Source organism: Lepidochelys kempii, chromosome 17 (assembly GCF_965140285.1).
Source record: "Lepidochelys kempii isolate rLepKem1 chromosome 17, rLepKem1.hap1, whole genome shotgun sequence".
Lineage (NCBI taxonomy): Eukaryota > Metazoa > Chordata > Testudines > Cheloniidae > Lepidochelys > Lepidochelys kempii.
The window spans coordinates 22,675,380-22,783,618 of record NC_136396.1 but is presented as its reverse complement, the minus strand read 5'-3'; the positions used below and the strand labels follow the sequence as shown (position 1 = coordinate 22,783,618).

At 44.6% G+C, this 108,239-nt stretch overlaps 1 protein-coding gene, 1 long non-coding RNA gene and 1 other non-coding gene across 9 annotated transcripts; 1 reads left to right on the top strand and 2 right to left on the bottom strand.

Moving 5' to 3' along the window:
- Positions 1–14,431: 14,431 nt before the first annotated feature.
- On the top strand, positions 14,432–28,751 carry LOC140899747 (uncharacterized). The gene is made up of 3 exons (XR_012155438.1): positions 14,432–14,499; positions 21,263–21,382; positions 27,581–28,751. It is a non-coding gene; the product is annotated as an uncharacterized LOC140899747 (long non-coding RNA).
- Positions 28,752–48,563: 19,812 nt separating this feature from the next.
- On the bottom strand, positions 48,564–103,922 carry CWF19L1 (CWF19 like cell cycle control factor 1). Of its 7 annotated transcripts, none has more exons than XM_073315848.2 (14): positions 103,685–103,899; positions 102,451–102,535; positions 98,684–98,762; positions 96,354–96,455; positions 92,608–92,822; positions 90,337–90,455; positions 83,281–83,365; positions 80,501–80,641; positions 79,648–79,759; positions 60,878–60,957; positions 57,409–57,618; positions 56,505–56,624; positions 50,124–50,221; positions 48,564–48,882 (listed from the first exon to the last, which is right to left on the bottom strand). In XM_073315848.2, exons 1-14 carry the CDS (start codon positions 103,705–103,707, stop codon positions 48,741–48,743), a joined length of 1,611 nt encoding a protein of 536 aa, XP_073171949.1. In that variant the 5' UTR covers positions 103,708–103,899; the 3' UTR covers positions 48,564–48,740. The 7 variants fall into 7 exon arrangements, with proteins under 7 accessions (XP_073171949.1, XP_073171950.1, XP_073171951.1 ...); XM_073315849.2 differs by having other exon boundaries at positions 103,746–103,898; XM_073315850.1 differs by lacking the exon at positions 103,685–103,899 and adding an exon at positions 103,327–103,620.
- Positions 56,786–56,922, bottom strand: LOC140899922 (small nucleolar RNA SNORA12). Its single transcript, XR_012155509.1, has one exon. It is a non-coding gene; the product is annotated as a small nucleolar RNA SNORA12 (small nucleolar RNA).
- Positions 103,923–108,239: the final 4,317 nt, after the last annotated feature.

Here is a 108,239-nt window from a genome sequence, read left to right as displayed (position 1 = left end):
AACATAAGAATGGCAATGCTGGGTCAGACCAAAGGTCCATCTAACCCAGTATTCAGTCTTCTGACACTGGCCAATGCAAGGTGCCCCAGAGGGAATGAACAGGACAGGTAATCATCAAGTGATCCATTCCTTAGCGCCCATTCCCAGCTTCTGGCAAACAGACTAGGGACGCCATCCTTGCCCATCGTAGCTAAAAGCCATTGATGGACCTGTTTAACCCTGTTATGGTCTTGGCCTTCACAACATCCTCTGGCAAGGAGTTCCACAGGTTGACTGTGCTTTGTGTGAAAAAAATACTTCCTTCTGTTTGTTTTAAACCTCATGCCTATTTATTTCATTTGGTGACCCCTAGTTCTTGTGTTATAAGAAGGAGTAAATAACACTTCCTTATTTACTTTCTCCACACCAGCCATGATTTTATAGACCTCAATCATATCCCCCCTTAGTTGTCTCTTTTGCAAGCTGAAAAGTCCCAGTCTTATTAATCTCTCCTCATACAGCAGCCATTCCATACCCCAAATCATTTTGTTGCCCTTTTCTGAACCTTTTCTGATTCCAATATAGTTTTTTTGAGATGCGATGACTACCTCTTCATGCAGTATTCAGGATGTGGACATACCATGGATTTATGTATTGGAAGAGGCAATATGATATTTTCTGTCTTTTATCTATCCCTTTCTTAATGATTCCCAACATTCTGTTGGCTTTTTTGACTGCCACTGCACATTGAGTGGATGTTTTTAGAGAACTATCCACACTGACTCCAAGATCTCTCTCTTGAGTCATGACAGCTAATTTAGACCCCATTATTTTATACGTATAGTGGGATTGTTTTCCAGTATGCATTACTTTGCATGTATCAACATTGAATTTCATCTGCCACTTTGTTGCCCAGTCACCCAGTCTTGAGAAATCTCTTTGTAGCTCTTTGCAGTCTGCCTGGGACTTAACTATCTTGAGTAGTTTGGTATCATCCGCAAATTTTGCCACCTTACTGTTTATCCCTTTTTCCAGATCATTTATGAATATGTTGAATAGGACTGGTCCCAGTACCGTCCCCTGGGGAGCACCACTATTTAACTCTGTCCATTCTGAGAACTGACCATTTATTCATACCCTTTGTTTGCTATCTTTTAACCAGTTACCAATCCATGAGAGGACCTTTCCTCTTTTCCCATGACAGCTTACTTTGCGTAAGAGCCTTTGGTGAGGGATCTTGTCAAAAGCTTTCTGAAAATCTAAATACATTATATCCACTGGATCCCCCTTGTCCACATGCTTGTTGATCCCCTCAGAGAATCCCAGTATATTGGTGAGGCGTGATTTCCATTTACAAAAACCATGTTGACTTTTCCCCAACAAATTATGTTTATCTATGTGTCTGACAATTGTGTTCTTTACTATAGTTTCAACCAGTTTGCCTGGTACCGAAATCAGGTTTATTGGCCTGTAATTTCCGGGGTCACCTCTGTAGCCCTTTATAAAAATTGGCATCACATTAGCTCTCCTCCAGTTATTTGGTACAGAAGCTGATTTAAATGATAGGTTACATAACACAGTTATTAGTCCTGCAATTTCACATTTGAGTTCCTTCAGAATTCTTGGGTGAATACCATCTGGTCCTGGTGACTTATTACTGTTTAGTTTACCAATTTGTACCAAAACCACCTAATGACACCTCAATCTAGGACAGTTCCTCACATTTGTCATCTAAAAGGAATGGCTCAGATTTGGGAATCTCCCACACATCCTCAACTGTGAAGACCAATGCAAAGAATTCATTGAGTTTCTCCACATCCTTTGTCATCCTTTTGTGCTCCTTTTGTACCTCGATCATCCAGTGGCCCCACAGGTGGTTTAGCAGACTTCCTGCTTCTGATGTACTTTTTTTAAAAAAAAATTGCTATTACTTGGGCTAGCTGTTCTTCAAATTCTTTTTTGGACTTCCTAATTATATGTTTACACGTCACTTGCCAGACCTTATGCTCCTTTCTATTTTCGTCACTAGGATTTAACTTCCACTTTTTAAAGGATGTCTTTTTGCCTCTCACTGCTTCAACTTTGTTGATTAGCCACGGTGGTTCTTTTTTGGTTTTCTTACTATGTGCACATAAATCTTTACAGCTAAGGTCTAATTATAGAGTACATTGGTGGTGACCCTTATTATTGAAGTTGCCCAGGACTTCCCATTATAACACCCTGTTTTCCGTTGTTATCACTTGGCCAATCTTTAATCTTTCAGGGGCTGGAACTTTCCAGGAGTCCTTTCTGCCTCAGGCAGAATATTTCTGGCAAGTTGAAGCAAAACAGTTCAGCTCTTTCTATGACAGAACCAGTGTTGCCAACTTTTTTCCAGCCATTTCCTTGAAGAGCTCTACTGCCTCCATGAGTTGAGAACTGAATTTTTGCAAGAGAATAAGTCTGGAATCAGAGATTTTATTTATTGTCAAAAATGAGCTGCCCTGTTTTTGCCAAAACTTTTCCAAACAAATGCCAAAAGAAAAACCTGTGGGAGGGGTGTGGGTGCAAAAGCAACCCATTTAGGAAGCGGGGCCTCTTTTCATTATACTGCCAATCCATTTTGTTTTACTAAAGGACACTAGTGAGTCAGCACGGTCCTGGACTCGGAAACTAGCAGACTTTGCATTAGAAGACCTGGGTTCTGTTCTTGGCTCTCCTGTATGTGACTCTTTCTGTCCTGGAGGCAGGCATCTACCCTCTCTGTGCCTCAGTTTCCCCATATCTAGAAAGGGGATAACAATCAGGTCCTCTGAAGTCCTTGGATATTCATGGTGAATGCATACTTCCCAGACATAGGTTTTGTTTTGGGTGGGAGAGGGAACACTGCAAACCCCTATAGACTGGGTGGGGGCCCACAATGAGTTTCCCTTTAGATCCCACCACAAAGCATTATACCCGTAATGCAGAACACCAGCAGCAGAAGGAAGGGGACAGTACCATTTATGGAAGATCCAGATGCCTGGCTCAGGCTCAGGGTCACCAAGAGTCCGAAGAGGGGGATCCCTGGAGAGAAACACAAATACACCTGGGTTACTAGCGATAATTCCAGGAGGTAAAGGGCCCACGGATGTCATCCGCACACTGAAAGAGATCAACTTCCACAGCTCTGTTTACTGAATATTTGTATCAGTGTTCTGGAAGGAAACATGGATTTGCTGCTGATAAAGTTTGCAGGTGAGACTAAGATTGGTGGGGTGAAGGATTTCCCCCAGATGAGCTTGGCAATAACTTTTGGTTTTGGTTTTTTCCCCTTCTTCTGCAGGATGGGGGCTTGCTAAGCTCATCTGGGCACATTTCACCAAACCAGTTCCCTGCCACTGCAGGAAACCTCAAGCACTGGTGCACCTTGTCCCTCCTGTCCTCTGCCTGTGGCTCACAATAGTTTAGCCTCCTGAGGGCTGCAATACTTTAGTCCAAGCCAATTTCCTGGGCTCAATACAGGGGTAATTGGGTGGGGATTACTGGCCTGTGAGGTTCAGGAGGTTAGACTTGATCGAGTGGTCCCTTCTATGACTCAGAGAAAAGCTTGAAAATGGAGAGTTCACCATAAATGTTCAGAAAAAAAATAAAACCTACAATTTTTTTAAACAAAAACCCTCACTATTTTTATCCTGATCTCAAGGGGGGGGTTGGAGCCTGACTCATGATTTTTGACTGCTTGAGGTTTTCAAGCTTCTGACATGGGAGGAGGATTTCTGACTTGGGAGCTTGGAGGTCAAATGGAGGGCAAGAGTTTCATAGATATTAAGGTCAGAAGGGACCATTATGATCATCTAGTCTGACCTCCCGCACAACACAGGCCACAGAATCTCACCCACTCCTGCAATAAACCTCTTGCTTATGTCTGAGCTATGGAAGTCCTCAAATCGTGGTTTAAAGACTTCAAGGTGCAGAGAATCCTCCAGCAAGTGGCCCGTGCCCCGTGCTACAGAGGAAGGCGAAAAACCCAGGGCCTCTGCCAATGGGCCCTGGAGGAAAGTTCCTTCCCGACCCCAAATATGGCGATCAGCTGAACCCTGAGCATGTGGGCAAGATTCACCAACCAGATACCCAGGAAAGAATTCTCTGTAGTAACTCAGATCCCACCCCCTCTAACATCCCATCACAGGCCATTGGGCCTATTTACCATGAATAATTAAAGATCAATTAATTGCCAAAATCATGTTATCCCATCAGACCATCTCCTCCATAAACTTATCAAGTTTAATCTTGAAGCTAGATAGATCATTTGTCCCCACTGCTTCCCTTGGAAGGCTATTCCAGAACTTCACTCCTCTGATGGTTAGAAACCTTCATCTAATTTCAAGTCTAAACTTCCCGATGGCCAGTTTATATCCATTTGTTCTTGTGTCCACATTGGTACTGAGCTTAAATAATTCCTCTCCCTCTCCGGTATTTATCCCTCCGATATATTTATAGAGAGCAATCATACCTCCCCTCAACCTTGTTTTGGTTAGGCTAAACAAGCCAAGCTCCTTGAGTCTCCTTTCGTAAGACAGGTTTCAGAGTAACAGCCGTGTTAGTCTGTATTCGCAAAAAGAAAAGGAGTACTTGTGGCATCTTAGAGACTAACCAATTTATTTGAGCATAAGCTTTCGTGAGCTACAGCTCACTTCATCGGATGCATACTGTGGAAAGTGTAGAAGATCTTTTTATATACACACAAAGCATGAAAAAATACCTCTTCCCACCCCACTCTCCTGCTGCTAATAGCTTATCTGAAGTGATCACTCTCCTTACAATGTGTATGATAATCAAGTTGGGCCATTTCCAGCACAAATCCAGGGTTTAACAAGAACGTCTGAGGAGGTGGGGGGGGGGTAGGAAAAAACAAGGGGAAATAGGTTACCTTGCATAATGACTTAGCCACTCCCAGTCTCTATTCAAGCCTAAGTTAATTGTATCAAATTTGCAAATGAATTCCAATTCAACAGTTTCTCGCTGGAGTCTGGATTTAAAGTTTTTTTGTTGTAATATCACAACTTTCATGTCTGTAAGCGCGTGACCAGAGAGATTGAAGTGTTCTCAGACTGGTTTTTGAATGTTATAATTCTTGACATCTGATTTGTGTCCATTTATTCTTTTATGTAGAGACTGTCCAGTCTGACCAATGTACATGGCAGAGGGGCATTGCTGGCGCATGATGGCATATATCACATTGGCGGATGTGCAGGTGAACGAGCTATTACCAGCAGGAGAGTGGGGTGGGAGGAGGTATTGTTTCATGGTCTCTGTGTATATAATGTCTTCTGCCGTTTCCACAGTATGCATCCGATGAAGTGAGCTGTAGCTCACGAAAGCTTATGCTCAAATAAATTGGTTAGTCTCTAAGGTGCCACAAGTCCTCCTTTTCTTTTTGCGAATACAGACTAACACGGCTGTTACTCTGAAACCTCTGACAGTGTGGCTGATGTTATTAGGCCCTGTGATGGTGTCCCCTGAATAGATATATGGGCACAGTTGGCAACGGGCTTTGTTGCAAGGATAGGTTCCTGGGTTAGTGGTTCTGTTGTGTGGTATGTGGTTCAAATCCAGACTCCAGCGAGAAACTGTTGAATTGGAATTCATTTGCAAATTTGATACAATTAGCTTAGGCTTGAATAGAGACTGGGAGTGGCTAAGTCATTATGCAAGGTAACCTATTTCCCCTTGTTTTTCCTACCCCACCCCCACCTCCTCAGACATTCTTGTTAAACCCTGGATTTGTGCTGGAAATGGCCCAACTTGATTATCATACACATTGTAAGGAGAGTGATCACTTTAGATAAGCTATTAGCAGCAGGAGAGTGGGGTGGGAGGAGGTATTTTTTCATGCTTTGTGTGTATATAAAAAGATCTTCTACACTTTCCACAGTATGCATCCGATGAAGTGAGCTGTAGCTCACGAAAGCTTATGCTCAAATAAATTGGTTAGTCTCTAAGGTGCCACAAGTCCTCCTTTTCTTTTTTCGTAAGACAGGTTTTCCATTCCCCGGATCATCCCAGTAGCCCTTCTCTGTAGCTGTTCCAGTTTGAATTCATCCTTCTTAAACATGGGAGACCAGAACTGCACACAGTATTCCAGGTGAGGTCTCACCAGTGCCTTGTACAACAGTACTAACACCCCAGAGTTTAGTGCTCTGGGGATGGGACATTTGGTAGAAAGGGAGTTTTTAGAGCTGGGGGCCAGGTGGGAGGAGTTCTGAGCAGGGGAGGGGTTCTGAGCCTGAGGTGGTTATGGGAAGTGTGTGTCTGGGGGTCAAGGGGGAAGGGGGTTTGTCAGCCTGGAGTCAGGTCAGGACAGGAGGGAGGGTTCTGGACTTGGGGAGGTTAGGTAGGAGAAGTTCTCAATTGGGGAGTTTGAGCTTGGATGGGGATTTTCAGCAGAAGGCACTGGGTTGGAGAGGGTCAAGGAGAGTTGGCTAAGGATGCTGACCTGGATGGAGGACAGGTTGGAATGAGTGGAGGTGAATTGTGGGTGGACATACATGAAGGTGTTTAAGAGACCATAAAGATTATAGGAAGGGACAAGCCTGACTGGAAGGGGGGAGACAAGAATGAAATAAATAATAGGGGAGATGATAAAAATATTTACAATTCCAGACACAGTCTACGTTAAAAGATCACCGTTCAATGAAGTCAACTGTTCAAAAGTTAGGAAATACCAGAGTTAATCCGTACATCCTTGCGTCCTCTTCTGCATATGCATGGAGATAAAGTTTATTTTTGTCTACAGGACCCCTGCCTTATTCCTTGCACAGGACAGACCATGTTCACTGAAAGAACACTTACTCAATATTCTGTCTTACTCTCGCTGTCCAGTGTGTGGCCCCAGGCCTTATTTACTGCACACTATTCAAAACCTGATCTGAAAACACAGTTATTAATTTCCTCGTGAGATGTTGTATGCTGCTTGTTGCTATAGTTTCTCAGCACTTCACAATTAACTGATCTACTTTCACAACCACCTGGGATCTGAGGGCGTGTTATTATCCCCGTTTTACAGATGGAGAAGTCAAGCACAGAGAAGTTAAATCAAAAGAATCCACTAATTTTAGGTGCCCAATTTTGTGATACGTAAGACCCGTTTTTTCAGAGAACATAGCGTGAAAGCATGGAGGTGTTAGAACTTCTCAATTAAACTATTGTAAGACATTTTTTTAATGGGACTAAACTTATTTTTCCCTAATCTCATTCTGAGAAATGGTTAAACCATTTTTCTGAAACTGACAAACACTCATCAAGGAAAATTTCAGCCACAAAGTTAAAGTTTGGCAAGGTTGTAAGTCACTAAAACTGGGTCTTAAAATGGGACTTTTGGGGCAAACTTAAATGTTGTTGGCACAACTAGTTCTATATATAATAAAGAGCTGCCTAGAGAAGGGAGATCATAGAATCATAGAATCATAGAATATCAGGGTTGGAAGGGACCTCAGGAGGTCATCTAGTCCAACCCCCTGCTCAAAGCAGGACCAATCCCCAATTAAATCATACACCAGCCAGGGGTTTGTCAAGCCTGAACTTAAAAACTTCTAAGGAAGGAGATTCCACCACCTCCCTAGGTAACGCATTCCAGTGTTTCACCACCCTCCTAGTGAAAAAGTTTTTCCTAATATCCAATCTAAACCTCCCCCACTGCAACTTGAGACCATTACTCCTTGTCCTGTCCTCTTCCACCACTGAGAACAGTCTAGATCCATCCTCTCTGGAACCACCTCTCAGGTAGTTGAAAGCAGCTATCAAATCCGCCCTCATTCTTCTCTTCTGCAGACTAAACAATCCCAGTTCCCTCAGCCTCTCCTCATAACTCATGTGTTCCAGACCCCTAATCATTTTTGTTGCCCTTCGCTGGACTCTCTCCAATTTATCCACATCCTTCTTGTAGTGTGGGGCCCAAAACTGGACACAGTACTCCAGATGAGGCCTCACCAATGTCGAATAGAAGGGGACGATTACGTCCCTCGATCTGCTCGCTATGCCCCTACTTATACATCCCAAAATGCCATTGGCCTTCTTGGCAACAAGGGCACACTGCTGACTCATATCCAGCTTCTTGTCCACTGTCACCCCTAGGTCCTTTTCCGCAGAACTGCTGCCTAGCCATTCGCTCCCTAGTCTGTAGCTATGCATTGGGTTCTTCCGTCCTAAGTGCAGGACCCTGCACTTATCCTTATTGAACCTCATCAGATTTCTTTTGGCCCAGTCCTCCAATTTGTCTAGGTCCCTCTGTATCCTATCCCTGCCCTCCAGCGTATCTACCACTCCTCCCAGTTTAGTATCAGGAGCTTCTATTCTGCCTTTCTCACACTACAAGAAAAAAGGGGCCATTCGAGGAAATTTCAGTGGAAAATTCCAAACTGTCATAAAAAGAAATGCTTTTTCACATAGTGTGTAATTAGACTGGGGAACTCGCAGCTACAGAATGTCACTGAGGGCAATAATTTAGTGAGATTGAAAAAAGGACTGAAGATTTGTGTGGATAAAAGAACATCCACTGTTAGGGCAGTTAGTGCTAACATATATTTTAGAAGAGTTATTGAACCTCCTGTTTCAAGGTTTAAGTCAATCTCTAAGAGAAATTATGAGGATCCATAATGCTAGGGGTTGGGAGAGGCAGGTTAGCCCCCATTTCTATAATGGAAAGTTTCTTGCACTTTTCTCTCAACAACTGTGTTTTCTATTCCCCACAGTCCTTTACTGTAAAGTATCCCAATGTTTCCTCCTGAAAGGGATGGGGTTAGAACAGGGGAAGGGGTGGGAGAAGGAACTCCTTTTCTTCCCATTTCTTTATCAATTTCCCTCACCCAAAGGGAATGAAGGAGGGCCAGGGCTCCTACAGCCCCACTCCTGCCCATTTCTGACTCTTCTTTACCACACATGGCTTTTCATGCCCTCCCTCTGAAACACACTGCCTATTTTATTACAAATGTCAAAGCCATAAAAAAGAGAGTAAAAAGTAACAGCAGCTCACCTGCCATCTCTGCTCAGCTGGTGAGGGTCGCTCAGTGACTTGGTCTTTTATAGCAGCTGCACTGATCTCAGGGCGGGCACTCACAGAGTTTGATTTGGGCTTTGTCAAGAGGAAACACCTGTAGGGACAGGCTGGGCCAAGAGAAAATATTTACTGGTTCTTCCCTAGATGAAGTTGAGAAATGCACACTTCTTTCTTTCCGGGCAACAGATTTCCTTTGTGATTCATCCATAGAACAGAGGAAGAGGGCTACATTTTACTGTGCAGTTCCTTATCTTCTAGGGAACTGAATGGTGAAAGAGTCTAATTGTCAGTTAATGCATTTTTCACTCTCTCAATCGACACACTTAGAATATGTGTGGAAAAACTAGAAATATGTAAGACACATCTAAAAGAAAAACTGAGATTCTCTCAGCCATAATTTCACCTTGGCTTTAGCTGGGCATAATCAGGTGCTTAAATGGATACCCGGCACTTGATGCCCCTGCAAATAACTACAGTGGGGAAATTGTGCAGGGAAATTCCAGAAGACTGGAAGAGTGCTCATGTTGTGCCGATATTTAAAACAAAGCAAATTGGATGACCTGGGTAACTACAGGCCAGTTAGCCTAACGTCAATCCCAGGTAAAATAATGAAAAAGCTGAGATGGGATTCAACTGATAAAAAATTAGATGATTAATAGATTCCAAGGCCAGAAGGGACCATTTAGGCAGTTCTCCTATATCACAGAAAACAGCCCCAAAATAATTCCCAGAGCAGACCTTTTAGAAAAACATTAAATCTTGATTTAAAAACTGCCAGTGATGAAGAATCCAAAATGACCCCTGGTAACTTACTCCAGTGGTTAAGTACTCTCAAAGTTAAAAATTCATGCCTTATTTCCTGTCTGAATTTGCCTAGCTTCAACTTCTAGTCATTGGATCTTTCTATGTCTCTGTCTACTAGTTTAAAGAGCCTAGTATCAAATTTCTGTTCCCCATGTGGTACTGACAGATTGACCAAGTCACCCATTAACCTTCTCAGTGTCAAGCTAAACAGATTGAGCTCTTTGAGTCTCTCACCATAATGCATGTTTACTAAACTTTGAATCATTCTCATGGCTCTTCTCTGAACCATCCCCAATTTATCAACACCCTTTGTGAATTGTGGGCACCAGATCTGGACACCATATTCCACCAGTGCCAAATACAGAGGAAAAATAACTATTCTACTCCTCCTCAAGATTCCTCTTTTCCTGCATCGCAGGATCACATTACATCCTTACTGAATGATGGAGGCAACCTAGTGACAGATGATGTGGAAAAAGCTGACGTACTCAATGTTTTTTTTGCCTTGGTCTTCACAGACAAGGTCAGCTCCCAGACTGCTGCACTGGGCAGCACAGTATGGGGAGGAGGTGACCAGCCCTCTGTGGAGAAAGAATAGGTTAAGGACTATTTAGAAAAGCTGGACATGCACAAGTCCATGAGGCTGGATGCACTGCATCCTAGGGTGCTGAGGGAGTTGGCTGATGTGATTGCAGAGCCATTGGCCATTATCTTTCAAAACTCGTTGCAATTGCGGGAGGTCCTGGACATTTGGAAAAAGGCTAATGTAGTGCCCATCTTTTAAAAAAGGGAAGAAGGAGAATCCGGGGAACTACAGCCTTCACCTCTGTCCTTGGAAAAATCATGGAGCAGGTCCTCAAGGAATCCATTTTGAAGCACTTGGAGGAGAGGAATATGGATTCGCCAAGGGCAAGTCTATAAGGTGGATAGAAAGCTGACTAGATCATTGGGCTCAACAGGGAGTGATCAGGGGTTTGGGGTATGGGAGGGAGTCAGGGCTGGGGCAGAGGGTTGGGATGCAGGAGGGGCTCTGGGTTTGGGGGGGCTCAGGGCTGGGGTGTGGGAGGGGGTTGGGGCTCTGGGCTGGGGGTGCAGGCTCTAGGGTGGGGCCAGCGATGAGGGGTTTGGGTGCAGGAAGGGGCTCTGGGTTTGGGGGGGCTCAGGGCTGGGGTAGGGGATTGGGGCATGGGCTTACCTGGGGCAGCTCCCAGTCAGCAACACGGTGGGGGAGCTAAGACAGGCTGTGGACTGTGCTGCACCCTCGAAGCAGCCAGCAGCCGGTCTGACTCCTAGGCGGAGGTGCACAAGCAGCTCCACGCGGCTCTCGCCTGCAGGAACCGCCCCCCCACCCCCAGCTCCCATTGGCTGGTTCATGGCCAATGGGGGTGAGGAGCCAGTGCTCGGGGTGGGACAAGCATGCGGAGCCCCGTGACACCCCTGCCTAGGAACCGGACCTGCTGCTGGCCGCTTCCGGGGTGCAGCGCGGTGTCAGAACAGGTAGGGACCAGCCTGCAGTAGCCGGGGAGCCCTGCCGATGGGACTTGTAACAGCCCAGTGCTGACCAGAGCCGCCACGACCCAGTACTGGATCACGACCCACAGTTTGAAAACCACTGCTTTCGTGGGCTGGATTTCCAAATCCCAAAGAATTTCTCTCTGGCTCAGCTTTCAGAGTAGCAGCCGCGTTAGTCTGTATCCGCAAAAAGAACAGGAGGACTTGTGGCACCTTAGAGACGAACCAATTGATTTGAGCACGAGCTTTCGTGAGCTACAGCCCACTTCAGATAACCTCTTGAAGACTTGAACCTTGCCATTTACTTTTCTCTTCCTGGTTCCTTTTTGCTCAGCAGTTTGCATAAGCTTACTACTGTTGTCTTAGGTAGCTAAATCAAAGGCTGTTGCTTCCCTTACTGTTGACATTAGGCCTAGTCTGAAGAGCTTCCTCATTATATTGAAATCCCCTTTTCTATATTTAGTATCCCTCTGATAGTTTTTTGTACCTTATTTCCCTTTGGCTGTTAAACCTAATTACATTGTGGTTGTTATTACTTGCTGGCTTATTGGAGGAATAACTGAGTTGGGGCCTTTTTATTCATAATATTGGATGTGCTGAAGTAATTTGAATGAAAACTATATGTAGCGTCTGCAGAGCCCCCCCAAGAGTCTACTGAGCAGTTTTTAGTCATACAGGAAAAAAATGGTTCAAAAATGGCTGGTGTGTCAAAAGAATGGCAATTTATGAGAGTCCAACATTTCAAGCATATTGTGTCCCCTTTTTTAATTGAGACCCCCACGTTTTCCTACCTGTACCATACCACAGTCCCCAGACTTTGTGGCCTTGAGCAAGTGTACCTACAAATTCCTCTTTTTTTCTGCTGGACACAGGGAAAAATCCATTGAGAAATGATGGAGTGTTGGATGTTCTGTGTCATCTGGCCATTCCGGATAACAAACTCTTTGATAACGTACCCAATGGCAGGACTCTCCATCTCAGGAGTTGTGATGAGTGTCACAGTTCAGGACACCTGCACCTGTTTTTCTCCTTTTCTGGTCCAATAAGGGCACCCACTCTAGTTTCTAGGCTCCTCAACTGCCACCTCTCTTCGGGGGATACCCATGTATCTCTCCCTTCTCACTGGGGTATTTCCATTCTGAACAGTTCCTTACAACAGCAGTGTTTGTTATTCCCCAAAAGACGGACTGCCTAAGTAGGCCTGCTTCATTTCTCTCCTCACAGACAGTAGACAGTGTAACTGCCAACAGTTATAAGTTACCACATAGTTCTATCTAAGCAAGCACTTTTATTATTAAGGTAAAAGCCTAACAGAGAAAACCTATGTGCATGCTAATATGCTTACCAGAGATCACCCTCTAACTCCAATATGGTTCATAACAGCTTTTGCTCAGAACTAGCCCCATCTCTTAAGGGGCCTCAGTGGGCCAAAGACCTTCTGACCCTTCCGTAAGGATTAGGTGCCCCCTTTGGACCAGAGGGCCTGTCTCTTTGCTGGATTAGAAAGAAGGCCCTGAGTCAGTTTTAACTCAGGCTTTTTAACCAAAAGTCCTAGCTTTGTGTGTTGGTCCCTGGAGAATCCAGTCTGAACCAGTATGTGTAAGCCTCTATCTCTGGAATTGTTACAACTTGAGTGAATTTGCCTAACGACCCACCACTAGGGAGGTAGTTCCTAGAGGACTATGGTCCACCATGGAAATACTTCACCATGGAAATACTTACAGTTCCTCAATAGTGCATAAACAGTGGCATTTTTAATGCAAATTGTTGACCTATGACCCTGTTTCATGTACTCTCTAGCTTGTTATAAGTAGAATGATGCTATTGTGATATAATATTGACAGATAATATATATTATCATATTGGGATATAATATTGATCCCCTTCTCTACAATGTTGCTTCTCCTGGTCTGCAAGTTACTGGGCTTCCAAGCACAGTTTGTCTTTCTCCAGCTGCAGCTTCTCCTTCTCTACCTGTTGACTTTTTCACAACTGGGGCTGAAGAAGTATATTCTGTTTAGGTGAAGGCTGGTTGCTGCCTCTGTCCAGTTCTTTCCCACTTCCATCTAAGGAGCTATCCAAGGTTCCCCCTCCCCCCCACCCCCATACTCTGGGTATCCCTTACAGTCCTAGACAATCATTTCTTTTCTGGTCCTTAGAGTATAGCAGGTTACCCAGCTGTGCCTTGGTCAGCTTCTGACAAAGGGGTAGCTCTCCAGTTATGAGAGACAAGGTGAGTGAATTAATATCTTTGATTGTCCTAGGACCAACACAGCCACAACAACACTGTCTCTATATCCCAAGCAACTCTCTTTTCTTCAGCGGCTTGTATCTTATCTTTCCTGTCTGTCTCTCGTCACTATTCTTTCCTGTCTGTCTCTCTTCACTATTCTTTTTCCCCCCAAACTGAGACAGTTTCTCTTTGCTTTTTACTTCTACAGCACTTGCTTTCACTCCCATTGACACTTACTGGAAATTCACTACTGTCCTTAGATCCCATGCTTGCTGCAACCATGCATAGCTCATTTTGGGAATTAACTGCACCTCTGCCCACTCTCCACACTCAGCCCCAGATTTAACCTGCCAATTCTGAAACCAGTATTCCTTTGTGAATTTTAGAGGAAGGGCAAAAGCAGGCTTGTCCTGGAAACCCGACTGCAGATTCATAGACAATCCAAGCGTTAAATAATTAACAGTAGATGAGCCATTCAGTAACCCCGACCTTAAACCCAGTTCAGTAAATAGGTTCAATATCCAAACACTGTCAGTTTCACTAAACTTTGCAAAGGGACAGCTGAATAAAATGAGGAAGCTGCTCATAAAGGGCCTAAGGTCAAAAAGTAAAGGAAATCAGAACCTTACGTTTTAAAGAAACAATGAAAGAGTCTCATGCAAACAAAAAAGAAATGAGGAAGGCAAAAGATAACCTCTTGAACCAAGCTTGCTATTTATTGGTTATCTAAGCTCATCAAAAATCCTTTGGAATTTGGAAATCTATCCCCAGTGAAGCCAATAAACAGCAGTTAATATGTAAGAGGGAAATTGGGAGGTGTAAGCTGGATTCTGAAGAGCAGTTAGCTAAAAGCTAAAAAACAACTAACAAGAGATTCTTTAAGTATATCAGAAACAGGAGGGTTGTGAATCAATCTGTGGATTGCCAGGGGCTAAAGGGAGCAATTAAGAAAAAGGTAAGGACATAGCTAAGGAGATAAAGCACAGTTATTCAAAGATGGTTAGGTGCAGCACCTAACTCCCATTGAAATCAATGGAAGTAGGGCACCTTAATACTTTTTAGGATCTGGATCTAAATGCTTTCTCTACATCAGTCTTCACTTCAGAGAATGTTAGGGAGATATCTATCTCTGACCTGCTCTCTTCTTTATATTATAAATATAAAAATGGGAGGCCATCAGAAACTGAGCTGTCAGAAGAGGGCATTGAATAAATTAATAATTTAAAAAGAAATAAATCCGAAGGAGGTTTAAGAGTGAGGTGATTGAGCTGCTAAAAATTTTTTTAATCTTGCATTGAAAACCTCTACTATACAGGAGGGTGGAAAGGTAGCAAGTGTTGTCCCTATATTTAAAAAATACTCTAGAAGTGACTTGGGGCATTACAGAACAGCGTAGCCTTATTAATGTCTGGATTAATATAACATTGGTTTTACATTAGATCACAGTCACCTGGGCTTAGAGATACGACAGTATCAGGATTAGCAGTGTGAGAATCATCATTAGGTTTGGAGACTCTAGGGGCACTAGAGGAACAATGACCACAAATGAAGTACTTAAAGGGCATTGCCAGCAGATCGAGGGACATGATTGTTCCCCTCTATTCGACGTTGGTGAGGCCTCATCTGGAGTACTGCATCCTGTTTTGGGGCCCACACTACAAGAAGGATGTGGAAAAATTTGAAAGCTTCCAGCGGAGGGCAATAAAAATGATTAAGGGACTGGAACACATGATTTATAAAGAGAGGCTGAGGGAACTGGGATTGTTTAGTCTGCAGAAGAGAAGAATGCGGGGGGGGGGGGATTTGATAGCTGCTTTCAACTACCTGAAAGGGGATTCCAAAGAGGATGGATCTAGACTGTTCTCAGTGATAGCAGATGACAGAACAAGGAGTAATGGTCTCAAGTTGCAGTGGGGGGAGATTTAGGTTGGATATTAGGAAAAACTTTTTTACCAGGAGGGTGGTGAAGCACTGGAATGCGTTACCTAGGGAGGTGGTGGAATCTCCTTCCTTAGAGATTTGAAAGGTCAGGCTGAATGATTTAGTTGGTGTTGGTCCTGCTTTGAGCGGGGGTTGGACTAGATGGCCTCCTGAGGTCCCTTCAAACCCTGATATTCTATGATTCTAAAGTTCTCAACCCTCCTTTTATTAAGATTCTTACTAAGCAGATAAACAATATCAAAACCAATACAATATAGCAGGACAGAAAGGGGTTTCACAGCATGTCTAATATTCCTCTTACTTTCATTAGCATTATGTCAGTGAGTTACTACAGTGACTTGTGGATGTGACCGAATGCACCTTGTATTCATACTTTACGCACTACTGAAATAATCTTTATACTAAATAGACCTTTTGAGGTATCATTTGAAAACTAATAACTTGCTGGTCAATAATATCATGGTGAAATGTGTGTAGCAACATTATATGTAAAGTTATGAACGTAAACTGAAATTATGACTGAAATTTGTTTACCAGTCAAGTCTGAGGAGGGGTAAACCTGTTTCTCAAAGACAAAAGACAAGCTGATGCCTTTAGGCAGGTGTCATCAAAGTTGATTGGCGATCAACTCTCCCGCACGAGGCTATACCCATGAGAAGCCAAGCCCTGTATATGCCAAAGCCACCCAGAACCCTGCAAAGCACCAGGTGAACGCTACACCAGCATGGGGGAGCCTCTCCACCTCTCAGATAAGCACTGGAGTAGGGAGGGGAAGCGATTTTCAGCTGAATCTGCAGGGTCTGCAGCAGCCCTCTGGGTCTGGCCCCAGGGAGCATGGAGCTGCTCTGTCCCATAGGCGCCCTCCCCTGCTGAGCCACCTCTGGCTGGGATCCATGGCCACTGAAGCCCCTGCAGTCAGGTTTCCTGGGGACGTGGTGTACAATGCCTCCTTAGGGCTTAATCCCTTCCTGCCCTCACTACAGCTGGGTGACAGAAGGCAGCTGGGTCATGTTAGTAGCCAGCATCAGCCTGGAGGTGTTAGCTGCCTTTCACACTGTAGGGGCAGGAAGGGATGGGAGCTGCTTCCAGCCACCGGGGGTAGGGGAGTAAGGGATGAGTTCTGCAAAGACATGGGTTCCCTTCCCCCTCCTCTCCTCTGCAGCTGGAAGCAGCTCCTATCCCTTCCTCCCTGCACAGTGCCAAAAGGCTGCTGCTGGTCACATTCTGGTATGAACCCTCCCTGGTAGAAATTGGGGGTGGGGCATGTGGACCCCCCTGTTTTGCCTCTGCATTGACCCCTGACAGGGGCAATGGACCTCTAATATCTAAACTGTCCAGGAGAGGGCTGGACAGTGCAGAACACATGTTTGTGGGGAAAATCTGTACTGGGAGTGTGTTGGGCTCACCCTGCAGGTAGTAACCAAGGCTGGTGAAAGCCAGAGTGGACTAGTTTGTAGCTGACAGGCTGCTGGGCCAGGGCTGCAGCTGTGCACAGTGTGAGCTGAATGCTGTTTGGCTGTTTGTGAGAAGCCCAGGTTGGGCGCTCCATCAGCAAGCCATTGGTGCAGGGCAAAGGGAGAGACAACTTCTCTTTGGTCTTGATTGCACCCCAGAATGTGATAGCAGTCATTGTAGAATTGCTCAAGACATAATTACTTATCATCTTGAGATATTAATTGATACATTGTGACATATATTCCACAAGCTATTGCTGCATATCTTTTAGAACATGAGAACCTTAATACATCTTTTACTGTATGTGACAGAATACACCCCAGTATTCACACCCTAACACTATTGTAATAATTTTTGTACAACATCTGCCTAGTAAGATATAATTTAAAAACTCACAATTTGCTGCTCAATATTGTCCTGATAAAAAATGTGACAACATTGTATGTGAAGTTATAAGAGTCCCCTGTAGGATGTTATTAATGTATGTTCCAAACCCAACAACCCCGCCCAAGCAGAAGTGGGCAAACAGGTCTGTCGTAAACAAAGGAATGTGTGTTCATCTTAACTTGCATGGAAGTAGTAAACAGAGTCATCAAGTAGGGAGGAAAAACAAAGGAAGTTCAAACAGGTAAAAAAACTCAGCAGGGAACATCCTTTCACATAGAATCTTTGTCTCCTGGGTCTTAGCTGGAAATGTTTTTCAAGAGGGTGAGTGAAAATATAAGAAGGAGGGACAAACACCTCAAGGCACTCCCCCCCCCCCCCGTCTTCTTCATTGTCAGCAGCTGAGAAGACAAAAGGAAACAGCCATTGGATGCTGGGGCAGGGGCCCTGACCTGAACAGTTTGGTCAGTAATCTGCTGGAACATGTGGTGCGACTGTTTGCTTTGCAGCTAAGATAGTTGCTTAAGTAGATACTAGTAAACATTTTATCTTTATTTTTTTGTAAGCATTTCTGACTTTTATTCCTCATTACTTATATTCACTTAAACTCTTGCTTTATAGGTAATAAACTTGTTTTACTGTTTTATCTACTCCAGTGTGTTTAAATTGGAGTGTCTGGGTACTCCATTTAAAATAAGAAAGTGGCATATTATTCCCTTAAAAGAATAATAGAATTAATATATTTGTACTGTCAGGAGAGGGCTGGACAGTACACAACATACATTTCTGGAGGAAGATCCTGGTAGGCTGTTCGTGAGTGTCCCAAGGGGGAGCTAATACATCAAGGCATTGTAAGGCACCCAACAGTGTAGGGCAGGGGTGACACAGCCCCCCACTAATCTGGAGTGTACCCCTGGTATGTCACTCTGTAATCTTACATTTACTGGTACAGTGTTATCTCTCGGTCAACAAGTCATGACAGCCTGTTTCAGGCCTGAGACCTTCTATGCTCAGGCTACATATCTTACAGACCTAGCATAATTATAGCTTCATCTTACTTATATGCCTACTACATACACTTCAAATATACCTACTTCTTAGTCCCATATCCCTGTGGTGTGAGCCTCTAATCTCACACACACACACACACACACACACACACATATAATTTAGCTACACCATTAAGCCTTACATCTGTACCTAACTGGTTGAAATGATAATGGAAATAGAATAATAAAATACCTGGAAGATCATGATAGGATAGGCTCTAACGAGCACAGTTTCTGCAAAGAAAAATCATGTCTCACTAATCTGTTAAAACTATTTGAATGTGTCAATAAACGAGCGCAGAAAGAAAAAACAAGTTGAGATAATTTATTTAGACTTTCAGAAGGCCTTTGACGATGTCTCTCAGAAAAGACTATTAAAAATCTAAGCAGTCCTGGTATTGTCAAGTATTGTCTGGGATCAAAGGCTGGCTAGGAGTCAGGAAACACAGGCTAAGAATATACAGTCAATTTTAATCATGGCAAAAGCTAAACAGCAGAGTGTGACGGATTGACAGCGTCCTGAAGAAACGTAATGGACTTAAGATAAACTTAACTGAATTACATTGACACCTTTGGGTACATTGTATTAAAAATGGAATTGTGTTTGTGTTCTACCTTCTGTAGTATGGAGGTGAAATGCTAAGGAACTTCCTCTGTTATCAGCCTTTGAAGCCCTCCTGGGGAGATATGCATCCACTAGTTCAAAGTGGATTCTCCAGTGATCCACAGACCAAAAAAAAATGCTTTTTGGATAAAAAGCATGAGTTTAGGCTGACTCAGGGCCTTGCTTCTTGATCCAACAAACGGACAGGAACCTGGTCCATGGAGGGCCCCAATCCTTAGGGGAGGATTGGAAGGACTTGGTCTACTGAGGTTCATAAGACTGGGTACTTGTTCTGAACTGAAGCTCTGATGAACCTCTAATCACAAGAATGCCCTAGGATGGGGTATTAAAAAGTTGCAGTTGCAAGGGCCCATGTGACAGCTGGTGGGACACTGAACCAAAAAGCGTTAAGCAACTAACAGGCTAATTGACCCAGATTCAACCTTTAGAGACATATTAGTAGATAATGACTGTGGGGTTTGTGTGTTTATGTATATATTGTTAGAGGCTGACAATATCACTGAACGGTTCCTGTCTGTCCCTGTATTCTGTTAATGCAAAGATCAAAAGGAGATGTTAACATTTAGATGAACGGTTGAACTGTAAATGTAGTAATATCATTGTCTTAATTTCTCTTTGAAGTTTGTAGTAAACTACATGTAAAGGGCGGGAGTGGGCAGTTACCTGATGCTAATCTATGCAGCTAATCACCAGTGGTACTTTGGACATAGGTGGTTTTATTTCAAAGCCACAATGCTTCACCCAAGGAACACCTGCTTACTCTGTTTACTGTCATGAGCCTGCCAAAGAGAACTATAAAAAGAACTCCTGGGCCCTGATCCTGTATCTCAGATCTGCTTCAGCTTTGTCAGGGGAAGTTTGAGTCACAAGACTGAGGTCTCCAGGTCCAATGTGGATCACCCTGATATTGGACATTAGACTATACTCTATTAAACTAATTCTGAAAGAACTGTTTGCAGCTCTGAAGCTCACTATCTCTCCTAAGAAACTGACCTAAGAACTTTATTCATATTTGTGACCGGGATTCCGGGGGGGCCATGCTGAGATTGCTCAATTAGGCAAACTTCAAAGAATGGGGCAGACAATCCCCCAAACTGGTGGTTATTCTAATACTCAGATACACCAAGTGAGCAACAAAACAGCTTCTGTAATACCTTATAATAAGGTATTGCCTTGTAATATAATATTACCTTGTAATAACTACGGGTTACCCAGAAGCCAGAAATACAGCTCCCTTAAAGCCACCCAGCCTTGAGCTCCCTCCCAGACACCCAAATCAAATATGATGAGGATTACTGAAAATCTTGTTAATCATATAAAAAGTTCTACCAGTCTCAAAGGATCAGACATATTACCCACCAGGTTAATGAATATCTCAGATCTTACCCAAATACACGCTTACAGCCAATTCTCATTAACTAAACTAAGATTTATTAGAAAAGAGAGAGAGTATTAGTTAAAAGATCATTATATATACAGTTATTGTGACACAGGACCAGAAAGGGTTACACAACTAACAGGCTAATTGACCCAGATTCAACTTCAGAGACATATTAGATAATTATTCTATTTTTTGTATGTTTACATATATATTGTTAGAGGTTGACAGTGTAACCAAACAGTTCCTGTCTATCGCTGTATTCTGTTCATTCAGAGATCAAAAGGAGGTGTTAACATTTAGATGAACTATGAATGTAGTAATATCTGTCTTCATTTTCTCTCTATACACTGGCCATAAAACTTGCCCAAAATAATTTTTAGAACAGATCTTTTAGAAAAACATCCAATATTGATTTTAAAATGGTCAGTGATGGAGAATCCACCATGATGCTTGGTAAAATGTTCCAAAGGTCAAGTACTCTCATAGTTTAAAATTATTCCTTATTTCCATTGTGAATTTGTCTAGCTTCAACTTCCAGCCATTGGATCATGTTAGACCTTCTCTGCCAGATTGAAGAGCCCAATATTTTCCCCCATATGTAGATACTGTACTAAAGAGATAATCAAGTCACCTCTTTAACCTTCTCTTTGTTAAGCTAAATAGATTGAACTCCTTGAGTCTGTCACTATAAGGCATGCTTTCTAACCCTTCAGTCACTCTTATGACTCTTCTCTGAACTGTCTCCAATTTATTAACATTTTTCTTGAATTGGGGGATCCAGAACTGGACACAGTATTCCAGCAGTGGTCACACCAATGTCAAATATAGAGGTCAAATAATCTCACTACTCTTACTCAAGATTTCCCCCATTTATGTCTTCCAGGATAGCATTAGCCCTAATGGTCACAGAGTCACATTGGGATCTCATATTCAGCTGATTATCCACCAGGACCTCCAAATCTTTTTCAGACTTACTGCTTCCCAGGGTAAAGTCTCCTATCTTGTAAGTATGGCCTACATTGTTCTTAGATGTATACATTTACATTTAGCCATATTAAAACACATATTTGCTTGCATCCAGTTTACCAAGTGATACACATTGCTCTGAATCAGTGATCTTCTTCATTATTACCATTCCCCCAATTTTTCTGTCATCTGCAAACTTCATCAGTGATGACTTCATGTTTCTTCCAGCTCACTGATAAAAATGTGAAATAGCATAGGTCCAAGATAACAGCCTTCAACTACCTGAACGGGGGCTCCAAAGATGATGGAGCTTGGCTGTTCTCAGTGGTGGCAGATGACAGAACAAAGAGCAATGGTCTCAGGTTGTAGTGGGGGAGCTGTAGGTTAGATATTAGGAAAACTATTTCACTAGGAGGCTGGTGAAGCACTGGAATGGGTTACCTAAGGAGGTGGTGGAATCTCAATCCGTAGAGGTTTTTAAGGCCCAGCTTGACAAAGCCCTGGCTGGGATGATTTAGTTGGGGATTGGTCCTGCTTTGAGCAGGGGGTTGGACTAGATGCCCTCCTGAGGTCTCCTCCAGCTCTGAACTTTTATGATTCTAAGAACAGCTGCCTGTGGAACCCCATTGGACACACAGCTGCTCAATGATTCCCCATTTACAGTAACATTTTGAGACCTATCAAATTGCCAGTTTTTAATCCATTTAATGTATGCTTTGTTTATTTTATATTGTTCTAGGTTTTAAATCAAAATGTCATGTGGTAGTGTGTCAAACACCTTACGGGTATATTATGTCAACACTTTTAACTATATCGACCAAACTTGTAATAACAAAAGGTATCAGGTTAGACAGGATGTATCTTCCATAAACCCATATTGATTTGAATTAATTACATTACCCTCCTTTAATTCTTTATTAATCAAGTCCTCTATGAGTTGCTCCATTATCTTGCCCGGGATTAAGGTCAGGCTGACAGGCCTATAATTATCCTGGTCATCCCAATTATGTTTTTACAAATTGGCACATTAGCTTTCTTCCACTGTTCTGGAACTTCCCCAGTGCTCCAAGATATTTTGAAAATCAACATTAACACCTTAGCCAGCTCTTCTAAAACTCTTGGATCTGCCGATTTTAAAAAGTCTAAATTTAGTAGCTTCTGTTTAACATCCTCCAGAGCTACTAGTGCAATGGAAAGAGTGTTATCATCTGCTCCTGACAGAATTCTGTGCTCCCTTATATGGCCCCTGCACAGAAAAATGCAAAAAAAATCTGCTGGGGGACATGCACCTCTTCCCCAGCAGTCCAGGCAGCGTGTCTGTTCCAGTGTGCGTGGATCAGCCTCAGAGATGGGGGAGGGGGATTGGGCATGTGTGCCTGCATGGTTAATCACCGTCAAGGGGCTGGGCGTACATGCGTGACAACAAGCGAGAGAGAGAGAGAGAATCTGTCCCTCTCTCTTGCGACTGCAGCTTGCTGGCATGGAAGAGTAGGGCTTTTTATTATGCACTAGGCAGGCTAGAGGCAGAAGTGTAGCACCCTGCTTGAGTTAATTGATCTCATTCTCTGAGGCACAAATGTAGCAGCCTGACTGTGTAGTAAGGTTGTTAAAGTAGTCGTTGATGGTTAATTGATCTCATTCTCTGAGACAGAAATGCAGCATCTTGCCTACGTAGTAACATTGTTAATGTTCCTATTGTTAGTTAACTGTTCCCATTCTCAGTCAGTTCCCCCAGGAGCATAAAACCTGTGAAAGTTTTAAGGCCCCTACATTGCTAGAGTGAGGTAAAGGAGCCTTATTATAAATGACAGCTAGGAAGATAGGATATAAATCCTCAGCTAGGAAGATCTATGGGCTTTCTCACTTTTTTTCCCATGACGAAGTGGCACAATGGGGTTATATTACAGCTCCGGATTTATTTTACTTACTCATTAAAAAATAAGACTTTGAGGGCAAATAAAACATTTACCAAGCAGGCAATAAAATGTCAGGACAGTCAGAACCAAGCACTTCCCAAAGTCCCAGCCAGATCCAGGACAATGATTAGCAAAACTGTATGACTTTCATGTGTGAAAGTCTGAGCAATTAAAAATGACATTCTACTTTTTTTTTCTGTTAAGTTTTCAGTAATGAAATTTAAATGAAAATCCAGGATTATAACTGGAATGCAGGGCATTAGTTACAAAGTGTTTGCAACTTAACTTTCAGGTGTTTAGGAAATGCTGAATAGTTATTGTGAATTTTTTCTATATTGTAGTTTAAATAAATTACCAAAACAATTGAAACTGGTGTGATTATACTGCATTATTTTGACAAATAAAATATGCAAAATTATAGAGAATTTTGAATTTTTTGATGCAGAATTTTTAATATTTTGGCACAGAATTTTGAATTTTATGGCACTGTATCAGCTGTTTTCCCCCAAATATAGAACAGACATATTTATTGAATAAGTCTGCCTTTTCTGCATTATTATTGATAATTCTATGATTTCCATTTAATAATGGACCAATGCCATTGTCAGCATTCTTTTTGTTCCTAATATAGTTTTAAAAAAACCTCTGCCTTATTGTCCTCAACTCTTTTGGCAATTGTTTTCTCCTTATATCCCTTTGCATCCCTTATCAATTTTCTACAATTCCTAACTTTTGATTTATATTCATTATCCTCAACTTCCTCTTTCTTCCATTTGTTGTTTGTTTATGTATTTATTTATTACTGCTGCCTTCACTTCCCCTCTAAACCAGGCTGGTGTTTTTCCTGCATGGTCTTGTATCTTGGTTACAAGTTTGTGGCTTTTGGGGCATTTAGTAAGGTGTTCTTAGATGATTCCCAGTTATAATTAATCTTTTTCCAATGAAATATAATTAATTATTATGAGTTATAATAGTCAACACTAACAAAAATGTTGGAAGGGATATAAAACCTTATGCTTCATGGTTTAAACCAATCTCTAACTATTAGGGATTAGGATGAGGACTTCATGGGGGAAGATTATCTCATAATTACACGATAAAATATTTTCCACTTGAAAATGCAATTTCATCAAAACTAAAATGCTTCATGGAAATGTGTTGATTTTTGACTATACTGTTTCCAGAAAAATGTCAAAATTAATCCTTTTTATTTTCTTGTCTCAATTTGATAATGTTGAAACATTTAATTGCAATAAGGTAAAAGTATGTCATTTTGACTTTACTATTTTGATTTGCTTTGTTATTATATTAAAATATGAATGTCAATATATTTTATTTAATCTATATTAGAGTTAATATTTTATATTACAGTGTTTTGACATTATCTAAATGAAACAATTCAAAATTATTAAAAAAATAGATATTTCCAAATACAATTTGTTCAGAATTTCTGTTCCAAGATGCAAAAGAAAAGGAGTACTTGTGGCACCTTAGAGACTAACAAATTTATTTGAGCATAAGCTTTCGTGAGCTAGCTTATGCTCAAATAAATTTGTTAGTCTCCAAGTGCCACAAGTACTCCTTTTCTTTTTGTGAATACAGACTAACACGGCTGCTACTCTGAAACCTGTTCCAGGACCACGTTAGAAATCCCCATGTTATGTTCCAATTCAGAATGCAAACAAGTTTCAAAATGTCAGAATTTCTCATGGAGTGGAAATTCCATTTTCCAACCAGTTGTACTCATAACTACCTACTGCAGGGTTTCTTGTTCCTTCCTCTGAAGCCTTTGTTCATGGTCTCTGTCAGATATAGGGCCATGGACTAGATGGACCTTGAATCTGGTCCAGTATGGCAACTCCCATGTTTCTACAAATCAGCACAGATATTTTAACTTATTCTTAAACATTTAAATTGACATTTTGAGGGCAAACCGCGTAACTAAAAGCATAAACTGTGAAATGCACTAATTTTAGCAAAAAACAAATACATGCCAGTGCATTTATACTTTCCTTCTGCATTTTTGCATCATTACACAGGAACATATGAAAAATTAAGCAAATCAAAAAGTAAAAGCCAATAAGTGAAATGTGTTTTACTAGACAAAGATCGCCTCTGTTTTTCTAAAGCTGAACGGAGCATTGTGCAGGAGCATTCATTTGAAGAGAAGAACATTATGGGGCAGCGAGTAGCCAAACCAGAGTTAAGTTTTGCAACCCAGTTTTTGTTTATAGCTGAATTTTCAATCTGTCCTAAAATCAGCATTGGCAGAATGATTGGCCTGAAAGTTGATTTGCCAGTCCAGGGTCTGTGATAAAGTTTGTGGTGTAAATTTCAGGTTGTTTGCTCAAGGAATTCCTAATACTCAACTTCCCCCCAAAAGAACCTGTTGTTAAAATGTCAAGGATTCTTATCACACTTGTTTTGCTGAGAAGTAGAGAAGAAATGTGGGATGAGAATCTACTTTAATGTTACTTCTCTGGAATACCCTCAGTGACATCTAGTGTCCAATGTCAAGCTCAAAACCCAAAAATTACTCTGATTTTGGGTGCACAAAGTGTCAGACTCAGTTGTTGGTGGCTGTCATAAATATAAAGGGAAGGGTAACCACCTTTCTGTATACAGAACTATAAAATCACTCCTGGCCAGAGGCAAAACCCTTTCACCTGTAAAGGGTTAAGAAGCTGAGATAACCTTGCTGGCACCTGACCAAAATGACCAATGAGGAGACAAGATACTTTCAGAGCTGGAGGGGGCGGGGACAAAGGGTCTGTCTGTGTGTTTGACGCTTTTGCCGGGAACAGAACAGGAATGGAGTATTAGAACTTGTTAGTAAGTAATCTAGCTAGAAATGCATTAGATTTCCTTTTGTTTAAATGGCTGGTAAAATAGGTTGTGCTGAATGGAACGTATATTCCTGTTTTTGTGTCTTTTTGTAACTTAAGGTTTTACCTAGAGGGATTCTCTATGTTTTGAATCTGATTACCCTATAAGGTATTTACCATCCTGATTTTACAGAGGTGATTCTTTTACTTTTTCTTTAATTAAAATTCTTCTTTTAAGATCCTGATTGATTTTTCATTGTTCTTAAGATCCAAGGGTTTGGGTCTGTGTTCACCGGTATAAATTGGTGAGGATTTTTATCAAGCCTTCCCCAGGAAAGGGGGTGTAGGGCTTGGGGGGATATTTTTGGGGGAAGACATCTCCAAGTGGCCTTTTTCCCTGTTCTTGGTTTAACATGCTTGGTGGTGGCAGCATAGGGTTCAGGGACAAGGCAAAGTTTGTACCTTGAGGAAGTTTTAACCTAAGCTGGTAAGAATAAGCTTAGGGGGTCTTTCATGCAGGTCCCCACATCTGTACCCTAGAGTTCAGAGTGGGGAAGGAACCTTGACAGGGGCATATCAGCACTATGCAGATTTCTGGCTCGAGCACTCTTGTAGATTACCTATGTGTGTGACTGCAGCTTAGGTACACATACCCATGATAGCTTTAGCCATCCTACTGTGGCTAAAAGTAGCATTGTATATTTGGTGGCACAGGCTTCAGTGCAGGCTGTATAAGCACACTGGGGACCCAGTCCCATTGCTGTTCTGTCACACAGCAGATTGCAGTATAGACATACCTCAAAAGTTGCTGGCAGACCAGGTTCCAGCTCTTGCCAAGGCTTTAGGCCTCAGCCGAGGATTGACAAATTCATTTCTGGAAACCACTCCATCTTACCTTTGTGTTAGTATGGTTAAGATGGGTATTGGACTTATAACCGTGTATTTAGTGTTAGCCTATGAAATGCTTGTGAGTTGCTACATGTATTAATCCTACTTGTAATGTCTGTATCCTAGTTACACACCTGCCCTACTCTACACAAAACAACCAGCGGAGGAGGTGTTTGTGGTGCTCACCGTCTAACTTTTAGCCCAGTGGCTAGAGCACTTGCCTGAGACGTGGGAGACCCAGGTTCAGGTCTCCACTCTACCTGGGGGGGGGAGACAGGATTTGAAGAGAGGTCTCCCACCTCTCAGATGAGTGCTCAGACCACTGACCTATGGAATAGTCTGATGTACGGCTGCCTCAGTCTCTCCCATTGAAACTGTTCCACTGTGGATAAAAACTTAGAGTCATTGAGCCAGTGAGAGTAAAAGTATGAAAATGGTTATATAGGTTGGTGGCTAGGGCACCTACCTAGTATATGAGAGACCCAGGGTTTGCTCCCTCTGCTCCAATCACTCTATTTACTTATACCACGTGGAACCTTAATTTGGCCCCAGTATGCATTATGGTACAGTCTGTAATTACATAATCACATCATATTTTTTCCACAGACCACGGCCTCATAGACGACACACTGAAGAGGACAGCTACCAGATTGGACCCTGCAGGCAAGATAGCTGGAGGAATGCCTAGGATGTGAATCTCATAGGGCTTCATTGTCAGCTATGGTGCTGAGTAGTTCAGTGATATCAGGACTTAGATGGTTTTGTGCATTTTCTCCAGCAGAATTTAGGCACCTACCGGGCTGGATAGCAGGTGCACAGGAATTTTGAGGATCTAAAAGATGGATATAAATACTGTCGAGTAGGGATAGACATGTTTAACTCAGCAGACCCAAATAACTTGCACTGAAGAAGCCTAAAATAGTTGGCTGAAGAGAAGACCTGGGCATAAACTCATCCCATCAGCTTGGACTCTGAGGAGAAGGGGATAAAAATCTCCTGGCAAGGAGAAACTAGGTTCTTTTTGCTGCTTGGGCTCTAACAGGGCAAGAATCACTAAGCTTAAGCAAAAGACCCCCAGCTGTTTTGCTTGGGTAGGCCTAAAGGACATATAAAGCTTGCATACTATAGCAGTTGCTATCATCTCTTTGAATCTAAGACTGTAACTCATTTGTGTGTGTATGTTATCTGCTTTAACCTTGTCAATAACTCTCATTTCTTTTCTTAGTTAATAAATATTTAGTTAGTTCATTACAGGATTGGCTACAAGCATTCTCTGTACTGACAGATCTGGGGTACAATTGACCTGGGGTAAGTGACTGGTCCTTTGGGTCTGGGAGTAACCTGAATATTGATGTGAGTTTCAGTGTAAGGGACTGTCATAAAAATAAAGGGAAGGGTAACCATCTGTCTGTATACAATACTATAAAATCCCTCCTGGCCAGAGGCACAAAAGCCTCTTACCTGCAAAGGGTTAAGAAGCTCAAGTAACCTGGCTAGCACCTGACCAAAAGGACCAATAAGGGGACAAGATACTTTCAGATCTGGGTGTGGGGGGATTTGAACAGGCTTTGTCTTTTCCGTGTGGCTTTTGCCAGAGACAGAACAAGAAAGCAAGCACTCCAACTCCTCAGTAAGTATTTAGCAAGGAAATGCATTAGATTATCTTTTGTTTTGGCTTGTGATTTTTCTCTGTGCTAAGAGGAAGGTGTATTCCTGGTTTTTCTTTTTGTAACTTTAAGGTTTTGCCTAGAGGGAAATTCTCTATGTTTTAATCTAATTGCCCTGTGAGATTATCTCCCATTCTAATTTCATAGAGCTGCTTCTTTTACCTTTTTTCTTTCTAATAAAGTTATGGGGTTTTTTTAGAATCTGATTGTGTTTTTTAGTGTCCTAAAAAACCCAAGGCTGGTCTGTGCTCATCTTGTTTATTCTCAAGCCTCCCCAGGAAAGGTGGGTGTAGGGTTTGGGGGGATATTTTGGGGGAATAGGACTCCAAGTAGTCCTTTCCCTGATTCTTTGTTGAATCACTTGGTGGTGGCAGCATTTACCTAATCTGAGGTACAAGGGAGAATTTGTGCCTTGGGGAACTTTTAACCTAAGCTGGTAGAAATAAGCTTAGGGGGTCTTTCATGTGGGTCCCCACATCTGTACCCAAAGTTCAGAGTGGAAAGGGAACCCTGACAGGAACCATCTATCACAAAGACAAGCTTGCCTGGGTGGAAAGATAGACCACAGTGCCCAACAGGACTGTCTGTGACTCCATATTAAGGAGGGATAACTCAGTGGTTTGAGCATTGGCCTGCTAAACCCAGGGTTGTGAGTTCTATCCTTGAGGGGGCCATTTAGGGATCTGGGGCAAAAATTGGGGATTGGTCCTGCTTTGAGCAGGGGGTTGGACTAGATGACCTCCTGAGGGCCCTTCCAACCCTGTGATTCTGTTATAGTGCTTGTGGAGTTTATGCTTGTTGTTTAGCTGGTGAAATCTAACTGTAGAACAAACAACCAGTTTGGAGTTTGTGCCCTGTTCCTGGACAGTCTACCCTGAGGTTGGCACTCATGTGCATGAGCCACTCCAGACAGCATGACACTTTGAGCTGGAGGTATAAATTCCAACTCAAGGAGATGCACTTCCACCAGCTCCAATCAAACTTGCATACTAAAAATAAAAGTGAGGCCATGGCAGTGGAGGGGGCTAGCCACTCTGAGTATTTGCCTAGCATCTTGGACGGGATCTGACTGAGGGTGGCTAATCCATTCTGCTGCTCACACTAATATGGCTATACTGTTTTGGGCACAGTAGCTCAGTCATGGGCATGTCTAGCTGGCCTGGAATTTATACCTGCAGTGTGAAACACAGACATATCCTCTGAAAAAGATACAGGGGTCACAGTGGACAAGCGACTCAACATGAGCTTCCTGTGTCTTGCTATAGCAAAAAGGGTTATTGGCTGTATAAATAGTGGAGTAGCAATTGGAGAACAGAGGTGATTTTACTGCTGTGTATGCAATTGGTGAGACGTTGAATTACTTTAGATTAAAAAAAAGTCCCAAACAGTCAAAGGTACTAACATAACCCAGTCACTGTCCAAAAGGAAACAGTTTTCAACAAGGTTCAGGGTTTGGTATATAGAGAGCCCAGCCTGCTTAGTCCCATGGCAAGCACACCATTAGACTTTTCTGTATCTTTAATAAAAAATTATAACAAAGAAGGAAAATCAGTTAAAGCATTTGAAATAGAAAATATTAAATAAGGCTTTCATCCGATGAAGTGAGCTGTAGCTAATGAAAGTTTATGCTCTGATAAATTTGTTAGTCTCTAAGGTGCCACAAGTTCTCCTTTTCTTTTTAAAAATAGTTTAAGATCTGGAAAAATGCTTTCCAGTTTGAGATTTAGGGCTGGTCTATACTTGAAAGTGTTACTGGTGTAACTCTGTTGGTCATGGCTGTGATTCTTTGCTAAAATAATTATATGTATAGAAGCCCTAGAGTAAACACAGCTATAAAGATATAAAGATCCCTTATACCACCATAGCTTACTTCACTTCCTGAATGGGAACAAGCATTTTGTACCAATAAAACAAAGAGCTCCCTAGACTAGGAAGTTTAGTTGCTTTAAGAATACCAAAACAGTTAGTGTGGCAAAACTTTTCAGTTAAGATAACCTTGAAAGAGATCAATCTTCTAAGTTATGAGAATTACAGTGGGGAAATATATTAGGTACCAAATAGCTATTTAATCCATTTGAGAATGGCATAAAAAAGACCCAATGTCTGCAAGTTAAAGCCAGACAAACTGAATTAGAAATAAGGCACCAAGTTTTAGCTATGACTACGGTTTTGAATTATGGCTCACAAACTACCAAGAGAAGTGATGAATTCTACAAACTCTTGATGTCTTCAGATCAAGACTGGAAGCCTTTCTGGAAGATATACTCTAGACAAACACAAGTTTGGATGTTGGTAAATTGGAAAGGATTGAGAGAAGAACCATGAAAATGATTAAAGGATTGGAAAACATGCCTTCAGGTGATAGACTCCAGGAGCACAATCTGTTTAGCTTAATAAAGACAAGGCTAACGAGTGACTTGATCCTAATCTATAAATACCTCATGAGGAACAGAATTTTGATAATGGGCTCTTCAGTCTACTACACAAAGGTCTAACAAGATCCAAGGGCTGGACATTGAAGCTAAACAAATTTGGTCTGGAAATAACATGCAAATGTTTTAACGGTGAGGGTAATTAACCTTCAGAAAACTATTCAAGATTTGTGATGAATCTCCATTGCTGACCATTTTTATATCAAGATTGGATGTTTTTTAAATGATCTGCTCTAGTTCAAACAGGAATTAATTCAGGAAAGTCTTATGACCTCTGTTATACTGGATGTTGGGGGGAGAGGGATAGCTCAGTGGTTTGAGCATTGGCCTGCTAAACCCAGGGTTGTGAGTTCAACCCTTGAGGGGGCCATTTAGGGATCTGGGGCAAAAATTGGGGATTGGTCCTGCTTTGAGCAGGGGGTTGGACTAGATGACCTCCTGAGGTCCCTTCCAACCCTGATATTCTATGTTCACAGTGGTCCCCTCTGGCCTTATAATTTATGAATCCATGAGACTGAGTGAGGGGATATAGTGCCCTCCCTGAGGGACCTCTGAGAGAAGGGATCTAATGGCCTTAAAAATGTAAAATTTCTTCTGCATTGTCCCAGCTCTGCTGTTCTTCACCCTCCCTGCTGTCCTCCACACATCTCCGGGGGGAGACTGAAGCTCCCCTTATGATGGGGATCAAAGGGAGCAGAGTTCAGGTTCAACCTTCATGCTTCAGGGCATAAACCAACCCCTAATGCCCCTGTGACCAGTTTATTCTCTTATGGGGTTTCTTGTTCCTTCCCTTGAAGCGGTTGGTGCTGGCCAGCGTCAGAGACACGATACTGGACTAGATGAACCCTGGGTCTGACCCCGTCTGGCAATTCTCATTTGGTTCTGTGATTCTGGACAGTGACATTTTAATTTTGAGTCATAAGAAAATGTATAAAGTCTAAACACCAGGGAAGAGTTTCACTTTCTTCCACCCAGTATCCAGTAACAAGACAGGTTGGCAAGTAACCTGGATGTTCAGCATTGTTTGCCTTAGGCCTTTTAGAGTTTTATGATCCAACTCTGTGTAAACAGGAAAGAGCAAAACTGTCATTGAGATAGAGTGTGATTGATGTGTGCTACTCTGAACTGATAAGCCAGGCTTTCCCAACCACCTACTAATCAAATACTCTTATTGATATGATGAAATGAAGGAAATACAGAGAAATTAATGAGGAAGCGGATATAAGGAGTGAAGACAATAGGCTAGGCACCGCTGTTAAACCAGGGCAAATATTACGATGAGTCAAAGTACAGGTCGAGTTTTCAGAGCATGACCTTGTGCACATTTTTGTTGGTGTTTTTCCAGAAATAATGATTGAATGGAAACTGGAAGTAAGCTTCAAACATTTAAGCTGCTTCTGAGCACCCACTCTATTACTTAATCTAGTCATTCTGGATCTTTTTATATTCTAATTGGATTTATTAATCACTTTTGCTCTAGGAATGTTGCTAATTAAAGAATGAATTTTGTTGTGACTCTGAACGGTCAAAGGCAGCGGTGGGGTATTTCTATTTTCTTTTATTTTTTAGTTTATTGTTTGTATTACGGTTGCACCTATGGGACAGCCTGCCGATATTGCGCTAGGTGCTGTACAAACAAACAGCAACAGACAGTTTAGGTCCAGCTCAAGAAAGATATTTAGTATGTAAGGTCACTATTTTGGTACCACTGACATTGTCAAAACCAGCATTTAGCTGCCACCTAACCCTATACATGCCTCGGACTCCACTGGCCTGAATTCACCAAGCGCTCCAAGCACTGGCTCTGCCCTATAGTTAGGAAAACTCTCAGTGCCCTAGCAGCCCTGACGCTGGATTCTCAAACTAGGCAGGGGAAAGCTTATCTCAGCAGCCGGGCCCAAGCCTACAGTCATGCTCTGAGCACCCGTTACACCTGTTACCTGTCAGACCCTGTGTCAGGATAGCTAAATGAAGGTCCCCTAATAGGTGAAGGGCAGCATAGCACCCAGGAGGGAGCAGGCAGGATATATTTCAATGTGTGTGTCCCCCGGCAATTAGGGCATTCACCTGGGATGTGGGAGAGTCAAGTCCAAATCCCTCCTGTGCCTCGTTCAGACAAGGGAGGTGAGCCCAGGCCTCCCATGCCCGAGGTGTGCGCTCCAACCACCAGGGTTTGGGCTATTCTGGTTGCGCTCTCTCTCAGTGTATTTTTGTGAAAAATGTCTACAGGTCTCAGTTTCATCCAAAAGAGCTTAAACTGCTGGAGCAGAAGCTAGCTAAGGAGTTGACCTGGCTTGGACAGCTAACTCCAGGAGGGTTCACAATTGAGGATCCCAAGTGGAGGGAGGTGTCTTTCTCTGGCCCAACAACCTCGTGCATCAAATCAGCTGCTTAGGTGCCTAGTCCCATCACTTCTCTCTGCCCCTCTCTTTGGCATTTCCTACTGGTTAGCTTAGGGGGCTCCCCACTCCCCAGGTCTTGCGAGGGGCAGAGGGTCCACTGGGCAGCAGGCTGCCTAAGGGCTAGGTGTTGCAGTGCTGAGTGGAGCCGCACCTGTGCACCTTTGAGGATCTGAGCCTTACAGGCAGCATGGACAGCTTTGGGGAAAGGCAGTGTTGCTAATTCTTGTGATTTCTTCATGAGCCACGTGAGTTTGGTCAGGGCTGGAGCCTGTTTGGTAATGGCAGAAGAAACTCGAGCATTTTCATGAATTTTAACTCTGTCTCTGGGAAAACACCTTCTGATTGGTTGCTTTTCCTACTGATCCACCTTCTGAGGAAGAATAGCCAATCAGAGCTGCTGCAGGAGGCAGGACGCGTTCTCTCCACTTTCCCTCAGCAACCTGCTACCATTCTCCCAGGTCGGGGTAAGGAAGAAGGGAGCTGAAGAGCCCAGTTGCTCAGGGTGGCTCCATTCTCTCCTTCCCCCTTCCCACCTGCTGCCAACCAAGAGGACAGGATTAAGGGGAAAGGATTAAGAGGAAAGAACGTGACCACCAGGACAAGGCAGAGGAAGAGACTAGCTAATGAAGGAGAAATAGGGATGAGGAACAGATTTGCTTCACTGGAGAATGAGGAGGAGAAGCCAGCAGAAGAGGTGATGGTAAGAAAGAATAAAAGGGAAGCTAGTCGCAGAAGAAAAGAGTTAATGGAGATAGCCAGGGAGCATAGCCCTAGAAAAGATGATGAAGATGTATAGGGGATGGCAAGGGAGAACAGAAGACAGATCTGTGTGCTGAAGAAAGAACAAATGGGAGGGAAGTTGAGTGTAATGCCAACAGCAGTAAGAGCCAAGTCTGTTTCACTGGGAACTCCTTATTAAGAAGACTTGACAGGTCTGTCACCAGAGTGAATCCGAAGAACAAAAGGGTGTTCTGTCTCTCATGGGCAAGGATAAAACATGTGAACCTGAGTCTAAAAAGGATCCTAATGGGAACAGGAGCAAATCCTCTGAGTGTTCTTCATGTTGGGACAAATGATATTGTCAGACCCCCTTTGGGTCAAATCAAGAACGTTCTACACCAGACGGGAAGATGCTCAAAGAAGACAAAGTTCACATGATCTTCAGTGGAATTCTTCTGCTCCCTCGAGAAGGAGGGTGGAGATGGGACAAGATAATGAAAATGGACAGATAGCTCAAGGATTGGTGCTAAGTGGAAGGTTTCAGGATATTTGGAAACACGACTCTTCCCCCTGGATGGAATCCACCTGAGTACCTGGGATACTAACCCTCTGGTACTGAGGCTGACATGACTGATTAAGAAGAGCTTTAAACTAGGGGGAAATGTGGGGGAGAAGGTTGGCAAACATTAATGCAATCTTCATGCCTGGTTTTACTGCATAGGAAAAGGAAAATCAGGTAAACGAGGATGTAGTAATGGGTAAGAGAATACCAGAGGATAGGAGTGTGAACAGCTAAAGGAAACCAGATAAGATCAGAGACAAACCACTGAGAAACAACAGTCAACAGAATTCATCCTTTGCATCCAAATAGCTGGATCTGTCCTGTCTAAGTCAAAATTCTGCCCCACACTTTCAATAATGGAATTGCTTTCAGCATCCACATCTTTAACAGTTGCAATAGCAACCAAGGGCAACTTTCTGTCCCAGAATCAGAGACCCCGGCACCCAAAAAGCCTAACACACCCAAATCAATGTCCTCAGTAATTAAGGAAGGCTCAGAAGTGAGAATGACAGAATCATCCACAGATTGTTCACCGGGAACATAGTTGAACTTTGTATGTTTCAAGAAAATTTGTAGAACACTTGTTTTTCTGGCCTTTTTTCCCCACAGACCTGTTGCACCTTTCGTTTTTGAACATCACTCATTCTTTTCGATAATCATGGCGGAAATTATGGTTGACTGTAAGAAGTCATCCACTAATCTAGTCATGAATGAATTGCTAGGTTTGGCATGACTGTGGTAGTGGGTGAAAGATCTAATTGATATCTGTGAAAGAGATGAAAAATTATGATCGGTCCCCATTAGGATAGATTGGAAAAGAGCTGCTGTCTCAAGTCTTAGCTGGACGTATTAGCTAATGAGCCTTATCTCCATGAAGGACATTCCTACCATCCTCTTTCACTACCCTTGCATCAGAGACAGGAAGTTGCATGCCTGAAGGTCACTTTAAGATCACTTTTGTCACCACAGTCTCTCGTCCATTCCTCCATCGATGCCACACCATTCTGTTTTGTTGTGAGCACGTCCTTTCCATTTCTGGCCAAAGAGTTTTGTCCTGGGATTGGCCCAGGGTGATCCCTCGGGATCCAGTCACTGATGCACGTTGTCCACCTATTTTCTTGTCTGCAGAATACATGACCCATCCTTCCCTGCTTTGTGTCGTACATCGCCTGCACTACATCGGTCACCTCTCTACGCCTTCTGATCGCTTCATTTAGTATATGATCACAGAGCGATATCTTGCATGTTCACCTTTCCATTCCTCTCTGGATGACAGCAAAGTTTTCTTTGTCCGTTTTCACTGCTGACCAGCTTTCCACTCCATATATTACTGCTGTCAGAACAGTGGGGTTAAACAGTTCTTTCCTTTCATCATGGGCAGTTCATCATCTGTTAGAGATGTCTTTATTTTGTTGAAACTTTCCCACCCCGCCTTTCTCCTCCTACTCCATTCCCTTCTAGTCCTACGATTCTAAGATTTCCAGGATTAATTCCATCCTGCTGTAATATTGCACCTTATTAACTGCTCCTCTTCCATGCCATTCCCTGGTAGTAATTACAAATGCACATTCTTACAATGCTGTGAAGTTCCCTCATTTTCACTGGTTGGTGGAAATTACCAATATCCTGCTCTAGCTTCCAGTGTCACAGCTCAGAAATCTCCTAGATTCATAAGTCTCCAAACTCCACCAACCGCATAAAAACTAAGCTCCTGCATTTGTTGTTGGGCAGCATAACTGTCCTGTTCCACAAGAGCCCTAGCTGTAAATTTGTCACTCTGATATTGCCTTATTTTACCTCAGGCTTCCTTCTCTTAATTTCATTTGTAACTTTAGTGCACATGTGACCAAGATGGAATCCGCTCTCCAGGCATGTCTGGCCAAGAGCAGGTGCATTCAGGAATGTGGCAGGGAAAGTTCCTTTCATGCCAGTGACACCTGTTCCAACCCCGTCCCCACCAGAGTAAACACAAACACACCAGAAAAGTATAATCAATATAGGAAAGAGAAATATTTATTTACACAGGGGTGAAAGGAGAAAAACAACAGGGGGAAATAAAGGGGAAGTGGTAAAACAAGGTTGCTTTCAACACAAGGCCCCACAGGTCCCACTGGTAACACAGTCTGAAAGGGCGGACACCGAGCAATGTGCCTGCACACAGCATTCAGGAATCCTGGGCAAAGTTCCAGTCAAGTGGTGAGTCTTGTAGGCCCCTGGTCATCTTCAGCATCAGTAAACTTTCCCCAACAAACTCCTCCTGTGCCTTCTTCTGATGCTGTCTGCAAAGCCACGGAGAGCGACCACCTCCCCATGTAACTAGCTAACAGCCTCCTCCTTATTCCCAATGCAAAGTCACAAGCCCCAGTACTCACAGGCCCATGCAGCTCTGGCAGCAGTGACACTGGGTCCAGCTCTGGTTTGTCCTTCTCGGTTGATTCCTCCCTGCCACAGTGCTCGTACTGGTTCCTGGCGAGGGGGTGTCCCCGGTCGGCCACCCTGTGCCTGCCAGGCTTCGGGCAGGTTCTTGGCTGCTTCACTCTGTGAGGGCCTGCTCTCTGCAGCCCTTCTGGCTGGAGTTCCAGACATACACCCCTATTGCTCTTCCCACTCTCTGTGCTCCCCCTCCCTGTGCTCCCCCTCCCAACAGCACTTCCTCATTCTGGAACAATCAGCACGTCCCACCTGAGGAAAAATATCCTGCTACAGTTAATTTTCCTGTTGTCTTGCAGTACATCAAAAGGTTATTATTAGTCTTTACAGTGAATTTGGTTTCATCGAGGTAGTCATGGAACCTCTTTGTCAGAGCCCACTTTAATACCAGAAACTCAACTTGATAGGCAGGGTAGTTTCTCTTAGGTTGCGTGAGGCCTCAACTTGCAAAAGCTACTGGTTGCCCTCACGCTCTTGGCTCCTACACCAGTGTAGCGTCCTTGACGTGAAGTTCATATGGCTCGGTGGGATCAGCATACACCAAAGCAGGTGCTTGAGTGAGATGTTGAATGACTTTAACGAAAGTTTCTTCACATTCAGCAGTCCACCGCTTTTCTAAAGGTGAACCCACAATAAAGTACTGATGCTGGGGTGGCTTTCCCTTTTTCTTATTTTTGGGGTGGGCTATCCATTGGTGAACTCTGTGAGTGCATGCATGATGTGCGAAAAATTCTTTATGAACCTGCGTTGATAGCTGTAGAAGCCCAGATATGACTGTAATTCCTTGAGACTTGTGGGCCTCGGAGAGGTGATTAGCACCTTCACCCTCTCTGGGTCTGTAGTTATACCACCTGCAGACACTATGTGGTCCACATACCGCGTGGATGTCTGGCAGAAGATGCACTTGTCTAAGGATAACTTGAGGCCAGCCTCTGTAAATGATCCAGGAATTTGCATAACTGAATCTCATGGTTTTTTAAAGTGCGCTCAAACACCACAATGTCATCCAGGTAGAGCAGACACTTTTACAGGTGGATGTCCACTATCACCCACTCCAGGGGTCGCTGAAATCTGGCTGGAGCCCCAGACACTCCTTGGGGCATGCAATTAAATTGGTAAAACCGCAAAGGGCAGATGAACGCTGTCTTCTCCGGGTCCTTTGTGCCATGGGTACTTGATAGTATTCACTGCGGAGATCAAGGACAGAGAACCAGCAGCTGCCATTCAGGCTATCCAAGTCATCATTCACCCAGGGCATTGTGTATTGGTTGGGGATCGTCCGCCGGTTCAGAGTGTGATAGTCGATGTACATTCGCACATTGCCACTTTTCTTTCGTACTACAAGGATCAGCGATGCCTAGGGGCTTGCACCAGCTGCTGTAGGTGCTGCCTCACATCTTCAATATCAGCAGGGACTAAACGTCATGACCTCTTCCAAAAAGGCTGAAAGGCCGACCATCCTGCATTTTGATATGGTTTGCCACATTGTGAGCACACCCAACTTCCCCCTGGTGTGTAGAGAAAACAGTCTTCCTCATGACTAACTTCTCATACGTCCTTCCACTCGGCAGGAATGGGGGACTCCCCAAACTGGAAACTATCCCTCCCAAAAGGTCTAGCCTTGGTCTCCTCTTGGGATGGGGGCCCGTCACTCACTGGTAGGAGGCTTTACAGAAAGCATACATTGGCAGCTCCTGCAGAAAGTTGTTCTCTGCCATCTCACATCACTGTTGTGCCAATCTCTGGAACAGCTGTGCATCTGGGGAGCGCACCGCCAACATTTTTAGTTTCTGGGTTACCCCTGCAACGTTCTTTGGAAACTGGACTTTCAACAGGATATATCCCCAATAAGGGCAGGAGTCAGCCAATTTACCAGATGGACAGGGGACGCAGGGTAAATGGCGCAGGTGTTCTTTGATTTATAAAGTATGGTGACCTGCGATCTGCTGTCCAGCAATGCCTCACACAATCGTCCTTCTATACAAATGGATACTACAGCCTAGGGATCTACCAGGTGACCCCTGTTTGTGGTTCTTGTTGGGGAGCCTTGGAATTTTAGGGTCTTGGGTTGCTCCTTCCCCAAGCCCCCTTGATGGTTCCCTGAAGCTCCCAAATGGGTTGCTGCAAGGTCTGAGATACCCTTGCAAGGCTTGTCTTGTTTTGGCCGTCCAAGGAATAGTTTCCATCTCTCCTACAGTTGTACCAGAAACCTTCTCACAAGCTATCACCCCTCCTGCTACTCTGCCCTCTTGCAGAAGGCAGTCTGTCCCTAAGCCTTCATCATGGCCACTTGGGCCAAATCTCTCAGCGCCGATGCCACTGACGGGGCCTTTTCCATCTCTCTGAGCACTGTGACAGTGTAACTCCCTGCCTTCTTTGGCTGCACCACTGGGTCTACTGCAAAAACTGCTCCTCCTTGTCATGTATCTCTTGAATGAGATCATGATATGGGGAGGGCTTTAGGCCCACTCCCTCAGCTGTAGTTGCTACTACATCAACCCATCTTCTCGGGTGCCCCCAAAGGATCTGGTTCAACCTAGCAGAATCAATGCACTTGGTGGGGATTTCTTCATTCCTCACTACCTGCTATAGCAAATCCTCAAGTCTCCTGATGAAATCTGACAACCATTCATGGGGCTCCTGATAGGTATGGCAGAAACGATAATACACGTTTTCACCTCGATCAGTAGCACTGTAGACACTCTCAAGAGCAGCTAAATAGCAGCTGGTTGGGAGTCTTCCAGGGTTCAGACCATTCATACGGCAGTCCCCTCAGATTCTCGAGCAGGTTTCTGGTTCTTAGCATCAGAGTAGTCCCACTCTTGGACAAGAGGCACCGCAAAATTCCTCCAGGACTCATAATCATCCTTCATGGAGGGTATGGGTGACAACTTCAAGAAAGACTGTAACCGTTTGTATGGTGCACTTTCATATGCTGGATACAATGCACGTTTGAGCTTTTTCCAGCTCTTTGGCCCACTCCACCAGGCTGGATGCTGCAGGTGATGGAGCCCCTCCTAATGCTAAAATTAATTCCTTTCATGTCTGCTTCTGATTCACCATCAGAACATGCAGTTTCTGTGCTAATGAATCCATCTCAAGTGACACTGGCAGACTAGTAGGGATGGGGTATCCAACCGTCTAATTGCACAAATCCAAACACCCTTGCCCCCCCAGCCCTTCCCCAGCCCCCTCTTTTCCAAGGCACCCCCCCAGTTCACTCCAGCCCTCCTCCCTCCTTTGCTCACGCTCCCCCACCCTCACTCATTTTCACCAGGCTGGGGCAGGGGATTGGGTTGTGGGGACAAGGGGTTCAGAATGCGGAATCCAAGAGGGTGTGGGAGGGGGCTCAGGGCCTGGGGCAGGGCGTTGGGGTGCAGGAGGAGGCTTGGGGTGCTGGCTCTGGGAGGGAGTTTAGGTGTGGGAGGGGGCTGGGACAGGGAGTTGGCGGGGGGTAGAGGGGGTTGGGGATGCAGGCTCTGGCCAGGTGGTCAGCTCCCAGACTGCTGTGCTGGGCATCACAACATGGGGAATAGATGGCCAGCCCTCTGTGGAGAAAGAGGTGGTTAGGGACTATTTAGAAAAACTGGACGTGCACAAGTCCATGGGGCCGGATGAGTTGCATCCGAGAGTGCTAAAGGAACTGGCGGCTGTGATTGCAGAGCCATTGGCCATTATCTTTGAAAACTCGTGGCGAACGGGGGAAGTCCTGGATGACTGGAAAAAGGCTAATGTAGTGCCAATCTTTAAAAAAGGGAAGAAGGAGGATCCTGGGAACTACAGGCCAGTAAGCCTCACTTCAGTCCCCGGAAAAATCATGGAGCAGGTCCTCAAAGAATCAATCCTGAAGCACTTACATGAGAGGAAAGTGATCAGGAACAGTCAGCATGGATTCACCAAGGGAAGGTCATGCCTGACTAATCTAATCGCCTTCTATGATGAGATTACTGGTTCTGTGGATGAAGGGAAAGCAGTGGATGTATTGTATCTTGACTTTAGCAAAGCTTTTGACACAGTCTCCCACAGTATTCTTGTCAGCAAGTTAAGGAAGTATGGGCTGGATGAATGCACTATAAGGTGGGTAGAAAGTTGGCTAGATTGTCGGGCTCAACGGGTAGTGATCAATGGATCCATGTCTAGTTGGCAGCCGGTGTCAAGTGGAGTGCCCCAGGGGTTGGTCCTGGGGCCGGTTTTGTTCAATATCTTCATAAATGATCTGGAGGATGGTGTGGATTGCACTCTCAGCAAATTTGCAGATGATACTAAACTGGGAGGAGTGGTAGATACGCTGGAGGGCAGGGATAGGATACAGAGGGACCTAGACAAATTGGAGGATTGGGCCAAAAGAAATCTGATGAGGTTCAATAAGTTCAATAAGGAAGTCCCACACGGCAGAAGCTGGGGATGCTGAGATTCCGGAGGATGCCCAAGGAGTGACGGAGCTGTTGGGAGCCGCACTGACTGAGGAGCCAGGAGATGCTGGAACCACTGCATCAGAAACAGAGTCGGAAGTAGCTCAGGGGGACTAGTTATTGTGCTGAGTGGCTCAGTGTGTTTCAGGCAGATTCCCGGCTGACCCTGTGGTAGGAATACTTGCCACTGATGGGACTGTGAGGTGGGATCCAGTGGAGCCTGGGTCCCCTTACTCGGCTGCTATCCACCCCAGGGTGGCAGCCCACTCCCATGGCAGGCCACTAGGCCAGGCAGCCCTACGGAAGGGGCAGTTACATTAACTCTGGCCATTGGGCCATGCAGCCTATGGAAGGGGCAGTAATACTGACTCTGGCCATTGGACCACACAGCCCTGACAGAAGGTGGCCCTACAGACTCAGGAGCGGACCGTTAGACTGACTATGGCCATTGGGTCATGCAGCCCTGAGAGTACAGCACTATGGATGCTTGTCGCTAGGCCATACCACCTTGCTGAGGCAGGCGGCCACACTGACTTCTAGGCTATACACCCCAGCCAAACCGGGCAGCCATACTGACTCGGGTCATTAGGTCCCACAGCCCTGGGGGAAGGGGCTGTCTCCTAATTCTGGCCATCAGACCACACAACCTTGAGAGAGTGAGAGGCCATATTGACTTTTACCAGTAGGCCACACTACCACAAGACAAGGAGTGGTCATAAATATGTGACCGCGGCGAAGTAATTACCCCAACCCACCCCAAGAGGTGCGCTTTCCCACAGCAGTACCCAAGGCACTTTGACAATAGCTGACACTTGCACCGTTGTCTGCGAGGAGATTTTGGCAAACCAGCAAAGTGCCTGAAACCACTGTTGCGTATTGCTAAAAGCAGCCAAGTCAGCAGGCCATAAAGTGACCATGCAGCAGGCCTTAGCTTAACCAAGGAAGGAGGGGAGGGTGTTTTGGATGCCACAGAAAGGGCAGTTTGGCCCCGCTTCCTTCCTGATAAGAATTTTGTTGAAGTTGCTGATACATACATTTCAGAAGAGCAGGATGTGATCTTAGGAATGCTTCTAACAGGGTCTCAAGGCTGTAAACTCTGGGGAAAAAACACACCTGGTTAATCAATAATCAGAAGGAAACCTCTTGCTTGACAGTTGAAATTGCTGGCTTAATAAGTTTTCTTTGAGGGACATGTCATTGTATTACTATGTATAAATAAAGGGGGAAAGTTTGAGGTAGTTGGACTCGTCTCCCCCTCTGGATACATCCTTTGGTCTGCACTGGCAGACGGGCTGCTGCTGTGCCACTCGAGAGCCACATTCAGCTTTGGTAATTTATCGAGGGTTGGGGGTGTTTTACTAAACTGTTGTGGACGTGTGTAAGTGCTTAAGACTAAGTAAAGTTTAGCTTTAAGTGAAAGCACTCTTGTGTTCTCCTGTTTGTGCCAGCCATCTATTGGTCAGACGGCCGTGTCTCCCCTGGTTTATTTCCTGACACCACCTCGTACCAAGTAAAAGATACCAAGAGCTTTGCGTTGAAAGAACCCCGGGTAACAGCCTCTGCCGAACTTCTGCAGATGGTCTCAAGACTGGTAGCACGGTGTACATAGCTGAACCTTGAGTTGCACTGATGTCCCAACTGCAGCTCCAACTCTGACCTGTGCCCTTCCTGATGCTGAATTATCAGGAGTGCAGCTGAGAGCTCAGCTAAGGCAGCTGTACACTGCAAGCCAGTTACCATCGCCATATTGGGACCCAGGAAGTGGGCTGCGAAGCCCGCCCACTGCTAAAGGAAAAGATCTTTGGAGGATGATTCCATGAGGTACTAATTACTTGCACTTTTCAGTAATAACTGGCTCCTTTGTAGTAAGTTTCACTGACCAATATTCACCAAATCCTCAGGCGAGAATCCTTATGGCTTTCTTGGATGACTCTATGAGAAATTTATTAGAAGCCCTGAGAAGGCATTACTTTCTCATTCTTCAGTAAATTTCATGAACGGAGCTGCACCTTTGACCGGAAGTGAATCCTACAGGCTCTCCAGACGATTTCTTGAGAAAGTTATCGGTCGCACACATCGATGATGAATTTCTCATGTTTTGAAATTTTCATGAACCCATTACTTCCAAATCATCATCAGAGACTGGAAAAGAGTGTTGTGTGAAAGTAGAATAAATTATATGGAAATTATAATTCATGAAAGAAATGCTGCTTGAAGGGTTTGTTGAAATATAGTTGTCAGGAAGAGAAACATTAAGGAGTGTGAGACAATGGGTCCTCAAACTAATTAACTTAGAGCTCCTACTGAGCTAGGAGATTGGTAAACGTTAGTATGCAAATAAGATATGTATGTATATTTGTCAGTTTCCGCTTCCTTTTCTCTCCTATGTTAAATTGGCTTTGGCTTCTCTATATAAATAAGTTAGCTTGAGCTTTTGCAGGAGGCTCACATATATCTGGGTGCATTGGCAAAGCGTTTTGCTAATGAACAGAATGGTCTGACAAATTCAGTTGAGTGTTGAATCTGACTTTGACAGCTGGAAGATGATTGCTGGAGTCTTTATCACTAGTACTTGTAAAGAATGATTTCCTCATTTTTAGTAATTTTCACGAAGCGAGCTTTACCAAATCCTGAAGAGATAATAAAATTGGTTTTGGTGCATGATTGCATGAGAAATATATCAGGAGACCTGAGGAGGAATAACTTTCTGATATTAATTTTCACGAACTGATCTGTAACGTAGCGTGAGAAGTGAATCCCCGGGCTTTCAGGAAGATTCCCTCTCAAATTTATCTGTCGCACAGCTTAAAGACGAATTTCTCATTTTTAGTATATTTCAAGGACCGATTTCTTCCAAATCACCAGCAGAGAATCAAAAAGCATTTTGGCGAATCATTCAAGGAGAAATTTATCACTAGTATTTGTCAATAATGTATGTCTCATTATGAGTAATTTTCTTGAACAGATCTCTACCAAATGATCAGGCGAGAATCCGAATGGCTTTTCAAGGACGAGTGCATGAGACCTCAACGGCTACATCTGATTAGTAATGAATGTCTCATTTTTAGCAATGTACACTACCCATCTCTACCAAATGACCAGGAGAGTATCTAAAAGGTCTTTGGAGGATGATTCCATGAGGTACTAATTACTAGCAGTGATCAGTAATAAGTGTTTGATTTTTTAGTAATTTTCATGAACCAAGCTCTACAAACTCACCAGGAGAGAATCTGGATTGCTGGAGTCTTTACCACTAGGTACTTGTAAATTAATGATTTTCTTACTTTGAGTAATTTGCACGAACCGATCTGTTCCAACGCACCAAGAGAGAATGCAATTGCTTTTCTGGTAGATGAGTCCCATGGGAAATGTATCAGAAGACGGATGAGGAATGAATTTTCTCATTCCTAGGAATTTTCACAAACCGATTTTTATTCAAAATCACCAGGAGCTAATTATCAAAGGATTTCGGAGGATGATTCCATGTGTATTAATTACTAACATCAGTAATAACTGTCTCATTTTTAGTAATTTCCACCAAATCATGAACCGATAGCTACCAAATCACAAGGAGCGAATCTGAAAGGCTTTTGGAGGATGATTCCATTTGTAATTGACTTATAGCATTGATCAGTTATAACTTTCTCATTTTTAGCAATTTTCACGATAAATCTCTACAAAATGCCTAAGAGATAATAGACTTGGTTTTTGGTGGATGGTTCCATGAGAAATAGATCAGGATACCTGATTACGAATGACTTTCTCATCTTGAGTAATTTTCACGAACTGCTCTGTACCATATGACGAGAAGTGCATCCTCGGGGCTTTCAGGAAGATGCCTTCTCAAATTTATCTGTCGCACACATCAAAGATGAATTTCTCATTTTTAGTATATTTCAGGAACTGATTTCTTCCAAGTCAACAGGAGCGAATTGGAATGTACTAAGGAGGAACATTATGTGAAGAATGAATGACTACCACTAAGCCGTTAAGAATTCCTCATTTTTCGGAATTTTCGAGAGTCGATCTCTAACAAATCACCAGATGCAAATCTGAAAGGATTTTGGAGGATAATTCCTTATGGAGTTAATGACTAGCAGTGATCAGTAATAACTATCTCAATTTTAGTAATTTTCATGAACCGATCTCTACCAAAGGATCGGGAGAGAATCCGAATGGCTTTTCGATGAAGAGTGCATGAGACATCTATGGCTATAGCGGATTAGTAATGAATGTCTCATTTTTAGTAATTTACACAAACCTGTAAAAACCACAGGACCTGTAAAACCAAACAATTACGGGGGACAACTAATGAATAACAGGGTCAGGAGTGTGGTCAAAGGGTCAAACGAAGGGAACCGGATGGGGACACCGAGCAGAGAACCCCACTGCTCCTCAAAGGCGTCAACGGAGTCAGTAGACGCCACCCAGAGGAACTCTGCCTGGAGGCGTGAACAGACGGAGGATCGGAAATAGACCCAAAGTTACCATAGCAGATGAAAAGTACTCTATCCTTCCAGGAAGGGCTAACGACTTTCCAAGTTTCAAATTAGAGACCTTCTTGTGCCCTGCATTACACCGCAGCCAGGGAGCTCAGCTATAGATAAGGTTCACTGTTACCCTCCCCATTGGACTTTTCCTTACCCGTGAGCAAGAATGTGCAAGAAGACTTTTAGAAGCAGTTTGATTTCAAAATTTTCCCATAATCTACTTTTGTCTCAGCTTTCAAGCTGATCTGACTTTTTGGTGAACTTTAGAAGGGCTGCAAAATGCACAAACAGAACCTTCGCTGTCACCTTAACTGTGGAGCAACTATTGGCACACCATAGTTCTACCAGGAATTTTGCAAAAGCAATTTCAGCAGCAACAGTAGCACCTCTTATCCAGGGATCTAACATGGCTCGTATTAATGTAAACAAACAATTATCATAGAATATCAGGGTTGGAAGGGACCTCAGGAGGTCATTAGTCCAACCCCCTGCTCAAAGCAGGACCGATCCCCAACTAAATCATCCCAGCAATGGCTTTTCAAGCCTGACCTTAAAAACCTCATAAGAAGGAGATTCCACCACCTCCCTAAGTAACCCATTCCAGTGCTTCATCACCCTCCAAGTGAAAAAGTTTTTCCTAATATCCAACCTAAACCTCCCCCACTGCAACTTGAGACCATTACTCCTTGTTCTGTCATCTGCTACCACTGAGAACAGTCTAGATCCATCCTCTTTCGAACCCCCTTTCAGGTAGTTGAAAGCAGCCATCAAATCTCCACTCATTCTTCTCTTCTGCAGACTAAACAATCCCAGTTCCCTCAGCCTCTCCTCATAAATCATGTATTCCAGTCCCCTAATAATTTTTATTACCCTCCGCTGGACGCTTTCCAATTTTTCCACATCCTTCTTGTAGCGTGGGGCCCAAAACTGGACACAGTACTCCAGATGAGGCCTCACCAATGTTGAACAGAGGGGAGCAATCATGTCCCTCGATCTGCTGGCAATGCCCCTACATATACATCCCAAAATGCCATTGGCCTTCTTGGCAACAAGGGCACACTGTTGACTCATATCCAGCTTCTCGTCCACTGTCACCCCTAGGTCCTTTTCTGCAGAACTGCTGCCGAGCCACTCGGTCCCTAGTCTGTAGCAGTGCATGGGATTCTTCCGTCCTAAATGCAGGACTCTGCACTTGTCCTTGTTGAGCCTCATCAGATTTCTTTTGGCCCAATCCTCTAATTTGTCTAGGGCCCTCTGGATCCTAGCCCTACCCTCCAGGGTATCTACCTCTCCTCCCAGTTTAGTATCTTCTGCAAACTTGCTGAGGGTGCAATCCACAGCATCCTCCAGATCATTTATGAAGATATTGAACAAAACCAGCCCCAGGACCAACCCTTGGGGCACTCCACTTGATAGCGGCTGCCAACTAGACATGGAGCCATTGATCACTACCCGTTGAGCCTGACAATCTAGCCAGCTTTCTATCCACCTTATAGTCCATTCATCCAGCCCATACTTCTTTAACTTGCTGGCAAGAATACTGTAGGAGATTGTCAAAAGCTTTGCTAAACTCAAGGAACAACACGTCCACTGCTTTCCCTTCATCCACCGAACCAGTTTTCTCACCATAGAAGGCCATTAGATTAGTCAGGCATGACTTGCCCTTGGCTGACTGTTCCTGATCACTTTCCTCTCCTCTAAGTGCTTCAGAATTGATTCTTTGAGGACCTGCTCCATGATTTTTCCAGGGACTGAGGTGAGGCTGACTGGCCTGTAGTTCCCAGGATCCTCCTTCTTTCCTTTTTTAAAGATTGGCACTACATTAGCCTTTTTCCAGTCATCCGGGACTTCCCCCAATCGCCATGAGTTTTCAAAGATAATGGCCCTCCCTGGAGGGCTGGGGGAAGGAATGGAATGGGTTTAAAAGCGGGTCATGATGCTGGAGATCACTAGGATTTATCAGGGGCCTCTTTGGTCTGGGGGCAGTTATTAGGGGTTCAGAGGTGGTCAGAGTAGTCAGGGGTCACTGCAATCACAGAGATAGGGAATGCTGTGGGGCGGGGGGGGGGTGCACAATGGGAACTTACCAAGGAGGTATGTGTGGGGCCAGAATTAGGTCAATGGGGAGCTGTTAGCAGCAGTACGGGGGTATCAAGACAACAGCATCGGGGTGCAGGGGAGTTTACCAGGCTGTTAGCAGTCAGGGTCTGGGGGGTTATTGGGGTTTCTGGAGCTGTTTGCACTGGTGGTCAGGGTTACTGGAGTCCTTGGGAGTATTACTGGGGGCTGCTATCAGGGGTCGGGGTGTATTAGCAGTGGAGTGGGGTTGTCCCGCAGGGGTGTAGTGTGTGTTGGAACCAACAGCCCCGCTCCCACCATGCTTACTGCTTCCAGGCAGAGTTGCCCCCATTCAGACCAGTCCTTGCCCCCCACCTCCCTAAGACCAGGCTCTCCCTTGCAAAGCACTAAATCAGTGACACAGAAAAGTAGAAAGTTTTATTGCAGGGATAAAGGTGCATGCGCCCTGCCTGGCCCCTTGCCCCTTGCCCCAGCATGGATTGAGTTCAGCTGCGTGCCCAGCCCAGGGCAAGGGCAGCTGCGCTGACGAAGCAGGGAGAAGGGTCCGTGAGTCTGCAGGGTCCACAGCATTACTACAGCTCAGAAAAATCAAAAGGCTGGAAGTCTTCCCTGAAGGCCTTGGCAGCGGCCTCTGCCTCATCCCGGCTGGCCGTACACTGTTGCCAGTCCGCTCGCCCTGGAACATTCAGAATGGCTTCGCTTGCCAACACTTCCCTGCCAGAAAATCAAAACACAGCATCCCCCGAGTCAATGCCTGGAATATTTTAAATTGCAAATAGATTACTTGAAATAATTAGGTCACAGAGGCTTTGTTATATCAAAGCACAAGCTCTGTTCATGCTGAATACAGCAGGAAAACTCCCGTTGAGTTCAAAGGGAGTAGATCTACTAAGTCACACTCATAAATAACCTTGGATTTGATTTTTGTTGGTAAATGTCAATTTCACGAATTACACACAAAGCTATGAAAAAACATTTCCATCAGTTATTATCAAAAATTACAGATAAGAAAAGAAAGAAAAATGCTGCTTGAGTTTTATTTCAGGATATTTACTTTGTATATTTTGACATGTGATGTTGACAATTTGTATTTTAATAGTTTTAAAGTACTTTTTGAATTTATATCTACTGGCATTAAACAACTGTCTGAACCCTCACCCTATAATTTCCTGAAACTAAAAATTTAAATAGATAAAAAATTACAAACATTTAAAAATAAACATTGATGTCTGTCATTACTAAAAAAAAATAAAAATCAAATTTTACCACGCCTACTTATAAACAGACAGAATTCCTAGCCAAAAACTTCAGTAAGCTGCTACTCAGATGAACCACCCATCTTTCATGTTTTAAAAAGGCATTTTACTATGGAAAACGAAATGTAAACCACAGAGAATGCCTTTATAAGGGATGTCATACATACATGATTTTGCATCACTACATTAACCTCTTCATTTGAAGTACTATGATTTTATGATCTGAAGGTGGGTAGGAGTTTGGACACAGTAGCTCTGGAGCTAGGAGCACATAACTAACTGGAGACACATGGAATTTTTACAAACAAGTATGAAACTCCAGACTCCATTCCTCATTCCTCAAATAGAGGAGAGAAAGGATGGTGGGCCATCTGGTTAAAGCACATTCTATTCTTTGTTCTGCCACCATGCTACTGCATGGCCTTACACAAATGACTTCATATCTCTGTCTCTCACTTTCCCCATCTTTAAATACTTATTCCTCTTTTGTAAGTGACTGAGCTCTACAGATGAAATAAGTTCTTAAGAAGTTTAGGGTTATTTCGTTTTACGATGGTAGTAATTCCCCACCTTTCTAGGTCATTAGCCTAAGTACCCTCAGCTCCCCTCTGAACTGCTGTAGGGCAGCATCTTTTATATTGTATAGTGTATATTTTATTCTACTAAACATGATAAAATTAAATAGGAGGAAAAACAAACCTTCCAAACTGCAAGGGAAATTTTTTCTTAATACGGTGAAAGAGCTTCTCTCCTGTATCCAGTTCAACGTAAAAATAAGGTGTCCCCGGCTGTGCAATCTAGAAGAGGGGGAATAAAGGTGATGCTGAAACATTAACCAGCATTTCACACAGTGGGAAAACCTGGATTCCCTGAGCCAAGTCTGAAAAGCACAATAATGTCATTTGCAGAAAGTGAGCAGAGCAGCTGATTTCTAAATACATACAGTGTAAAATGTTCAGATATAAAATCCCCATGAAAGAACTGAAAACTTAGAAACAGCTTGTAACATAAGTGATTTTGTTGCAACTGCCAGCCAGCGGGGGGAGGACGGGAGGGGGGGGACCAGCATAACTTTGCCAGTGTGGGGTCAAGTGTCTTCTGCTGCTGGGATACACTGTGCACTCAAGATAACACTGATACAGACGTTATGTTTCTGTATGGCTAACGTTGTGAAATCGATCAACAAAAGCCAGCAAATTAAGTTCTGGGTTAACTCAACTTGTTATTGTAGAAAAAATGTTCAAGGGCAGAAGCATAGCTGCTTTTATCTTCGCTTTTGTCACCTCGTGCCACAGCATGGGGAATTAGTGACTAGGCTGGAAATTAGAAGTCCTACAAAACACACTGGGAGCAACAATCTCTGCCAGCCATCAGCACATGCGAAAAGAGACTTAACTGAAGTTTTTGCTTGAAAATCTGTGATATTTGGTTTAACTTTAAACATCTGTCTGTTGATGTATAACACAAGTCTAGTTTGTGTGCGTCCAGATTGAGGGAATATATATACCATAGTAGTAGCATGTGTTCTTTTCCCTTAGAAAACCACACATCTGATAGCAGCAGCTAAGGTAGTATCACAGGACAAAATGGAGTTTGCTTAGGCCAATTTGGGCCTACATTCATAGCTTTCAACGTTTCTGTACAACCTTAGGTGTGCAGCAAGGTTTGTATTCTCACCACTGCACTACCCCGTCAAGCTATCAACTGGGAACAAGGACTTTGTGGCTCCACATGTCAGAATCAAGGTTGGTCAAGAGGTGTTCACTGATAAAAAGTATGCCTATGACACTGTGGAGAAGCCAAAGATTTTTAGCCCTGCCCTTCAAAGTTTCCACAATGCACCCAAACAATGGGATTGAATGTCTCCTGGAAGAAGACCAAGGTCCAGAACCTTGAAGTTGGGTCACCAGAACCCTGGTGCAGGTAGGGATGAGCACTCTGGAGAGCACTGATGAATTCAAATGGTTGCAGCAAACTGGTCATCTTCTGAAGAATAGGTCTCGTTGTCTCCTGCATGAAGTCCATGTCTCTCCTATGGACGCAAAAACGTCTCTGTGCGAAGACAAAGTTCAGGATCTATCAGATCTGTGTACTGTCTACACTGCTATATGGGTCAGAAACCTGGACCTTCCTACAAGCAGACTTGGAGCAACTAGAGGCATTCCACATGCACCATCATCGCCAAATCCTGAGCATAAAACTGTTTGTGTGAAATGGCATAATCTTGCAGTGATTTGGCCTTCCTCCAATTGCTCACTACATTCAAAAGGGGCAGTGCGTGCTCTTCAGCCATGTCACTAGGAAGGACAAAAACACCCAGCTCACTGTGCTCGCAGACTGATGTGCAAAGGGTGCCACACTTGACCCAACCTGGCATTGCCTGAGGGTCTGCCTAGAGATTCAAAGATTTGCAGGACTGAGCCAGATCTGGGAACGTCACTCTGTGATGTCTGGTACGATGCCATCATCCATTGTCACTCTGGCTGGAGCAATGGTTCTTAGTACACTATGTGCATTTGATGATGAGGATGAAGATGATGAATTTATAGAACACTGAAGGGAAAACAGTGTACATCTGAAATGTGTTACCAACTCATTGGGCCTGTTTTGCAGTACATTCACATGAATACTTTGCATGCACACCCCCACTTTCTGCACACACACAGCGAGACAGGCAGCTAGCGTACTATACGTGTATGTCAAGTCCCAAGTTGGGTGGCTTCTGTCATGCAGGCCTTCATCATTTCAAGATTCATAGAATCATAGGACTGGAAGAGACCTCAAGAGGTCATCTAGTCCAGTCCCCTGCACTCATGGCAGGACGAAGTATTATCTAGCCAGGGGTGGGCAAACTTTTTGGGCCAAGGGCCACATCTGGGTGGGGAAATTGTATGCAGGGCCAGGGCAGGAGGTTGGGGTGTGGGAGGGAGTGTGGGGTGTGGGAGGGGTTGCGGTGTGCAGGAACAGGCTCAGGGCAAGGGACTGGGGCAGAGGAGGGGTGCGGAGTGTATGAGTGGGCTCAGGGAAGGGGGTTGGGGTCCAGGAGGGGTGCAGAGTGCAGGAGGGGGCTCAGGGCAGGGGTGCAGACTGTGGGAGGGAGTTCAGGGCAGGGGGTTGGGGTACATGGGGGTGCAGGGTGCAGCAGGGGGCTCAGGGCAGGGAGTTGGGGTGTGAGGTGCAGGCAGGGGGCTTAGGGCAGGGAGTTGGGGGGGCGGGGTGCAGGAGGGGTTCGGGCTCTGGCCCAACGCTGCTTATCTAAAGCGGCTCTAGGGTGGCAGCGGCTCGCACTGGGGCCAGGACAGGCTCCCTGCCTGCCTGCCCTGGCCCCATGCCACGGCGCTCTGGGAAGCTGCCAGAACCACATCCCTGCGTGGCCCCTAGGGGAGGGGGAACACAGGGCTCTGCACGCTGCCCTTGCCACCCCTCCAGGTACCTCCCCCGAAGCTCCCACTGGCCACCGTTCCCTGTTCCTAGCAAATGGGAGCTGCAAGGGGGTGGTGCCTGGAGGCAAGGGCAAAGCAAGAAGCCCTCTGCCCACCCACCCCACCCCCACAGGGCCCCAGGGACATGGTGCCGGCTGCTTCTGAGAGCGGTGTGGGGCCTGCAGCACCACGGGAGGCAATCCCACGGTCCAGATCTAAAGCCCTGATGGGCCGGACCCAGCCCATGGGCCATAGTTTGCCCATCCCTGATCTAGCCCATAAGAACAGCCAAAGGTCTGTCAGGGTCAGGCGAAAGGTCCATCGAGTCCAATATCCTGTCCTCTAACAGTGGCCAAAGGCAGGTGCCCAAAGGGAATGAACAGACAGGTTATCATCAAGTGATCCATGCCCTGTCACCCAATCCCAGTTTCTGGCAATGAATCTATCTAGCTCCCTTTTGAACCCTGTTATAGTATTGGTCTTCACAACACCCTCTGGCAAGGAGTTCCAGAGGTTGACAGTGCGTTGCATGAAAAAATACTTTCTTGTGTTTGTTTTAAACCTGCTACCTATTGATTTCATTTGGTGGCCCCTTGTTCTTGTATTATGAGGAGTAAATAACACTTCCTTATTTACCTTCTCTATACCACTCATGATTTTATAGACCTCTATCATATCCTCCCTTAGTCTCCTCTTTTCCCAGCTGAAAAGTCCCAGTCTTAATCATCTCTCCTCATACGGAAGCCATTCCATATCCCTAATCATTTTTATTGCCTTTTTCTGAACCTTTTCCAATTCCAATATATCTTTTTTGAGATGGGGCGACCACATCTGCATGAAGTATTCAAAGTGTGGGCATACCATGGATTTATATAGAGGCAATATGATATTTTCTGTCTTCTTATCTATCCCTTTCTTGACGATTCCCAGGTGACAGGTGTTTGTCTAACCTTTTCTTTAAAATCTCCAATGATGGAGATTCCACAACCTCCCTAAGCAATTTATTCCAGTGCTTAACCACCCTGACAGGAACTTTTTCCTAATGTCCAACCTAAACCTCCCTTGCTGCAATTTAAGCCCATTGCTTCTTGTCCTATCCCTAGAGGTTAGAAACAACAATTTTTCTCCCTCCTCCGTGTAACAACCTTTTATGTACTTGAAAACTGTTATCACGTCCCCTCTCGGTCTTCTCTTCTCCAGACTAAACAAACTAATTTTTTTCAATCTTCCATCATAGGGTCATGTTTTCTAGACCTTTAATCATTTTTGTTGCTCTTCTCTGGACTTTCTCCAATTTCTCCACATCTTTCCTGAAATGTGGCGCCCAGAACTGGACACAATACTCCAGCTGAGGCCTAATCGGCACGGAGTAGAGTAGACGAATTACTTTTTGTGTCTTGCTTACAACACTCCTGCTAATACATCCCAGAAGGATGTTTGTTTTTGCGACAGTGTTTCGCTGTTGACTCATATTTAGCTTGTGGTCCACTATGACCCCCAGATCCCTTTCCACAGTACTCCTTCCTAGGCAGTCATTTCCCATTTTGTATGTGTGCAACTGATTGTTCCTTCCTAAGTGGAGTACTTTGCATTTGTACTTATTGAATTTCATCCTATTTACTTCAGACCATTTCTCCAGTTTGTCCAGATCATTTTGATTTATAATCCTATCCTCCAAAGCACTTGCAACCCCTCCCAGCTTGATATCGTCCACAAACTTTATGAGTGTACTCTCTATGCCATTATCTAAATCATTGATGAAGATCCTGAACAGAACTGGACCCAGAACTGATCCCCGAGGGACCCCACTCGTTAAAATTACACTAGGGCAACATGGGGCTACAGTGCCATAAGTCCATTTGGAAACTAAAGCTGCTGAAAAACAAATAGAGTATCTTGCCAGTAGCTCCTAACACTAATACTCTGATCTGCACTTGCGCTGCCCATTAGCTTGTGGGTGGAGGTTCAGCGCCTATTCTGACTTATGAAGCCCGACATGGCTTGGAGCTTGCCTGCTTGTGATGCCTCCCCCTTGCGAGATACTGACATAAGATCAATGGAAGTGCTCAAAGTGCAGCCTCTTTGGTTTACCAGAGAGGATGCTGATAGTAGGACAGGAGGCCTCAACTTAGAAATTCATTCCCTCTGCTCTGAAACCCCCCCAGATAAGCTCACCATTAGTGCATGGTGAAAAGCATTTGGAGGATGCTGAGATTTTTAAAGCACATGTTGTGTTTGGGGTTCTGCAGGACCCAAATTAGGAGACATTCACCTCATGCTGATGTCTGGTTTTGTGCACAGCAAGGCAGCTGGTTTGGCTAATGTTGCTTTTGTCTCAGTTTACCACTGTCATGCAGCAATTGCAGCCCAATCCTGTCTTACACCACTACCTGCAATGTCTGCCAATGAGCCTGTGCTCAAGGATCAGATTCCTCAGTCACCAAAGGAACCATGAAAAATAAAACCTGTGAAAGATCAACCTCGACTTCGAGAGATCACCGAAAACGAGTGTAGTTTTAATTTGTCAAGGCTCCTACAGACCAGCATAAAGCATCTTTATGTTTATATGCTGAAACCAAACTAAAATAATAATTAATTTCCACAGCCCAGCATGCTGAAAATCAAGGCCTTATACTTTTGGACATAGAGAGGGTATTATTAAACCTTTGCATTGCCTTACATAGTAATACAAACACATCTGTGTTATTTATTGAGCAGAAGCTAGCCAGTCAACTCCTCTGGAGCATGAAGAGCTATACAGAAGAGCTCGTAATACTCCTTGTCGAAAGTGATCTGGTTTTATTCATGGCATCTAGCGGCTTTACAAAGTTAAGTAGTTTTGTTCCCATATCCTAACAGAAGCTTTCTCTGAGCCAGCCTGAGGAAAGCCTCAGCTTTGCTTGAGATGAATCTCAGTGTGTCAGAGTTAAAAGAAAAAGTTGGGACCTAATTTTTGGCTTGTTGCTACTTTGGCTGCAAATGTGTTTTCCAAGGAGTAATGGGCCCAAAGGACACAGCAAGCTAGACTGCTGTTGGTTATTACTCACTGATCCAGCAAGAAGGGCAAGTGCTTTCTAAACTCTGGCCAGGCAAGTGCTCCAAGAGTCAACCACTTGGCATAAACTGGCACTTTTCCACTGAAGCAAATGGAGCCGCACCTGCTCTTGTCAGCAGTGAATTTGGCCAGCCATCTCCACATGACTAGCATGCCAGATGGAGACTTATTTCTTATATCCCCTCACCTCAGACATTTCTGGCTTCTGAGCTTTATTTACAGCCACTATAACAGAGAGAGGACTACTCTACAAAACGTAAAGGGTTTGGTTTTTTTATATAAATTCAATCATGCAGAAAACTGCAGTGAAAACTGCACTGACCTATGGGAACCTCAGGGGTTTTATTCAAATAAAAGGTCATATTAGGAATGTTTAATTAAAGGCTACCCCAGATAGTCAGCCTACAGCAATTATTCATACAGGGCTTAATGTTAGAGATGCAGACCACCTGCAACTCACAATATTTTCACCTCAAGAGGTAAATCAGGCCTGCAGTGTATCACAACTCCTGACTGCTTAATCTGGTCATGTGAGGCTACTGCTGGATGAAATGCCAAACCAGAAAGGATAAGTAAATGAGAGGTGACAGTCTTTTTTCATACTTGCTTGATATCCGAGTGCTCTGGGATTTCTAATAATTCAATCTCCTGTTCTTGTGCTTGTAAAATAAAGGACTCTTTAATGTCTTCAGTAGCACAACAGCTGAGTGGTACAGGAATCACCTGGAGATGATGGACACAAGAAAAAGACACAAACCATACTATTCACTTAGATAAGGCAATAAATCCGTCACGGGGGTTTGCACATCTCTCAGTACTGCTTGTCATCATGTGAGACACATGATCACTTGTTTCTATAGACTTAAACATATGAGGCAGGTCTGTCTTGTAGGAGCGGGAAGAATAACTGAAAACTAAAAGTTCTTGAAACGTTTTCACGAGTGTCCTCCAATACTCTCTGTGGTAGATTAAGGCCACTCTGAAACGGTCACAGATCCACCAGGTAGAAAACCACCCAATGCACCCTTCCATAATCCATGCAGCAGAAACTGGTCACTGAGCATCAATGTTTTCAGACACTGACCAACGCTTTGTATGTTACAGCACACATTTGTAAGCTTTCCTGCCTAGCTCAGTACCTTGAACAGTAACCCACTGCACATGCCAATGAGAGCTGTTAAAACCAAAGCAGGACGAAAGCCTTCTGGTCTTTATCAGTTGAAGATAATAAATGTTCCAGTCTATTGACACTGGCCTTCAGTAAACTCAGCTCTCAGCACTTCCTGTAACAGGAAAAATTAAACATACTCAAATGGCCATTTAAGTGGTCACAGGGGTTTTACCTTTGTCCTGCTTCCCAGCGGCTGGTCGCACGATTATTTACAATTTGGGATGCCAAGATGGAAAAACAGAGAAGGGAGTTGGCCTGCACTTAGGTTGAAATGTGAGCTGTTCCCTTTCAAAGCAGCTTTGGTTGTGTTCTTCCACGGGTGTGTTATAACCCTACCTGCAACTGTAGGTGCTGACTCCTGTAATTTCTTTCAAACAACACATATCTTTTTCCTTTGCTTCTGAAAAACTTCTTCAGTGAAGATTTGTACTTGTCTATTTCTTCCATTGCCTCTGAAGAAAGTTCAACCACTGACTGGTAATGCCCAACAGGTAAAATCAGGACATGATCATCTGATAAGCCACCCTTGGCAAGGGCAAGATAGCACTAGAACAGAACAACATGTCAGAAAATACATAAGAAGCTATTCACAGCAAACTAACTCAGACCTTGCCATGATAACTCCCCCATGGCTAACCTGGCTCACAGTTGCAAGATTCAAAAGATAAAAATCAACAAAATACCCCAGGCTCTACTTCAAGAAGATTTTGTAGCAGGCTGTCAATTATCAGTTGACTTAGAAAAGGGTAAGGAACTGCAAAAAATTAATTTGGAGGCAGGGCAATGTGCCACCAGCAAGGAGACAGTTGAGCTGGGCTTCAGTCAGGGTGGCAATAAATGGGATTTCTGCATATGACGCAGCTTGAAAGAAAATCCACATGGGAATTTATGGTTGGGTTTAAAATAAAAAAATAACTAATTTGATCCTATAATAGTTCATAATCAGCTCAAATTTTGGGTTATACTCCACAGCAGCAGGTGTTTTAGGCAAAGTGGAACAGCCAGCTATCAACACTGTTTAACCCACAGGAGGTCACTGAATCAGGGCTCAGGTGTTCTTACACAAGACATAATGGTCTCCAACTAGATAGAAAGTTATCCAGAGAAAAAGATCACCAAAGACTTATAAACAAGAAGATTTAATCATTAAGAAATGCATTTGATTCTCATGATTTGAGCTGGAATTTTACTGAGAGCTGAAGTAGGTTCCCATCTCAGGACAGTCTTAGACCAGATCTGCACTAGAAAAGGTTTGTTAATGTAGCTTACAACAAACTGGGAATTTTAAAAAAATAAATAAAAAAATAATTTTTTTTTGACACCTATGTGTGACGCAGTTTCCCTCATACTTTGTTCTGCTACCCGGGGTACGGGTGGGCGGAAATGGATTCCAAGTTTGCTCTCAGGGCAGACTAAGAGACATAAGTGTGTGGGTGTGTAACTAGCTGTCTGAGCAGACTGAACAGGTCATTAAAAAGATTGGCCAAGGCCAACCGGTATCAGTGGAAAATCTGAGAAGACAATGGAAAATCCAGTCACCAGGACACTGACATCTAGCAACCAATGCCCCAAAGGGAGGAGAATTAAGCTGAGCAGAGACCTCCAGCTTGAGAGCAAAGGACTGAGAGGTATAAGGTAGGGGAATAAACATGGACTCTTTCACCTGGGAACTGCCTAAGGAAGGAAGTCAGAGACACCGAGCCTGAAAATAGGAGTTCCCTACAGCTTGGCTAGTGAATTGCTCTGGGTTGACTAGCATGGACTACGCTTTAATGTTTATGGCTCTATGCTAACCTAAGAAATTCCAGTGCTATATTCCAGCAGACTGAGACTAATACAGCCTACTGTTTTGAAAATGCTGCTTGACTGTCACTTCAAATACTGCGTGAAGTGCATTAGTCCCTGAAGAGTGTACAAGTCTCTAACCAAGAGTCTTGCTCAGCTGGACTTGGCAAGCAGAGCTCACAGTGTGAAGCCTGAGTGCTGAAGACCTAGAGGTTCAGTCTCAGGAGGCAGTGAGGCCATGTAGCCTACCCTGAAGGAAGAGTGAGATCCCTTTGGGACTCTGGCACATTGAAGGAATTCCTCCAAGAGACTATTCTAAAGCTGGGGCGTAGCACTGATTCTGTGGATTTGTGACACAGAATGGCAAACTCTCCTAATGCGGTCATGCCTTATACTAGCAAAAAACCCAACAATGTGATTTTGTCCATACAGCTACGCTGATTTATCACACAGAATAAACGATACTGCTAGAAACACTTTTTTGCCAATATAACTGCATTCATACGAGGGCTTTTGAATGTATAGAAATATCATTAAAGAAAAATCACCCTAACTGACATTACTATACTGGCAAATCTTTCTAGTGCAGAACTGGCCTTACCATTGTTCCCTGGCCATAAAGAAAGATAAGAAAAGTTATCTAACTGCAGAGTAGAATAAACTGTCCTGCTGGGAGATCTTTTACCTACTTAGGGACATGATTTAAGTTTGATTCACATAATTCCTGGGTTAGTGGTTGTGGTTGCTGGGGAGTATTTGCTTCAGGTTGGGGGGCTGTCTGTAAGCAAGGACTGGCCTGTCTCCCAAGATCTGTGAGAGTGATGGGTCGTCCTTCAGTAGGTTGTAGGTCCTTGATGATGCGTTGGAGAGGTTTTAGTTGGGGGCTGAAGGTGATGGCTAGGCTTCAGTAGAGACTGGGAGTAGATGGGTCATTACACAAAGTAAAACTATTTCCCCATGTTTATTCCTCTCCCTTCCCCTCCCCCTGCTGTTCCTCAGACGTTCTTGTCAACTGCTGGAAATGGCCCACCTTGATTATCACTACAAAAGGTTCCCCCCCCACCCCCGCTCTCCTGCTGGTAATAGCTCACCTTACCTGATCACTCTCGTTACAGTAAGAAAAGGAGTACTTGTGGCACCTTAGAGACTAACCAATTTATTTGAGCATGAGCTTTCGTGAGCTACAGCTCACTTCATCGGATGCATACCGTGGAAACTGCAGCAGACTTTATATACACACAGAGAATATGAAACAATACCTCCTCCCACCCCACTGTCCTGCTGGTAATAGCTTATCTAAAGTGATCATCAGGTTGGGCCATTTCCAGCACAAATCCAGGTTTTCTCACCCTCCACCCCCCCACACACAAATTCACTCTCCTGCTGGATCAGGAGAGTGAATTTGTGTGGGGGGGTGGAGGGTGAGAAAACCTGGATTTGTGCTGAAAATGGCCCAACCTGATGATCACTTTAGATAAGCTATTACCAGCAGGACAGTGGGGTGGGAGGAGGTATTGTTTCATATTCTCTGTGTGTATATAAAGTCTGCTGCAGTTTCCACGGTATGCATCCGATGAAGTGAGCTGTAGCTCACGAAAGCTCATGCTCAAATAAATTGGTTAGTCTCTAAGGTGCCACAAGTACTCCTTTTCTTTTTGCGAATACAGACTAACACGGCTGTTACTCTGAAACCTCTTGTTACAGTGTGTATGGTAACACCCATTGTTTCATGTTCTGTGTGTATATAAATCTCCCCACTGAATGCATCCGATGAAGTGAGCTGTAGCTCATGAAAGCTTATGCTCAAATAAATTTGTTAGCCTCTAAGGTGCCACAAGTCCTCCTTTTCTTTTTGCGGATACAGACTAACATGGCTGCTACTCTGAAACTTTTCTGTATAGTTTAGGATATTTTTGATTGCAGTTTAAAGTCAAGTGTTAAAAAGAAAGTGGCTTTAAATTATAAGCATCAATACAACATTGCACTTTTCTATGAGAAGAATGTGCTAAGAAGTACTCACGTGTGTGCCGATACTAACAACCAAATGTTTCTCAACTTCAGGGCTGGAAAGACAGAACCAGCAAGGGCCAGTTGGCTGATCTTTATTGGGAGAAAAAAACAACAAAAAACAAACAAAAAAAAACCCTGTTACCATAAACATTCTTTTCACAGAGAAAACAGAATCACAGCTAAGCACTCAAAGGTCAGCATATGCATGTTAATGTAAATGTACTTATTTTTGGTGTAAGAACTGGTTGGAAGGCCAGGGCTATGTTTTCCAGTGCCCCATCTCTTTAAGAATGTCAGAACAGCCATACTGGGTCTACCAATAGTCCATCTAGCGCACTATCCTGCCTTCTAACAGTGGCCACAACCAGATGCTTCAAATGGAATGAACAAAACGGGGCAATTTCAAATGATCTATCTTTGTCCAGTCCCAGCTTCTGGCGGGTTAAGGTTTAAGGTCACTCAGAACATAGGTTGTGTCCCCGGCCATTTTGGCTAAAAGCCATTGATGGACTTATCCTCTAGAAACGTACCCAATTCTTTTTTTTAACTCAGTTATACTTTTGGCCTTGGCAAGGAGTTCCAGGGGCTGACTGCACATTGTGTGACTATGTAATTGCTTTTGTTTTAAACCTGCTGCCTATTAATTTCATAGGTGACCCCTAGTTCGTGTGTGATGTGAGTGGATAAATGACATTTCCCTGTTCACTTTCTCTGCGCCAGTCAGGATTTTATAGCCCTCTAGCATATGCCCCCCTAGTCGTCGCTCTTCTAAGCTGAACAGTCTCCATCTTTTTAACCGCTTCTTGTGTGGAGCCTGTCCCAGGCCCCTCATCATTTGCGTTGCTCTTCTCCGCACCTTCTCCAATTCTCATGTATCTTTTTTGAGATGGGATGACCAGAACTGCAACCAGTATTCAAGCTGTGGGTGAATCATGGATTTATACAGCAGCACTATGATAGATTGATAGATAATAAAACAAAAAATAGCTCTTTCCTATTGGTTCCTAACATTCTGTTAGGACTGAAAGTGAATGGCATAACCATGTCTGATTACTTGAAGGACCCATCGTTTTCTGGTGCTTGCCATCCAAGCCTCCACGAAATAAGATAGATGGAAACCAAAGTGTGGAGTAAAAGGGTATATATTGATCACTGTAGACAAGCAGATCCTTGAACATCGTATCAAAGCTTATATTTCTGTGTCTGACCCAATTGAGCAGCTACAGAATAGCATAGTGGAGCGGATTTCTTCTGAACTCTAGAGCTCTATATAAAATTGTTCACGTGGTCTCTGGTGTTGATACTTTGAAAAACAAGAGGAATACTGAACATTCCTATATCTGGACAATGACTGTTGAGGATGGAGTTATTTCTTTTTGAAATAAGGGGAATATAAACCCAATGATCTGAGATTAATCAGTCTTATTACTGAGCAGATTCTGAACCTCAAATGGCAATTATTCAATAGTTGCTTGCTCTTCTTTTTGTAAACCTGATGCAGATAACCATAAATGTTGCATCACAATATCTGTATTTTCAAATCAATTCAATTTTATTAAATCACATATGACATTGCCTTTTGTGAATGCAAAGAAAAACATACACAATCTAAAAGAAGAGCAGCATCCATATAATACATTAAAATATCCATCAGAACCTAATAAAACCTCTTCTTATTTGGCACAATACTAAAAGGCCAAAAATTGCCACCAATTTAATTACAACAGGGGATTGAGACAATACCAAAACCATTATCTTTTGAGATGGTGATATTCTTTTTTATAGAAAAAAGAGGTAAAATCCAGTGTGCTCTCAGAAGCTAGACAGTTCTACAATTGGGCAAAAACAAAGATGCGAAGGAACTTTTCCACATCTACCTTGACAGACAGCAGTTTCCATGGTTTGGAATCTTAAGTGAGTATATGCCCTACATAAATGAGAATCTGATAACTCATTCAAATGCAGTTCAAAAACATGAGCTGTCTTCAAAGTAGAAAACCAAAAAGTAAATTTAGAATCACAGCCAGAGCTTGTTGCTAGGTAACATCTCAGTTTCCATCTGAGTAATTGATTATGTTGAGTAAAAAATATCAACAATAAGTAACAGAAAAACCCAGTGTTGCAATAATAAATTGAAGAGTTTTATACCACGGAAATAAGGAATACACAGGTTATTCTTCCATTTTCCTGAAGGCAAAGATGTGGCAATCTATCATTGGGAAGAGCGCAGATCTTAGACCCATATTTAAGAAAAGCAAGACAAGCTCTACTTCTTACTGAAAAAAACCCTCACCTTGGCATGTAAAAACAAGGCCAAGGGAAAACTTGAGAGAATTAAAAGTCTCCTCAAAAAATTATTTTGAACAATCTCTAAGGCTGAAATTTGGCCCCTAAACCAAACTTCGGCTAAAAATTATTAATGCTGGAGCAACTCTGTTCCCACCTCTGTTCTCACCTTAGCCATATTGCCCTGGTGTAGAGCAACCAAGACATGCAAAAGTCTTAGACCAAATACCCATCCTTAACTTTGCCCAACGACTGTCTCAGCTAATTGAATCAAATGCCATCTTTAGATCTATGAAAGGAGCATATGATCTAGTACCCTTAACCACAGTGTATTTATAAATTATATAGAATAAAACAATTATCAATTGTGGATCTACCAGCCCTAAAGCTGGACTGATCTTCATGTAATAAAATAACCTCCAAAGCCCATTTTCAAGTTTAGATAGCAAAAATCTGGAATAATTTTTCCCTGCCACATCTAACATATTAATAGGTCTTTATGAAGCAGGATTCTTTGTCCCCCTTTTAAAAAAATAGGACCTATGATGCTAGACTTCCAGCCAGACAGAATGCATGCAGTATAATTAATAACAGTAAAATATTTTAGCCAAGACTGGGGACCACCAATTAAGTTTTTCCTGAAAAACTTCCCCTGGAGTTTTTTCTGTTGTTGAGCTAAAATAAATGACAGTATTTCACTGTCCATTACTGAAGACCAGAGTGGTAAATCAAAATGCATACCCTATCATTGTATCAACTATGGTTACAGTACCTGTAGCCACCGAACAAGCACCAGAATCAGAAGCATTTAATCCATCTTAAAGAGAAGCTTTAGCAATAAGCTTTCTTCGTATAGCCATTGGAACTGAAATGCTGGGTAGGTAAGTGGTGTAGGGGAAGACGAGGCTGTATATGACCTCCACCTCAGCAAAAAGGAACCAGTTCCTTCACTATTGCAGAGTCCCATGACGGGAATGCCGAAGCAGAGGGGAAGAGGGCAGGTTATGTAGCACCATAGGGACACACATTGCGAAGAACCATCGTTACTACACAAGGGAGTAACTTCCTTTTCTTCTTCAAGTATAGGAACTCCTCACTTAACATCGTCCCGGTTAACGTTGTTTCGTTATGTTACTGATCACTTAGAGAATGTGCTTGTTTAAAGTTGCACAATGCTCCCTTATAACGTTGTTTGGCAGTCACCTGCTTTGCCCACTACTTGCAGAAAGAGCAGCCTGTTGGAGCTCCCTGGTGGGGGCTTGGAACCAGGGTGGGCCAGCAGCCCCCAGGAGCTCCTCTAAGTTCCCTGTGTGGCAGCCGCCCAGCAGGCTATCAATTGCCAGGCAGTTCAGGTGTCCTTCCCCCCACTGCCATGTACTGCTCTTGCCCACTGCCTTGGAACTGTTCCTAGTAGCCTCCTGCTTGCTGTGCAGGGGAGGGGGAGGAAGAGGGGTGCTGATGTCAGGGTATCCCCCTCCCCCAGCTCTACAGAGCAGGGCTCGACAGGACAGGGCTCAGGACAGAGGGAGCTTGCTAGCAGCAGCTGCTGTCTCAACTTGCTTATCTACAGTACTTAAAAAGGCAGTGTACTTAGAGTGGGGTCAGCATACTTAAAGGGGAAATGCTTCTCTATCTCTCTCACACACACACACAATCTCCCTCTCTGTCTCTCATACACACTGTGTGCATGTGTCTGTCTTGCACACACCCCCAGCACTTTGGAAAGTGGAGGGAGTGGTGCACTCCAGTGGGATAGCGTGGGTTCATCATCACGTTCAGTTTCCACAGAGAATGTTTGCAGCCATTGCCATGTTGGGTCTCCTCCCTCCATTTGTGCTGCCTTGTAGAGTGTGAGGCTACATTAACAACGTGCTATCCCTGGAGGGGTCAGCTGAATGCTAGTTCATCATTTAGCAGTAAGGCATTCCCTGGGAAATATCCCACCCTGACTCCACCACCTTTACCAAGCTTCACAATCATCATGGTTGTGTACAGTATTAAATAGTTTCAAACTTATACGGGTGTAGGTGTGTATGTGTGGTGTCTTATCTGGCTAAAAAAAATCCCCTAACCCCCCATTTACATTAATTCTTATGGGGAAATTGGATTCGCTTAACATCGTTTCGCTTGAAGTAGCATTTTTCAGGACCATAACTACAACGTTAAGCAAGGAGTTACTGTAGTGTCCCTATGGGTGCTCCACTGTAGAGGACTCCACAGCATTATGCCCCATGGAGAGCTGGGGCTTCAGAGTGGAGCCTATTACTGATAGCACAGTGGAGCTGAAGACAGCATCAGAATCTGAGTCTTGGGTAATTACATAGTGTTCTGTGAAAGTATGGGCAGAGGCCCATGCTGCTGCCCTGGAGATTTCAGAGATAGGGACTGTGACGGGATCCCCAAGGTACAACCTGGAACTGTAGGACCGCTGTGCCCCCTTAGCTCTCCAGCCTGGGCTGTCTCTCACAATGGGTTTGCTAATGACAAGCAGCAAACCCCTCCAGGCACTGTGATCACTCAACACAACAGCATATGGAACCCCACACCCAGCTAATTGCAAGAATGCTCCCTGAGCCACTCATGAATCGCCCAGAGAAAGGCACCAGCAAATCTCCCAAGGCCCCAGCCTTTGCACCCCAGGAATATACCATCTTGCACCACTCCAGACCCCTTCTTGAGCAATGCAAGTTTTTTAATTAGTTCACCACTTCATCAAAGGAAAGTGGACATGTACCAGCCTTTGTAAGATGAGCAGATTTCCTAAATACTTTAGACAAACTCACTGGTAAGGATAAAACATTAAAATAAGTTTAACTACTGAAAGATAGATTTTAAGTGATTATAAGTGGTAGGCACAAAAAGTACCAAAGAAAATAAAAGGTAAGTACGCAGTCTAAATCCTAAACCTTATTAGACTAAGCAATATTTGGATTAAGCAGCTTTTCTCACCCCACTGAATGTTGCAGGTAGGACCATACTGACACCTTATGCGCCCTTAAGCATAGCATCTTCACACACACAACACCCACACACGCACACATACCCCATCCACAGCTGGCTTTCGTGTTTTCCATTAAAAAATGAAACTTTTAACCCACTTTTAACTTTTAGGCACTCCTAGAATGCGAGCGCCCTTAGGTATGTGCCTACTGTGCCTAACTGGAAATCCGGCCCTGGTAGTAGGTAGGTTACAGTCCTTTATACACAGGCTTTCCCTTTAAGCCTGGGATCAGTCTCCTCAGTTTAGGTCTTAGTCTTCCCAGAATTCTTGTTGCTTCCAGCGTAGGTGGAGGAGGAGAAAGGTAAAAGCATGATGCCACTATCCCTTATTTTATACCCTCAGTGCATGTGCCTGGAAAATTCTAGCCCAGACATGCACTGGTGGGCCTTGCTGAGTTACAGAGTTGAGTAATCCTCCTATTGTGTGATGCTTGTGCAACTCTCTGTACAGAACTGTATATCCCTTGTTTACAACTCCGCTACTGATTAATGGTCATTTAACGCCTGCCTGGGTGTTGGTCACCTCCTTTGTTGTCACTGAAGAACTAGCAATGGATGACTCCCAAACTTACAACATATTTCGATAACAGCCATACAGCAAAGCCTCATAACTTTATACATACTAATGAGAACACATTTTGACAGAACAATGGTTTTCAGCAGGTCATAACTTTTCCTATGAGATCTTACATAGCATGCTTTGAATGAAATATCACAACCATACACGAATGATGAATATGGGGGTTACAATGTGCTACTTTGAGGTACAGTATGTCACAGGGACATCTTTAACAAACACAACCGAGGTGGAAACATATCTTGTAGAATGCATGCTACAGCAAGACACCTCCTTCATCTCGCCAGATTTAGCACTTCCTCCTCTGGTGATGATGGGCCTGAGGTAAATCAGCCCTACTCTGGGCAGTGTTTGTCTTCCCTCTCTGTGCTCCTTTCATCATATTTTCAGGGTAGCTCTCGGTGTTGGCCTAAGAGGTGATCCTCCACTGAACAAAAAGGAAAGTCTCACAAACACAAAAATAAAGGGGGATACTTTTCCCTGCCTCCTCGCTGGGTTGTTCTGTTATTTTTTCAGGGGTGTCAGTCCTTTCCCTAGCAGGCACTCAGGTTTGGCTGTTTCCCCTCTGGGAAGAAGCACAGCCTCTCAACCTGGATAAGCTTATTTCCCTGCTGCTACTAACCTGGCAGCAGCTTGTCTCTCTCTCCCCCCTTTTTCTCACCAGAGGAGGGGTTTTAAAAGATCTCAGCCAACCCTTAAAAAGATTCCAGTGTCTCCAATTGACCTGAGGTAACCTCTTCTCTACTTGTAGGAAAAAGGGCCTTTAACATTCTAGGACTAACATATCGGCCTTCCAGCACCCTCTTGAAGCCGTCCAGCCTGACTTTGTCACATATTCTCCCCCCTCTCAACACCATGGGCTTGGGCTACCTGGGCCAAAAAACAGTGCATCGTTGACAGGCCTCAGCATTGCCATGCTTGGTCCCTGACCGGTGTTGCACTCTGAAGTGGAAGGGTTGTAACAAGAACTCTCTCATTATCATCCTGGCATTTCTTTCTTTGTTCCAGTGCATCCATTTCAGGGGAAGCATGGTCAGTGATGAGGGTAAACCTCCGTCCAAGTAGGCAGTATCGGAGGATTTCCATGGCCCACTTTACCATAAGGCATTCCTTCTCTACCACAGAATACTTTTGTTCTCTGCGTAGGAGCTTCCTATTAAGGAACAGGACTGGGTATTCTTCCTTTCCTACGATTTGAGAAAGTACGGCTCCTAAACCAAACTTGGAGACATCGGTTTGTAGTATAAACTCTTTCTCAAAGTCTGGGGCTACTAGTACTGGATTACTGCAGAGGCCGGTCCTCAGATCGGCAAAAGCTTCTTCAGTTGCGCTGGTCCATTTCACTATGTCTGGGCCCTAAGCCTTTATCAGATCCATCAAAGGGTACGCTCTCGTAGAAAAGTGGGGAATGATTCGCCTGTAGTACCCAACTAGCCCCAGGAATGCTCTGACCTGTTTCTTCCGGATCAGTCAGGGCCAACTTTGTATCACCTCTAACTTGTTCAGTTGGGGGCGGGCTTTACAATGCCCGTCCCCATGATTTACCCAAGGTATTCGGTTTCTGATAGCCCTATTTCACATTTGGAGGGATTCACAGTGAAACCTGCCTTCCTCATTTTCCAATACTGCTTCCACCTTTTCTAGGTGAGTCTCCCAGTCTGGGCTACGTATGATGACATCAGCAAGGTAAGTGGTTGCATACTTGTCATGTCGATGTAACAGCTTATCTATGAGCTGCTGGAAGGTCGCAGGAGCCCCACGTAACCCAAAAGGGAGGACAGTGTACTGGTAAATCCTTCTGGTGTAGAAAAAGCAGTCTTCTCTTTGGCTTCCTTGGCCAGAGGAATGTGCCAATTACCTTTGGTCAGGTGAAGGACAAAAATCGAGTTTTTCCCAATCACTCAATTAGCTTGTCTATCCGAGGTATAGGGTAAGCACTGAACTGGGACACCTCATTTTATTTTCAGAAGTCATTGCAGAATCTCATGCTGCCATCTGGCTTAGGTACCAGGACGATTGGACTGGACCATTAACTATGAGACTCCTCAATGACTCCTAGCTCTAGCATTCTCCTAACTTCGGTCCTGATCTCCTCTATTTTTGCCTCTAGGATTTTGTATGTCTTAACATTCACCTTTACTCCAGGATCTGTGATGATGGACTTCTGTAGTCCTGCTTGGCTTCTCCAAGAACACGTGGTGGTTTTGTTCAATCATATTGGTAACTTCTGCTTGTTGTTCAGGGGTCAATTCGGGGGATATTCCAGCCTGTCCCTGATGTTTATTTTCTTGGCGTGGTGTCTCTAGGGTGACCAGATGAGCTTCCCTGTCTTGCCAGGGCTTCAATAGGTTGACATGGTAGATCTCTTCAGGCGATCAGGCTGTCAAACCTTATAGTTGACCTCCCCAACGGATTCTATCACTTCATATGGTTCCTGCCATCTAGCCAGGAGTTTGCTCTTAGTTGTGAGGACCTGCACCACTACCCAATCTCCCACCTGGAATATCCGGACCATTGCTTAGCGCTTGTAATAGGTCTTTTGGGCCCATATGTTCCCGCACTATGGGGGTGACTTGGACTATTCTGTCCCTCATCTGCATCACATGCTCAATGATGTTTCTTCCCTGGTTAGGCTGTTCTTTCTACCCCTCCTGGGCAATGTCCAGTATGCCACGGGGGTGGCAATCAACTAAGAGCTCAAAAGGGGAAAAGCCGGTTGAAGACTGGGGAACCTCCCTTATAGCAAACATCAGGTAAGGTAGTAAGATAACCCAATTTTTCCCATTCTGGCTCACCACTTTCCATATCGTGTTCTTCAATGTCCTATTAAGACGTTAGACAAGGCCATCAGTCTGTGACTGGTAGACTGACATTTTTAGGTCCGTATGTGGAGCGTCACACACAAGTCCCTCATCAACTTTGACAAAAAGGGGATTCCTTGATCAGTCAAAATCTCTTTGGGTATCCCCACCCTAGAGAAAATTTGAATGAATTACTTAGCTATCGTCTCGGACATGGTGTTTTGTAGGGGTACAGCTTCTAGGTATCAGGTGGCATAGTCCAGAACAACAAGCACACACTGATGGCCACGGGATACCTTCTCCAGTGGGCCTATCAGGTCCATGGCTATCCTCAAATGGGACTTCAATAACTGGCAGAGGTACTAAGTGTGGTCAGGGCCTTAAGTGTGTCAGGGCCATGTAACTGGCATTCTGGACAGAAGGCGCAATCTCATCAGACCTCCATATAAATTCCTGGCCAAAAAAACCTCCCATAGGATTCGACTGAGGGTCTTATCTACCCCTAGATGTCCTCCAAACAAATGACTATGAGCTAGGTCCAGCACTGCCCTCTGGTGCCTTCAAGGTACCAAGAGCTGCTCCACTTCTTCCTCTTGCATTTGGACTACTCTATATAATAGGTCCCTTTTTATCATGAAGTATGGCCTTTGGTTTCCCCCTCCACTGGGACCTCATTCACCTCAACTATCTCTTTTCTAACATCATCATATAGTAGATCATTGGCCTGATCCTGCCCAAAAACTTCTCAAAGGAGGTTCCAATATGCCCAAATTCAAGGGGACCTATTTCTGTTTCCCTCCCAGAATTGGTCTCCATGGAATTGGATCCAGCTTCTGGCTCGTCAACTATCTGAGTGGCCCCCCCTGCCAGCTGTACAAGATTTCTTCCCTACGAGTGCAGCCTTTTGGTTCTGGGCCAAGATCCTGGTTCCCAACTTTTTGTCTGCCTTCCTCTCTCATCTAGTTTTCCAGGGCTTCCCAGTTGTAGAGAATAAACCCTCTTGACCCAGCACAACTCTTCCGCAGTAGTCCGAGAAAGTTCTTTGGCCATTCTTTGGTCTCTACCCGAGGGCAGGGAACTTGTCATAGGAGGAGGGGTTATTTTGGTGGACCCATCCTCATAGGTCTGGAGGTAGTCCTCTCATGAACCTGTCCAACACTACGACTTCCATAATATTCTCCACACTGTGGATCTCGGGGTGCAGCCATTTCCGCATTAGATGGATCAGGTCGAACAACTGGGACCTCAGTGCTTTGCCATCCCGGTACCTCCACTTGTGGAACCTCTGGGCCCTTATAGCAGTCGTCACCCCAGACCTCACCAGGATCTCAGCCTTCAACTGGGGGTAGTCTGTAGCCGCTTCCGCAGCCATGTCATAGTAGGCCTTCTGGGCCTCCTGACACAGGAAAAGGGCGAGGATGCTGGCCCACTGGTCTTGGGCCAGGCCTCATGTCAGGCCATTCTCTCGAAGGCAAGAAGATATGCCTCCACATCATCTTCCACTGTCATCTTCTGTAGGTAACTCCTTGCCCTTAGGGATCATGTCCTGTCATGGCCATTTGTCAGAACTTCTGCTGGTTCACGACCTCCTGCAGGTTGGCTCGATCTGGGGTGCCTGGCTCACCAGTAGTTGATTCATTTCCTGCTGTAGCCGTACTGATTCCTGTTGGGTGGCCATCTGGACTGGATAGCCTCTTGTTGTGCTGCCGTGGCCTGTACCAGTGCCCTCACTATGGCGTCCATTTTGTGGGGAGGGGTGATTTACCTTGCAGCAGGTTGGTTTGCCACAAAGTCAAATCCCACTTCTCACACCATGTGTGGCAAGGCATTTCCTTAGTCTTGCCAGACTTAGCACCTTCCCCTCTGGCGCGGACAGGCCTGGGGTAAATCAGCCCCACTCTGGGCAGTGTTTATCTCCCCTCTCTGTGCTCCTTTCATCATATTTTCAGGGTAGCTCTTGAGGCTTGCCTAAGGAGTGATCCTCCACCAAACAAAAAGGAAACAGTCTCACAAACGCAAAAATAAAGAGGGATACCTTTTCCTACCTCCTCGCTGTCCTGTTTGCACCGTGGTGTCAGTCCTTCCCCTAGCAGGCACTCAGGTATGGCTGTTTCCCCTATGGGAAGGAGCACAGCCTCTCACCCTGGAAAAGCTTATTTCCCTGCTGCCACTAGCCTGGCAGCAGCTTGTCTCTTTCTTGTCCCTCTTTCTCTCACCAGAGGAAGGATTTTAAAAGGTCTCAGGCAGCCCTTAAATAGCTTCAGGTGTCCCCAACTGACCTGAGGTAACCCCTTCTCGGCTTGTAAGAAAAAGGGCCTGTAACATTCTAGGGCTAACATATCGATCTTCCAGCGCTCTCTTGCAGCCGTCTGGCCTGACTTTGTCACAGTGCAAATTCCTGACAGGAGCAGCAGGTTCTGAGCACAGTAACAGTGATAATGCAACTGGAGATCCATTTAAAGAGTCTTTAGAAAGTCTCCCACGCTCTTCCTTTCATTTGCAGACAGATTCAAAGGCTCCACAATATCAACTCTCAAGTCCTTAGACATAGAATCATAGCATATCAGGGTTAGAAGGGACTTCAGGAGGTCATCTAGTCGAACCCCCTGCTCAAAGCAGGACTGTCATAAATATAAAGGGAAGGGTAAACACCTTTAAAATCCCTCCTGGCCAGAGGAAAAACCCGTTCACCTGTAAAGGGTTAAGAAGCTAGGATAACCTCGCTGGCACCTGACCAAAATGACCAATGAGGAGACAAGATACTTTCAAAAGTTGGGGGGAGGGGGAAAAAAAAGCCTCTCTTTTTCTGTGTGATGCTTTTGCCGGGGACAGAACAGGAATGGAGTCTTAGAACTTAGTAAGTAATCTAGCTAGATATGTGTTAGATTCTGATTTCTTTAAATGGCTGAGAAAATAAGCTGTGCTGAATGGAATGGATATTCCTGTTTTTGTGTCTTTTTGTAACTTGAGGTTTTGCCTAGAGGGATTCTCTATGTTTTGAATCTGATTATCCTGTAAGATATTTACCATTCTGATTTTACAGAGGTGATTCTTTTACTTTTTCTTCTATTAAAATTCTTCTTTTAAGAAACTGAATGCTTTTTCATTGTTCTTAAGATCCAAGGGTTTGGGTCTGTGGTCACCTATGCAAATTGGTGAGGATTTTTATCAAACCTTCCCCAGGAAAGGGGGTGTAAGATAAGGGAGGATTTTGGGGGGAAAGACGTTTCCAAACGGACTCGTTCCCAGTAACCGGTGTTAGACGTTTGGTGGTAGCAGCGTAAGTCCAAGGGCAAAAGGAAAAATAGTTTGTACCTTGGGGAAGTTTTAACCTAAGCTGGTAAAAGCAAGCTTAGGAGGTTTTCATGCAGGTCCCCACATCTGTACCCTAGAGTTCAGAGTGGGGAAGGAACCTTGACAAGGACCAATCCCCAACTAAATCATCCCAGCCGGGGCTTTGTCAAGCCTGACCTTAAAAACCTCAAAGGAAGGAGATTCCACCACCTCCCTAGGTAAGCCATTCCAGTGCTTCATCGCCCTCCAAGTGAAAAAGTTTTTCCTAATATCCAACCTAAACCTCCCCCACTGCAACTTGAGACCATTACTCCTTATTCTGTCATCTGCTACCACCGAGAACAGTCTAGATACATCCTCTTTCAAACCCCCTTTCAGGTAGTTGAAAGCAGCCATCAAATCCCCACTCATTCTTCTCTTCTGCAGACTAAACAATCCCAGTTCCCTCAGCCTCTCCTAAGTCATGTATTCCAGTCCCCTAATAATTTTTATTACCCTCCACTGGACGCTTTCCAATTTTTCCACATCCTTCTTGTAGCGTGGGGCCCAAAACTGGACACAGTACTCCAGATGAGGCCTCACCAATGTTGAACAGAGGGGAACAATCACATCCCTCGATCTGCTGGCAATGCCCCTACGTATACATCCCAAAATGCCATTAGCCTTCTTGGCAACAAGGGCACACTGTTGGCTCATATTCAGCTTCTCGTCCACTGGAAACACTAGGTCCTTCTCTGCAGGACTGCTGCCTAGCCATTTGGTCCCTAGTCTGTAGCGGTGCATTGGATTCTTCCATCCTAAGTGCAGGACTCTGCACTTGTCCTTGTTGAACCTCATCAGATTTCTTTTGGCCCAATCCTCCAATTTGTTTAGGTCCCTCTGTATCCTATCCCTACCCTCCAGCGTATCTACCACTCCTCCCAGTTTAGCGTCATCCGCAAACTTGCTGAGGGTGCAATCCTTAATGAAGATATTGAACAAAACCGGCCCCAGGACCGACCCTTGGGGCACTCCGCTTGATACCGGCTGCCAACTAGACATGGAGCCATTGATCACTATCCTTTGAGCCTGACAGTCTAGCCAGCTTTCTATCCACCTGGAAGTCCATTCATCCAGCCCATACTTCTTTAACTTGCTGGCAAGAATACTGTGGGAAACCGTTCCCAAAGCTTTGCTAAAGTCAAGGAACAACACGGCCACTGCTTTCCCCTCATCCACAGAGCCAGTTATCTCGTCATAGAAGGCAATTAGTCAGTCAGGCATGACTTGCCCTTGGTGAATCCATGCTGACTGTTCCTGATCACTTTCCTCTCCTCTAAGTGCTTCAGAATTGATTCCTTGAGGACCTGCTCCATGATTTTTCCAGGGACTGCGGTGAGGCTCACTGGTCTTTAGTTCCCCAGATTCTCACTCTTCCCTTTTTTAAAGATGGGCACTACATTAGCCTTTTTCGAGTCATCTCGGACCTCCCCCGATCACCATGAGTTTTCAAAGATAATGACCAATGGCTCTGCAATCACAACCGCCAACTCCTTGTGCTTGTCCAGCTTTTCTAAATAGTCCCGAACCACTTCTTTCTCCACAGTGGGCTGGTCACCTCCTCCCCATGCTGCGCTGCTCAGTGCAGTAGTCTGGGAGCTGACCTTGTTCGTGAAGACAGAGGCAAAAAAAGCATTGAGTACATTAGCTTTTTCCACATCCTCTGTCACTAGGCTGCCTCCCCCATTCCGTAAGGGGCCCACACTTGCCCTGATCTCCTTCCTGTTGCTAACATACCTGAAGAAACCCTTCTTGTTACTCTTAACATCTCTTGCTAGCTGCAAATCCAAGTGTGATTTGGCCTTCCTGATTTCACTCCTGCATGCCTGAGCAATATTTTTATACGCCTCCCTGGTCATTTCTCCAAATCTTCCACTTCTTGTAAGCTTCTTTTTTGTGTTTAAGATCAGCAAGGATTTCACTGTTAAGCCAACCTGGTCGCCTGCCATATTTACTATTCTTTCTACACATCGGGATGGTCTGTCCCTGTAACCTCAATAAAGATTCTTTAAAATACAGCCAGCTCTCCTGGACTCCTTTCTCCCTCATGTTATTCTCACAGGGGATCTTGCCTATCAGTTCCCTGAGGGACTCAAAGTCTGCTTTTCTGAAGTCCAGGGTCCGTATTCTGCTGCTCTCCTTTCTTCTTTGTGTCAGGATCCTGAACTCGACCATCTCATGGTCGCTGCCTCCCAGGTTCCCATCCACTTTTGCTTCCCCTACTAATTCTTCTCGGTTTGTGAGCAGCAGGTCAAGAAGAGCTCTGCCCCCAGTTGGTTCTTCCAGTACTTGCACCAGGAAATTGTCCCCTACACTTTCCAAAACCTTCCTGGATTGTCTGTGCAGTGCTGTATTGCTCTCCCAGCAGATATCAAGGTGATTGAAGTCTCCCATGAGAACCGTTAGTTGCCGGAAGAAAGCTTCGTCCACCTCATCCCCCTGGGCAAGTGGTCTATAGCAGACTCCCATGACGTCACCCTTGCTGCTCACGCTTCTAAACTTAATTCAGAGACTCAGGTTTTTCTGCAGTTTCATACCGGAGCTCTGGAGCAGTCATACTGCTCTCTTACATACAAAACAATTCCCCCACCTTTTCTGCCCTGCCTGTCCTTCCTGAACAGTTTATATCCATCCATGACAGTACTCTAGTCATGTGAGTTATCCCACCAAGTCTCTGTTATTCCAATCACATCATAATTCCTTGACTATGTCAGGACTTCCAGTTCTCCCTGCTTGTTTCCCAGGCTTCTTGCATTTGTGTACAGGCACTTGAGATAACTCGCTGATCATCCCTCTTTCTCAGTATGAGGCAGGAGCCCTCCCCTCTCACACGCTCCTGCTCGTGCTTCCTCCCGGTATCCCACTTCCCCACTTACCTCAGGACTTTGGTCTCCTTCCCCCGGTGAACCTAGTTTAAAGCCCTCCTCACTAGGTTAGCCAGCCTGCTTGCGAAGATGCTCTTCCCTCTCTTCGTTAGGTGGAGCCCGTCTCTGCCTAGCACTCCTCCTTCTTAGAACACCATCCCATGGTCAAAGAATCCAAAGCCTTCTCCCCGACACCACCTGCGTAGCCATTCCTTGACTTCCACAATTCGATGGTCTCTACCGGGCCTTTTCCTTCCACAGGGAGGATGGACGAGAACACCACTTGTGCCTCATACTCCTTTAGTCCTGTCTAAGTAGAATGATAGGGCTCTCCTAACATCCAGCATATGTAGCATTGCCTCTCTATTGTTATTATGTGGTTTTGGAAAAAACCGGAGAGATGAATTAGCCGATTCATATGGAAGGACAAGGTCACCTTTGGAAGGAACTTGTGGTGTGTCCTCAAGGTGACTTTGTCCTCAAATTAAGACCGTGAATGGCGGAGGTGCCTTGAATGCTGCTATCTCTCCTATCCTTTGAGGTGAAGTAATGGCCACCAGGAATGCCATCTTAATGGATAGGTGTAATAGGGAGCAAGCAGCCATCAGCTCAAAGCGTGATCTGGTCAGGGTTCTTAGAACTAGATTTAGGTCTCAGGCTGGAGTGGGTGATCTAATATGCAGGAATAGGATTCCCATGCCTTTAAACATGCCTTTAATGAATCTGCACGTTGTTGGATGGTCGAAAACTGAGTATCCATCCATCGGATGGTGGAAGGCTGTTATAGTCACTAGATGAACTAAGTGAGCTAAGAAAAAGCCTGGACCATTTGAGGTCTAGAGAATATAGTCCAGAATCAACAGGAGGAAGATGACTGGTCCACTTGCTTGGAATCACACAAAACTTGGAATTGTTTCCACTTTTGAAGGTGGGTATGATGAGTTTCTGATTTCCTACTGTGCAGTAACATTTCTTTAACCCACTCAAAGCATTCACTCTCTAGGTGTTGGAATCAAAAAGGAGTCAGGCGTGAAGCCAGAGGATCTGCATATTGGGGAGAAGGACCCTTCCGTTGTTCTAAGAGAGCAGATGAGGAAGGGGCAGAAGAGGAATCGGAGGACATACTGGAACCAAACTTGTCTCAGCCAGGAGGGGGCAATCAGAGTAACTTTCACCTTCTCTCTCTGTATTTTCAGCAAGACCCTGGATAACAGAGGAAATGGAGGAAAGGTGTACAGTAGATCCCCACTCCATGGGAAGACAAGGGTGCCCTCCAGGGACCGTCTCCCCAATCCAGCTCTGGAGCAATAGCAAGGACTTTTCCTGTTCCAGCAAGTGCTAAAAAGGTCTACTGTCAGGGTCCCCTATAGGTTGAATATGTTGTGAAGCACAGCAAGGTTCATTTCCCATTTGTGATCATGGGAGAAGTTTCAACTAGGGCTGTCAGCAGTCACACTCTGTCTCCATGGCAAGTAAGCAGCTGAGATGAGCATCAATTAAAAAGTTGTAGTGCTTCTGCACAAAGGGAGAGTGGTCTGGTGCCCACTTGGTGCAGAACATGCAGGTCACATTGTCCATCATGACCTTTGCATGAGTATCCCTGATGAATGGGAGAAAGAGCACACAGGCATTTCTGACAGCTCTTAGTTCCAAGAGATTGCTGTGGAGGACCACTTCTGAGGGAGACCGCTTGCCCTGGACCTTGTGGTTGTTCAGATGGGCTCCCCGGCCTACCAGGGGGCGCCTGTTGTTAAGGTCAGCATTGGTAGAGGTTTAACCCTGGAGGACATCAACAGGGGTTGTCTAACCCATCCCTGTTCGGGGAGTAGACAGATCTGAACCACATCTGCAGACATCTCATGAATAGCCAGGCATTTAGCATCACGAATGTACATGCCACCATGTACCCAGGAGCTGGAGACAATCCCTGGCTGTTTGTGGGCCAGCTTGGACTGTCTCTATGAGGCTCAACAGGGTGTTGAATCCATGCAAGAGAAGGAATGCTCTCACTACACCAAGTCGAGTTCAGCCCCAAAGAAGCAAGTCATCCAGTTATGGGTAGATGACAATACCCAACATTTGTAGGTGTGCCGCTACAATGGCAAGGACCTTGGAGACCATCCTAGGTGTGGCTGAAAGGAAGCACCCTGTACTGGATAATGGTTTTGCCCAAAGGTGAATCAAAGAAATCTCCTGTGAGATGGTTAGATGGAAATATATAAGTAGGCATCCTATAGGTCAAGGGCCAAAAACCAATTTCCTTGCTCCAGAGATGGAATAGCAGCTGCTAGAGTGACCATCTTGAGCTTCTGAGCTCTCACATATCTGTTTAGTGCCTGTAGATCTAGTATGGGTCTCCAATCTCCCTTTGACTTGGGTATCAGGAAATACCTGGAGTAAAAAAACCTTGCCCCTGAGGTGAGAGGGGACTGATTCTATGGCCCCTAGGAGGAGCAGGTGATCTATTTCCTGAGGCAATAGTGTCTCGTGAAAAGGGTCCCTGAACAGGGACGGGGAGGGAGGAGGCACATGAAGTAGATAGAGTAGCCCTTTGAAATGATCTCCAAAACCCATTTGTTAGAGGTGATGTTCTTCCAATTCCATAAGAAATGAGTCAGGCAACTACCAAACGGGCATAGAAGCATTGTATCTGGCAGCTGATGGCGTGGCAAGGAGTGGTCATTCACGGCCTCGACCAAGGAGTCAAAATTGGTGTTTAGAAGACAAGAGTTGAGAGATCGAGGGCTGGGAAGTTGACGACTTGCTCCTCTGCAGCCGGGTTCTCTTGTGCTGTGGTTTATAGTAGTGCTGTGATGGAGGGAACTGAGGTAATCAGGATCTGTGAGGTGGATGTGATGTAAATTTCCTCTTCTGTCTTGGTGTCCAGGACACTATCCAGGAAACATAGTGTGGCCCTCAAGTCTTTCAGGGTGACATGGTTGTCTTGTCAGCAAATAGTTTGGGCCCTTTGAAAAGGAAATCTTCAACCACTGCCTGCACCTCTTTGGGCAACCATGAGAGGTGTGACCAGGATGCCCGACTCACTGCCACTGCCATCAAGACTGAGCAGGCTGCTGTGTCTGCCACATCCATTGCAGTTTGTAGCACCGTTCTTACTAGTAATTGGCCCTCTTTGATGATGGTCTGAAATTGTTCTTTTTGTGCTTCCAGTAAGTGGTCAATAAAAGTACTAAGTTTTCAGTAGTTCATGAAATCATATTTGGCCATTAGGGCCTCATGTCAGGCCCTGAATTGCAGTGTCACAGACAAGTATGCCTTTTGTCCAAGGAGGTCTAGCCTCTTCCAGTCTCTATCGTAAGGGGTGGATTTGGAGTGATATTGCTTTCCCCGAGCATTGACTGCATCCACCACAACAGAGTTTGGCTGAGGGTGGGTGAAGAGGAAGTCCACCTCCTTAGGGTGAATGTAATACTTTTTATCAGCCCTTTTGGATGTTGATGCAACAGAGGCTGGTGTCTGCCATATGACCTTAGCCAGGTCCAGAGGAACCTTGGTGACTGGGATGGTGATTCTAGAAGAGGAGGAAGTGTGTAATATATCCAGTAGTTTATGCTAACACTATGATGCAGTGAAGTAGACAACAGAACTGCTGTACTTTCCGTTCAAGACCAAAGGCAGTAGAGAAGCAACTGAGCGCGGTTTGCTCGCACAGCGCTACATAGCCTTGAGGCAGACCATGAGGGAAGAAGAGCGCCTTTGGGGGCCGAACAGACACGACTACCTATAATCTCTGATTAGAGACGCCGGGACACAGATACACCCACAGTGGTGCACCGATAGGGACACTACTCAAAGAACAACAACAACTACAACAACTACGCAGGAATATTTTGCTGTCTTATTTTTCTAGGGTAGCTTCCAGGGAGTTCACCAAAAGCACCAATGGCCTGGTACTCACGGATTTTCTTAGGCTGCTTGAGCTGGGAATGCTGTCCCCCCTTTCCATCTGATGGCCGCTTCTTTCCATGCCGTTTGCTCAAATCAAAGAAAAACTGACAAGCTGGTTCTTCCTGGTCAGAAAAATAAAACCAAAGTCAATTGTTCTCTGTCTATATGATGAAGCCCCACCTAATGTACAAAGAGGTCCTTCTGAAAAGGCTGTTTGTTACTCAGCAGATAAGTGACGTAATGGTTTGATCTTCTCTGCTACTAATGCAATGAAGCCCATCTGCCCAGTAACCACATCCCCAGCCTGGGAGACTTGTCTAAAACAGTTAACTGCCCCTCTTACTTTCAGAGCTGTTGCGTTTTATGAATTATTCAGAAGGCACAGAAGCACTTATGGGAGAAGGAAAGAAAGAGTGCATGGAGGAAATGGAACTGGTAGAGTGTAGGGCTGCACTGACAATTTACCAGGACTCTAAGGGCTATATCCTAACTGACAAAACCCAAGCTAACCGCAGTCACTCTAGCTTAACTGTGGAGGCCTGCCCTACATGGCCCAGCATGCAAAGAAGCCCATGGAGAATAGGTCCCAACAAGCAGCCTAGTCACTCCGATTGATTTGGAGCATGGCCTGAAGTATCTACACACTGTTAAAGGCAGGCAGCAGCTATGTCCTACACTACAGAATACCACTGGCCACACCAAGGCTGTTCCCAAGATTGTCCATCAACCCAAACCGTCCCTCAGAAATTCAAAGCACTGTGGATGGAAACACTCCAGGTTACAAACCCAAGGACTGTTTTATGCTGCAGAAGAAAGCAGCAGCTCTCTCACACACACACACACACAGGCTGAACATATTGTACCTCTGCGCCTGAGAGCATCTTTGGCTTATGTGCCTCTTTCCCAGATTTCTGATATGGGTTTTCAGTGACATCCTGTGGCTGTTTCACTAGTTCTGCAGGGTCCATTGAGCGCATTGGGAGAATACTAAATGCATAGAGATACTGGAAAAAACAAAAGTGACTCAAAGACTCAGATTCAGCAACCCAAGAGGCACCGAGACGTTAACTCTGAAAATGAACAACTAGCTTCACAAGAATTCAATTCATTTTACATTTCCGTTTTTTAGGACCTTTTTGAAAAGCAGCAGCATATCTGGAAGTAGTGCCCATTAAATGGATTAGAGAAAATAACAGGGAAAAGTGATAAATCTCTTTCTTCTATTATTCTGATGACACTTGTTCACAATTACACCCCTCACCCCCCTAAAATTTTCCCTCCCTAAGGTTCCTTGGACCCCAGCTCCCAACACCTCCAAAAGACCAACTACCCTTTCAGCAGCAATTTGTTCCCAGTAGCAAGTTTTAATTCACTCTTTTATGAAAACAATATTTGGAATATCAACCAGCTCCCCACTTAGCTTTGGCCACAGGAAAGATGAGGCTAATCTGGGAGGAAGACCAATATACAGCAGGTTGGTACTTTGGGCAGAAGGCAGTCTCAAACCACCACCTCTGCTGAAGGCCCTCACTCTTCCCACCCACTGCCTCTCTGCACTGCAGCCTCCACAATGAGCTTCATTAACAAAACTACAGAGGGTAGTTTGGAGAATTGGAGAATTATTTTTTAACTGGTGCCATTGTGGCACTCTGTACCTTAAAGCAGCATCCTGGAACCCTAGATTTACCCCATCATATAATGATGATATATTTCATACAAAGCATGCCACGTAGGATATCATATGAAAGATCATGATCTGCTGAAACCCATTTTTCTATCAAAATATGTACATCGTTAGTGTGTATGAAGTTGTGAGATGTTGCTGTATGGCTGAAATATGTTGTAAATTCTCCAGTGACAACGACAAAGGAGGTGACCAACACCCGGGCAGGTGTTGAACAATCATCACCGGTCGTTGACCAGTAGGGGAATAGCACACAAGGGATTTACAATTCAATGACAGTTGTGCAAGTGCCACACAATACAATAGGGACTGCTCAACTCTGACTCAGTTGCACTGAGCACTTCTGAAAAATCTGTCCAGACGCTTTTACTGCAGATGGTTTCATCAAATTTCTATTCTCTAGCTTTCCTCCTTCTGCCCCCCACAAACAACCAGAAAGCCCACAATATTTTCAGTGAATTGTAAGGGTTTCCATGACATTTCAGTTCATAAAGAAGCTGGACTTCAGGAGGGCAAAAGTGGAAAGTAGATGTGAGGAAGGCAGGGATGAGAGGCAATACGGCAGAGGAAGTAGGTTACAATTAACCGTCTTTCCCACTAAAATATTTAAGAATTTTTTTTAAAATTACTTTAACCTTGTGGGAGTGTGTAACAAACTGTACCCCTGTATTCACCCCAGCCCACTATTGTAATAATCTTTGTACAAAGTATGCTTTGTGAGATATCATTTCAAAACTCTATTTGCTGGTCATTATTGTCCTTGTAAAATATGTGTAGCAACACTGTTAAAGTTACAAGATTCCAGTATATGCTGTTACTAAAACTTGTTCCAAGTAGTCTGGGGAGTGGCTAAGCCAGTTTTTCAGAGACAAAGGGCAAGCTGCCACCTTAGCCAGGTGTAAACAAGGTCAATGGGTCATTTACCTGCCAAGTGGCTATTCTTTAGCAGTAAAGGGGGCAGGGGAGAAAATCTACATTTTAGTAAAGAAATAGAAGGGAGTTCCCATCCACACCGTCTGCCTATCACCATGCTCCCAGCTGGAAATGCTTCTGAAAGGGAAGACAAGACTATAAAAAGGAAGGGGCAGAAACACTCCCCTCCCCGCACAATCAATTCACTGCACGAAAAGGAACAAAGGAATCAGTCATTAAACAGAAAAATGGGTCCTGGCCTAAGAAGTTTGGCCAGTAAGACTGTTGAGAGCATGTGGTGAGAAAAACTTTACTCTTGAGTTTACCATCGTTTGTTAAGTTTTGTCTTTTTTTTTTCCCACTTACAAATTTATTAACTACAAAGAAATAGGTTTTCTTACGTCATTCAGTGTGTTTGAACTGAAGTGTTTGGGAAACTCCATTTGGGGTAGCAAGTTATGTGCATATCATTTCAATTCATCAAATGACATACTTTATATAAGCTGGTATTGTCCCGGAGAGGGCCAGGCAGTACAAGATATACATTTTTGGGGGGAAATCTAAGACTGGGAATAAGCTGGGTATAAACATGGCTGGTAAGAGCCTAGATGTGGCTGGCTGCAGCTCACACACAGACCAAACTGGGAGTGACCTACATGCTAAAGGCTGTTGTTGGTAAGCAGTTCAGGACTACAGGCTACAGCAACAAAGCAATGTAAAGGGCACCCAGGTTAGAGGACAGGATGACAAAGGTACTCACTAATATGGATTGTACCCTGGGTATGACACAGAGGGAAGCAGACATGATTTTAAAAAAAATTCTCTATTTTTACCTTCACCTATCAAACATTACGGGATATTACTTGAGTGATGAGATTCCAACTTTCCTCCGTTGTAAGTCTGTATGTAGCTGTGACATCAGAAAGGCCCCATAAGCCAATCAGTGACCCCAACCACACTCTAAAAGTAAATTAGGTGTCCTAAGACATGCTTGTTTCCACAATATCTATATTTGATAGAAGAAAATAACCAAGCATTTGTCATTACCTTTTTCTTGCTTGTATTGCCAACATTGGCAAGAGCTATAAATCTGCTCACATGCTGTGCATTCTCCTGTAGGACCACATGGTTTCTTTGGAAAAACAAAGATTTTAAATATATTTTTGACAAAGTTATTACAGCAGAAGCTACTGTTTGCTGACCACTACCACTAAGAACCAATACTCCTGAGGGAACACTGCGCATACACAGAATTTATGTCCCCCACAGATTTATTTGCTTCCCCACAGAAAAATGACTTTCTGATGGGGAAGCAAAGGGAAACCACAAGAGCGGTCATGCAACCCTCCCCAGCACTACGTTTCAGGTGCCCAGGGCAGCCAACAGAGAGGTAAATCACTGTGGGGCAGGAGGCAGGACTAGGGAAGACCCAGCCAGTGGCTCCTACCCTGCGCCAGGCTCATCTGCTAGTCCTGGGTGGCTAGGGGGAACAGGACTTCCTCTTTCCCAGCATGGCATCTGGGGCTGGGTCAGACCCACCCCCAGATTTCTCCCCCGGCTGCAGGAAGCACAGAAACCCGCCCCCCCCCTTTCCGCACCCATTGTTTCTCAACTGCAGGGGGAGGGATCTGCTCCCCCATCCACCCAACCCACCCCCATGCACCCAGACCCCCTCATACTCAGACCCTCCTGCCGAGCCTCCCCCACTCCCCCAGAAACCCTCTGATGAGCTCCACTCCCCTTGCATCTGGACCACCCAGACGAGCCACCTGCACCTGGATCCCCACCCCACTCCCCCAGCATCTGGACCCCACACTTAGCCCCCACACCCAGACCCCCCTGCACAGAGCCCCAACTATTTTCACCTGGATCCCCCTGCAGAGTCCCATTACCGTTGCACTCAGAAGCCCCCCGACAAGCCCCTGTGCATCCAGATCCTCCCTGCACCCCACCCAGATTACCCCACACAGAACCCTCTCAACCCACACATAGATTCCCACACATTAAGCCTCTCCACACTTGGATTCTGCCTTGCTGAGGCTGCCTGCCCATACAGAGGGGCAGGGCCCTGAGGTGTTTCTGGAGCAGGCCGGGTCCTTGTGCCGTGTCAGGGTTGGGTGCAGCCTCACAGCTAAGTCTGTGTCCTGGGGAGGAGCTGCACAGTGATCTCGCATCTCTGTGCAGCCAGTGGCCTGTGCTCCACAATGCCATGCTGGAGCCTCTGCATTTATTTGACAAATAAAATTTGCAGAATTTTAAAATACTGTACGCAGAATTTTTAATCTTTTGGCACAGAATGCCCTCAGGAGTAAACCAGCCAGGGAATCAAATATACCGCTTGTTGCAACTGTTGCTGGATTTTCTTCAAAGTAAGTTGCCTGAGTAATGGCATAAAGATGTGGGTATGTGGAGCTCAATTCTACATAGTGTTGAATCAGAGTGAAAATGCTCAGCAAAGTACTTATGCCTGTGCTTAAAGTTAAGCATACTTCCACTGGAATCAATGAAATTACTCACATGGTTAAAGTTAAGCACATTCTTAAATGCTGTGCTGGATTAGGGCCAAAATGCTTAGCATGCTACAGAATTAAACCTGAGTCCACAGATGAGAAGTTCTGATGGCAGAAGCTAATCAGACCTGAACATTTTAATAAAAGCCACTTTTGAGTGTAGAAATAAAGGATATTTAAGTATTTTAAAACCTACAACTTGAGGATGCTTCCTGCTGGTTTGGCAATAACTCAATCCTGGGCAAATGCACTGGCCTTAGACTTTGCTTCATTTTTATTTACAGGTCCAATTATTACACTGGAGACAGAAAACAGCCTCAAATATTGTTTCATTATTAATTATAATTATTAAAACAATTCTGACTCAGGGTTTCTGTAATGGTTCGTAGATTCTAAGGCTAGGAAGGCCCATTGTGATCATCTAGTCTGACGTCCTGTGTCCAGGCCACAGAAAAATACCCAATTTTGATTTAAAAATTTTCAGTGACAGAGAATCCACCACGACCCTGGGTAAATTGTTCCAGTGATTCGTTACTCTCACCATGAAAAGTGTATCACTTATTCCAGTCTGAATTTGTTTAGATTCAGCTTCCAACCATTGCACTGTGTTATACCATTGTCTGCTAGATTGAAAAGCTCATTATTAAATATTTGTTCCCTCTTGTAGGTACTTATAGACTATAATCAAGTCACCCCTTAAACTTCTCTTCATTAAGCTAAATGAACTGAGCTCCTTGAATCGATCACTACCTGGAATGTTTTCTAATCTTTAATCAGTCTTCTAGTTATTCTCTGAACCCTCACCAATTTTATCAGCATCCCTCTTGAATTTTGGGCACCAAAACTGGACCTCTCTACTCCTATTCAAGATTCCCTAGTTCATGTATCCCAGGATTGAATTCGTTCTTTTGGACACATCATCACATCAGGAGCTCATCTTGAGCTGATTGTCTCCCACAACCGCCAAATCATTTTCAGAGTCTTCTTCATTACGTGCCACTCCACCAATTTTTGTGCCATCCGCAAACTTGATCAGTAATGATTTTATGTTTTCTTCCAGGTCACTGACAAAAGTGTTAAATAGCATAGGGCGAAAACCCAATCTCTAGGGACTCTGCTGCACACAAACGTGCTCGATGACCATTCCCCATTTACTATTACATTCTGAGACCTTATCAGTTAAACAGTTTTTAATCCATTTAACGTGTGCCATATTAATTTTATATCATTCTAATTTTTTTAAATTAAAATGTAGTGCAGTACAAAGTCAAACACCCTAGAGAAGTGTAAAGTGTATGATGTCAACACTATTATCTTTAGCAACCAAATTTCTAAGGAGCATATGAATGTTTAGCATAACTGGAATGTAAATACATTGCAATGCTGGCTACAAAAGTGTCATGCAAATGCCAGTTCTCACTTTTTGGTGACATTGTTAATAAGAAGTGGGCAGTATTATCGCCTGTAAATTTAAACAAACTTGTCTTAGTGATTTGCTGAACAAGAAGTAGGACTGAGTGGGCTTGTAGGCTCTGAAGTTTTACATTGTTTTCTTTTCGAGTGCAGTTATGTAACAAAAAAATATATATATATACACACCATTTGTAAGTTGGACTTTCACAACAAAGCGATTGCACTACAGTACTTGTATGAGGTGAATTGAAAAATACTATTTCTTTTATCATTTTTACAGTGCAAATATTTGTAATCAAAAATATACCTTTGATTTCAATTACACCACAGAATACAATACATGTGAAAATGTAAAAAACATCCAAAATATTTAATAAATTTCAATTGGTATTCTATTGTTTAACAGTGTGATTAAAACTGAGATTCATCACGATTAATTTTAAAAAATTAATCGTGTGAGTTAACAGAGATTAATCGACACGCTAGCTATTTGTAATATTTACAAAATCCAAGGACATTTTAGTATTGGTAGCATGAGACCTCCAGCATGTGTCACTCAAACTGAAGTCCCCCATAATCACATATTTTTCTCTTCTCTTTACACATTATAGATTGGTCCATGAGGAAGCAATCATCTTATTCCATGTGTGATTTGGTGGCCTGTACCAGAGACGAACTAGTACCCCGTCTTGTTCTTTATCTATTAGGACATAGATCCATAAGCAATCAAGATCTTTTCCTTCTGAATGATCAGTGATGCAGACAACGGTTATGCCATTCCCACCTCCCGACCCCCCAAAGTGCTACTCGCATTCCCCTTTTGTTCACACGATCCTCCCAAATAGGTTACAACCACTGGTTTTAACATTTCATTTTGGGAATCATCCAACCAGGTTTCATTTATATCAGCTAGATCAAATTTATGCTCATAAATGAGCAATCCCAGTTCCTCTTGTGTGTTACTCAGGCTCCAAGAATTAGAAGAATTTCAAGAATTCAACTCAAAAATTTCTCCTCTTCATGTCATTTGGCTCCTTCCCTAATTTTGCTCTCAACATCTCAGTTTTTAAGCACTCATATCTTCCATCTTTTTACCATCCCCTTTTACTATTAGTTTAACTCCCTCCTGGCTACTTAGCCAACCCAACCCTCCAGGAGATTGGAGGTGAAGGCTATACAAAATACACAGATCCCTCTACCTGTAGAACATGGACCAACATTCCACAAAACCAAAGCTCTCCTACCCAGCAATTCACATCCAGACTCTTCTGCCTTCCTTTGCTCATGGGACATGAAGGATCTCAAAGAAGATTGTTTGGACACTCTTCTTCAGCATGCTTCAAGTTCACTGAGTTCATCTACCATCTCCGAGATATCTCCCAACACTGTGCTGTTACTGCCAATTTGAATCACCACCAATGGATCCTTCCCCATAGACTTAAAAAGCTTATTCAATCTTGGATTAACATCTCATGTCTTAAAAAGAAAAGGAGTACTTGTGGCACCTTAGAGACTAACAAATTTATTTGAGCATAAGCTTTCGTGAGCTACAGCTCACTTCATCGGATGCATGCAGTGGAAAATATAGTGGGGAGATTTATATACATAGAGAACATGAAACAATGGGTGTTACCATACACACTGTAACGAGAGTGATCACTTAAGGTGAGCTACTGCCAGCAGGAGAGCCGGGGGGGGGGGGCGACCTTTTGTAGTGATAATCAAGGTGGGCCATTTCCAGCAGTTGACAAGAACGTCTGAGGAACAGTGGGGGGGAGGGGGGAATAAACATGGGGAAATAATTTTACTTTGTGTAATGACCCATGCACTCCCAGTCTCTATTCAAGCCTAAGTTAATAGTATCCAGTTTGCAAATTAATTCCAATTCAGTAGTCTCTCGTTGGAGTCTGTTTTTGAAGTTTTTTTGTTGAAGAATTGCCACTTTTAGGACTGTAATCGAGTGACCAGAGAGACTGAAGTGTTCTCCGACGGGTTTTTTAATGTTCTAATTCTTGATGTCTGACTTGTGTCCATTTATTCTTTTACGTAGAGACTGTCCAGTTTGACCAACGTACATGGCAGAGGGGCATTGCTGGCACATGATGGCATATATCACATTGGTAGATGTGCAGGTGAACGAGCCTCTGATAGTGTGGCTGATGTGATTAGGCCCTATGATGGTGTCCCCTGAATAGATATGTGGACACAGCTGGCAACAGGATTTGTTGCAAGGATAGGTTCCTGGGTTAGTGTTTTTGTTGTGTGGTTGCTGGTGATTATTTGCTTCAGGTTGGGGGGCTGTCTGTAAGCAAGGACTGGCCTGTCTCCCAAGATTTGTGAGAGTGATGGGTGGTCCTTCAGGATAGGTTGTAGACCCTTGATGATGCGTTGGAGAGGTTTTAGTTGGGGGCTGAAGGTGATGGCTAGTGGCGTTCTGTTATTTTCTTTGTTGGGCCTGTCCTGTAGTAGGTGACTTCTGGGGACTCTTCTGGCTCTGTCAATCTGTTTCTTCACTTCAGCAGGTGGGTATTGTAGTTGTAAGAATGCTTGATAGAGATCTTGTAGGCGTTTGTCTCTGTCTGACGGGTTGGAGCAAATGCGGTTGTATCGTAGAGCTTGGCTGTAGACAATGGATCGTGTGGTGTGGTCTGGGTGAAAGCTGGAGGCATGTAGGTAGGAATAGGGGTCAGCAGGTTTCCAATATAGGGTGGTGTTTATGTGACCCCCCCGCCACTCTCCTGCTGGTAATAGCTCACCTTAAGTGACTGCTGTTGTTACAGCGTGTATAGTAACACCCATTGTTTCATGTTCTCTGTGTATATAAATCTCCCCACTGTATTTTCCACTGAATGCATCCGATGAAGTGAGCTGTAGCTCACGAAAGCTTATGCTCAAATACATTTGTTAGTCTCTAAGGTGCCACAAGTCCTCCTTTTCTTTTTGCGAAAACAGACTAACACGGCTGCTACTCTGAAACATCTCATGTCTTGGCTCTGGAAAAGTAGCACACATTTTGGTTGTCCTCCTGTCCTTTGCAGAACACTATTTCAGTTCTTCTTAGTATTGAATCCCCAACAAGGATTGTCTGTCTTCCTTGGAAAATTGGAGAACACTCTGCCGGTAAGCTTGATTTTCTCATAGGCTGGGCCGAGCTGCCACCCATACATATGTCCCATACACAGAATCATAGAAGATTAGAGTTGGAAGAGACCTCAGGAGGTCATCTAGTCCAACCCCCTGCTCAAAGCAGGACCAACACCAACTAAATCATCCCAGCCAGGGCTTTGTCAAGCTGGGCCTTAAAAACCGCTAAGGATGGAGATTCCACCACCTCCCTAGGTAACGCATTCCAGTGTTTCACCACCTTCCTAGTGAAATAGTTTTTCCTAATATCCAACATAGACCTCCCCCACTGCAACTTGAGATCATTACTCCTTGTTCTGTCATCTGCCACCACTTTGAACAGCCTAGCTCCAACCTCTTTGGAACCCCGCTTCAGGTAGTTGAAGGCTACTCTCAAATCCCACCTCACTCTTCTCTTCTGCAGACTAAATAAGCCCAGTTCCCTCAGCCTCTCCTAATAAGTCACGTGCCCCATCCCCCTAATCATTTTCATTGCCCTCCACTGGACTCTCTCCAATTTGTCCACATCCTTTCTGTAGTGGGGGGCCCAAAACTGGATGCAGTACTCCAGATGTGGCCTCACCAGTGCTGAATACATCTCTCCCTTCCCTTTGTGGAAATTCCAGCAGGTCCAATGAGAACCTGGTATCGATAGGAAACTTCCAGGTATGTGTAATTCCTCCTGCTTCTCTTCCCTGTAGTGGCCAGTATACCTAACTTCATCTGTCTCCAACCATGTAGAATGCTGCCATGACCTTTTGGTGAGGAAACGTGTTTTGTGAAATCCACAGTAGCAGTTATTCTATTTGCAACATAAGTTTGTGGGGATGTATTGCTGACATCTATTATCAGCAATGGGTCAACTTCCTAGTGCAGATGGCAGTTATGGCCACAAAATATGCTTGAGATGAAGTCAGGGTGTACACTGGAATAAATTAAGGTATTTACAAACTATAATGTGGGTTTAGTACATTATAATTTTAGAATTCCTTCCCATATGCACTAGAAAACCAAACTTTCTTATAAAATAAGAGTGGTTACTCAAGGTCCTACATACCTATAAGGAAGTCTTTCATAATAGGTCTTCTCCAATGCAGCAAAGTGATATCTTGGCTTCAGACTTGTGGCTAGATTAGATATTAACACAGATCCACATCTCTTAGTATCCATTTCTCCCTATGAAATGCAAATAAAGCATTATTCTAAAATCCTGTGGGTTTGCAATGCAGAGAAAAATGGTTCAGCACAGAGTTTCTTTGTTCTGTGTATTTTAGAAATGTAGTGCTTTGTACCTCTGCTGAACAGCAGCACGTTCAAGCCAGAGTTCTCCCATAGATATGGCTTGCAGTGGGGCTTCAAAAGCTCAGCTACTGAGCCAGCTCTTCCAGCTACCAGAGATCGTACTTTTTAAACACAGGGAAAGCTCTGGCACAGAGCTCAGAAGCCCTGGCAGTGAGTGGCTAGATATAATCTCCAGATACACACACTCTTCCATATCCCCCCCTAGTTAGCTGCCCCCCAGCCCCTCCTCTCTTCCTCCACTCAGCCCTGTTCTCCATTGGACACCCTTCATGAACAAACAAGAGACTGGGGAATATCTATGCTCCCCCTTCTTATCCCCATCCATGAGAGCTCCCCAGCCCCCACAAATGTCCTCGCCCCATGCCCTCCCCATCACTACCACAAGCACCAGCCCAAATAACCATCTAGGTAAGTCAGGCTGGGACTCTCTGCCAGCAAACCATTTGTGGGGCCACAGATTAAAAATGCAAACCTTTAAAAATAGTAAATCAAACTATTTCTTCAAACCTTGATTACTTTGTTAATATAAACAAGATCTCCAAATACAACAAGTACAAAGTTTCTGGTTTTAGACTTTAAGTGTTCAGAGAGAAAAATCTGTGTTTAGAACATATGGGGGAAATTATTTTCCCCATGTTCACTTAATACAAATCTGAACACTTTTGCTCAAATGTTCGTCCTCCACTTCCAATAGCCTCCATCACCACACCCATTCTTTAACCAACACCAACCATGAAATTTCCCCCACCAAAATGTGTTTGAAAACAATAACAGCAACTGAAAATGGGAGCTTGACTGGAAGTTGGAACTCAACTCTATAGTGGATGCTTCCTGCATTGACTACAGACATGTAACGGAAAAGTCAGCAGGGCAGGAAAAACGTGTTGAGTGACAATTAATGACCTTTACTCAGGGTAAGAGGTATATAAACTTCAGTAGCATCACAGGGTGAGCTAGCCCTTTAAGAGTCTGTGTCCAGCCTCACCTGTGCCTAGTTTACCACCCAGATCATTGGACAGTGTCCGGAGACCATGTGATTGACAGCCAGGCCTGCTGGGACTTATAAAAGGCAGTTTGTGCTCAGCGAAAAGAAAGCTAGCAGGAGCAGCACTATGCTAGCTGGTTCTCCAGGAAGTGGGGCCTGGGAAAGGACCAACAGAGACTCCACTGACCTCCACACAGCAGAGAAGAGACCATGGGAGCAGGAGGTGCTGAGAGAGAGCAGAGTGAGACTCTCCAGAGGCAGCAGACTGACAAACAACAGGTCATGCAGGAAACGGCTGAGGGAAAGTGAAGCAGGTGGTTAGGGCCACAACCCAGAGCAGAAGAGTCCTACCTGTGGGTGGCGGGTATATACTCCTGCACTGACAACAAAAAGTCAAAAGTGCCCTAAGAAGGATAAGGGACTATTGAGCTCTTGGAGGAGGCAAAGAACTATTCAGAGCCCAGAGAGGGCTGGAAGGTCTTATTTGTTTAGTTGGACTTTTGGCTGTCCCCAGAAGAGAGACTAACTTTTAACCAGAGGGTCAAGAGCACCACAGCAATGTTGCCCATAGAAGACCACTGATAGTGGAGAAACTGAGGTAGCAGATGTGCCTCATCACTAGGGAAAGGTAAGCTGCTGTTACAAGGAGTCTGAAAGAGGCCTGTGGGTGAAATCAGATTATTCAGCACACTTCAGACACATGAAACTGAAGAAATTACAAGATCTGCAAGTCAGCTAGTAAAAGATTCAAAGGATTAATTGGAATTAAAAATGGCTCAATTTGTACCACAAACAATCCTAGTGTGGAAAACAATCAGTCCACGGGAAAGATAGACAGCTTATTGTCTGAACTCAAGAACACACTATGGGCCCTACTTACCCAATTCAAGAGCCAAGATAAGCATCCTAAGAACAGAAACCAGTCAGACAAACCATTTTTAAAGTTGTTTTTTTTCAGTCTACAAACAGCTACAGTGAGTGGAAGTCAGAGTATTAGTTAACTGCACATTTAATCCATTTCAACTGAATTTGAATACTTACAGGTTTATTTCCAAAATTCCCTACACCTCTGGACCAGGGGGATGTCAGCAAGATATCAACGCCTTTGAATTTTGGAGTAGATAATAAAGATATTTTCAGTTCTGAGACATCCTTGGAGCTGAAACTGTAGGCAGGAGCTGGCTCACTCAGGGATTCTGTACCGCTCAAGTAGGCAATCTGCAGTCCTGAAGTGCCACTGAAAATACCCTTACGACCTGTAGTAAAACACAAATGAAATTAAGTATTGTAAGAAACTACTAAAATGTGTCATGCTAACAGGAGGCCAAGTTTTGCAGTCCTTGCTTATTTATTCAGTCTTTTGTTTATGAGGAAACTGACTGGCTCTGGTAATGCATTAATTGCAGTCAGGACTCCAGGATTTGGCTCAATGACTAGAAACCCTTCCCATTTAAAATGTTGTGGGGGATTAAAGAGGTGACAAAAATAGAACACACAATAACAATGGGGGATTCCAACAACCCCCATACCCACCTAGTATATGTCAGCTTAGGGTGGGATGCAGAGATAAAATTTCTAGACACCATCAATGACGGCTTCTTGGAGCAGCTAGTTCTGGAACCCACAAGGGGAGAGGCAGTTCATGATACAGTCCTAAGAAGCGCATGGGATCTGATCCAAGCGGTTTTGGAACGAATGATAAATTCGGCAGTAATAAGTCACCAGGACCAAAAGGTATCACCCAAGAGTTCTGAAGAAACTCAAATATGAAATGGTAGAACTACAATATTAGCTTTGGTATGTAACCTATTGCTTAAATCATCCTCTGTACAAGATGACTGGAGAGTAGCTAACGTAATGCCACCTGTTTTTAAAAGGCTCCAGAGGTGGATCCTTGCAATTACATAGACCCGTAAGCCTAACTTCAGTACTGGACAAATTGATTGAAACTATACTAAAACAACAGAAATGTCAGTCACACAGATGAACATGATTTGTTGGGGAAAGTCAACCCAGCTTTTGTAAAGGAAAATCATGCCTCACCAATCTATTAGAATTGTTTGAGGGGGTCAAACATGTGGAGAAAGGTAATCCAGTGGATATAGTATACTTGGCTTAGAAAAAGCCTTTGACAAGATCCCTCAACAAAGGCTCATAAGCAAAGTAAGCAGTCTTGGGATAAGAGGGAAGGTCCTTTCCTGGATTGGTTAAAAGACAGGAAACAAAAGGGTAGCAATAATCAGTTTTCACAGTGGCAAGAGATAAATAGAGGGGTTCCCAAGGGTCTGTACTGAGACCAGTGCTGTTCAACATATTCATAAATGATCTGGAACAAGAGGTAAACATAAGGTGGCAAAGTTTGCAGAGGATACGAAATTACCCAAGGTAATCAGGTCCAAAGCAGACAGTGAAGAATTACAAAGGGATCACATAAGACTGGGTGACTGGGCAACAAAATGGCAGATGAACTTCAGTGCTGATAAATACAAACTAATGCACTTTGGAAAACATAATCCCAACTATGCAAACAAAATGATGGGGTATAAATTAGCTGTTACCCCTGAGGAAAGAGATATTGGAGTCACTGTGCATAGTTCTCTGAAAAGATTTGCTCAATGCGCAGCCTCAGTTAAAAAAAGCTAACAGAATGTTTGGAAACGTTAGGAAATGGATAGATAAGAGGACAGAAAATGTCATACCACCACCATATAAAGCCATGGAACACCCATACCGTGAATACTGCATACAGTTCTGGTTGTCCCCTCTCAAAAAATATATATTAGAATTGGAAACGGTACATAGAAAAGGAACAAAAATGATTAAGGGTGTGGAACGGCTTCCATATAAGCAGAGATTAAAAAAACTGGTATTGTTCAGATTGGAAAAGAGACAACTAAGGGGTGATATTATAGAGGTTTATTCAATCATGAGTGGTGCGGAGAAAGTGAAAAAGGAAACGTTATTTACCCCTTCTGTCAAGGTTCCTCCCCCACTCTGAACTCTACGGTACAGATGTGGGGACCTGCATGAAAACCTCCTAAGCTTACTTTCACCAGATTAGGTTAAAACTTCCCCAAGGCACAAATTAATTTTATCCTTTGTCCCTGGATCTCCACTGCCACCACCAAACTTGAACTGGGTTTACTGGGAAACGTAGTTTGGACACGTCTTTCCCCCCAAAATCCTCCCAACCCTTGCACCCCACTTCCTGGGGAAGGTTTGGTAAAAATCCTCACCAATTTGCATAGGTGACTACAGACCCAAACCCTTGGATCTAAGAACAATGAAAAAGCATGCAGTTTTCTTACAAGAAGACTTTTAATAGAAGTAAAGGAATCACCTCTGTAAAATCAGGATGGTAGATACCTTACAGGGTAATTAGATTCAAAACATAGAGAATCCCTCTAGGCAAAACCTTAAGTTACAAAAAGGACACACAGACAGGAATAGTCATTCTATTCAGCACAGTTCTTTTCTCAGCCATTTAAAGAAATCATAATCTAACACATACCTAGCTAGATTACTTACTAAAGTTCTAAGACTCCATTTCTGGTCTATCCCCGGCAAAAGCAGCATACAGACAGACACAGACCCTTTGTTTCTCTCCCTCCTCCCAGCTTTTGAAAGTATCTTGTCTCCTCATTGGTCATTTTGGTCAGGTGCCAGCGAGGTTACCTTTAGCTTCTTAACCCTTTACAGGTGAGAGGATTTTTCCTCTGGCCAGGAGGGATTTTAAAGGGGCTTACTCTTCCCTTTATATTTATGACACCTTCACATAACACAAGAACAGAGGTCAGAGGATGTTGAGAAAACCAAAAGTATAACTCGGTTCAAAAAAGAAAGAATTAGGTAAATTCACGGATGATAAATCCGCCAATGGCTATTAGCCAAGACGATCAGGGACGCAACCCCATGTTCTGGGTATCACTAAGCCTCTGACTGCTAGATGCTTGAACTGGACAACAGTGGATGGATCACTCAATAATTGTCCTGTTCTGTTCATTCCCTCTAAAGCATCTGGCACTGGCCACCGTATTACCCAGTATGGCCATTCTTATCTTCTGTATATGGACTAGCCTACCTGAACTAGCTTGAATCCAGCTAGCCTGGGTAACAACAGCAGTGAAAACAGTGCAGGGAAAGCTCCAGTAGAGGTCGTACAAGCCCAGTTTGGCCCAAGGTAAGTAGCCTGACTGCTAGCCCACTCTGAAGTCTATGCTGCATTGTCTTCACAGGTGTTGTAGTTCACACTAGCTGGATTCATGCTAGCTGTGGTAGACTAACTCTTGCACAGTTCTGTTGCATGAACATACAATAAATGCATAGCTGAATTAGGAAGGAAAATTCATACTGCATAAATGCAATGCATACTGTTCTTTTGCCATTAACTTGTTTCCCAACAATTTTTTCCCCAAAGTTGACGACTTCATTGAAACTTGCCCAACAAGCTCAGGTTGACAACCCAAACAGCTCTGTTGAGCTCCGAAAAAGTTGAAAATGTTGTAAAAGTACAAACGATGTCTTTTTATGTTGCTCATCTAAAAAAAAAAGCAGAATAGATTTTACTAAGGTTTCAAAAACAATTCATCTTGGGCCTGAGACTCAGTACGAGAGATTCGCTGAAATGATTTCAGCGAAAGGTATCAACAAGTGAAGAAATGATCAAGTGAAGTTTGGAATGAAAGGGCCGTCACAACCTAAATTAAGGCACTACTACAGCAATATTTTAATACTCCCCTAAAAAGCAGATCGGAGTCACAACACAGAAATAAAATCTATACCATTACCTAAGTATGTAATGTTCTCGGCTAGTTCACAGCCATTGACATCTGGAAAATAATGTACGGTTTCCGGGTTATTGGCACCCAAGACATACGTTGGAATAGGAGCTGGAGAAGAAACACACACAATTAGTTCACTTGTTTCAGAACTGTGACATTTATTCAATTCTGTATTTACTATTATGAAGTAAAGACTCACTACAGAGGAAATGTACTATAGTTTTGGACCCAGAAATTGAGTTTATTAGGTCCTGCCCGTTTCACTGAAATTTATTAATCACCAGTTAAAAAAACTAACAAAAAAGCAAACACCTAAATTGAACATTATAGTACATACTAGTAGAGTATATTTAAGTACAGATTTTTTTTTTTAATTGGGTAGATTTCAAGTTGACTGCGTCCCTTAAGAACATTTTCACGGATAATGCCAACAAGATTAAATGATTCTCAAATCCCTTCCCCCATCAACTGTAAATCTCCCCCATCAAGAAAAGCCAGTGTAAATAATCAAAACTTGCATGACACCTAGGAGCTCATTAAGCTTTGGCCCTAAGAACTAAAAGCTTGCCTATACACACAACTTGCACCAGTTTCACTTACATTTGTTTAGTTAAAACAGTGCAATTTGTGTGTGGACTCATCAGTTTAGCTTTCACCTATAAAAATGTACCGCCATAAGCTAAACAGATAAACCAGGTTTAAACCACTGTAAGTGTCCAGAGTGAACAAAGTTGCATCACTTCACCTACTGAAAATAAAATGACACCTTTACTTATATCCACACAACTGTGTGTGTTGGCCAGGTCTAAGAGTGAATGGGGGTAAGTCAGTCCAGATCTGAGGTTCCTCTGCTGAGATCTCCCTGCCCTCAGAAGACTGAGTTTAACCTCTCCATAACATGTGATAGGTGAAGACTCAATCTCTTCCAATACTGCTGCTAACCTCTTTAGAAAGGTTTGATGTGAAAAGGGTCAATCACCATCTTTCCCAGCTTAGAAAAAATGATCAATATATTATGGAAGCACCCAGGAAATCCAATCAAGAACAAACCCCTTTGTGATTGTTACTTGCCTGTACAAGCCTTAAGAAGAGAGTTCCTACTCCAGAGACTACAACTTACACACTAGACAGGACAGAGAGATGAAGCAGAACAGAGTGGGGCTGAATCAAGGAAATGAGGTAACAACAGAACAAAGTTTAGCTGGAAGGCAAAACTCTCAGCTGTCTCAGCCAACGGGAGCAGCGGAGCCAGCACTTGGGGCAGGGGCAGCACACAAAGCCATCTGCCGTGCCTCCTCCGAGGATTACCCCGGACAGATCGCCCCTGCCCCCCTCTCCCGGATGCAGCACCCCGAAACTCCTGCCCAACCCCCTGCCCTGAGCCCCCTCCCACACCCAAACTCCCTCCCCCTTAGTTAACCGGCATTTTTCACTTACTGGCATGCCCCATTCCCGCAACATCCTGGATAAAAAAGCTTATACTGTACATGCCTAACGAAGTGGATAGCCACTTTAAAAAAATAAACTGAATTTTATTTAAATCAGATTAAAATTAAATCTGAAACTGACAGCCTATGTTAAGGTCAAAATTTATCAATCTGTTAAAATAATTTAAATTAAATACCAAAAATAAGCAGTGCATAATTTCTCCCAAGTTATAAAGAACATTAAACTACTGAACTGGTGGGAGTCACTGGCTAAGCACCTGGAACTTGCTAAAATGCTAAATCAGCTTCTCACAGCAGTAGCCACTTCTGCAGGTGCAGAGAGAATATTTTCTTTATTTCAGTTCATTCAAATAGCTCAATTCAATGACAAGTTCAATGAAACCTACTGGGAGATGAAAAAGCAGGAAAGCTTGTTTCCCCTCTTCCAATCTATTAATAAAAACTACCTAGGTGTGAGAGGATGAGAACTACCAGTTCCAAAATCTTGAAGGACAAACTGACCAGAGATAATCAGTTCCATTCAATAACTACTTATAATTCTTTCTTTGTATAATCAGTTTTGAATCCAAAACATGATCTGACAATTTTTGTACATATTCAGCAAGTTTCAGGTAGTTTTATTTAATTAAAAAAAAATGCAGTTTTTGTGAATTTCTAATTTAATCTGAATTTCAATCCAAACAGATTGACAAATCACAAGTTAAAAAAAAAATCATCATCTTCTAACAAAACAAACAAAAAAAATGTAAAAACTTGAATAAATGTAAGTTAGGCTATACAATTGCATAGGTGTGACACCCCACTATTCACCACTGCCATGTAATTAGAATATGTGCTAATAACATCCCACTGGGTTATAGTCATCTAATATACAGGCCCTTTCCTTACCTTTCTTGGCACATGTCCGGTATTCCTCCCACTCTGTCTCTGAAGTAGAGCCAAAGAAGTTCCCAACACACAAAAGCAGCTAAAATCATTAAAAAAAAAAAAAACACAAGAGAACCATTGTAAGAAGGGGGAAAGGTTTACGATGTAAAAATACCTAGGCTATCCTTTTCATTACTTTCTTACTGTCACAGCATTAACAGTGATTTGGGTTCAGTGGTTTATTGCCTGAGATTTAGTTTCATTTGATGTATGTAAAACGAGAAATTCCTTAGCAGTTATTAAGCGCACACACACAAAAAAAATCCAGGGAAAAACAGCTGAAATTACAAGATCAAGTACATCTTCATTGTGAGAAACTCCCTTATTCCTTCTCTATGTACAGAGTCTTTTCCAGGAGAAAACACTTCCTAGCAACCTTTCCAATAGCATCCCACCATTGTTGCAAGCATCCTTTTAAGTCATGATGTGCAGAGACCAATATCTCAAGATGCACAGAGTGGGAGAAAGGTTTTCAGAACTTTACCATGACCTGTTACATGAAATTAAGTGAAAGCTAGAATCAAAGAGAGTGGTACAAACTGAGTGTGTTTAATCGAACTGTGATAAGGAGTCTCAAAAGACTCCTGGAGAGTGCATAAAGTTGTTATAACAACAAATTAAGAGTTGCTAGGACACCATGAAGTGCTGATAACTGCAATCCACCACGAAGTGTATTTGTTTAGTTCATTTTGATGGGGGCAAGGCGTTCCTTTTCTGGAGGGGCAATATCACTTGGTTACTGGCTTGAGCTTGCAGCCTGGACAGCTTGCAGGGGAGGGACAGAGGGAGCTTCACCATCAGAGCTACCACCACCCACTGGGACCTCAGGATCTACTATCATTTTTTCAACAGTTTCCTGGTGTATTTTAATGGTGGTTGTTACAACAGAAGAAAGGGCCAGAACCTATTCTACCTGAACTCCAGACCACATTTAACGGTTTACTGTTACAACACTAATTAAGGGTTTTAAAACACCTTAGACTCCTTTATAACAGCATCAGTCTGAGCTCTCAGGTTCTTTTAAAATCTCATACTGTGTTTCCCCAAGACAGTCACATAAAAGAAGAGTGAAAAGAACAGCGAGAGAGATAGGAAAAGGCAGCTTTTGTCTCTTGTCCAGCAACTGAACTGCAGTCAACCAAAGGCAAAGCATACATCTTAAGCGCCTGACTTCAATCCTCTGGTTTCAACTTTCCACTCTCCAAAACAAAACTAGCAAAAGCTGTGGGAGGCAAAAATGCAGCCAAGGTTCAGATGCATTGGCAGAGGCAACTTAAACTTTCTCAGATTTCTATCACAACTTCAACAACCACCGTTAAACTCTCTCTGGAGAACTCCCACAGTAGCATGAACTTCCTAGACACCCCAAGCAGCTTCAGCAATGAACCCCTACAGACTATATACAAGAAACCCAGGGATCAGCACACCCACCTTCACAGATCCTGTAGCCATCACAAACACATCAAGACATCTGTTATCTACAACCAGGCACTCAGATACGACAGAATACTCTCCAAAGAGAAAGTCCAGAATAAACACTATTATACACTTAAAAACCACCTTCACCAAACAAGGACACTCCATCAGAGAAGTAGATCACATAATGGAACAAGTCACCCAAATACCCCAAGAAAACCTGCTTCAGTACAGAAGTAAACCCACACCAACTAAACACTCCTAGTTGTCACCTATCACCCAACACTGCTACCTATACAGAGTATCATCAAACAAGCACAACCCACATAGAATGGGGATCCCATTGTGAAAAGTCTTTCCTGACTTCTGGCCTTCAAATAACCCCCCAGTCTCTCCAAGCGCATCATCAGAAGCAAGCTCCTCATAGACCAGGACACCTCAACTCGAAGCAGCACCAGACCCTGCCAGAACAGAAGATGCAAAACATGCAGACATATCTCCACTGCTACAATGATCAATACCCACCCACAACACATCTTTCAAGATCCATGGGTCCTATACATGATTATCACAACATGTGGCGGACCTCATCCAGTGCATTAAATGCTCCAGTAACAACTATGTAGATGAAACCAGATCATCACGATGCTCTTGAATGAACTCACAGGAAAACGATGAAAAACAAAATCACCATATCACCAGTGGGTGAACACTTTTCACAGAGCGATCACTCCATATCTGACCTATCAGTCCTCAATCTCATAGGAGACCTCCACGACACTTTCAAAAGACAAAGCTGAAAGCGTAAATTCATAACTTTGCTAGACACTAGATTCGTGGCTTATTACAACAATCAATAACGCACTAACAACTTCCCCCTCAGCTGCTTCTCCATCCTTTCCTATGACTGGAGAGGAGTTAACTGGCCACTTCACTTTGTTTAACGTAAGTAGTTAACATATATTTGAAGGGATCATTCAGTCACACCTTGTATTTAGATGTGACACACTGAATAAGGGCAGGTCTACGCTACAAACCTCTGGTGAAGATGCTCTAAGTCCACGGCAGACAGCTCTCCTGTCAGCTTAATAACTCCACCTCTGCAAGAGTTGACAGCTATGTTGGTGGAAGCTCTCCCACCAACACAGCACGGTCTACACGGGGTTTAAGGTCGGTATAACTAAGTTGCTCAGTGATGTGGATTTTTCACACCCTGAGCAACACAGCTATACCCAAGTACGTACGTAGTGAACACCTGGCCTAAGTTTCCCAGGCCTGAAGAAAGGGTCTGTGTAAGCTTGAAAGCTTGTTTCTCTCACCAACAGAAGTTGGTCCAGTAAAAGATATTACCTCACCTACCTTCTCTCTCTAACATCCTGGGACCAAAACGGCTATAACGCTGCAGGTAACACCACTTGTCAGTTAGCTCACTTTTTTAAATAACAAATGTAACTTATAAAATGTTTTCCAGTAAAGACCGGCTTGCTTTCACCCTCTTCAATTCAGAGAATTTTTTAAAAACTCAGAAATGTCTAGGTTTTAAGAAAAATAGTTTCCCCGGTATCCTTGTATCAATTTTCAGTCAGAAATCAAAAATCAATTTTGGCAAAATAATCCAAGTTCTACATTTTGATTAATGTACAATGAGCATGGGGCTAAAAGCCAGAATTCCTGGTTCTATTTCTGGCTCTGCCACTCATTGAGGCCTGGTCTACACTTAAAATTTAGGTTGACATAGCTATGTCACTCAGGGGTGTAAAAAATCCACCCCTACCCCGAGTGCCATAGCTATGCCAACCTAATCCCCGGTGTAGATGTTGCTTGGGGAGGTAGTTTTCTTACAACAAAGGAAATACCCTTACGCCAGCATAGGCTAGGTCTATACTACAGGGTTATGCCAGCATAGCAACAGTGCCATAGCTATGCTGGGATAGTCTCCGTAGTGTAGACATACCCTCAGTGAGAGACTTTGAGCAAGTCACTGCATCTCTTTGCTTCAGTTTCCCACCTGTAAATATAAGGATAAGAAGACTTCTCTGTGGTACCAACTTTAAAGAGGTGTTGTGAGTATTAGTATTTGTTCAATGTTTTAAAGATGCAAAGCACTATGTAAATACTAAACACTGCTTCTAATTCACATTATGTACAAATATTCTTTTCACATAACATTTAGAGGAGTCTAACAATGAGCGTTTGGCTTCATGTAACATTATCATAGGTCATTTTTTTTCACTTGCCAATGGCAGGCATTATACAATGGAACACTTCTAATCTAACAGACCATGGTGCAGAAGCAGAAATATAAATCTTACATCAAATTCTCCACTTTTCTTCTGAACAGCTTGCACTCTATTGAACAACATATCAAATTTTCCTTCAACATCCCCACAGGCCAGTCTAGGGAGAGAAATAAGGACATGACAACACCCATAATGAGTTTGTGTATCTTTAATATTTGAATTGGTTACATGAAAAATTGGGACCCTGTCTTTCTTACAGCCAAGGATTCATACACACATTTCACCCATGAGGTTGTGGAAAATCCTGCCTAAAATATAACTACTGTCTAAATACTGTTTAACTCAGATTCCTGTTCTGGGAAAATGTGTTTTAGGACTTACCAGGAGACAGATGGCCTGCAACCTCTAAGGACTGGGAAAAAACAAGTGCTGCCTTATGCACATCTCTCCATAACTGACAGTATTTTTCTACAGCCTTCATTATATTGTACTATATGATACATAAGACCATGTAATTAAGACTTGTATTGAAATGCACACACAAAAGGCTGAGTTAGGATTGCACGGGCAGCTAAAGCAAGCATTTATTGACTCTTATTTGTTTAAACCATGGAATACTAATGCTCTCTTTACCATTTTTTTCTGAAATGTCCTACATTTTTAGTCTTATTTTAAAAAATAGAAAGAAGTGTGAGAGAGCACTTCTGCACACCATTTCCACTACAAGCTATGGAGCCCGTAAAACACCTTCACGCTTGGTCCCGAGCTAAGAACCTAACAGCCCTAAAACCAGCAAAATCACATTAGCAATGCACACTGCAATTTTCTAAGAGCCATTAAAAAACAAAACACTGAACGAGCGTTTCAGACACCGAAATCAGGGTTAAGATTGGAAGCACTCAGGCCACTTTCGCTCTTGATAGAGGTCACTACCACTCTAGCTATTACCCTAGAGGAGCACGGTGGAAATCGCAACACTATTTCCACTGAAACCCCTGCTTCCACGCCAGCTCTCGAGCCTCTAGCCCAGGGCCTCAGCCACGCGCGTGAGCAGAAAACGCGCCACAACGCGCGAAGACTGGGGCCGCCTGGCCCGGCAGCCGGCCGCACAAGCGGGGCCCGAGCCACGGCCCAGCTCCCCGCGTCCCGCCCAGACAGGCCCGGCCCCAGCGGCGACGTTGCAGCTCGATCGAGGGCCCGGCGCCGGCCGGGAGCAGGGGCCCCACAGGCCCAGAGACCCCCCCGAGTCCCGCCCGCCCGCCCGCTCCCCGCGCAGCGCGACAGCAGGGCCGCGCCCCCGCCTCACACTCTCAGAGGTTTTCCAGCCATTTCAACGCCGGAGAAGGGAACAAAACTCCCCAACTTGCCGTGCGGCCCCTAACCCCGCCCCGGCCGGAAACGAGAGCCGCGCTCGCTCGGTACGTCACCCAAACCCGCCCCGGCCGGAAACGAGAGCCGCGCTCGCTCGGTACGTCACCCAAACCCTCCCCGGCCGGAAACGAGAGCCCTGCTCGCTCGGTACGTCACCCAAACCCGCCCCGGCCGGAAACGAGAGCCCTGCTCGCTCGGTACGTCACCCAAACCCTCCCCGGCCGGAAACGAGAGCCCTGCTCGCTCGGTACGTCACCCAAACCCGCCCCGGCCGGAAACGAGAGCCCTGCTCGCTCGGTACGTCACCCAAACCCTCCCCGGCCGGAAACGAGAGCCCTGCTCGCTCGGTACGTCACCCAACCCCTCCCCGGCCGGAAACGAGAGCCCTGCTCGCTCGGTACGTCACCCAAACCCGCCCCGGCCGGAAACGAGAGCCCTGCTCGCTCGGTACGTCACCCAAACCCGCCCCGGCCGGAAACGAGAGCCCTGCTCGCTCGGTACGTCACCCACCCCCTCCCCGGCCGGAAACGAGAGCCCTGCTCGCTCGGTACGTCACCCAAACCCGCCCCGGCCGGAAACGAGAGCCCTGCTCGCTCGGTACGTCACCCAAACCCGCCCCGGCCGGAAACGAGAGCCCTGCTCGCTCGGTACGTCACCCAAACCCGCCCCGGCCGGAAACGAGAGCCCTGCTCGCTCGGTACGTCACCCAAACCCGCCCCGGCCGGAAACGAGAGCCCTGCTCGCTCGGTACGTCACCCAAACCCGCCCCGGCCGGAAACGAGAGCCCTGCTCGCTCGGTACGTCACCCAAACCCGCCCCGGCCGGAAACGAGAGCCCTGCTCGCTCGGTACGTCGCCCGAGCCCGGCGTGACGCACGCTGCATGCCCCTCTGGTCAGCAAGCCAGGGCGGGGCGCCTAGGTGAAGTGACCGAAAGGCGGGCCCCGGTTTCGCAGGCCAGACGCCAGGAATCGCTGTCAGGGGCTTGCAGTCTCGCTGGGGCCTGTAGCGAGGGGCCCGCGCGGGCCCGCGTGTCTCCCGTGCCCCACCCTGGGCAGTGGCGGGCTGAGTCTGGGGTTACGCCGGCTCGCGGAGTGGATATGCGCCAGCGGTGTCAGGCAGCTGCGGGAAAGGCTAATATCCTTCTGGGGCGGAAGATCCGAGGCGTGGGAGTTAATTGTCCCGCTCTTCTATTTCGGGAGCCCGGGAACTGAGACAGTGCGACCCATCGCAGCCGGTTCCTGCCCCCCACCCCCCTCGCCCGACGCTCGTTTGTGAAGCCCCAGCAATTCTCGGCGGGGAGGTTGTGACCCAGCAACGCCGCCTGGGGCCGAGACACAGGCGCCAGCCCTGCCCTGGTCAGGGTTTTCCAGGGGGGTGGGACGCAGCAGTGGGGCAGAGAGAGGGCTCAGAGTGGCAGTTTGTGGTTAGCGAGAGGGAAACCCAGGCTGCAAACTCTGTTAGTGCCTGCGACTGGAGTTCCCAGAGTGGGGTGTGGAACCAGCGGGAGTCCTGGGCTGAGGCAGGCCCTGCTGAACGCATCGGGCATCAAGAGGATCCTTCTGCTTGGCCAGGGCCCATTCGCACATGCGCAGGGCAGCTCCCTGGGTCAAGCTCCCAGCCCTGAGGTCGGGCTCCCCTGGGCCCTGCCGTGTCCCTGCGGGGGCAGCACATGTCTCCCCAACAGCCCCTTCTCGAAGGGAGGGAGAAGGGCTGGCAGCAGGCGGCAGAGGCAGGATTTCCTGCCAGCTCTCCAGCCAGCCAGGGCTCTGGGGGACAGGGAGGAGGTCAGCTTCTGTGTGCCCGCCCCCGGCTAATCAGGGCTATGAAAGCAGGGCCAGCCTCAAAGTACTGTTGTTGGTCTGTCTACTAGGGGTGTCACACCTTAGACTAACCCAGGCTCCCCCTGGCTGCTCTACCTGTCTCCTGGCTCACCCCACTGCAGCCCAGGCTCCCTGGACAGCTCTTACCATGGGCCAGCTTCTGGCCAGGTCAGGGGTGGTTCCTTGGGGGAAGGGGAGGAACAGGGGACGGGGGCCCCTGGCGAGGAGAGTGGGGAGACCAAATGTTCTTAGAAAGGCACATCGGAGGCAGGAGCCTGGAGGAACGAGGGAAGGGTAGTGCACAGAAGGAGGGGTTGTGTGGGCATAAATGCAGAACAGTTTAGTTAACGGCCCCTAAATGCACTTTGTGCAATTTGGGGCTTGGGAAGCTGCAGTAGTTCTGTGCAGAAAGTCTGGAAATGGACAATTCAGGGATTCGGTCAGTTCTCCCTGGTCATATCACCGCTGTCATTCCACAGGCTTAGCCTGACCGCTCTGCCTTAGCTCTGCCCCTGGCCAGACTGCCCATTGGCCTGTGAACAGCCCTGGAAACGGGGTGGGATGCAAGGTTGGACAAGGGACGTCTTTAAGAAGATCTGCAGGGCAGGTTGCAGTGCAATGGGAGTTGAGGCAAGGTGCCGTTCTACATCTGGAAACTAGCTGGACGTGTTGTCAGTTTCAGGGGACAAAGTTGAGTGGCCAGCGTCAGACTGTTGGAGTGGAAGGTCCTAGACCAGTGGGGCAGTGCCGGGTTCCTTTCATTGACAGAACAAGGAGTAAGGGTCTCAAGTTGCAGTGGGGGAGGTTTAGGTTGGATATTAGGAAAAACTTTTTCACTAGGAGGGTGGTGAAACACTGGAATGCGTTACCTAGGGAGGTGGTGGAATCTCCTTCCTTAGAGGTTTTTAAGGCCTGGCTTGAGAAAGCCCTGGCTGGGATGATTTAGTTGGGGATTGGTCCTGCTTTGAGCAGGGGGTTGGACTAGATGACTTCCTGCGGTCCCTGCCAACCTTGATATTCTATGATTCTATGATTGTCCATCTCCAGACTTCCTCACGTTCGGTGTCTAAAGGTCTCATTGTTTTGTACAGAAAATGTAGCAATTGCTTTGGACAGTAGATCGATCCCCTGACACACTTTCCGCATTAACTCTTCTTATGGGTTGTGGTGAGGGATTGCCGAACAGTTTAGATTCCCTTCTCTAGAGAACAAACAAAACAATCCCCAGAGCAGAGCAGCTCCATTCTCCTGTGTTTCTCTGTTGTGCTGTGTGTACATGAGCAAACGGCTTGTTCATCTCTTGTGCTGTCCCCTCTCCTGCAGTATTTGCCATTTCAACAAAGGTGACTTTTTCCCACAGAAAATTTTGCTTTCCCTGAAACCATATTTCTGATGAGAAAAGTTTTGCCCAGCTGGAGCAATTTCCTTGGTTCACCTGGTCACTCCTGGAAATAAGTAATACACATTCTTGGGTGACAGAAAGCTTATGCTCAAATAAATTGGTTAGTCTCTAAGGTGCCACAAGTACTCCTTTTATTCTTGGCATTAGGGAAAATGGCGCCCTAGGCGAACTTAGCAGGGCGTGGGGCGGATCCAAGAGATTGACAGTGACCCTCCTCTCCACCCGACCCCAAAGGGCTGTTATCCTACAGCACTCAGGGTGCTGTGGCAGGGTGAGGGGCTGGTTAGCATGGAGAGGCTGGATTAGGGGGGCAGCTCAGGGAGGTGGGAGGCCCCAGCACTCACCTCCAGAAAGGTTCCCTTCATGTACATCATGCACAGAGATGTTTTCCTGCAGTCTCCATCCCCCACGATCAAGACCTTCAGCTCCCTCTTCCTGGAGGAGGCAGGTGGGCTCTCGCTCTCCTTGGTGGTCCGGGGGCTCACGCTGGGGATGGACTCGTTTGCTACCGCCATGTGTGAGGTGGGCGGGCAGACAGACCCCGGCGTGGGGGCAGGGGTGTGAGCTCCCTCTACAGCAGCAGCAGCCCTGGGGGAGCAGGCAGCATCTCTGTCAGGTCAACTCCCGCTGAGGCTCCTGCTGTTGCTGGGGGTTGCTGCTCTCTGGGGCACAGGGCTGAGGAGGGCAGGAAAGGGGCCAAACTGGTCTGGCTCCCGGCTCAGCCGGAGATTGGCTGAGGTGAACATGCTTGAGCTGCCTTCCGCAGCTGCCCCATTTCCGCTCCCTGCAGAAGGGTGACAAGACACCCTACCATGCCACCCTTCCTTCTGCGCTGCTGCTGGTGGCGGCTCTGCCTTCAGAGCTGGGTGCCTGGCCAGCAGCCGCCACCCTCCGAGTGCCCAATCCTCCTCCCCACACATGGATCCCATGGGCATGGACAGCCCCCTGACCATGGAGCCACCCTGACCACTGCACCCTGGGTGGTTGCCCACCCACAAATCCAGCCCTGCTCACTGACTTTCAATGAGCTCTGTGCTCCTATGAAACTCGTGACCTTTGGAAAATCCCTTCCCCACATTTTTGCTTATTTCCATGTGAGTGTCTGACTCCAGTCCAGCAAGCAACAGCCCTTAAAGGAGACAGCCCTGGGTCTGTGTCCTCTTCTCCGAAGCACGTGGCCAGGGAGAGCTGGGGGCAGAGCCCTGATTCTCAGGCTGAGGAGTGGCTTCGCCTGCAGTGGGAGCAGAATAGACCCCTGCCTCACAGG

Excerpts from the sequence above, each read along its gene's own strand:
- CWF19L1 (XM_073315855.2), bottom strand. The coding sequence starts at position 103,707 with ATGGCTGGAAAACCTCTGAGAGT. Across the intron at positions 98,763-102,450 it reads AGAAAAGTGGAGAATTTGAT|CTGCTTTTGTGTGTTGGGAA; the intron begins GTAAGATTTATA and ends TAATGATTTTAG. Across the intron at positions 96,456-98,683 it reads CCGGACATGTGCCAAGAAAG|CTCCTATTCCAACGTATGTC; the intron begins GTAAGGAAAGGG and ends TTTCTTCTCCAG.